The sequence below is a fragment of the Pseudophryne corroboree genome, chromosome 3 (genome assembly GCF_028390025.1).
Source record: "Pseudophryne corroboree isolate aPseCor3 chromosome 3, aPseCor3.hap2, whole genome shotgun sequence".
NCBI classification, from domain to species: Eukaryota; Metazoa; Chordata; class Amphibia; order Anura; family Myobatrachidae; genus Pseudophryne; species Pseudophryne corroboree.
In genome coordinates, this window is record NC_086446.1 from 255,436,059 (window position 1) to 255,580,237 (window position 144,179).

Genomic DNA, 144,179 nt, shown 5'->3' on the forward strand with positions numbered 1-144,179 from the left:
GGTACTTCGCATAATTTGGACAAGCGCACTGATTTACTCATTTACAATATATATATATATATATTTATATATATATATATATATAAATGGAAGAACTTTGGGAGCAGAATCACATAGAAGGGGTTCAAGAACAGAAGGTCTATGACCATGGGAGAGAACCCACTATCTTTAAGAAGAAATCAGATTTTTTTCCGATACACACCAAAAGCAGTTCGATAGAATCGTTCTACAAGATAACGTTAGAAGATTTTAGAGATCTGGTAGGACGACAGCAGGGTTGTAGAAAACCTCCAACTAACTTATCCAGGGAAGAAAAGAGAGCACTTAAGAATCTCACCCAAGATAGTACCCTTGTCAAAAAAGAAGCAGATAAGGGTGGGGGTCTTGTGATTATGAACAAAGTAGATTATATCAATGAGGCCAATCGACAGCTAGGGGACAAAAAGTTTTATCGTGTATTGGAAAAAAAAAACACTGATGCCTTTTTGAAGGAAATTAAAACGATGTTGGACTCAGCTCTCAAGTCGGGGGTCATATCCAGGGAGGAACATGGCTTCCTCTTACCCCAATTTCCGGTTTCACCCACTTTTTATTTTCTTCCTAAGATTCACAAGTCCCTCACCACACCTCCTGGGCGGCCAATTATTTCTGGTATTGGTTCTATTACATCTAACCTTTCTTTTTATGTTGATTTTTTTCTTCAGTCTCGTGTTTCAGCGCTGAGGTCACATATCAGGGACACGACAGATTTTCTTAACAAAATTCGGAATATACAATGGAAAGAGAATTATCATTTTCTTACGTTAGATGTACAAGCACTGTACACACATATCCCCCATTCCAGAGGGATTGACATCATTTCTAAGAAATTATCCTTGGATGGGGACCTCGGCGCTGAACACCAGACTTTTATTCTTCAGTCTATTTCCTTCATACTATCTCACAATTATTTTCTTTTTCTGTCCACGTATTATTTGCAGGTAATGGGGACGGCCATGGGGACTAGGTTCGCCCCCTGTTACGCCAACCTATACATGGGAGACCTTGAGGACTCACTTGTGTGGGGAAGCGACTGGGGGGGTAACCTGGTCTTCTATGGCCGTTACATTGATGACCTTTTTATTATTTGGGATGGGGATCTATCTAGTATTTCTTCTTTTGTTTCCTATCTTAATCACAACACTTATAATTTATCATTCACTTTTGAGCACAGTAGGGAGCGCATAGACTTCCTGGATGTGACCCTTGAAATTAGAGGCAACCAAATTATTACATCTAATTACACCAAATCAGTGAGCACATTTTCGTATTTACACTTTGAGAGCGCACACCATGCCCCTTGGAAACGTAACATCCCCAAGGGGCAGATGATGCGTCTCAGAAGAAATTGTTCAGATATTAATACATTTTCGCAGCAGGCGGAAGAACTAATGGACTCCCTGAGACGGAGAAAGTATCCGGAGAATTTACTCCAACAAGCTTTCAGTGAGGTGTATAATATGGATAGAACCGAATTGCTCATCCCAAAAATTAAAGACACGACCAGTAGTAGTAAAAATGGTAACACTGACAATGGCAAGAGACAGCTAGCCTTTATTTGTAAATATAATAATTCAGCTCAGGAAATACGATCTATTATTTCCAAAAATTATAGAGTTTTAAAACAAGACCGAACCCTGAATCAAGTACTCCCCTCTAAACCCCTGGTGATATTTAAGAAAAACAAGTCCCTCAAAACCATACTAGCTCCAACATATTTGGACCCCCGAGAGCGGAAAAAAGAGACACCTATAGGATGCATGTGGTTGCCAATCAAACCAACCGGGTGCTTCAATTGTGGGAAGACCCGCTGCACTACGTGTATACATAATGCCTAAAAAAACATGTTCTATTACCATACCAGGGACCAATGAACAATATAATATAAAAACATTCATGAATTGTGACACAAATTATGTGATTTATCTTTTGACCTGTGGCTGTGGCCTTAATTACGTGGGGAGGACCACCAGACCCATACATACCAGATTTATGGAACACCGCAGGAATATAATCAAAAAATTCGATAAACACAGTGTCTCGAGACATTTTTCACACACACACTCGGGGGACCCCAAGAGTTTGTCTCTCATTTGTATTGAACATGTCGCCCCCACACCTAGGGGGGGTGACAGGTTCAATAAGCTTTGCTGTAGAGAAGATTATTGGACACTCAAATTTGGTTCCTTGTACCCGGATGGGCTTAATGAAAGCATAGAACTAAACACAATACAATAATACTTTTTGAAATTATGAGGTATCCAGAACTCTTGGTACTATGTAGGTTCTTTCAAGTACAGTGGGAATGCGCATCTGGTGAACATTTGCATATGTGTACGCAATTGATGTATATGCATGCACAGATGCATGCTCATGTATACATGAGGTTTCATTCCCTGAGTTGCAAGATCCTTGTCAAGAAATACAGTTTGGCAGCTGAAGCTTTGAAAATAAAAATATATACTGTATGCACACTGTATATTGAATTGTATCCATCCGAGTAAAAGATTGACCCCACTATGGTAAATAACCCTCCATTTATTTGTATGCATGGATTTTTTTTTTCCCCATTTTTATCTAAGGATTCCCTTTCATTATGTTTTACTGGATCTGTACCCGTCCTAGAATCCTTGGAACGCAAGTTTATTTTCTTAAGGTTAGCTGTGCGCTCCACGGAGCGCAATGATATCCCTACGCATGCGCCGTATGACGGCCTGACGGCCCGTTGACATAATCGTCCTGGAGTCCCTGGAACGCAATCACTTCCTCGACCTCAGCTGTGCGCTCCATGGAGCGCAATGACTCTTCCGTGCATGCGCCGCATGATCCCGTCGGCGGGATCATGTGATCGGAGGAGATCACGTGCTCCTGGGCGGGAGCATACAAACGCTGAATATGTAGCGCTCATTGGTTGAGGAATGCCACGTGATCAGGAAATGATCACATGGTATATGTTTGGACTATATTTTTATATTTTTTTTGACACTTCTAGATCTCGTTTTTATAAATAAATGATATTTGTGGTATAGTGTTATAAAGGATTGCCTCCTACTGAATTTTTATATTATTTTATGAAAAGTTTATTAATCATGCTGTGACTGACAGATGTTTCTAATTGCCCTATGATTCTAAGGGTATATATAGTCTGCCAGATAGTTACTGAATATATGCTCCTGAGGAAGCTGGCACCCATAAGACCAGTGAAACGCGTTGAGTTTTTATCTGAAGGACCACAAGTACCAGCACCCTCATCCACCTCCTGGCGATATTTGGACTTATATGCATCCATCGGCTCTAATTTTGCACACAAGGGATTTACAGATCCGGACTCACACCCATCTGCCATCTGGTTTCCACTGCAATACGGATACCTAGGGAATTTCCATCTGGAAAAAGAGTCTGGTAAATCAACCCTATTCAATTGAACTTGTGAAACAGCTGTTGGCAAAAGTCCTAGCCAGGGACTGTGGACGATACACTTTTAATGGGTGAAACTGTGGTTCATATATATATAAGCTATTTACACTTGATTGTATTTTATTATTGAGGAATATTTTCCTTTTATTTCTATGAATGAGCAGAAATTAAATGTAAGATTTTTTATTTATTTATATTGGTATAGTTAATTTTCTTTGAACTTCAGCCGGCGCCAGTACCTATACTCCATGGATGGATAGTATATTTGACGACACAGAGGTAGGTACAGCAGTGACCTTCCGTACCGTACTGCTATATATACTGGTGGTCACTGTGTCAGCAAACTGCACAACTGAAATGCACCACAGGTATAGAATCTAGATGGATAGTATACTTGATGACACAGAGGTAGGTACAGCAGTGGCCTACTGTACCGTAATGCTATATATTATATACTGGTGGTCAGCAAACTGTGCAAAACTGAAATGCACCACAGGTATGGATGGATAGTATACTTGACGACACAGAGGTAGGTACAGCAGTGGCCTTCTGTGCCGTACTCCTATATATTATATACTGGTGGTCAGTAAAATTATGCACTGTACTACTATATACTACACAATGCAGCACAGATATGGAGTGTTTTTCAGGCAGACAACGTATACTGGTGGTCACTGGTCAGCAAAACTCTGCACTGTACTCCTCCTATATAATATTATACTGGTGGTCCCCAGTCCCCACAATAAAGCAGTGTGAGCACAGATATATGCAGCACACTGAGCACAGATTAGTGATGTGCACCGGACATTTTTCGGGTTTTGTGTTTTGGTTCTGGATTCGGTTCCGCGGCCGTGTTTTGGATTCGGACGCGTTTTGGCAAAACCTCACCGAAATTTTTTTGTCGGATTCGGGTGTGTTTTGGATTCGGGTGTTTTTTTACAAAAAACCCTAAAAAACAGCTTAAATCATAGAATTTGGGGGTCATTTTGATCCCATAGTTTTATTAACCTCAATAACCATAATTTCCACTCATTTCCAGTCTATTCTGAACACCTCACAATATTATTTTTAGTCCTAAAATTTGCATCGAGGTCGCTGGATGGCTAAGCTAAGCGACACAAGTGGCCGACACAAACACCTGGCCCATCTAGGACTGGCACTGCAGTGTCAGGCAGGATGGCACTTCAAAAAAATAGTCCCCAAACAGCACATGATGCAAAGAAAAAAAGAGGCGCACCAAGGTCGCTGTGTGACTAAGCTAAGCGACATAAGTGGCCGACACAAACACCTGGCCCATCTAGGAGTGGCACTGCAGTGTCAGACAGGATGGCACTTCAAAAAAATTGTCCCCAAACAGCACATGATGCAAAGAAAAAAAGAGGCGCACCAAGGTCGCTGTGTGACTAAGCTAAGCGACACAAGTGGCCGACACAAACACCTGGCCCATCTAGGAGTGGCACTGCAGTGTCAGGCAGGATGGCACTTCAAAAAAATAGTCCCCAAACAGCACATGATGCAAAGAAAAATGAAAGAAAAAAGAGGTGCAAGATGGAATTGTCCTTGGGCCCTCCCACCCACCCTTATGTTGTATAAACAGGACATGCACACTTTAACGAACCCATCATTTCAGCGACAGGGTCTGCCACACGACTGTGACTGAAATGACTGGTTGGTTTGGGCCCCCAACAAAAAAAGAAGCAATCAATCTCTCCTTGCACAAACTGGCTCTACAGAGGCAAGATGTCCACCTCATCATCCTCCTCCGATTCCTCACCCCTTTCACTGTGTACATCCCCCTCCTCACAGATTATTAATTCGTCCCCACTGGAATCCACCATCTCAGGTCCCTGTGTACTTTCTGGAGGCAATTGCTGCTGGTGAATGTCTCCACGGAGGAATTGATTATAATTCATTTTGATGAACATCATCTTCTCCACATTTTCTGGAAGTAACCTCGTACGCCGATTGCTGACAAGGTGAGCGGCTGCACTAAACACTCTTTCGGAGTACACACTGGAGGGAGGGCAACTTAGGTAGAATAAAGCCAGTTTGTGCAAGGGACTCCAAATTGCCTCTTTTTTCTGCCAGTATACGTACGGACTGTCTGACGTGCCTACTTGGATGCGGTCACTCATATAATCCTCCACCATTCTTTCAATGGTGAGAGAATCATATGAAGTGACAGTAGACGACATGTCAGTAATCGTTGGCAGGTCCTTCAGTCCGGACCAGATGTCAGCACTCGCTCCAGACTGCCCTGCATCACCGCCAGCGGGTGGGCTCGGAATTCTTAGCCTTTTCCTTGCACCCCCAGTTGCGGGAGAATGTGAAGGAGGAGATGTTGACGGGTCACGTTCCGCTTGACTTGACAATTTTCTCACCAGCAGGTCTTTGAACCTCTGCATACTTGTGTCTGCTGAAAAGAGAGATCCAACGTAGGTTTTAAATCTAGGATCGAGCACGGTGGCCAAAATGTAGTGCTCTGATTTCAACAGATTGACCACCCGTGAATCCTGGTTAAGCGAATTAAGGGCTCCATCCACAAGTCCCACATGCCTAGTGGAATCGCTCTGTTTTAGCTCCTCCTTCAATGTCTACAGCTTCTTCTGCAAAAGCCTGATGAGGGGAATGACCTGACTCAGGCTGGAAGTGTCTGAACTGACTTCACGTGTGGCAATTTCAAAGGGTTGCAGAACCTTGCACAACGTTGAAATCATTCTCCACTGCACTTGAGTCAGGTGCATTCCCCCTCCTTTGCCTATATCGTGGCCAGATGTATAGGCTTGAATGGCCTTTTGCTGCTCCTCCATCCTCAGAAGCATATAGAGGGTTGAATTCCACCTCGTTACCACCTCTTGCTGCAGATGATGGCAGGGCAGGTTCAGGATAGTTTGGTGGTGCTCCAGTCTTCTGTACGCGGTGGCTGAATGCCGAAAGTGGCCCGCAATTATTCGGGCCACCGACAGCATCTCTTGCACGCCCCTGTAATTTTTTAAATAATTCTGCACCACCAAATTCAATTTATGTGCAAAACATGGGACGTGCTGGAATTTGCCCAGATGTAATGCACGCACAATATTGCTGGCGTTCTCCGATGTCACAAATCCCCAGGAGAGTCCAATTGGGGTAAGCCATTCTGCGATGATCTTCCTCAGTTTCCGTAAGAGGTTGTCAGCTGTGTGCCTCTTCTGGAAAGCGGTGATACAAAGAGTAGCCTGCCTAGGAACGAGTTGGCGTTTGCGAGATGCTGCTACTGGTGCCGCCGCTGCTGTTCTTGCTGCGGGAGGCAATACATCTACCCAGTGTGCTGTCACAGTCATATAGTCCTGTGTCTGCCCTGCTCCACTTGTCCACATGTCCGTGGTTAAGTGGACATTGGATACAACTGCATTTTTTAGGACACTGGTGACTCTTTTTCTGAGGTCTGTGTACATTTTCGGTATCGCCTGACTAGAGAAATGGAACCTAGATGGTATTTGGTACCAGGGACACAGTACCTCAATCAAGTCTCTAGTTGCCTCTGAATTAACGGTGGATACCGGAACCACGTTTCTCACCACCCAGGCTGCCAAGGCCTGAGTTATCTGCTTTGCAGCAGGATGACTGCTGTGATATTTCATCTTCCTCGCAAACGACTGTTGGACAGTCAATTGCTTACTGGAAGTAGTACAAGTGGTCTTCCGACTTCCCCTCTGGTATGACGATCGACTCCCAGCAGCAACAACAGCAGCGCCAGCAGCAGTAGGCGTTACACTCAAGGATGCATCAGAGGAATCCAAGGCAGGAGAGGACTCGTCAGACTTGACAGTGACATGGCATGCAGGACTATTGGCTTTCCTGGGTAAGGAGGAAATTGACACTGAGGGAGTTGGTGGTGTGGTTTGCAGGAGCTTGGTTACAAGAGGAAGGGATTTAGTGGTCAGTGGACTGCTTCCGCTGTCATCCAAAGTTTTTGAACTTGTCACTGACTTATGATGAATGCGCTGCAGGTGACGTATAAGGGAGGATGTTCCTAGGTGGTTAACGTCCTTACCCCTACTTATTACAGCTTGACAAAGGCAACACACGGCTTGACACCTGTTGTCCGCATTTGTGTTGAAATAATTCCACACCGAAGAGCTGATTTTTTTGTATTTTGACCAGGCATGTCAATGGCCATATTCGTCCCATGGACAACAGGTGTCTCCCCGGGTGCCTGACTTAAACAAACCACCTCACCATCAGAATCCTCCTTGTCAATTTCCTCCCCAGCGCCAGCAACACCCATATCCTCATCCTGGTGTACTTCAACAGTGACATCTTCAATTTGACTATCAGGAACTGGACTGCGGGTGCTCCTTCCAGCACTTGCAGGGGGCGTGCAAATGGTGGAAGGCGCAAGCTCTTCCCGTCCAGTGTTGGGAAGGTTAGGCATCGCAACCGACACAATTGGACTCTCCTTGGGGATTTGTGATTTAGAAGAACGCACAGTTCTTTGCTGTGCTTTTGCCAGCTTAAGTCTTTTCATTTTTCTAGTGAGAGGATGAGTGCTTCCATCCTCATGTGAAGCTGAACCACTAGCCATGAACATAGGCCAGGGCCTCAGCCGTTCCTTGCCACTCCGTGTCGTAAATGGCATATTGGCAAGTTTACGCTTCTCCTCAGACGCTTTTAATTTTGATTTTTGGGTCATTTAAATGAACTTTTGTTTTTTGGATTTTACATGCTCTCTACTATGACATTGGGCATCGGCCTTGGCAGACGACGTTGATGGCATTTCATCGTCTCGGCCATGACTAATGGCAGCAGCTTCAGCACAAGGGGGAAGTGGATCTTGATCTTTCCCTATTTTAACCTCCACATTTTTGTTCTCCATTTTTTAATGTGTGGAATTATATGCCAGTATCAATAGCAATGGCCTACTACTATATATACTGCGCACAACTGAAATGCACCACAGGTATGGATGGATAGTATACTTGACGACACAGAGGTAGGTAGAGCAGTGGCCTTCCGTACCGTACTGCTATATATACTTGTGGTCACTGTCAGCAATCTGCAAAACTAAAATGCACCACAGGTATAGAATGTAGATGGATAGTATACTTAATGACGACACAGAGGTAGGTACAGCAGTGGCCTTCCGTACCGTACTGCTATATATAGTATACTGGTGGTCACTGTGTCAGCAAACTGCAAAACTAAAATGCACCACAGGTATAGAATGTAGATGGATAGTATACTTAATGACGACACAGAGGTAGGTACAGCAGTGGCCTTCCATACTGCTATATATAGTATACTGGTGGTCACTGTGTCAGCAAACTGCAAAACTAAAATGCACCACAGGTATAGAATGTAGATGGATAGTATACTTAATGACGACACAGAGGTAGGTACAGCAGTGGCCTTCCGTACCGTACTGCTATATATAGTATACTGGTGGTCACTGTGTCAGCAAACTGCAAAACTAAAATGCACCACAGGTATAGAATGTAGATGGATAGTATACTTAATGACGACACAGAGGTAGGTACAGCAGTGACCTTCTGTACCGTACTGCTATATATAGTATACTGGTGGTCACTGTGTCAGCAAACTGCAAAACTAAAATGCACCACAGGTATAGAATTTAGATGGATAGTATACTTAATGACGACACAGAGGTAGGTACAGCAGTCGCCTTCCGTACCGTACTGCTATATATATTATACTGGTGGTCACTGTGTCAGCAAACTGCAAAACTAAAATGCACCACAGGTATAGAATGTAGATGGATAGTATACTTAATGACGACACAGAGGTAGGTACAGCAGTGGCCTACCGTACCATACTGCTATATATACTGGTGGTCACTGTGTCAGCAAACTGCACAACTGAAATGCACCACAGGTATAGAATCTAGATGGATAGTATACTTAATGACGACACAGAGGTAGGTACAGCAGTGGCCTACTGTACCGTAATGCTATATATTATATACTGGTGGACACTGGTCAGCAAAACTCTGCACTGTACTCCTCCTATATAATATTATACTGGTGGTCCCCAGTCCCCACAATAAAGCAGCACACTGAGCACAGATATGGAGTGTTTTTCAGGCAGACAACGTATACTGGTGGTCACTGTCAGCAAAACTCTGCACTGTACTCCTGCTATATAATACAGCTGCTCCCCAGTCCCCACAATTAAGCAGTGTGAGCACAGATATATGCAGCACACTGAGCACAGATAAGGAGCATTTTTTTCAGGCAGAGAACGGATAAAACAGGTGGTCACTTATCAGCAAAACTCTGCACTGTACTCCTCCTATATTAATATAAAGCTGCTCCCCAGTCCCCACAATGATATAAGCAAGCACAAATATTTGCATCAACTCAACAATGAATAAACGGAGAGGACGCCAGCCACGTCCTCTCCCTAACATTTCCAATGCACGAGTGAAAATGGCGGCGACGCGCGGCTGCTTATATAGAATCCGAATCTCGCGAGAATCCGACAGCGGGATGATGACGTTCGGGCGCGCTCGGGTTAACCAAGGCATATGGGAGAATCCGAGTATGCCTCGGACCCGTGTAAAATGAGTGAAGTTCGGGGGGGTTCGGTTTCCGAGGAACCGAACCCGCTCATCACTAACTAAAAGACCAGGGGATCGATAGGCATTGTGTCAAGCCGTAATCCGGTACGCAATATTATTCTTGCGTGTGACAAAAACTGTTTTAAAGGATAATACACTATAGGCGCTCTGCTGTTTCTTCCTCTATTTTCAGATTCCCTTTTGGGCTACGCATACCTAGTGGCAATTTTTGAAGAACTGAGCAGCCACCCGTTAAAACGGGGAAAGTGTGGACTGTTTGGCAATTAAACCTAACACGAGTTTTGGAAGAACTCATTTATTGGACTGGTCATTTGACCAAATTTACTTGTGACTTTAGATTGCACTTTTACAGTAAGGTACTTCGCATAATTTGGACAAGCGCACTGATTTACTCATTTACAATATATATATATATATATATATATATATATATATATAAATGGACCTATGTGTGTATGTATATATGTTCCTGCATAACTCTGGATTGCCTGGAGCAATTTACACCAAAATTGGTACACATATATCTCACAATCTGGAAAAAAATACTTTGGCAGTAAGACCTCCCTAGCACCCCTAGTGGTGGGGTTGGGATGGGGGTGACATGTAAAAATCCATAGTTTTTGGGCATAACTCTGGATTGCCTGGAGCAATTTACATCACACTTGGTACACATATGACTTACAATCTGGACAAAACATACTGTGTGAGTAAGACACCCCTAGCACCCCTAGGGGTGGGGGTGGGAAGGGGGTGACACGTAAAAATCCATAGTTTTTGGCATAACTCTGGATTGCCTGGAGCAATTAACACAGAGGCACACATGGGTAGGGGCAGAGGCACCCACGTGTAAGGTCAGAGGCACCCACGTGTAAGGGCAGAGGCACACATGGGTAGGGACAGAGGCACCCACAGGTAATGATAGAGGCACCCACGGGTAGGACAGAGACACCCACGGGTAGGGGCAGAGGCAAACAAGGGTAGGGGTAGAGGCACCACAAGTAAGGATAGAGGCACACACGCATAGGGGCAGAGGCACACACGGGTAGGGGCATAGGCATACAGGTAGGAGCAGAGACACCTACTGGTAAGGGCAGATGCACACATGGGTAGGGGCACAGGCACACATGGGTACGGGCAGAGGCACCCACAGGTAAGGATAGAGACACACACGGGTGGGGCAGAGGCACCCATGGATAGTGGTAGAGGCACCCACAGGTAAGGATAGAGGCACACATGGGTAGTGGCAGAGGCACACACGGGTAGGGGCATAGGCATACAGGTAGGAGCATAGACACCTACAGGTAAGGGCAGATGCGCACATGGGTAGGGGCACAGGCACACATGGGTAGGGGCAGAGGCATGCTTTAGTTTCGAAGCTAAGCAAGGAGACCTAGGGCCCTTTGAAATACTGTAGAGTCAGCCTGCAACATAACATATTTAACATACAGTGGGTGGAGCTTGGCCTGTCATCCCAGCATTTACAGCACTGAGTAGGGTAGCATCACAGGCGGGACGGGGCAGAGAAAGATGCGAATTATTCTCCTCAGCACCAGCATTTTCACAATCCGAGAAAGCACAGTGGTGCGGCCTGACAAAGATTGACATTATTCTTTAAATTCCGTAGCAAAGCATGGGTATTCAGCTAGTTTTCTATAAAGCTACTAACAGCAAATACAAATGTTCTCCAGGGAAAAAGCAGTTATTCCGTATTCTGTGTCTTCTAGATTTATAACAATGACTTCAAATACTGTAGAGGGAATGCACAGGCGGCCTTTTGAAAGGCAAGTGCAGAGGGCAGAGTTTTATTCCCACTGCCTTGTACCTATGGTTAATATATATATATATATATATATATATATATATATATATACATATATATATATACATCAGTTTTATCCATTTTTACGAAGGTACACATATAAGCAAGAATCATTTTTGTTACAAAAAAAACACCTTCATTTGATTCAAAAGTAAGCATGTAACCTAATGTCCTAATGTATCTCAGTTATTGATCAGGTTATTGGAAATAATGATTTAATTGCATTATAGATTCAAGTTGCTGATCTTTTATATCTGTTTAGAATTATAATGATGGCAAAAGTTATTCAATTGTCAGTATTTGTTAATATTATAAATGAGTGTAGATATTTACAATGTTAATTAGCTATCTTTCTGAGTTTAGAAATTTCATGCCAGTAAATCTTGTAGTAACTAAAATTCAGTGTTAAAGTGATGTTTTCATATATACTGGCAGTGGTGGATTTCCCACTAGTCACGTGAGGCATGTGCCTAAAGGGCGGCACTTGCTGGGGGGTGGCACAACAGGCTGATGAGGCCAGGTGATGGGAGTAGGGAAATGGGCAGCAAATTGTGGTCTGGGATTATGGTGAGATTGGGGCTTCTTTGATGGCCTCGAAGCAAATGAAGAGGGCAGTTACATGATTGAGGGAGGGGGACAGCAGCCATTAAAGTGCCTATGGGTGGCCTGACCCCTAGATCTGCCCATTGATACTAGTGACAATGTGCTGTAGTTACACTGGGATTGGCCAAATATAACCTGTATCAAAAGATATCTGATTTAAAGATAACTTGTCTGAAAGAGTCAAAGGGAGAGTATTGGAATTGTTACCTTGTCTCCTTGTGATAGAAATCCATAGCACTAGATACAGTAGCTGCCTGTCATTTTGCTAATATCAAATGTATATAGATTCTTCTGTCCTCTGAATATTAGCTTTTCTACAAAAGTGATAATACTAGGTGATATTATTATGGGTTTATTTATTGTTATATACCAGTTAGATAAATTGTAAGATGTCTATTGGTATACTGTTAATTCTCCCTTTAACAACCCTTAATTTAATTGATCTAAAGGAAATAATGACACAGACACCACAGCTTGGCGGCTTGTATTAATGAATTTGTTATTGGAGAAAGCACTGCAGATCTCAACTCTAGCCTATCAAGATGTAACAAAATTGGTGAACGACTTATAGTATAAGCCCCCTACTGATGTACTTGTTTTGCAGAAGACTCACCTCCTCTCACTTGGGCACAATCTGGACACTTCTGCACCAGAAGCACACCGGTCCCCCTATACAAGCCAGGACAAACTCACCATGTATCAAAGGGCAACTGCCCCACAATGCCTCATTGCACCATAATTGGCCACTGAGAGACAGCACCTTCCCCCCACAGCCAGGTATCACAAGACCCTGGCCCACCATCTGACCAAAACAGGCTAATCCAAAAAAGACAATAAATCCTTATTGAAAAACCCCAAACCCAAAGCATTAAGGTTGTACCACATCAGGCATAAAATACTTAATCCAACATCTTTACCTAAAAATCCATGTAAGACCACTGTGCCCCCAAAAGATAAAACAAGCAGAGACACAGGGACAGCCTGATTTAAAGCCTTGTGATTAATGTACCTCTGTCACACAAGACAGCACCTCCAACTAGACTATACACCCCTGACAACCTAGTCCTAACCTAGGCCAAAAAAACACACAATCGGCTCAGACCCTTCAACTGCCCAATATTGTTACCCCCCAATATGAAAAACAACAAATCGGGTTCACCCCACTATTTTGCATATGACAGCAGTAAATTTCTAAGAACCTCACAATGCAAACCTCTTACCGCTATCCGGTGCTCATTGCGCCCATCTGGCAAAAGCACTGCACACGCCTAACCATGTTGATAGGCCGAACAGATTCACGGCAAATCAAACATGCCAAACAGAATACATTTTAGCTGTGAACTAAGCATAACCCTAAAGGAGAGTCACCACTTTAAAATCAAACATAAAGTACAAGATAACTGATAAACAGTAAACAGTCACAACCTACCCTAACCAGGGTAAGGGGTAAACAGATAAGCCAAGTAAAGAAGAAAACTTAAAATACCTCCCATAAACTCAAAGAAAGGCTGATTTTTCATCCCCATGAGGAAAAATGAAAAACTCCTTCACTTCCTCACTTATTGAATGCCAGCTATGAAAAAACTGGAAAGTATACATTTTTGAGTTGATGCAAACTACAACTTATCACACAGCACATAAGACTTAGAAGTGAAAGATCTCTACCTCCCAAGAAATTGGATGGAAAAGGGAGAGACCCTGACAGCTGACACACAAGTCTCAGCGACTATCATGAATGGATGAGTGCCAAAGCTCTTACTATCTAAACCCAAAGCTCTTACTATCTAAACCCAACAGCACCAATGCCTTAAAACTGCTAAAAAAATTTAATTTCAAAAGGCGGACCAAGTCAGCATGAACTTACCACTGCTGACCCCTAGAGGAACATGCACTAAGGTCTCTGCATTGACATTCTGCATCAGTCCTCAGCAGTGCTCTGATTCCATCTAGTACCCATCCTGCTACTCACACCTACATACTGGTTTATATGTTAGCAAACCATTGGTGTAGGTGTTTGGTATCACTTCATCTCATCCATAAGCATGAAAAAACAAATTTACTGTACCTATGTAGATCTTTTAGTCACAGCTGTATTGGCTTAATGAACCGCATCCTTGCCCTATTCCAACTAATTGGGCCTGGCAACCTCTGCCCTGTCCATCCCCGCACCAGATTTCCTAGCCAGCCACTCTACCAATCTAACAAGCTTGCGCAGATACTTTGGTGAACCAGAGGAATACGAACTGGTGCTACAGATGGAGCCACATTTATCTTGGCTTCTTTGCTGCACATAGGCACACCAAAGTTTATTAACATAAGCCCTTTATCTATTGTTCTCAGCTGCAATACAATACAGAGAGAACAATACATCAGTGGATTAAGTCATTACAGCAGGGGATTAAGTCTGACTGCCCTTGCTCAGTTTATCCTATTAAAGGACAAGATAAAATGGCTCTATCTGTAGATCCAGATATAGAGATTGCATCAACAACATTGAGGAGTTCACAGTCATTGCCTCTAGATGGAGAAGAAGGGCCACTGCGATGTGAAGGGCCATCGCAATGCACGCAATGCCGACATTGTGTACCAACAGTGTTAGTGAGCTCAAGAAAAGGGGGCGTAGACTGGAAAGACGATGGAGGAAGACTAACCTAGTGGATGACAAAATAAAACGAATAAAGCATAACGAAGAATATCAATCGACAATCACTCGTAAGAAGGCACAGTTCCTGTCAAATGAGATCACAGCAGCAAACAATAGGCCAGCTCAGCTTTTCCGCACAGTGGAGATGCTTTGCAAGCCAGCATGCCTGCAGACTGATGAGACCCTCTCCCAGGCAAGATGCAACGAGTTTGCAAACTTCTTTGCAGATAAAATATCCACCATCCGGGCTGGAATCTCCACAGTGCCATCAAAGGAGTGCCAAACTACAAAGCCTGCCAATATAAGCTACCTGCCGTCATGGACCAGCTTTGACCCAGTGGATGTAAAGGACACTGCTGAAATTGCTCGAATTTTGCGTCCCACCACCTGTGATCTGGACCCAGCCTCAACCAAGCTTCTAATAGGTTGTATGGATATAATTGGTCCTGTCTTTACAAAAATTGTTCAATGCTCTTTGCAGACAGGCATTTTTCCTGGACCCCTAAAGGAAGCAATTGTTAGACCGCTTCTTAAAAAACCTAATTTAGATCCCGACTGCTTGACCAACTACAGACCGGTATCAAACCTTCCTTTCCTAGGAAAGGTTATTGAGAAAGTTGTTGCAAATCAACTGGAAACCCGCCTGACAACCCATGATATTTATGATCCATTTCAATCAGGATTCAGGAGAAGACATAGCACTGAAACAGCCCTGGTGTGTGTGTTAAATGATCTTCTAATGGCAAAAGACAGAGGGGACTGTTCAATATTAATCCTTCTGGATCTCTCGGCAGCATTTGATACCGTGGACCATGGGCTTCTGATTGAGCGACTGATACATTTCTGTGGTCTGGATGGCACAGTCCTAAGCTGGTTCAAATCATTTCTCACAGGCAGGTCACAGAGAGTATCATCTGGATTATACTCATCACCACCAGTGCCATTGCCATGTGGTGTCCCACAAGGTTCTATACTATCCCCCATGCTTTTTGCAGTATACATGCTCCCATTGTGCGAAATAATCAGGCACCATGGCCTGGTCTACCACTGCTATGCAGATGATACACAACTGTACTTGTCCTTTGCTCCGGGCACTGATAACCCAATAGCAACCCTAAACGGCTGTCTAGCTGAACTACAGGAGTGGATGAGCGCCAGTTGGCTGCGACTGAACCCGGATAAAACAGAGGTCCTTTTGATACGACCGCAACATCAAAGGACAAGACTGCAGCATAGCCAACCAACTGGACTTACACTGGGGGATTCAGAATTACAGACCAGTGATCGTGTGCGGAATCTTGGCGTTGTCCTGGATGGTGGCTTGACACTTAAACATCAGATATCAGCCACAATCAAATCCTCATTCTTTCACCTGAGGAACATAGCCAGAATCAAGCACTTAATTCCCTCAGATGATATGCCAAAAGTCATACATGCATTTGTATCATCTCGCTTAGACTACTGTAATGCCCTCTACCTTGGTCTACCAGCAAAAGAATTGCAACGCTTACAGCTGGTGCAAAACACAGCTGCCAGGCTATTAACCAACCAGCCCCGTTCTAGCCACATAACACCCATCCTCTACTCCCTTCACTGGCTGCCTGTAAGATGGCGAATCATCTTCAAGATTGGCTTACTGAGTTTCAAAGCATTACATGACCAAGGCCCAAGGTACCTGAAACAGCTTCTGACCCCATACTGCCCCACTCGATTACTGCGATCTGTAGATGAAAGACTTTTAGCAGTAACTAGAATCTACCGTAATTCATCTGGGGGTCGAGCTTTTAGTCATGCGGCTCCGACTCTATGGAACTCACTTCCCCGCACAGTGCGAGAGGCCCCAACTATAGAATCCTTCAAAAGTAGACTTAAGACTTTTCTGTTTACTAAAGCATTTCCATAGTGTCCCTTTTAGTATCTTCATGCTTCTATATTTTATGAAAATTTACTTCATTATTTTCTGTACTATATTATGCTATGTATCTGTTAAGCGCCTTGAGTCCTATTGGAGAAAGAGCGCTATATAAATAAAATTATTATTATTATTATTATTATTATTAACAGCACTATCAGAAGGGAAGCTATCATCTAAAAAAGTGGCAGAAACATTAAGTACAAATACCATGGAAGAGGGGGCAAGAGCATTAAAAGTGCGTGGTTGAAAGGAGAAGAGAAGAGCTGTGGTGCTCCACAAAGAGTACGGCAGAGGACTCAGTGGCTTTGGCAGTGACAGGGATCCAGTACCGCTGAGAATGGGCCCTGGTGCTAAAGAGAAACATAGGCTGCTCAAAAGCAAAGGAGGGTAATAGGAAGTGGGCAGGGTGACGGAAACAAATGAATAAATAGGTGGGGTAAAACTGGAATTCCAGGAAGCATAAATACGAAAGAGCAATGGAAGGGAATAAGGAGAAACATGTGAAATAGACCACTGTGGCTCCAGGGGTAGAATGGAGAGCCACAAGGGAAGAAACAGACAGCTCTCCAGAGACCCCCACAACCCTTCCCCAAGGACAGCACCCACAGCAGAGGAAAACGGTAACAGAAAAGAAAGCCAGAGCAATATGGAAGACAGAGGTAAGGAGGATAATCTCATAGAAGCGAAAGGAGATAAAATGGCTACTGTATCCAAATTGGCCACTGTACATTCCACATTAGCAGTGAGCAGATGGCAAAGCAGTGGGATCTCCTGGTAGCCCAGCACAGGAGTAACAATGACAGTAGGTGCAACTGTTGCAAACAGATTAGTAATACACATGGTGGGACTCATTTACAGTTAAGATGCAAAAATACCTGGGCAAACTATGTTGCAGTGTGAGGACTGCAAATTGTTGTTTTTGCATGCACATAAATGTCTGGAGCTTTATTTTTAAACTGTGATATGGGGTATATGTACTTAGCAGAGAAAAAAGTGGAGAAGTGAGCTGCTCTGTATTAATAGTATGCAAATTATAAGTGTTACCTCAATGCTGATTGGTTGCCATGAGCATCTTCTCCACTAGCTCTCTTCACCACTCTTTAATCTGCTTAGTACATCTCCTCCTTAGAGATGAGCTAGGATGCATAACGCTGACAACCCTAAATCATACTTGCCTACCTGACCCTCTCCATGAGGGAGAAAATGCTCTGTTCCTGGACTTTCCTGGTAATGTATGATTGCCATCACCTGTGGTGAAACACCTTTCTTATCAATTAACTAGCTCACCACAGGTGATGGCAATCATACATTACCAGGAAAGTTCAGGAACAGAGCATTTTCTCCCTCATGGAGAGGGTCAAGGGCCCTACAGACATGCCGATCCGCCGCCGAGCTGCCCGACGGCGGATACGGCCGACGGACTACCCGGCAGCGGGAGGGCAGTGACGGGGGGAGTGAAGTTTCTTCACTCCCACCGTCACCCGGCTCCATAGAACTGCAGGCAAATATGGATGAGATCATCCATATTGGCCTGCATGTACAGCCGACGGGGGACCAGCGATGAACGAGCGCGGGGCCGCGCATCGTTCATCGCTGGAGCCTCCACACTGAAAGATATGAACGAGTTCTCGTTCATTTATGAACGAGATCGTTCATATCTTTCAAACAAATCGGCATGTGTGTAGGGCCTATCAGGTAGGCAAGTATGCCCTAAATCAGGCATGTCCAAACTGCGGCCCTACAGATGTTGTGAAACTACATATCCCAGCATGCCCTGGCACAGTTTTGCTGTCAGAGAATGCTAAAGCTGTGTCAGGGCATGCTGGGATGTGTAGTTTCTCAACAGCTGGAGGGCCGCAGTTTGGACATGCCTGCCCTAAATGATCTATCTGCACATTTTAAATACCTTCCTCCTGCTTGCAAAATTGTGCCTTCTAGCTGGTTTTTACTACTAAATTAATGCTTTGTTGCTGCAAAAAAATAAAAAAAATGTATACTATTACTTATAACTGGAATAAGACAAACCTCCCAATTCAATCAACCATTATAAAAAGAAATAATATTAATATTAAATTCAGAATGCAGCTCCAAACATCCCCTTGATGTAGGATACCTTTAAAAGAATGTTTTTCTTTAATTGGTATCACTCATTTTTGAGTAAAGAAAATATGAGCTTTACCTTCATGTTTTTTTGAATGTGTGGTGTTTCACCTATGATCATTCATTGCTATAATTAGTTTTCCAATTTCCTAGCCCAAACAAGCATTACTTTAAGACCAAAAATGTAATTCAAAGACCATAGCTCATAAAACCTTTCCTCAATATTTAAATATGTACTTAGGGCAAACCAAAGTGGTTAATTTGGTAGAGGAGATCCCTGTAAACCTTATGACAGCAATAAACAGCATTGCAGATATTGTGCTTCCAGCACTGATCTTAATATCTTTGTGTTAATGTTTTTGGGAATGGTGTGTTTACAATGACAAAACATATAATGAAATTCAATGCACAGTAAAACAGCCTGAAATGCTGTACTCCTATGGCGATAATGAATTGTAATCTACATGCAGCCAGATAACAAAATGTTCATAAAAAACAAAATTCACTGAATATGTCTATAATGGATACAATGAAAAGAGCGAGATGGAACAAAAATATGGAAGCATCATTCATCATGGTTTAAATATTATCAGGAATTAACATATTTTTATCTTTAGTGTTCTATTATGTTAAGATGTACACATGGAGGCTGATGCATAGTTTAACATAAGTCAGTTTTGCAGATGGATCTTGCGTGGTTTCGCACTGTGCACTCTCCAGAGCTGAGCACACACAAGTAAGGATGATGCAGCTGTATCTCCACTTGCAGCTGTATGGATGTAGTTGGATGGTTCATGCATAGGCTAAATTTAGCGAGGGTGGATTGATGGAAATTATTTTGCACAGTTGTTATTGTTATTGCAGATATTGTTATATTTGTCTGCTGTAACACTATGGTACAATTATGCTTATGATATAATAAAATGGAAAAAAAAATGAAATTATGAAATTCAAAGACTTTTCCAAGATTTTACCATTGTATTTGTAGAGCTTTTTGCACTGCCTCTATCATTTATTTAATTCTCAATGGAATTGCTAGCAATGCATAATTGTTCATATGCAGAGACACTTCTGTTTTTAGACAAAACTTTTATCTTACAATCTCGCTTGATTATTGTGATCTGTTGATGAAGAACTATTAAAGGTCCATAGTACACACGGAGCGATAAAGCTGAGCAATTTTGACTATATAGTCAAAATCGCTCAGAAAGTTAGTGCATATTGCTGTGTGTACACAGCCAGCGATATCGATGCGCGTACCCGGCAGGTCGCTATCGATGCTAAAAATAAACTTTGCAGGCAAGTCAATTTTGGCTAGGTTGCTGGAAAAGAAAAAGCATCCCCTTGCTTAAATGAGTTAGCCAAAATCGGCCATAGCCAAAATCACTGGAAAAGTTAGTCAAAATCTCCTACTGCCAGTTCAAGGGAAAACGCTCAGTCAAAATCTCTCATAGTTAAAATCTCTCCGTGTGTGTTTGCACCTTAACAGTACCTAGAATCTCCTAAATTAATCTGGGGTTTGAGCTTTCAGCTTTATGGCTCTGACTCTATGGAACTCTCTTCTCCATACAGTTCAAGACGTCTCTACTCTAGAAACCTTCAAAAATAGACTCAAGATTACCTGCTCACCCAAGCGTTTCACTAATGTGCCTTATTAAGATTGTTTTGTATTTTTTTGTGCTGTAAAGGCAAATATAAAGAACTTTAAGTCCTGTTAGGAGAAAAGTGCTATATTAATAAGATTATTATTATTATTATTATTATTATTATTATAATATCCCAGTTTATTACAAAATTAATGCTGACAGCACTAGGGAGGCCAATCCCAGGCTAATTTTTCAATCCTGGGTATCGGGATTGAAAAATGGTCAATTTCGGGATTCCCGGGATACCCGGGATTGGCATTTCCCTGTGTGACCGCCCCCCTTGCCCCGCTCCACCCGCCCTGCACACATAACTCACCATACACTGGGGCGGGCGGGTGGGACACACCAGCTTCTCTCTCCCAGCGGTTCCCAGTGGCGTGTGATGGCGCAGCGTGACCTCTCACTGCACATCACGCTGCACTGTGGAGCCGAGTGGAGGAAGCCGGGCAGTGTCCTGAGGACACTTAAAGCTGATCCCTCAATCCCCGGGATTGGAGCTTCCAATCCCGGGATTTAATCCCAGCCGTTTTTGGCCCTAAATCATGGGATCCCACCGATTCTGATCCCGGAATTAGCCTCCCTAGACAGCACCTACCAGCAGGAACATGCAGTGAGGTAAATGGCTCAGGAGGCACTGGCTATTACCAGAGCCAGATTTACACACAATATATGAGCCAAAGGGTGCATTTGGCCATTATACACAGGTGCAGCAGTATATACATGTGGGCAGGCACAGACTGGGGACTCATGTAAAAGGGGGCATGTGCCGTGTAAAGGGTGTGTGAACAATGCAAATGGGGGTATGTCATGAGTCAGGGGGCATGGACTCGCGGCACGCCCCCATATTGCTTAGCAACGGGGCACATCTGGCAGCAGCACCAGGGGTCAAACCAGAGAGTCGGGAGCTGCGCTGTGCACTGCCTTCCCGGCTCTTTGTGGACTGGACCGGCCCACCAGCCCATCGGCCCTTCTGGCATTTGCCAGAAGTGCTAGATGAGCAGTCCGGCCCTGCATGTGGGCATTATACACAAGTGCAGCAGTATTCAGTGCTGGAAATTTGGTGAGTTTTGATCAGAGATGTGCGGAAAAGATAGGCACTGCCTCACCTGTTATAGACTTTTTTTCCCCAGAGGTTTGACTATAATAATAATTAGAATAATACAAAGAAGATATTTTTAATATATTCTTTGTAGTTTTCATAGGCTTTATATAGTTCAAATTCTGGTGTACACTATAGTATGACAGGAAAGGCTCTGCCTCACCTGAGTTACCTCACTGCACGCCACTGTCTATCAGGTTCAGAGGTCAATTTGCAGAAGCTGCTAGCAAATACTGGCAAGCATCATCAGCATGTCTGCACCAGCTCTTAGCAGATGTGCTTGTCAATAGCTATATCTGCTTCTCCATGTGGATCTGCACCTTCATGCCCTTAGCGTACTTTATGCTAGATCACCATTCTGTGTATTCCAGTTGCAAGTGCATGCAAATCCACATACTGTATATACAGTGCATCCAGAAAGTATTCACAGCACTTCACTTTTTGTACCACTTTTTGTACATTAATTATGTTACAGCTTTATTCCAAAATGGAATAAATTAATTTTTTCTCTCAAAATTCTATACACAATACCCCATAATGACAATGTGAAATTTATATAATGACAACATGAAAATGTCACATTTATTACAAATAAAAAGCTACATCAGTATTCACAGCCTTTGCCATGAAGCTGAAAATTGAGCTTAGGTGCATCCTGTTTCCACTGATCATCCTTGAGATGTTCCTACAGCTTAATTGGAGTCCACCTGTGTTAAATTCAGGATGCCTCAAAGAAGTGGCTTCAGTACAACTCTGTGAATGTCCTTGAGTGGTCCAGCCAGATTATGGATCATTTGTGGATGATGGAGGACACTGTGCTCATTGGGACCTTCAGAACAGCAGATATTTTTCTGTACCCTTCCCCAGATTTGTGCCCCGAGACAATACTGTCTCGGAGGTCTACAGACAATTCCTTTAACTTCATGCTTGGTTTGTGCTCAGACACGCACGGTCAAGTGTGGGACCTTATATAGACAGGTGTGTGCCTTTCTAAATCATGTCCAATCAACTGAATTTACCACAGGTGGACTCCAATTAAGCTGTAGGAACATCTCAAGGATGATCAGTGGAAGCAGGGTGCACCTGAGCTCAATTTTCAGCTTTATAGCAAAGGCTGTGAATACTTATATACATGTGATTTCTTAGTTTTTTATTTGTAATAAATTTGCAAAAATCTAAAAAAAAATTTGAGGGAAAAAATGAATTTATTCCAGTCTGGAATAAGGCAGCAACATGACAAAATATGGAAAAAGTGAAGCACTGTGAATACTTTCCAGATGCACTGTGTGTATATATATATATATATATATATATATATAATGTGAGAAGGATACTGGATGGCACACAAGGGTCTTCACTTCAGCTGGTTAACATAGCACAACTTTTTTAGCAATCAGTCAGTGAGTGAGTTTAAAACTTAACACTACAGTATTGTTACTTTCAAAATGTAAAAAACTAATAGCCCTGCCTTCAGGCCACATGCATTATGCATTCATTCATTCATTATCGCTAAAAAAATATAAAGTAACCCCTGTAGCATAAGAAATATATTTGGACTTTAGTTTACAGAAAGTGTGTTACATAGGTTTTATTCAGTGGCAAATGCAGGATTTAGAGAGGAATTTCCAAATACTTGATTTTGGAATAAAGCAAAATTATTTTGTTTCATACTTGCCTACCTGACCCTCTCAATGAGGGAGAAAATGCTCTGTTCCTGGACTTTCCTGGTAATGTATGATTGCCATCAACTGTGGTGAAACACCTTTCTTATCAATTAACTAGCTCACCACAGGTGATGGCAATCATACATTACCAGGAAAGTCCAGGAACAGAGCATTTTCTCCCTCATGGAGAGGGTCAGGTAGGCAAGTATGATTTGTTTTCGTCATTCTATGTTCAGTACCACAGAAACACGTTGTAGCACCTTATATAGTACATCAATGACAGTAAAAACCCTCTGTGACTCAGCCCTATTTGTCATATACACAAAGCAATTTAATTACAAAAAGTTAGAAGCCTATGGGGGCTACTTTTGTGGTTGGAAATGGAAGGACCACTGCAGATATGGGAAATCTGCTGTTGTCCCTCCTTGTTAAATCCTGGGAATGCTTACATTACCAAAATGACTGCTTTCATGGGATTACACCCAGATTGACTTACACATACTGTATGCCTATAGAAATCCTGTTTGCTCCTGACTGTGACTGCATCAGGTTGCTGCAGTTTGTGACCATGCCAGGAAATAAAGAAAAACTTACTTGGCATTTGCTACAATGTACAGTATCTAAATGTAACTGTACTTAACATCTCCACTGCCCAGATATGTTCAACTTCTTAGTGCAGTGGTGCATCTGTTATAGTTGCAGGGTGTGCAGTGCACATTGGTAGATGAGTCAGGTTGTGCCCTGTTTCAGCCTACTTACTGTCAGTATCTACTTTGCACACATCAGGAGGACCCGTGATCATTCGTACTTGCAGCAGAGAAGATTGGAGTTATAAAATAATACAGTGTATAAAGTTAAATGGGGAAGAATCTATAAAAGTGCTGGCACAACATTCCTATCTTCTGCACATGCACTAACACCATATACTGTATACTACAGTTTGGCTCCCTTCAGAGTCAGTCAAGGAACTAAGGGGGACATTTACTTAGCAGTGATAAGAGCGGAGAAGTGAGCCAGTGGAGAAGCTGCCCATGGCAACCAATCAGCACTGAAGTAACATCTATAATTCGCATACTACAAAATTATACAGAGCTGCTGATTGGTTGATGGGGCAACTTCTCCACTGGCTCACTTCTTCGCTCTTATCACTGTTTAATAAATGTGCCCTTAAGGCCTATTAGTTGCAGTGACTGGTCTGCATCCTCTGACTATCTTTGAAGAGATATATGGTAATATGGAACATCCACCAGTGCAGAAGATAGCAAAGGTCAGAGGAATCAGGCAAGTGGCATGATGCAATTAGAGATTTACAATATTAATATGTAGCTGTTAAAGCTTCAGCCAGCATTTGATGATTTCATGTGACCATGTACCGGAAGAGGAGTGTAAGGCAATATTTAGCTTTTGGGGTTTAACCTGGCATCAGCCAGGTTAAACCCCAAAGTTGTAGGAGCAGTGGGTCCTTCCTTAACCACTTGCCTGGCATCGTCACATCAGATGTGACGGCGCCATTCATATCTGGAACTGCTTTGTTGCGTGTCACTTGTTATCAGTTACACAAAAGTGGCTGATGGGTGTGGCCTTCTCAAAATTGCTTAACCAGCCAGACCCAATGAAATGTTTTTGTTTTTTTATTTCATGGGTGCTTGAGAGATGTGCTAGATCTAATTAAACTGATGCAAATTTGTTACCACACCTATTGACAGCGGTTGAAGGTGTTTGAAGTTTCCTTGTTGAAAGTTGCTTTTGCTATGGCTTTTCATGGTGCTTTTGATGTCAACGAATTAGTTGTGTAAGTGAAAACAGTGGAATTGGCTCTCCAGTGTGGGAATGGCTTATGAGCTTTGTGTGACTTAGATGCTGAAAGACTGATCAAATTGGGTGGGGTCATTGACTATCACTACAGAGTTGTTGGGATATCTGGATCTTTATGGTGTCTTTGGGTGTATGCTTACTTGCAATTGTGTCTGCTCACTGAAGGTTCTTGGCTAAGGAATGAAGATGGGTTCCAGTTAACCCAATTCCAATATGGTTTGGTTTTGAAACATTGTGTTCGTGCTTTGACCCATTCATTTGGAAATGAGTTGGTACTTCCACTGTTGCTTCAGGTTTTTCACCATCAGCAATAAAATCTGAGTAGGTAGAAATCTTCAGCTGTCTGTTGCTATGTGCGCCTGGTTAAAGAGATTTTTGCCATTCATTTAGCATGCTAACCATTGGTAATAGACTACTCACTAATATTGCAAGGATCTGTGAAGGATTTTCATTTTATATGGAGATTTCATATAGATTATTTATAAATGGTGGCATTATGTTGAAAAGAACTTTGTAGTTTGTTGTTTAGTGGTGTGTACAGAAACAGTTTTGGGTATGGTGCACTATGATAAGGCAAAGAGAGATGTTCAAGATGAGCAGCAATCTGGCTGACCAAGCACGTCCACCACAAGCAGTGCACCAAACCAAACCCTGTTTCTGTGACATAACATTATCACCGTACATCTCTACAAGATGGAGATTAATTTCATGTGCTGATGTGCAAACATCTGATCACACTATGCGCCTCAATGTTTGACCATGTTTCCACCAGCCCCGCCAACTTACAACTCATGTTGGGACAGTATGACTGATATGATGCACAGTCTAATGATCGTGAGGGGAAGAAGTGGTCTACCTGCTCTGATCAGTCATGGTGTAACTTTGTATTAAAACAAACAAACACATGAGCTTGTGCTATATTGCTGGTGAATAAACAACATGTATTTGTCTATTAGACTAATAAAATTTCTTATTCAGTATTTTACTATGGTTTGTCTAACTCTGTAGTCTAGTTTATATCTTTGTATTCATAGGCAAATGTGGGGTTGGGGGGGTTCTGGTTGCCTGGAAACCTCCCTACTCTTCGCAAGTGGCTGAAATTCTAACATTAGAAAAGTTATAAAATATGATTACTAGAACTGCCACCACATCATGTAGTTTAAGAGACAGAGAAGAGCAGCTGCACATGCACAGTGGTAGCAGCTTCTTCTACCAAGTTTCCTGTATGTGTAGGATCTAAGTCTTCAATCAGTGCACTAGACCAGAGAGTGGCTACCAGAAACAAAAGAATGGAGCCTTACCATGAGGTGGGATAATGTGAGTTTAGAAAGTACAGAACTAGTTCTATTTATGTTTGTGTTTTTATTTATTATGGTATATTTAACCTTTTCCTGACCACTTATCTTATTTATATTATTTAAATATATTTGATGTATACTAAAGACAACATAAACTGTTAAATATAAATACTGTATTCATTATAGTATCCAGTGTATAAAAAGACCAATGTTTAAATTAATATACAGGGTCATTATTGGGTTCTTCTAACACTCCCCAAAACTCCCGCGCTTGCTCCAATGTTCCGCAGAGTGGGAGATTGTGGATTGATTTTGGAAACACCCCTGTAGAAATCCTGTATTTGCATCTGGTCTTGTAGTAACATCAAGCTACTCATCTAACCCTTTTTAAATGTGATCTTTCTCTATCATCCATAAGGATCTAGGGACAACTTAGTACGATGGGTATAGATTAGAGATGAGCGGGTTCGGTTCCTCGTAAACCGAACCCCCCCGAACTTCACCCATTTTACACAGGTCCGAGGCATACTCGGATTTTCCCGTATGGCTCGGTTAACCCGAGCGCGCCCGAACGTCATCATCCCGCTGTCGGATTCTCACGAGATTCGGATTCTATATAAGGAGCCGCGCGTCGCCGCCATTTTTCACTCGTGCATTGGAAATGATAGTGAGAGGACGTGGCTGGCGTCCTCTCACTTATTTTCAGGGGGCTGCATATCTTTATTCTGGGGACCAGCAGTATTATAGGAGGAGTACAGTGCAGAGTTTTGCTGACCAGTGACCAACAGTATACGTTGTCTGCCTGAAAAATGCTCCATATCTGTGCTCAGTGTGCTGCTTATATCTGTGCTCACACTGCTTTATTGTGGGGACTGGGGACCAGCAGTATTATATAGGAGGAGTACAGTGCAGAGTTTTGCTGACCAGTGACAACCAGTATTATACGTTGTCTGCCTGAAAAATGCTCCATATCTGTGCTCAGTGTGCTGCATATATCTGTGCTCACACTGCTTTATTGTGGGGACTGGGGACCAGCAGTATTATATAGGAGGAGTACAGTGCAGAGTTTTGCTGACCAGTAACCACCAGTATTCGTTGTCTGCCTGAAAAACGCTCCATATCTGTGCTCAGTGTGCTGCATATATCTGTGCTCACACTGCTTTACTGTGGGGACTGGGGACCAGCAGTATTATATAGGAGGAGTACAGTGCAGAGTTTTGCTGACCAGTGACCACCAGTATACGTTGTGTGCCTGAAAAACGCTCCATGTCTGTGCTCAGTGTGCTGCATATATCTGTGCTCACACTGCTTTATTGTGGGGACTGGGGACCAGCAGTATTATATAGGAGGAGTACAGTGCAGATTTTTGCTGACCAGTGACCACCAGTATACGTTGTCTGCCTGAAAAATGCTCCATATCTGTGCTCAATTTGCTGCATATATCTGTGCTCACACTGCTTTTTTGTGGGGACTGGGGACCAGCAGTATTATATAGGAGGAGTACAGTGCAGAGTTTTGCTGACCAGTGACCACCAGTATATGTTCTCTGCCTGAAAAACGCTCCATATCTGTGCTCAGTGTGCTGCATATATCTGTACTCACACTGCTTTATTGTGGAGACTGGGGACCAGCAGTTTTATATAGGAGGAGTACAGTGCAGAGTTTTGCTGACCAGTGGCCACCAGTATATGTTGTCTGCCTGAAAAACGCTCCATATCTGTGCTCAGTGTGCTGCATATATCTGTGCTCACAATGCTTTATTGTGGGGACTGGGGACCAGCAGTATTATATAGGAGGAGTACAGTGCAGAGTTTTGCTGACCAGTGACCACCAGTATATGTTGTCTGCCTGAAAAACGCTCCATATCTGTGCTCAGTGTGCTGCATATATCTGTGCTCACACTGCTTTATTGTGGGGACTGGGGACCAGCAGTTTTATATAGGAGGAGTACAGTGCAGAGTTTTGCTGACCAGTGACCACCAGTATATGTTGTCTGCCTGAAAAACGCTCCATATCTGTGCTCAGTGTGCTGCATATATCTGTGCTCACACTGCTTTATTGTGGGGACTGGGGACCAGCAGTATTATATAGGAGGAGTACAGTGCAGAGTTTTGCTGACCAGTGACCACCAGTATTATACGTTCTCTGCCTGAAAAACGCTCCATATCTGTGCTGCATTGTAGTATATAGTAGGAGTACAGTGCATAATTTTGCTGACCACCAGTGTATAATATATAGGAGTACGGTACAGAAGGCCACTGCTCTACCTACCTCTGTGTCGTCAATTTACTATCCATCCATACCTGTGGTGCATTTCAGTTTTGCACAGTTTGCTGACCACCAGTATGTAATATATAGCAGTACGGTACAGTAGGCCACTGCTCTACCTACCTCTGTGTCGTCAAGTATACTATCCATCCATACTTGTGGTGCATTTCAGTTGTGCGCAGTATATATAGTAGTAGGCCATTGCTATTGATACTGGCATATAATCCCACACATTAAAAAATGGAGAACAAAAATGTGGAGGGTAAAATAGGGAAAGATCAAGATCCACTTCCACCTTGTGCTAAAGCTGCTGCCACTAGTCATGGCCGAGACGATGAAATGCCATCAACGTCGTCTGCCAAGGCCAATGCCCAATGTCATAGTAGAGAGCGTGTAAAATCCAAAACACAAAAGTTCAGTAAAATGACCCAAAAATCAAAATTAAAAGCGCCTGAGGAGAAGCGTAAACTTGCCAATATGCCTTTACGACACGGAGTGGCTAGGAACAGCTGAGGCCCTGGCCTATGTTCATGGCTAGTGGTTCAGCTTCACATGAGGATGGAAGCACTCATCCTCTCGCTAGAAAAATTAAAAGACTTAAGTTGGCAAAAGCACAGCAAAGAACTGTGCGTTCTTCTAAATCACAAATCCCCAAGGAGAGTCCAATTGTGTCGGCTGCGATGTCTAAACTTCCCAACACTGGACGGGAAGAGGTGGCGCCTTCCACCATTTGCACGCCCCCTGCAAGTGCTGGAAGGAGCAACCGCAGTCCAGTTCCTGATAGTCAAGTTGAAGATGTCACTGTTGAAGTACACCAGGATGAGGATATGTGTGTTGCTGGCGCTGAGGAAATTGACAAGGAGGATTCTGATGGTGAGGTGGTTTGTTTAAGTCAGGCACCCGGGGAGACACCTGTTGTCCGTGGGACGAATATGGCCATTGACATGCCTGGTCAAATTACAAAAAAAAATCACATCTTCGGTGTGGAATTATTTTAACACAAATGCGGACAACAGGTGTCAAGCCGTGTGTTGCCTTTGTCAAGCTGTAATAAGTAGGGGTAAGGATGTTAACCACCTAGGAACATCCTCCCTCATACGTCACCTGGAGCGCATTCATCATAAGTCAGTGACAAGTTCAAAAACTTTGGATGACAGCGGAAGCAGTCCACTGAACACTAAATCCCTTCCTCTTGTAACCAAGCTCCTGCAAACCACACCACCAACTCCCTCAGTGTCAATTTCCTCCTTACACAGGAAAGCCAATAGTTCTGCAGGTCATGTCACTGTCAAGTCTGACGAGTCCTCTCCTGCCTGGGATTCCTCCGATGCATCCTTGAGTGTAACGCCTCCTGCTGCTGGCGCTGCTGTTGTTGCTGCTTGGAGTCGATCGTCATCCCAGAGGGGAAGTCGGAAGACCACTTGTACTACTTCCAGTAAGCAATTGACTGTCCAACAGTCCTTTGCGAGGAAGATGAAATATCACAGCAGTCATCCTGCTGCAAAGCGGATAACTCAGGCCTTGGCAGCCTGGGCGGTGAGAAACGTGTTTCCGGTATCCACCGTTAATTCACAGGCAACTACAGACTTGATTGAGAAACTGTGTCCCCGGTACCAAATACCATCTAGGTTCCATTTCTCTAGGCAGGCGATACCGAAAATGTACACAGACCTCAGAAAAAGAGTCACCAGTGTCCTAAAAATGCAGTTGTACCCAATGTCCACTTAACCACGGATATTTGGACAAGTGGAGCAGGGCAGACTCAGGACTATATGACTATGACAGCCCACTGGGTAGATGTATTGCCTCCCGCAGCAAGAACAGAAGCGGCGGCACCAGTAGCAGCATCTCGCAAACGCCAACTCATTCCTAGGCAGGCTACGCTTTGTATCACCGCTTTCCAGAAGAGGCACACAGCTGACAACCTCTTATGGAAACTGAGGAACATCATCGCAGAATGGCTTACCTCAAATGGACTCTCCTGGGGATTTGTGACATCGGACAACGCCAGCAATATTGTGCGTGCATTACATCTGGGCAAATTCCAGCACGTCCCATGTTTTGCACATACATTGAATTTGGTGGTGCAGAATTATTTAAAAAATGACAGGGGCGTGCAAGAGATACTGTCGGTGGCCCGAAGAATTGTGGGCCACTTTCGGCATTCAGCCACCGCGTGTCGAAGACTGGAGCACCAGCAAACAATCCTGAACCTGCCCTGCCATCATCTGAAGCAAGAGGTGGTAACAAGGTGGAATTCAACCCTCTATATGCTTCAGAGGATGGAGGAGCAGCAAAAGGCTATTCAAGCCTATACATCTGCCTACGATATAGGCAAAGGAGGGGGAATGCACCTGACTCAAGCGCAGTGGAGAATGATTTCAACGTTGTGCAAGGTTCTGCAACCCTTTGTACTTGCCACACGTGAAGTCAGGAAAGACACTGCCAGCCTGAGTCAGGTCATTCCCCTCATCAGGCTTTTGCAGAAGAAGCTGGAAACATTGAAGGAGGAGCTAAAACAGAGCGATTCCGCTAGTCATGTGGGACTTGTGGATGGAGCCCTTAATTCGCTTAACCAGGATTCACGGGTGGTCAATCTGTTGAAATCAGAGCACTACATTTTGGCCACCGTGCTCGATCCTAGATTTAAAACCTACGTTGTATCTCTCTTTCCGGCAGACACAAGTATGCAGAGGTTTAAAGACCTGCTGGTGAGAAAATTGTCAAGTCAAGAGGAACGTGACCCGTCAACAGCTCCTCCTTCACATTCTCCCGCAACTGGGGGTGCAAGGAAAAGGCTAAGAATTCCGAGCCCACCCGCTGGCGGTGATGCAGGGCAGTCTGGAGCGAGTGCTGACATCTGGTCCGGACTGAAGGACCTGCCAACGATTACTGACATGTCATCTACTGTCACTTCATATGATTCTCTCACCATTGAAAGAATGGTGGAGGATTATATGAGTGACCGCATCCAAGTAGGCACGTCAGACAGTCCGTACGTATACTGGCAGGAAAAAGAGGCAATTTGGAGGCCCTTGCAGAAACTGGCTTTATTTTACCTAAATTGCCCACCCTCCAGTGTATACTCCGAAAGAGTGTTTAGTGCAGCCGCTCACCTTGTCAGCAATCGGCGTACGATGTTACTTCCAGAAAATGTGGAGAAGATGATGTTCATCAAAATGAATTATAATCAATTCCTCCGTGGAGACATTCACCAGCAATTGCCTCCAGAAAGTACACAGGGACCTGAGATGGTGGATTCCAGTGGGGATGAATTAATAATCTGTGAGGAGGGGGATGTACACAGTGAAAGGGGTGAGGAATCGGAGGATGAGGAGGAGGTGGACATCTTGCCTCTGTAGAGTCAGTTTGTGCAAGGAGAGATTGATTGCTTCTTTTTTGGTGGGGGCCCAAACCAACCAGTCATTTCAGTCACATTTGTGTGGCAGACCCTGTCGCTGAAATTATGGGTTTGTTAAAGTGTGCATGTCCTGTTTATACAACATAAGGGTGGGTGGTAGGGCCCAAGGACAATTCCATCTTGCACCTCTTTTTTCTTTCATTTTTCTTTGCATCATGTGCTGTTTGGGGACTATTTTTTTGAAGTGCCATCCTGCCTTACACTACAGTGCCACTCCTAGATGGGCCAGGTGTTTGTGTCGGCCGCTTGTGTTGCTTAGCTTAGCCAGCCAGCGACCTTGGTGCACCTCTTTTTTTCTTTGCATCATGTGCTGTTTGGGGACTATTTTTTTGAAGTGCCATCCTGCCTGACACTGCAGTGCCACTCCTAGATGGGCCAGGTGTTTGTGTCGGCCACTTTGGTCGCTTAGCTTAGTCATCCAGCGACCTCGGTGCAAATTTTAGGATTAAAAATAATATTGTGAGGTGTGAGGTGTTCAGAATAGACTGAAAATGAGTGGAAATTATGGTTATTGAGGTTAATAATACTATGGGATCAGAATGACCCCAAAATTCTATGATTTAAGCTGTTTTTGAGGGTTTTTTGTAAAAAAACACCCGAATCCAAAACACACCCGAATGCGACAAAAAATTTTCAGGGAGGTTTTGCCAAAACGCGTCCGAATCCAAAACACGGCCGCGGAACTGAATCCAAAACCAGTGTCCAAAGGAGCCGGTGCACTTTAAATTTCTTCATCTTGGTGTGCAGGCTCCTCCCCTCTATGTCTCCTCCTACAGCTCAGTTTAGAAAAATGTGCCGTCAGGAGAGGATGCACACTGTGGAGCTCCAGAGAGAGATTTTCTTCAGTTTCATTTCTGTTTGTTGTTTTCAGGTAAGCTGTTGGGCAACAGCTTACCTGCACCGAGGGACACTAGCTGGAGACCAACACCGGCCTCCAGGAGGTGCTGAGTCAGATACCACTGACAGGACCACCGTACTGATGGTCAGTGTATCGCAGGCATTGCACTCTCGCGCACACACCCACAGCGCTCCGCACACCTCCAGTACAGAGCTTGAAGGTCGTCAGAGTGGTGAGTGACAAACGGGGACCCAGCTTGAGGGGGGCCCCAGTTCATTGTGTGGCACGACAGTGGGGCAGGCATGTGGACTCCCCTTGGGGTGATCCCATAGCCCATCCGCACAGACTGGCCAGCGATAGTGGAATGTGGTACATGTACTTTCATATCTAATGAGTTAACTACTACAAGACAAGAAAGGCAGCAGTTACAATAGTCTATGGCTGCTCTGAAAAAGGACAGGGCAAATAGAAGATGTGTTTCCCATCTCTCTAATCCTTTACCCCAAAAAAGGGGGTTACCCGATATCCTCTCAGAATCCGAGGAGGAGGTACCAGAGGTGGAAGAGGGGGAGGAGCTGGAATAAAATACTGAGTTAGATGATTCCTGTTCTGCACAGGGTGTAGACTCACTTATTATGGCAATAAGAGATGTTTTAAATATCCCTAGTACTGAATCTGAGGTGCAGCAATCCTTTTTCTCTGCACAGAAAAAGGCACAGGTCACATTTCCTGACTCAAGGAAACTGGATGACCTGTTCAGGGAGCCATGGGCCTCTCCTGATAAAAATTTCCAAGTGTCAAAAAAGTGGTTAGCTACCTTCCCATTGGCCCAGGAAGGGTGTAAGGTATGGGAAACTTCCCCAGCGGTGGACGCATCTGTGTCATGCCTGTCCAAAAAGCTTGTTCTACTGGTTCCAGGGACTACGGCCTTAAAGGAAACTGCAGATAAGAAAATAGAAGCAACTTTAAAATCTATTTATGTTGCAGCGGGGGCATCCCAAAGGTCTGTTATTGCAGATTGTTGGGGGACGCATGCCGTACACACTTGGGCGGGTAACATTCAGGAGTGCTTAGCAGGGGATAAGTCCCTATCTGACTTAGTACTGCTGGTTCAGCATTTTCAGGAGTCTGCCCACTTCTGTTGCGATAACATCAAGGGAATCAGTGTTTTTAATGCACATACTTCTACCATGGCGGTTTCTGCGTGCAGAGCATTGTGGTTACACCAGTGGATAGCAGACACTGAGTCTAAAAAATGTGTGGAAGCCTTACCGTCCACAGGGGATTGGCTGTTCAGTGGTGAATTGGATACATGGATTTCTAAGGCGACGGCTGGAAAGTCCACATTCCTCCCCTCTGCTGCTCTGCCACCTATACGCTCTTACACTGGACCTTCTCGGCAGTCCTTTTGGACAGCACGCTTTAGGGGTAAAGCCAAAAGTGCCTCAAATGCGGCACGAGGTTCCAGAGATAAGTCTCGCAAGCCAGCAACCACAGGATCTCAGGACCAGAGTGTCAGCTCTGGCTCCTCCAAACCCTCAGCATGACGGTGTCCCTCCACTCCAGGGGGTCCTCAGGGTGAGAGCTCATCTGAGATTCTTCAGCTCCATCTGGAACAACTCCTGCCAGGATGCCTGGGTAAAAGATCTGATCTACCTTAGCTACAAGCTGGAATTCAAAAGTCTTCCACCTCACAGGGTTTTCAAATCAGGTTTACCAGCTTTAGAAACCATGTGCTCTGTGTTGCAGGAGGCCATCCAAAAGTTAACCCTGGCCAAGGTCATTGTTCCTGTGCCACCTCAACGACAAGGTGAGGTATATTACTCCAGCATTTTTGTGGTACCTAAACCGGACGGTTCTGTGAGACCCATTTTGAACCTCAAGTCGTTAAACCCATATCTGCGAGTTTTCCGGTTCAAAAGGGAGTCTCTGAGAGCGGTGATCTCAGGTCAGGAAGAGGGGCAATTCTTGGTCTCCCTGGACATAAAGGACGCCTACCTCCATGTCCCAATATGGCCACCTCATCAGATATACCTCAGGTTTGCTCTGATGGAGGAACTTTACCAGTTCCAGGCGCTGCCCTTCGGCTTATCCACAGCCCCAAGGGTTTTCACCGAGGTTATGGTGGAAATGATGTTTCAACTCAGGATTCAGGGGTTAACATTGTCCCCTACCTGGACGATCTGCTAATAAAAGCAAGATCACGGGAAATCCTGCTGGACAGCATATGCCGCACGACATCCCTGTTGTCACACCATGGTTAGATTCTGAACTTTCAGAAATCCCACCTGGATTCAGAAATCACTCAACACCTCCAGCTCCTAGGAGTGATCCTGGATACGGTGTCTTTGAAAGGTTTCCTCCCTGCAGACAAGGTGGAAGCTCTTCAAAAGTTGGTTCGAGCGGTTCTACAACCACGCAAGGTCTCGGTACATCTCTGCACCCGTCTGCTGGGTAAGATGGTGGCCTCCTTCAAGGCCATTATGTTTGACAGGTTTCACGCACGCACCTTCCAACTGGACCTCCTGAAGAAGTGGTTGGGTTTGCATCTGCAGGTGCACCAAGTCATTTGTCTGTCCCCACAGGCCAGGATCTCTCTTCTGTGGTGGTTACAGCTCGCCAACCTCTTGGCGGGGAGGAGCCTCGGGATCCAGGTTTGGATTTTCGTGACCATGGATGCCAGCTTTTGGAGCTGGGGCGCTGTTACCCAAGGGGCACAGTTCCAGGGTAGGTGGTCTGAACTTGAGGTCTGCCTTCCGATAAACATACTGTAACTAAGAGCGATATACAATGCTCTGCTGCACGGAGCTCATCTGCTCCGAGGTCAAGCCATTCAAGTTCAGTTGGACAATGCCACAGCGGTGGCATACGTCAATCGACAGGGAGGAACAAAGAGCAGGGCCTGCATGTGGGAAGTATCAAAGATTCTCCTTTGAGTCAAAAGGAATGCAAGGGCAGTGTCAGCCATTTTCATTCAAGGAGTGGACAACTGGGAGGCGTACTTCCTAAGCCGCCATGACCTCCAACCAGGAGAGTGGGGTTTGCATCCACAGGTGTTCCGGACGATAACAGATTAGTGGGGACATCCCCAGATCGATATGATGGTCTCTCAGCTCAACAACAAGCTTCCGTGCTATTGTTCCAGAACGAGGGACCCTCTAGTAGCGGCGGTGGATGCGCTGATGGCACCGTGGGATTTCCAGCTGGTGTACCTATTTCCTCTGATTCCCTTATTTTCTTGGATCCTAAAAAGAATCTGAAGAGAAGGAATTCAGGCAATTCCCATTGCTCCTGACTGGCTTCGAAGGGTCTGGCCATGGCAGTAGAAGAAATCTGGGCCCTCCCACTGCAGGAGGATCTTCTTCAGCAAGGGCCGTTGATCTACCCAGACTTACGGTGGCTCCATTTGATGGCATGGTGGTTGAGCGGATCATTCTAGCTAAGAAGGGTATTCTGGATAAAGTCATTACCACCATGGTTCTGGCCAGGAGCATCACCATATCTGGAAACGTTACGTCTCCTGGTGTGAGTACCAAGGATATCCAGCTGCAGAATTGATTCTGGGGCACTTTTTGCATTTCCTGCAAGCTGGTGTGGATATGGGCCTATGGTAGGGCTCCATCAAGGTCCAGGTATCGGCCTTGTCCATCTTCTTCCAGAAGAAATTAGCTGCTCTGCCTGAGGTACAGACGTTCCTGCAGGGTGTCCTGCATATTCAACCTCCCTTTGTGCTGCCTACGGCTCCTTGGAATCTTAACATGATTCTGACATTCCTCCAAACCTCTTGGTTTGATCCTCTGATGTCAGTGGAAGACAAATTCCTCACGTGGAAGACAGTGATGCTCTTAGCTTCAGCCAGGCGGGGTTCAGAGCTCGGTGCTTTCCCTGTCCTGGTCTTTCATGCGGACAGGGCAGAACTCAGGACTCGTCAACAGTTCCTGCCAATGGTGGTCTCTGCGTTCCACCCGAATCAGCCTATTTTGGTTCTGGCGGCTTCGACAACGGCCTTTCTGCCTGAGTCCTTGGATGTGGTGCGAGCCCTGAGGATTTACATGAAGAGGACTAAGACAGTCCGAAAATCGGATTCCTAGTTTGTCCTCTATGATGCTCGTAAGAAAGGTCTTCTTGCTTCCAAACAATCCATTGCCCATTGGATTAGGTTTACTGTTCAACAGGCCTGTGCTTCTGCAGCCTCACCTGTTCCTAGGTCTGTCAAGGCCCACTCTACCAGGTCTGTGGGTTCTTCCTGGAAGGCTCTGCAATTGTGCCGAACTGCTACCTGTTCAGGGAAAAACACATTTGTAAAGTTCTACAGATTTGCTACCCTGGCCACAGAGGATGTCCAATTTGGACATATGGTGTTGCAGGTGCACATTCCCACCCATTCTGGGAGCTTTGGGACATCCCCATCATACTAAGTTGTCCCCAGTATCCCTTATGGATGATAGAGAAAAGAGGATTTTAATTACCTACTGGTAAATCTTTTTCTTATAGTCCATAAGGGATTCTGGGCGCCCGTCTCTGTGCTTCACTTCCTGCAAGTTATGGTTCTTCTGTGACATTGTTACGTTACAGCTGTTTTTTCTAGTTCACTAGCGGTTGCTAGTTTTTTTGTTGCTGTGTGCTGGTTCGTTGCTCTCACCACTCGTGTCTTATTATATTTCCTTCTCTCAAGTATGTCTTCTCCTTTGGGCACAGTTTTCCTAGACTGAGCTGTGAGGGAGGGCATAGAGGGAAGGAGCCAGCACACCCTGTTGAAGAAATTTGGACCCCATCTATACCCATCGTACTAAGGGCCTAATTCAGAGTTGATCGCAGCAGAAAATTTGTTAGCAGTTGGGCAAAACCAACGGGGTCATTCCGACCCGATAGCACACTGCAGTTTTTCGCTGTCGTGCAATTGGGTCCGGAATGCGCATGCGCTGCGGCTGCAATGCACAGGTGCATCGCTGTCCGGCGATGGGGAACGCCAGGCAGCAAATGTTCCAACGAAGATTTCGATCGCAACGGCGATCGCAAGGTGACTGACAGCAGGAAGGCATTCTGGGGTGTCAACTGACCATTTTCTGGGAGTGGAGTGGAAACGCAGGCATGTCCAGGCATTTGTAGGGCGGGTGTCTGACGTCAATTCCGGGACCTGACAGGCTGAAGTGATCGCAGTGGTTGAGTAAGATCAGTGCTACTCAGAAACTGCTCAAAATGTTTTTGTACAGCTCCCCTGCTCAAGCGTTCGCACACCTAAAATACACTCCCCCATAGGCGGTGACTATCTGATTGTACAGGCTGCAAAAAGTAGCAGCGTGCGATCAACTCGGAATGACCCCCCATGTGCACTGCAGAGGGGAGTGGCAGATATAACATGTGCAGAGAAATTTAGATTTGGGTGGGGTGTGTTCAAACTGAAATGTAAATTGCAGTGTACAAATAAAGCAACCAGTATTTACCCTGCACAGAAACAAATAACCCACCCAAATCTAATAGGCCCTACACACTGGGTGACATGAGTGAAAGATATGAACAATCTCGTTCATTAATGAATGAGATACCGTTCCTATCTTTCAGTGTGGAGGCACCAGCGATGAACGATGCGTGGCCTCGCTCTCGTTCATCGGTGGTACCCCGTCGCTTGTGCATGCAGGCCAATATGGACTATCTTGTCCATATTTGCCTGCACTGCTATGGAGTAGCCCGAAGGCGGATACAGCCGACGGGTGACCCGGCGGTGCATCGAGCAATGTGTAGGGAGCTTTACGTTCTCTGCAAATGTTATATCTGCCTCACCTGCAGTGCACATGGGGGGTAATTCTGAGTTGATCGCAGCAGCAAGAAAGTTAGCAATTGGGCAAAACCATGTGCACTGCAGGGGGGGGGCAGATATAACATGTGCAGAGAGAGTTAGATTTGGGTGGGTTATTTTATTTCTGTGCAGGGTAAATACTGGCTGCTTTATTTTTACACTGCAAATTAGATTGCAGATTGAACACACCACACCCAAATCTAACTCTCTCTGCACATGTTATATCTGCCCCCCCTGAAGTGCACATGGTTTTGCCCAATTGCTAAAAAATGTCCTGCTGCGATCAACTTGGAATTACCCCCATGGTTTTGCCCAACTGCTAACAAATTTGCTGCTGCGATCAACTCTGAATTACCCCCAAAGTTGTCCCCAGTATGCCTTATGGACTACGAGAAAAGGATTTACCAGTAGGTAATAAAAATCTTTTTTTTTTCCTCTAGTCCTTCTTAATTTTAGAAAGTAGTATACATTGACAAAGACTAATTTTAATGACTGGCAAAAAAATTTAGAGATAGAAAAAAATTTAGTGTGTTTTCTTTCCAATCGTAGTACATAACGGTGCAGAGAATATTGTCTGTGAGATAGCATATTCTGATCTTCCTTTTCTCTGAAGATTATTCAGCAAACAATAGTTCCCTTTTACTGATGTTTTATTTTAGTTTAGATTAAAAAATGCTATTTTTCTATGAAGGGGCTATTGCCTGTAACATATTATTCTTGCAGCAAGACGAAAGGAAATAGTACACTTTTCTATTACTGAAATAAATGTGTTGTCGATATTTGTAACCTACAGTATTGTCGGCACTGGAGTCTGTTCACTCATACAAAAAGAAATGATTTGTGACAGAATAAAGTTTCAAATGCACTTAGGAATCAAAGTCAAGGACTAATGGATTTGCAGAAACTGGGAATATTCAATAGAATTTCAAGGCCATTTACAAACTGAAAAGTGTTTGGATTGAGAGGAATTTCCAACCACTCTGGAATCCCAATTGTCTATACCTATTGACAGTAGTGAGCTTTGTGTCTGTTGGTCTTGGGATGGGCACCATGGTCTGAGTAACCTAACAGAGATGTGTGTTGTATGTGTATGTGTATGTGTATATATATATATATATATATATATATATATATGTGTGTAGCAAAGTGATACAGCGCCACTTGTGGGGTATGGTCTCAGTAATAAAAAGTTTACTAAAATGCTAAAAACACACAAAACCTTATTAGAGGTGTCTGCCACCCCGTAAGATTGCAAAACTGGTACAGTACTGCTGAAAAAAGTATATAGTGGGGGGATAAGGGTACCGGCGACTAGTGTTGTTTAAAAGTACAAATGCTAAAACTTATCATTTATGAGCCAAAACATATAAAATTGAACAAACAGTTTTTAATAATAACACATAAAAATGGGATAAAACATAAAAAGTTTTCCAAATAGTGATAAAAACATAAAGGTCAGATATAAAGGTAAGGAGTTATGACTTAACTTAAAATAGGCAAGGGGGTCACTGCAGGGAAACCAATGCGTTTTGTCACACCAGACTTCTTCAAGAAGTATGGACAGGATGAGATTGCATGCCTATTTACACCCCTGGCAATACTAGCTCAGGGTTTGTGATGTCATAATTGGTCATGTGATCAAATAAAAATGTTTAACCTAAAAACACTCAAGGACAATCAAAGCATAGCCCAAAGAACTAGGGGTCACAGTATGTATGTTCTTAATAAAAACGAGTGGTTTATATGGTGCAAACATTGCTTAAAGTGTTCAATACTGCTGAAATGTAATAAAGTGCGGCACTTCCACCACACTTCTGGTGACGGAGGTAGCGCGTCATGTGACTCCGGGTATTTCCGCCCCACTTCCGGTTGGCTAGTGCGCATGCGCCGGCGGCGCTCCTCGTTCACTGCGCATGTGCCTGCAGTCTCTCCTGGATAGCAGCAGACTTAGTTCAGGTCTCAATAAAATGTATGTCCATCCCATCAGGTGCTGTGGCAGCCATATTGTTGGGGAGAAACTCCATAGGAAATACAGAAAATGCGGTGGCCATCTTTCAGGAGTCTTAGGAGACCCAGATAACGTGGCTTTGTGGTATCCATGGCAACAGTCCCATGTAAATAGAACAGACAGAGATACACGGTGAAATCTATGTACTGGTTTTTCACAGGTACTGGAGACTGCTATATAGGGGGATGGGGATATCTTAATGGCCCACATAATAAACATTATTACAACATGCGCAAACGCTGCAACACTTGTGCCTAAAAATGTGACAATTCATTTTTAATTTATTTTTCACCACTGTATTCAAAAATGAATTGTCACGACATCCCGAGCTGCCTAGAGGGTTGGGGGTGTGGTCTAATTGCCATGACCACGCCCCTTTATGGGGTTTTTTTTTTTACGTCTTTGCAGTACAGAGCTGGGTGGGTGCAGTGCCTGATCCCTGATCCCCCAGCCCTCAGCCCCTCATCCAGAGTCAATTCAAGGGGGGAGTGTGATCACTGTGATCACAATACAGGAACACACAGTGGCTCAGCAATAACAGCCCCTCTGCCCCACTGCAGCAAAGCACACTGCAGCATGTGCTGTGCTGCTAAGATCCAGGCCCAAGTAATTAGTACCCACTCCCTCCTCCTCGTCACTGACAACATCCTACAGAGCCACTGGAGTAACAGAGCCTGCGAGAAACCGGAGGATAAGGGACAGGAGGAGCAGCACCCAAGCCGGGACCTCCAGCAGGTACCAGGGCCGCACTGTGGAGAGAATGAAGGCTGTACCTGGCATAGGGGGTCATTCAGAGATAAACGCAAATCGTTGCATATGCAGCCGGATCTGCGTTCATCTCTGCACATGCTCAGGGCCGCCCAGCACAAAGCAAGGCTGCCCAGCATGTGTAGTGCCGCCTCCCGATGCATCCGCAATTACATTGCCGACACATCTTATGTAAGGTTGACCCCTGGCTGCACTGTCAGAAGCCTTTTTTTTCTTGGACACTACTGTGCAGTGTAGTGTGACTAACGCACACTACTATGCGGTGTAATGTGACTAGCGAACACTACTGTGCGGCGTAATGTGACTAACGGACACTACTGTGCAGTGTAATCTGACTAATGGACACTGCTGTGCAGTGTAATGTGGCTAATGGACACTACTATGTGGTTTAATGTGACTAGTGAACATTACTGTGCAGTGTAATGTGAGAAACGGACACTACTATGCGGTGTAATGTGACTAGCGAACACTACTTTGCAGTGTAATGTGACTAACGGACACTACTATGTGGTGTAATGTGACTAGCAAACACTACTTTGCAGTGTAATGTGACTAACGGACACTACTATGCGGTGTAATGTGACTAGTGGACACTACTGTGCAGTGTAATGTGACTGACGCACACTACTATGCGGTGTAATGTGTCTAACGGACACTACTATGCGGTGTAATGTGACTAACGGACACTACTGTGCAGTGTAATGTGACTAACGGACACTACTATGCAGTGTAATGTGACTAGAGAACACTACTGTGCAGTATAATGTGACAAACGACACTACTATGCGGTGTAATGTGACTAGCGAACACTACTGTGCAGTGTAATGTGAATTGGTACTATTCTGTGGCCCCTATATTTTTGGCTTCTCCCTGCTGGGGGAAGTGGCATGTGTAAAAGGGTGCTCTACCTTGAGCAAAGTGTAAAAGGGAACTCTACCTGGCTCAGTGTGTAAAAGGGTGCTCTATCTGGAATAATGTGTGACTGGCTCTACCTTGCGTTGTAAAAGGGGCTCTACCTGGCACAATGTGTAAAAGGGACTCTACCTGGCATAGTAAAAGGAGACTATTCCTTGTGCAATGTGTAAAAGGGTGCTTTACCTGGAATAATGTGTGACTGGCTCTACCTGATGCAATATGTAAAAGGGGGCTGTATATAAGTGGTACTACTGTGTGGCGTAATTTTGAATAATGGAGACTACTGTGCATCATAATTATTTTACGCCCCTATATTTTATGTAATTTTTTTATGACGCTATATTTATGGATCTTGAAGGGGGGGGGGGGGGGCACCAAAATGTCTAGTAACAGCTCTGAGGATGAGATCGGTCATATTTGTATTTGTAGAAAGGCGCAAAATTTATAGTTTTCAGGAGGGCGCCGAACACCCTAGCACCGGCCCTGAGTGCAGTGATAGCCTCAATATGTTTCGTCACTTAAACCTGTGCTCACAGGCTGGACTTCATCAGGAGGTATAGGTAATGCAAACAGGAACACTATTTATAGGTAATTTCCTAATAGCCAAAATGAAACAAGAAAAAAGGATACCAGTGCTGGCTGAAAATACAACTAGAAAATCTACTGACAAATATATATATTACAGGTTGTTAATAATAACACTTTTATTATGAAATATTAAATGAATTTAAAAAAAGCGCATTTGAAATAAAAGATTTCACATTAGTTTATACACCAGTATGCATACTACTTTAGGAATTTCAACATAAATCTGTTCAATCCTCTCTGGTTTAGGACTCTCCCTTTGTACAGAGTTCAGTCACTATAATAAGCAGCAATTGTTACCGGATATTAGTATGTTGTATCCAAATCTCGATGAGTGTGGAAACCGGTAAGTACCTATTTATAGATTTGAAGTCCCTGAAACGTTCAGCTGGTGCTCAATCCTTTCAATGCTGAGGGGATTAAGGAGGTCACAAATTTGGAGTCCCCAGTAGAAATCAGCTGGTAAATCCTTACCATGCTGAGGGAATGTGACAACCATAGGCAAGCTGCAGTGGATCTCCAGGGAGGCGAGCAGTGTTCCAAATATTTCCAGAGACAGTGGTTATAAATCCCAGTGGTCAGAATGACTGGTGGTCTATAGCACAACGCGTTTCACTGGTACATCCAGCTTCCTCAGGAGCATATTTAAGGTGTCTAACAGACTCTCTTTAAATACCCAATATAATTGGTTAAGTTAATTGCACCTGTGTACTGTATATACAATTAATCAAGACATTATTAAAAACATCATGATAAACACATTTTTATAAACCTAATTGGTCCCAAATAGATAAACAAAATTCAAAAGTTAAAAACTAAATTCAGAAAGTATACAATTTATTAAAAGATATATAGAGTTCCGATCATGTGATCTTCCTTAGTCACATGATTTTTCTTTAGCCAATGAACCATAATTCTATCCTTTCATTGAAGAAACAGAGTGCAATCACATGTCTCTCTTCGGCCAATGGATGCATCTCTGTGACTTTTATTCGTGAAGTGTATTCTCTACAGGCAGCAGCTATCACGTGGATGTGGCTGCGGCCGACTACGACCGCATGACCCACGTGACTGTATATCACAATATTTACTGTAATAGTTTAGCCCGGCAGCAGAGTTCCTGTAGAAGGGACGGTCAAGTGTTACGGCCGGGACTGGCCGTCAACTCATGTGACAGCGTGCTCACCACCAGGAGCCTCTGCTGTATAATGGTATGTATACGGAAATTTCCAATCACGTGATCGCGTCTTTCACAATACATTAGTCCATTATAACCCATTATATTGTCTGCAGTATAAGGAAAGGCCGATACAAAATACAAATTAAATCATCTGTCTCCATTAATATAATACCTCACAATGCAGAAAAATATTTATTATGTTAATAACTCATTAACTGTTGGTAAATGAGTCATCCTAGAATGAGACTATAAGAATAAAATAAAATAAAAATAATAATAATAAATTATTATGCAAATACAGATAAGTATGTATACATAAATGAATATAAATGGAAAAGAATAACAGGGCATTTTATATATGATCTTTCTAAATCACAGAGTTGAGTTCTATGGGCTCATTGAGATCACCCGGATGTAAAGAGTTAAATTTAAGCATCCAGTATACTTCACGACCACTTAGTAAGTTGAATCTATCTCCACCCCTAGGGGTGGGGCAATGTGTTCTAGACATATAACAGACAAATGAGTGGGGTCAGCTGAATATGTTGTACAGAAATGTCTAGACACACTGTGTGTCTGACTTTTTTTATGATATTGCGGCGGTGTTCCATAAATTTAGTTCTCAAGGGTCTCGTAGTTTGACATACGTATCTAAGACCACAGCTGCATGTTAATAAATATAAAACTTATTTAGAGTCACAGTTCATAAATGATCTAAGAGTATAGATTTCATTAGATAAAAGAAAAGCAATATCAAGGGTCTTGTGTGCCACATGTAAACACATGGTACTCCGGCTTTTCCCACATTTGTGGAAACCTTTGGGTTTAGTTGTGAACCAATCAAATCCTTTGACTATTTCGGGTTTCTGTCTCATTCTTAGATGACTAGGTGCCAGAATTGTTTTTAGAGACTTATTTTTCTTATATACACTGCTCAAAAAAATAAAGGGAACCCTAATATAACACATCCTAGATCTGAATGAATGAAATATTCTTATTAAATACTTTGTTCTTTACATAGTTGAATGTGCTGACAACAAAATCACACAAAAATTATCAATGGAAATCAAATTTATTAACCCATGGAGGTCTGGATTTGGAGTCACACTCAAAATTAAAGTGGAAAAACACACTACAGGCTGATCCAACTTTGATGTAATGTCCTTAAAACAAGTCAAAATGAGGCTCAGTAGTGTGTGTGGCCTCCACGTGCCTGTATGACCTCCCTACAATGCCTGGGCATGCTCCTGATGAGGTGGCGGATGGTCTCCTGAGGGATCTCCTCCCAGACCTGGACTAAAGCATCCGCTAACTCCTGGACAGTCAGTGGTGCAACGTGGCGTTGGTGGATAGAGCGAGACATGAAGTCCCAGATGTGCTCAATTGGATTCAGGTCTGGGGAACGGGTGGGCCAGCCCATAGCATCAATGCCTTCGTCTTCCAGGAACTGCTGACACACTCCAGCCACATGCATTGTCTTGCATTAGGAGGAACCCAGGGCCAACCGCACCAGCATATGGTCTCACAAGGGGTCTGAGGATCTCATCTCGGTACCTAATGGCAGTCAGGCTACCTCTGGCGAGCACATGGAGGGCTGTGCGGCCCCCCAAAGAAATGCCACTTCACACCATTACTGACCCACTGCCAAACCGTTCATGCTGGAGGATGTTGCAGGCAGCAGAATGTTCTCCTTGGCGTCTCCAGACTCTGTCACGTCTGTCACATGTGCTCAGTGAGAACCTGCTTTCATCTGTGAAGAACACAGGGTGCCAGTGGCGAATTTGCCAATCTTGGTGTTCTCTGGCAAATGCCAAACGTCCTGAATGGTGTTGGGCTGTAAGCACAACCCCCACCTGTGGACAATGGGCCCTCATACCACCCTCATGGAGTCTGTTTCTGCTCGTTTGAGTAGACACATGCACATTTGTGGCTTGCTGGAGGTCATTTTGCAGGGTTCTGGCAGTGCTCCTCCTGTTCCTCCTTGCACAAAGGCAGAGGTAGGGGTCTTGCTGCTGGGTTGTTGCCCTCCTACGGTCTCCTCCACATCTCCTGATGTACTGGCCTGTCTCCTGGTAGCGCCTCCATGCTCTGGACACAACGCTGACAGACACAGCAAACCTTCTTGCCACAGCTCGCATTGATGTGCCATCCTGGGTGAGCTGCACTACCTGAGCCACTTGTGTGGGTTGTAGACTCCGTCTCATGCTACCTGCTTTCAAAAGTGACCAAAACATCAGCCAGAAAGCATAGGAGCTGAGAAGTGGTCTGTGGTCACCACCTGCAGAACAACTCCTTTATTGGGGGTGTCTTGCTAATTGCCTATAATTCCCACCTGTTGTCTATTCCATTTGCACAACACCATGTGAAACTGATTGTCAATCAGTGTTGCTTCCTAAGTGGACAATTTGATTTCACAGAAGTGTGATTGACTTGGAGTTACATTGTGTTGTTTAAGTGTTCCCTTTATTTTTTTTGAGCAGTGTATTATCTGTGGTTTAGCGGGTAAAAGTTTACCTAGTACGTTATCCTTTTTGAGAACGTCCTATTATAGTTTTTATTTCCTCTACACAGTTATTTCTCTATTTGTCTCTTTACTATTACTCCGACCTTTTCTCCCCAAAATTGAAAAATCCCTCACCTCACCACCGTGTCGCCTTATAATTTCAGGTATTAATTCCCTCACATCGAATCTCTCTTATTATTTAGACACTTTTCTTCAACCCTGGGTATCCACACTGAGATCTCATCTCAGAGAAAATACTAATTCTCATAATCGCCTCCTATGTTTTGAAAATGTTCATTTTTTGTCAAAATCGCAAATGTAATAGGATGCAAATTCAGGAGTGAAACATGCAGTGTCATGCGATTTGTCATGATATTATGACCCGGTAATGTGCACTTTTCTGACCAACCAGAATGCGATTTATAACATCACCATTACACACAAGCAAAGAACCCCACCTATTGGCCGAGCTAAGTCCCCTGGAATCTGCATCACACACCCTACAGTATATAAAGGGCTCCAGCGCCATTTTGCCCTTTGTTAGGCTGGGAGGAGTGTAAGATGGAGAGGGAAGTGACCAAGAGAGGCCGAGAGAGCAGCATGGAGAGAGGCAGCATGGTGGCAAGGAGGGCAGTGGCTGGGAAGATTCAGGAGGAGCAGGCTCAGCATGAGGAGCAGGAGGAGGCTGGTGCAGGAAGCAGGCAAACTGACACAGAGGAAGAGGATTTTGAGAAGGAGCAGAAGGAAGAGCTGGAGGAGCCTTTCCTTAGTGACGTCGACTGGCAGGAGGAGGATGGTGATGGGGGCCAGTTTGAGGAGGAGGAGGCCGCAGAGGAGGGTGAGGAGGATGAGGAAGGCCCTATGTCAAGGCGTACTCCCAGTGGTCGCCATGTGTGTTTCTCTTATGAGAAAAACTGTGCCCTAGTCTGGGCAATGGTGCCAGTTTTTATTCAGATTCTGGGGAAGGATAACCACCACACTAATATGGTGCATAAGTGCAAAATGTGGTAGGACATTACAGACGCAGTTAACGCGGTTAGCATTTTCAAGCGAAAAGTGAATGTTAAAAAAAGATTTAACAACATAAAAAGACTGCTCAAAACGAAGATGGCTGCAGAGATAAAGGAGGACAGATGCACAGGGGGAGGTACTAGTGCACCCATATAGTTTACAGCCTACGAGGAACAACTTAAGTGAATAATACCGCCAGAGATACTTCCTGGGTTACACATAGCTGCATCACCCCCTCAAGCTGGTAAGTGATACATATTTTTGCAGATAAAAATACATTTACATCAAGAATCTATGCTAGGGTTAACAATGTAATGGTGCTGTGGCACTGCACATCCCAGCCAGGTGAACCTATGCTGGAAAATATTTGTTTAATGCTTTAGCTGGTTCTTGTAGTTCCACGGCAACATGTTTTCTATTAGTCAAGAACTACACATTGCAGTGATGTATATAATTATAATGTAGTCATTTTTTTTCTTAGAAATGACCTAATAAGCTACATTAATCATGTTTTCCACAAAAAAAATTATATGTTTTTGGGCAAAATACATTACAGATAAGATTGACCATAAATGTTTTTTTTAAGATTGTAAACATGTTGAACATTTTTAATGCTGCTGGTGAGTTTCTCCTGTCAAAAAGACACAAAACACACCATAACTATAATACCACTAAGTGCTTCATCACGACCTACGGACACTATTCACACTGTCGCAGGGGGCTACACCCCCTTAACCTCTGCTCGCCTTTCTGGGGTTCAATATTTGTATTATATGGAGTATTACCTGCATTCCTAGCTTTGTTAGTGGTTAAATATTGCACGACGAAAAGGGAGTTCGATGGTGAAGGGGGCGTAGCACCTTGCGACGGTGTAAACAGCGCTGCTGGGCACGATGTACAGAATGTAGCAGCTGCGGGGGCTATGCAGATGGGGGAGGGTGTTTGTAGATGCTGTGGGTGGAGGGAGGGGGTCCCAAGGCATTGTGGGTGATGGAAGAGAGGGGATGCTGCGGATGGGGGAGGGGTTCCGAAGGCGCTGCGGGTGGGGAAGGAGCAGGTTGCGGGGGTGTCGTGGGTGGGGTAGGGGGTCTGGAGGTACTGTGGGGAAGGAGCGTGGGTGCCGCGGGTGGGAGAGGTACTGTGGATTGGGGAGGGGGTCCGGAGGTGCTGCAGGTGGTGGAGGGGCAGGTGTGGAGGTGCCGCAGGTGGGGTAGGGGAACCTGAGGTGCAGTGGGGGAGGAGCAGTGGTGGGGGAGGGGCAGGTGCAATGGATGGGGGAGGGGGTCCGGAGGTGCTGCGGGTGGTAGAGGGCTGGGTGCGGGGGTGCCGCAGGTGGGGTAGGGGCGGTTGCAGGGGGTTCCACCAATGGGGTCCGGGGGTGCTGCGGATGGAGGAGGGGCAGGGAGGGTGGATGCCATGGATGGGGGAGAGGGGGTGCCATGGGAAGGGGGTTTGGAGATGCTGTGGGTGGGGGAGGAGTGTGGGTGCTGCGGGTGGGGGAAGGGCAGGTGCAGTGGTGCGGCGGATGGGGTCCAGAGGTGCTGTGGGTGGTGGAGGGGCAGATGCATGGGTGCCGCGGGTGGGGTAGGGGGTCAGGAGGTGTCACGGGAGGGGCGGTTGCGGGGGTTGCCACAGATGATGTTGTCTGTAAATGCTATGGGTGGAGGGGGTAGATGTGGGGGTTGTGTGGATGAGGGAGGGGGACAGGAGGTGCTGCGGGTGGGGGAGGGGCGGGGGAGTGGGGGCTGTGGATGGGGGAGGGGGTCGGGAGGTGGTGTGGGTTTTGGAGGGGAGGGCTTGCCGCAGGATGGGGGAGGGGCAGGTGCAGGCTGTTGTGGATGGGGGAGGGGTTCCAAAGGCACTGCAGTTGGGGAGGGGCAGGTTCTGGGGTTGGGGGTCCGGAGGTGCCATGGGGAAGATGCGGTAGATAGGGGAGGGGGTCCAGAAGTGCTGCGGGTGTTAGAGGGGTGGGTGTGGGGGTGCAATGGGTGGGGTAAAGGCAGGTGCTGTGGGTGGTAAAGGGGTGGATTCGGGGGTGCCAGGGATGGGGGAAGGTGTCTGTAGATGCTACTGGTGGAGGGGGTGGATGCGGGGGGGGGAGTGCTCCAATGGGGGAGGGGGTCGGGAGGTGCTGCAGGTGGGGAAAAGATGGCAGAGTGGGGGCCACGGATGGGGGAGGTGGTCCGGAGGTGGTGGAGGGGTGGGGGTGCCACAGGTAGGGGAAGGGCAGGTGCAGGGGCCATTGTGGAGAGGGGAGGGGTTCCGAAGGTGCTGCGGGTGGAAAAGTGGCAGGTTGCATGGGTGCCACAGGTTGGGTAGGGGGTCCGGAGGTGCCATAGGGAAGGTGCGGTGGATGGGGGAGGGGGTCCAGAGGTGCTGTGGGTGGTAGAGCGGCAGGTGCGGGGGTGACAAAGGTGGGGCAGGGGCGGTTGTGGGGGGTGCAGTGGATGGAATCCGGGGTGCCACGGGTGGGGGAGGGGCGGTTATGGGGGTGCCACAGGTGGGGGAGGGGCGAGTGCCACAGGTGGCGGAAAGGTGGGGGAGGGGTGCCATGGGTGGGGGGAGGAGTGAGTGCCACAGGTGGAGGAGGGCAGGAGTGGTGGAGCCACAGTTGGGGGAGGGACTGGTGCCACGGGTGGGGGAGGGGCAGGTGTGGTGGTGCCGGGGGTGGGGGATGGGCAGGTGCAGGACTGTCCATACCACTGGTCCATGGCTTGAACCATGTAATGTCCTCAGCGGCTGCGCCCCAGACCCGCTCAGGCTGTTGAGGAGCGGAAGACATGATGGTGGTGCTGTCCCCGCACATGGAGGAGTACGGTGGGCGGGTGAGGTGTGTGGCGGGGTCAGTGGGCTGGCACTGGGTCCTGATCCCCAGGTCATGCAGCTGAGCATTCCCCCATGCAGCATGGTGCACAGAGAGAGGCTGTGACTGGAGAGCTGTGCCACGGGCAGACCGCAGGCCAAGGAGAGCACTGTGCCTCAGTTCCCCATGTTTGCAACCATGCTGGGACACCAGAGAAAGTGACTCCTGGGCTGGTTGTTCATTTTCCCTTCTCCTATATAATTGTCCAGATCTGTGACATCGTCAATCACACAGGCACAGAGTCACAGATCTGGGCTATTATGTAGAAGATTACGTTGACAGGAAGAGTCATACTGGAAACAACACTGAAAGACTTCGAAATGTCCAAAAACATAGTAATTTATATATTTAGACCCTAGCAAAGGGACTGGGATATTTTCCTTATTTACAGAGATTTTCACATTAATACTGACCAAATCTGGCACCATATATCATTACATATTTATGCACAGCGGCCCTATGCTTTCCAGATAACTTGTACTCCTTTTTCTTTCTTTTTTAATACAAATGTATTACATCTTCATAAATGACATCACATACTCCCAAAACATGTTAATGTTAATGTGCTAAATGAAAGCATGGTTGTGTAGATGGCCATGGGAAGATGTCACCATAATTGATAACTTACACCCAAATTTGTAAATTCACTATATATTTACCTATCTCAACATATTCACAGGAACAACACAGCAACACCAGCAGGCACAGGTCAGGTACACCGGAGTGAAGAGGACCTGGAAATCGTTTTGAAGCCAGTGGAGGCATTTCCTGCAGAAGAACAAACAACACAGGCATCCATTACAGAAAGTCAACCCACTGTGCTGGAAACCCAGCATATACAGAGCACACCACCACCCCCTACTGCCGACCAACTTGCAAGGTCATTAGACACTTTTAAAACAAAACCGCTTGATTTCATGGCCACCCAAATCCAACAAATGCTCCATATGCAGGGTTACCTTAAAAATATGTGCCAGCAACTACGTAAAGTAGCACACACTGAAAGAGTAGCTGAGGGTACCAGAATCCAGATGGCAGAATCTCTAGATACGAGTCTTTCTGAAATTAGTAATGCACTAAGGGCCCAAACAGATGCCATTAGGGCACAAAATGAAACAATTGGGTCCCAAACAGATGCTATAAGGTCACACACAAATGCATTAGTGTCCCTACACTCACACCTTACTGCTGAAGGCTAACCAATAATTCCGAATGCACCTTCAACTATAAGTAGTGTCATAAGTACACCTATAAGTACCTCTCCGACTGCTCCCCCACGCCGTAGTGTAAGAACAAGGGGTGGGGTCCCAAAAGTAGGCAAGTCTGCTTGCAGCAGGTCACAAAGCAAAAAATAAATAAACATTTAAGATTAAGGTTTCTGTCTTTTTTGTATTGTGTTTTTCTATATTTGTAATGTTTGAAATTTTGGACTCATTGTAATCTTTTTACCCATGTTTATGCAAAACAATTACTTTACAGTAAAAAGTTTTGGAAACCACACATATGCATTTTGAGTTTTTATATACACATACAGATTGTAGGTAGGTAACTTAGCATTCATACTAGTTTATATATCCTTTTGTATAGAAGGCACTCACCAGTCTTCTTAAGAAGAATAATCACTTTATTTCTTAAAATAGCATAGATTGTCAGCATTTCATTCTTACCACAAACCTTTGTCAATATATCTTATCAGCACACTATTTTCATTTGTAGGAGGCATGGCCACACCTCCACAATTAGGCCACACCCCTATATTCTCAAAATAGTATAAATATGTTGATTTCAAATATTAATCTCTGCACTCTCTTCTTTAATGTTTCCACACACATTTGTTATACTTAGATACAAAGTGTATACTTAAGGAAAAATGTTGCATATGATAGGACCTCTGTTGTCTTTTTGCATATACTGTAGCTCTTGAACTTGCTGCTGGTCCTAAAGACTAACCGTTTAATATCATTTAATATTATGGAGTGACGTAGTAAAATATATACAGGATTTTATCAAAGAAAGAAAGGGATTGCCTGGAAATATTTAATATATTATTTGATTATATAATTTAGGCCAGGTAGCCTAATTATAACAATTATGCAAAATGCAGTATTCACGGGATTGAAGCAACTCTCTGGTGATAGAGGCACATACCTCTGACAATCTTCGGTTGGAGCCATGGAGAAACACGCTAGTGCCCGCTGCTGTGTGTTACCAAGCAGGAAAATATGCAGCACTATAGGGGACCACACTTCATTGCAAAGGAAACACTTTGCTAATCTGGACTACCACCTGCTACAGACTGGTAACCCATTTGTCATTGCTGAAGTACTTATCGGATGCAATTTAGTGAGGATATTTTAACAAAACCACTTGTCATGGAGTGTTGGATTTATGCTTATTATTGGTGGATTATAATTGGATTTGGAAATTGGATCAACTGGTCTTTACAGTATGTTCCTGCTTTTATATCTTTATTTAAGCTCAATTGTGCTTTATTTATGAATTCCTATAGCTATTTTTATCAATAATACATTTTTCATATTGTATTCAGCCCACACAGTATAAAGTAAAGTGTGTCTTACAATCTAAGGCATTTAATTTCCAATACGTACAGTACATTATGTCCAGTAGCGTTGTTATTGCTTCCATGTCCCCTATACCTGAAAGGAGGTGTGGTCTGCTCTGTGGGAGGAGCCCAATTTTGGGGGTATTCCCATCTGAAATAAAAGGAGATCCCAGGCATAATGCTCCTGTTGGGGACCCGACTCGGCTTATGGGAAGCTGTGACTGTAACACTAGTTTGTTTATATTCATACCTGGTCTGATCTGACTGGACCACAGCAATATCCCTGTGATCACAGTAACACCTATGGCCTGATTTTGAGCAGCATACTATGCTAAAATACATGCAGATGGACAATGTCTTTAAGTACTGTGCATGCATCTGAGTTGCACTGCACTTGCATCCGTTTGTTTCGGAGATACAGGACAAATTTGGCCACAGAGAGTGTGGATTTTAGTGGGTGTTCATTGGAGGTACCAGGGGGGTGGCTAGGCAGATGTGGGAGTGTTGCTCACAGCTGCTGTATCTAAAGATACACAACATCATGTAATGCCTGCAATAGGGCTGGAGCCAGTTTTGATGGTGCCTTAAAGGCACACCAAGACGGAACTGCACCACCGTATGTGGCTGTCTAACTATTTACCAAATCGGCTGCGGCATTAACATGAAGACACATGGTCGGCTGCAGCAAAAAAAGTAGCGAGGTGTGCGTGAAACTCAGAATCAGACCACTAGAGAGACACAGTATTAGTACTACAGTATATGATTAATGGGTGCAGTATACCTGATTCATGCATAGGTCATTTTATTTTTTATTTTTTTATTTTATCAGCATCCTCAACTCAGTAAATGTTTGAAAATGCCATGAACGCCTACTGTACTATAAAAAAAAAAAATCTTTAATGCTCTATGAATAAAGGGCCTAATTCAGACCTGATCGTAGCCCTGAAAAATTTTGCAGGGCTATGATCAGGCACACTGACATGTGGGGGGACGCCCAGCACAGGGCAATGCTTTTGCTCTTCAGGAGTAGCTCCCAGCCAGCGCAGCTTTTGCGTGCTGGCCAGGAGCTACTCATCGCTGCCTGGGTCGCAGTGGCTGCGTGTGACATCACGCAGCCGCTGCGGCCCACCCCACCACTTGGTCCGGCCACACCTGCCAAACGCCGCCGTGCCACCACCCCTCCTGCCTAGCGGTTGCCTCTGCCTGTCAATCAGGCAGAGGCGATCGCTAGGCAATGACAGCCGTCAGCTGTTAGCCATGCGCCGGTGCACTGCGGTGCCGGCGCACGCACACTTCTGACCTGATCGCTGCACTGCGGTGAATGGCAGCGTGCGATCAGGTCAGAATGACCCCCAAAGTGCTTTGTCCCATCTTTGTATTTCTCCCATGCATAACACCACTAATTATATTCTCTACATATAGTAAAAGTATATTAACGTGCATTAATTTAATTTCAGATATATGGCCATTATGGCTTGCTGTTAATCTAGCATTACTGTACAAAGAAGGATTTCTGTATTAAAATAAAGTGTTATAGCTGTAAAGTTAAATTGGAAATAGTAGATGTAAAAGTGTTACTTTAAAAAAAAGTGGAAGAAAAAAGTTGATAAAAGTTTCCCCATTCTGTTTTCAGTGTAAGAACAGTTTGTCCACTCATTCTTCCTAATTATAATGGCAAGACATGTACAAGCTCACACCTGGCTGGGAATCGGAATGCTTCCAGACTTATGGACTGGTAATTAATAATGTTGTACAACAATGGAAAGCAGCTTGGCACCATCTAGATAAAACAGTTCTGTTCTCCACATCTGACCCATTTGTTCCTTAGAGTAAGAGGTAGAGTCAAAACTCTCGCCTACACAGCAGCTTAATGAGTTGAAAATAATTCCATATAACTTGATTGTCTCCAGTATGGCTGTACCAGTTATGAAAGAAGCTGTCTGCAAATATGCAGAAATGTTTTAGCAGTAGCAATTCTTTATGGATTATGGGGCTGATGCAAATTTGTCTACAATTGCAGACACAAATTACTTTTGCCAAAGAAGCCTCAAGTGCAATCATAGTCACAGTGGCATCTATGTTAACATGCAATGCCAGGTACACAGTACAAACACTTACATCCTTACCTATGCTTACATTAAAAAATATGTACCTGTATATTTTCTGTGCAACACATTCTCTAATGCACAGCTGTTAAACTTAAATGACCTTTGTAATACAGCAGAATTAACTCCCTGTCTTATATTTAAAACAGAAAGTTTGCTTAACCCATACCTCCCAACTTTCAGGAGGTGGGTAGAGGAATGCTACTGTATGTGCATGCTGAAGACACGTGTCTGAAAAGAGGGCGTGGCATCAGTTTTTAATGCATCATGCCCCTGTTCTTTACCATGCTGGGGGCATTAATGATGGCGCTACAAGTATATAATGGAGAAAATCTATTAAAAAAAATGATAGATGAATGTAACATACGGTAGGAGATGGGTGGAGGGAGCTAGAACAACGGGAGAAAGGATGGGTAAAGAGAGATGAGGAGAGGGGGTGGGCAATATGGGGAAAGATGGGGAGAGAAAGTGATGAGGGCAGAGGGATGGTGAAGAGAAAAACAGGGAAACGGGTAGAGACAGACAGATGGGTGGAAGAAGGGAGGAGAGATAAGAGATGGAGAGAAAGAAAGTTGGAGAAAGGTAGAAGGAAATGGGAAGCTGGTGGAAATGAGACAAAATGACATGCTAATGATGGGTCGAAATATTAAAATGTATTAGTATTCTGCCAAAGGGTACATCATTGTACATAGGGGGTCATTCCGAGTTGATCGCTCGCTGCCGATTTTCTCAGCGCAGCGATCAGGTGAAAAAACGGCATTTCTGCACATGCATATGCCCCGCAATGCACACGCGCGACGTACGGGTACAAACCTCTTTGTGGTTGTGCTCAGGTTCTAGCAAAGTTTCCTTCACACTGGTTGCCGCAAGAAGATTGACAGGAAGGGGGCGTTACTGGGTGTCAACTGACCGTTTTCAGGGAGTGTTTGCAAAAATGCAGGTGTGTCTGAAAAAACGCAGCTGGGCATTCGCTGGGCAGGTGTATGACGTCAAATCTGGACAGGAATAGGCTGAAGTGATCGCAAGCACTGAGTAGGTTCAGAGCTACTCGGAAACTGCACAAACTGTTTTTGCAGAGCTCGGCTGCACATGCGTTCGCCCTTCTGCTAAGCTAAAATACACTCCCCAGTGGGCGGTGGCATAGCATTTGCACGGCTGCTAAAACTAGCTATCGAGAGATCAACTCGGAATGACCCCCATAATAAGGAGGGGATGCGGTCAATTTACCTACAATCAAAATCTTGATGGTCAAAATACCAACAACCATTGACCGACGGTCAAAATCCTGACAAGGTCAAAATCAAGACATGGTCTAAATATCGACATATAAAATACTGACAAGGTCATAATACCGACATTTAAAATGTCGACAGGTCAAAAATTCGACATGAGTTTTTCAGAATTTTTTCATTGAAACCGACTTGTTCATACTTTACCATCCCAGTAAACCTGGAGGGGGAATATAAGCATGCAAAACGCAGCAAGGCACCGTGCCCAAAGCATGGCGAGTGCAGCAAGCCATGAAAGGGGATGTGGTGCACTTATACGGTGTCAAAGTCGACCTACAGATGTAGCCACCTTTATCTTCACTGGCTGAGGCGTTTGTCCCGATCGAGCATACACAGCGTACCGGTGCGTAGGGAGGCGCGCCTAGTCACAGAGAGGCGTACCTAATCGCACGGAGGCAGACAGAGCGTTTGGCGTTACCTTTACATGTAATACCTGCGGTCATCCACCAGACGTCGCCTTTTACAATCACCACTGCGCATGCGTGTGGTCTCCCGTAAAATACAATACTGAAATATATAATAAGGACTACTTTACTAAGCGTCTCATTACGCTGCATACAGTAAATACTCATAACGCTGCATTATTTAATACAGTAAATACTCATTACGCTGCATTATTTAATACAGTATATACGGTACAGACGCAAATAGTACAGCATGCAGTATATGATCCATCAACAGTACTTTATGAATATGTGAGCGTCCAAGTCCTGCAGACAAAACAATATAAAACCAGTAGTGTACACTGTCGCAAATGGACGTGTTAGAAGTTCACTATTGCCTCTTGAGATTAGGAATTTTGTACAGTATGTTAGCGTCCTAATCCCGTAGCCATTACAGCATAATCATATCCAATGGATTTATTCATCTGTCTGCGGCGAAGTGGTGAAGTGTTCTGCTTCCTATACTCAGAGTCCCGGGTTCGATTCCTAAAGTACAAATGCATGTTAGTTTTTTCCAGACACTTTATTATTTTTTTTATTCACATAAACCAGGGCAAAGCTGCAGGAGCGGTTCTACTGTTAAGGTTCTATGCACCGTACAGTACACATACAATTCTGTAGCAGGGCAGACTCAATAGAAATGGCTACCACCTTTGACTCCTTGCCCCACAGAGGCCCTAGGCTACAGAGCAAGTAACAGTCCAGATTTTGCAGGCTATGGGGCAATGCTGAAGGAGCATCACAATCCCCTAGCTAAAATACACAAGGGCGATAGGAATAAGTGAGGTCTATGCACATTACGGTACACCGGACTCGATCGCATAGCACACTGGCAAAATGGCCTCCGCCCCTGAACCCCCACCATGTGGCAGGCAGCACTCGGATATGGAGTGAGAGATGGTATAAGTTTTGCAGGCTACGGGGCAATGCTGAAGGAGCGTCACAATCCCCTAGCCAAAATACACAGGGGCGATAGAGATAAGCGAGGTCTATGCACATTACGTTACACCGGGCTCGATCGCATAGCAAACTGACAAAACACAAGTTTTACATAAAGCAGGGCAAAGCTGCAGGAGAGTTTCTACTGTCAAGGTTCTATGCACCGTACGGTACACATGCAATTCTATAGCAGGGCAGACTCAATTGAAATGGCTACCGCCTGTGACTCCTAGCTCAATGGAGGCACTCGGCTATGGAGCAAGTAACAGCACAGATTTTGAAGGCTACGGGGCAATGCTTAAGGAGCGTCAGAATCCCCTAGCTAAAACACAGGGTCGATAGGGATAAGCGAGGTCTATGCACTTAACGATACCCCAGACCCCATCGCATAACAAAGTGACAAAATGTCCAAAGCACATGAACATCCGCCTTGTGTCAGCACTCAGCTATGGAGCGAGTGACGGCATAGGTTTTGCAGGCTACGGGGCAGTGCTGAAGGAGCGTCGGAATCCCCTAGCTAAAATACACAAGGGCGATAGGGTTAAGCGAGATCTATGCACATAATGCTACAAGGCGGGGGTTCATGTGCCTCGGACATTTTGTCACTTTGTGATGCGATGGGGTCTGGTGTATCGTTATGTGCATAGACCTCGCTTATCCCTATCGACCCTGTGTATTTTAGCTAGGGGATTCTGACGCTCCTTCAGCATTGGCCCATTCTTTGAACGCGGAATTTTCCACTGCCTCTCCCTACCCCCATCCCACTTTCCCCTTCCCCACTGGGAGCCTGCACAGTTCATGAAGTAGACAGGTAGGGAGTTCCGATCAGGTTACAAGACAAGATTTATGTGAAACCTGTGTGCACCCTTCCATTGAAGGTATAACAAAGAAAAAAAAATTATAATAAAGTGAATGTCACGGGAACTCGGACGCTCATACTGTACATGTATTTCAAAAGCACGGTGTTTATGCATTGTACATACTTTCTTTTACACAATTAGTTGCGTCTCCATACACAATCTTGCGTCTGCATACACAAGTGTATTAACATGTTCGTTTGTGTCTGTATAAACTATTTATTTATATTGAGAACTCTCACCGTCTGACCATTGGTCACTATCTATTAATATTACAGTCATCACTGACCATTTGCCAGAGCTGTAGATCAATCCGCCGCTATACGATCGAAAGTACTGGATTAGTGGAGCATTAGCCACCCAGTGGTGGAGATGTGTAATGCATGCTGAGTATCTAGAATCGCCTCAACGCGCCTGCCTGTGATTAAACTCAGCAAGCTAAGCTATCGCCTTAGCGTGACTAAACGCCCGTCTAGGCGGAGAATCGGTCAAGATAAAGGTGTCAACACACACACCAATAAACAATTAAAAACTCTTGTCAACTTTCTGACCTGAAAACATTTTAAATGTCGGTATTTTGACCTTGACGGTATTTTAAATGTTGGTATTTTGACCTTATTGGGATTTCGACCGTCGGTCAATTGATGTAGGAATTTTGACCATCGGGACTTTGAGCCCAGAGCATACTGTAAATTACTTAGCACATTTATTAAAAAGCAGTGTTATTTAGAGGGCTTTAACTCAATAAAGTTTCCTTTGTCACACAGCCCCTCTTGAATACTTTTCTTTGAAAACTAAGATCTGGGATAGAAAATGAAGGTCAAATCTTTTTTAACAAGCAAATTCAAATTTAATTATTCATTATTTCTCATTGATGATGGTGATGTGTGCATGACCCGGGTTTCAGGGTCACTGTGACGTCACTTTCAGAAACAGAGGCATTGTACCGGAAGCAGAAGTGCGGGTGTCGGGGCGTGCAGGAATGAGTGCGGGTGCCGGAGCTGTATGTGTTTTTGTGTATGTCTTTTTATATAGTTTTTTTGTGCGGTTACCAATCTGGTGAAATGCACTTTAATGTATGTACATGTATATCTTATGACACACGCTTTATATATATTTTTTGTATCAACTACATATGACTTTATTGACTATGTCGACAGTGGTCATGCTGTTTACTCAAGATAAGATATATATACTTCTTAGAGATGAGCGGGTTCGGTTCACCGAGAACTGAACCCCCCCAAACTCCACGTGTCAGACACGGTTCTGAGCCCGGCTCGGTTATTCCCGCCTGACTCAGAAAATCCGAACGAGGCAAAACGTCATCATCCCGCTGTCGGATTCTTGCGAGATTCGGATTCCATATAAAGAGCCGAGCGTCGCCACCATTTTCACCCGGGCATTGTAGACAGTACAGAGAGGATGTGGCTTCGTTCTCTCAGAGTCAGTTCTCAGTATCAGTGCTCAGTATCAGTGCTTGTTGTCTTGTGCTGCATCGTGCTGCTCAATAATACTGGTACAGTGTCTTGTGCCGCATCTTGCTGCTGTAGGGTGCTGTGGCAGTAGTGTCCTGTGAATGTGCAACGATCATCATCATTCCAGTCGCAGTGGTATCTGGGTGGTGACAATTCCAGAGTAATAAAATGAGATAATAACCGCGGTTATGTTTGTGTTTAGCAGCTCCCTATAATAAAAATAACAATAAACACTAAAAAGGGGAGCGCTTGATTAGTTTTGCATAATAAATTGAACGCACATACCTGTAAAAAAAAATTTTGGTTAATAATGAAATGTTTAAACTCTTTTTTGAAGAAGTGTTGGAACAGAGATAATTGATATTGTTTGTGAATCAATTATAATTTGCCGGACAGTTCTTTCCCACGGGTAGCACTATCCCTGCTGTCCCTAATACCTTTTGCGGCTTGTTGTTTGTAGCCTCGGCGTGCGTCAGCGTGCACCACGGGTATCGCTTGTCCCGTCTCTCCCGTTGTGACGGCTACTCCGGCTCCGTAATGCTCTTGCGGCGTGCCTGTTTAGAAGCGTCTCAGCATGTCAGTGTTAGCGTTCACTGATCCAATATTCTCCGTTTCTGCACCATCAAAGTTTCCATCGCGTTTCGGGTTATAGAACCCTTTAACTAGGATATTATCTTTGTATTTTAACTTCCTATATATACTTAAAAAACTTTATTGAATTTACTTAAAAACAGGAAATGTTCCAAAAGGAAGTTATATATAAAAAGCGGTAACCATGTGCCCCTATGTTATCAATAGGGTAAAAATGGTTTCTACCTTAATTTTTTTGGTATGGCGTTCAATTAATAAATTTTGTTAATGATATGATGAATTAATTGTCTAATAGGAAAGCATTTATGTCTATTTCCACATGTAATCCTTCTGGTTGTAAAGTCCTCATGTAATATATCCACTTGGTTTCTCTCTTTCTTAATTCGAGGCTTATGTCTCCTCCTCTCCAGTTTTTGAATATTTTTTGTATTCCTATAAATTTTAGACTTGAAGGATCGCTATTATGACAGTCTTTATAGTGTTTAGAGACACTATGTGTTTCCAGTCCTTTATTTATATTATATATGTGTTCAGAAATTCGTATACGAAGTTTTCTCTTGGTTTGTCCAATGTATTGAAATCCACATGGACAGTGAAGGAGGTAAATGACTCCTTCTGAATCACATGTTATTCTTTCTTTGATATTATATGTCCTTTTGGTTATATTGGACATAAATTCAGAAATGGGTTTTGTAGATTTGTTGCCAGTAATTTTACACGGGCGGCAACATAAGCAGTGGAAGTTCCCTTTACTCTCTTCTTGATGTATTGTTTGTATCTGTGTATAACTTTTTACTAGATTCTGCTTTAGACTTCTTGCCTTCTTATACACAATTTGTGGTTTATCCCTTATATATGGCTTCAGTTGTTTATCCAGCTGCAAAATGTGCCAGTGTTTCTGTAATATTGCTTCAAATTGTAGATGTTGACTGTTGAATTGTGTTATAAAAACTGTTTTGTTTTCAATATTGTTTGTTTTTTGTTTATATTGATATAATAATTTTCTGTCCGTCTTAGCAACCTGTTCTATCTCAGTGTTGAGATGTTCTTCTTTGTATCCTTTGTTCATGAATTTCTTCTTCATAATTTGACATTGTTGTGTATAAGTTTCTGAGTGTGTGCAATTTCTCCTGAGTCTTCTAAATTGTCCATTTGGTATGTTCTTCAACCAATTATTATGGTGATTACTGGTTCGACTAAGTGTATTATTCCCACTACATTCTTTTATGTGGTTTCGTGTGCAAAGTCGGTCTTCTTGGATAAAAATCTCCAAGTCCAGATATACCACCATGTCTTGGCTCACCGTGGATGTGAATTCCAGCCCATACCGGTTATTCTCCATGTATTGAAGGAATTCTGATAGAGTATCCCTTGGTCCACTCCAGATGAATACCAGATCGTCAATGTATCTCTTCCAAATGACAATAAATTCCTTAAAGGGGTTATTCTCCCAAATGGTTTCCTCCTCCCACTTTGCCACAAATAAATTTGCGTAACTAGGTGCGAAGGAGGAACCCATCGCTGTCCCTTTCTTCTGATTATAGAACACTCCTTGGTTCCAAAAGTAGTTCTTACTCAGTATAAATTGTATGCAGCTGATAATGAAATTTATTTGTGAGTTTGTTAATTCTGTACATTTGGATAAGAAAAATCTGCTGGCATCACTTCCTATGTCGTGAGCTATGCATGTATACAATGAACGAACATCGCTGGTGCATAGGATATAGTGATTTTGCCACTCCACAGTGTCCAATATTTGTAGAATGTGCAAAGTGTCCTTCACATAGCTTTTTTGTTCTTGTACCAGTGTCTGTAAAAAGGAATCTACATACTTAGATAGCCTTGAGGAAAGAGAGCCTATCCCCGAGACTATTGGGCGTCCTGGAGGATTGACGGGATCCTTGTGTAGTTTAGGAAGTTGGTAGAATGTTGGAATTTTAGGATGGGGGATATAGATGAAGTCTCGCTCTTTCTTTGTTAAGATGCCAATTTCCAATCCTTCTTGGAGCAATGTCTCTAGTTCTTCTTGATATGCCTTAGTTGGATCTGTTTGTAGTACTTCATAGGTATCTCTTTCTCCCAGAAGCTTTTGGACTTCCTCCTCATACCTATCCCTATCCATAATTACCAAACCTCCGCCCTTGTCAGCCGGCTTCACTATGATGGATTCATCTTCTTTTAGCTCTTTCAAGGCTTGCATTTCTTCCTTCGTTAGGTTGTATTTTTTCTTTTGTGTGTTCTTTGTCATATCTTGGATGTCTTTCTCAACAAGTCTCTGGAAGGTCTCAATATGGGGCCCTTTGATGTAGGAAGGGTTAAACGTGGATGTCGGCTTAAAGTTACTGTGTGTGAAGGGATCTTGTATTTCTTGAATCTTTGTGTTTTCATCTTTTCCACCAAAGAACTTCTTTATACATAACTTTCTGACAAATTTTTGGGTGTCAATAAAAAGATCAAAATTGTTTATGTTTGAATGTGGAGAGAATTTAAGACCTTTACTTAGTAATGACAATTGTTGTGTTGTCAATGACTTTTTGCTAAGATTGAAGATTCCATCATCTTGAGTGATTGACATTATCTTCTTGCTTTGCCCACCCCTGACACCCCTTCTCCTGGTGAAAGGGCCTGACATTTCGTTCTTTGCTTCCATGGAGTTTGTTCCCATTCGTGTTCTTGTTCTTCTTCCAGGAGCTCTCCTAAAAAATGCTCCTCCGTCTCGTCATCATCTTCCACATTATAGGATCTCTTTCCATTTCTCATTCCCTTTTTTTATAATTGTTTGTTCTCCTCGATGTTTTTCATAAGAGTTTGATAGGTGGTTCTTTCTTCTCTTTTTGCATCTGCTTTTCCTTGGTTATAAGACTCCTGTTCAAGTGATCTAAATTGAAAATTTCTAGAATTGTATGGTGGATATTTCTTCTTCTGTAGTGGTAGTTGTGGTTGCTTCTGAATTAAAGGACTTTACAACCAGAAGGATTAAATGTTGAAATAGACATAAATGCTTTCCTATTAGACAATTAATTCATCATATCATTAACAAAATTTATTAATTGAACGCCATACCAAAAAAATTAAGGTAGAAACCATTTTTACCCTATTGATAACATAGGGGCACATGGTTACCGCTTTTTATATTTAACTTCCTTTTGGAACATTTCCTGTTTTTAAGTAAATTCAATAAAGTTTTTTAAGTATATATAGGAAGTTAAAATACAAAGATACTATCCTAGTTAAAGGGTTCTATAACCCGAAACGCGTTGGAAACTTTGATGGTGCAGAAACGGAGAATATTGGATCAGTGAACGCTAACACTGACATGCTGAGACACTTCTAAACAGGCACGCCACAAGAGCATTATGGAGCCGGAGTAGCCGTCACAACGGGAGAGACGGGACAAGCGATATCCGTGGTGCACGCTGACGCACGCCGAGGCTACAAACAACAAGCCGCAAAAGGTATTAGGGACAGCAGGGATAGTGCTACCCGTGTGAAAGAACTGTCCGGCAAATCATAATTGATTCACAAACAATATCAATTATCTCTGTTCCACCACTTCTTCAAAAAAGAGTTTAAACATTTCATTATTAACCAAAAATTTCTTTTACAGGTATGTGCGTTCAATTTATTATGCAAAACTAATCAAGCGCTCCCCTTTTTAGTGTTTATTGTTATTTTTATTATAGGGAGCTGCTAAACACAAACATAAGCGCGGTTATTATCTAATTTTATTATTCAGAAACCTCTTATTATCACCGCTGCTAAAAATATGAATATAACACATCATAGTAGAGTTAACATTAGTAATATTTTTACTTTAGACAAGCCCCCTCCAGAACCGGAACCTCAAAATTAGGGTTTTTGTGCACAGTTTTTAATACTAGAAAAAAATGACACTCAAGAAATAAAAAACTGGTGGGAGGTGGCTACTCTCACAAAATATTTAGAAATGGGCATGATTCCTAGAGGTTTGAGGGTACAAAAAAATCCTACCTTTGATCCCATAGATCCAAAATTCTTTTTCAAATGGAATCAGATTTTAGATAAATGTTCCAGTGAACTGATTTCATTAATTGTGGAAGATAGAAAAATATCTTTGGAATTATTAAAAGAAAAAATCCACACCACAGAAAAGAAGTTTGACCCCCTCAAAACAATGCCAGATTACATCAATTTGATGAAACTAACAAATGAGAAAATGGAAAAGTTGGAAAACGAAATAATAGCACAAAAACAGAGAAAATTCTTCAGAGACCATAACGAGAAATCCCACTATTCAATGACAGATAGAAGAAAAAATGGACTACCATACAACAAACAGCAAAAGTCTGAAAATCAGTCCGCAAAAACCCAAAAATATACATATAGAAACCCGAATTTTCAGAAAAAGAACTATTACGTCAATCAAGCACAGAAAACACCTTTAATTCAGAAGCAACCACAACTGTCACTACAGAAGAAGAAATATCCACCATACAATTCTAGAAATTTTCAATTTAGATCAGTTGAACAGGAGTCTTATAACCAAGGAAAAGCAGATGCAAAAAGAGAAGAAAGAACCACCTATCAAACTCTTATGAAAAACATCGAGGAGAACAAACAATTATAAAAAAAGGGAATGAGAAATGGAAAGAGATCCTATAATGTGGAAGATGATGACGAGACGGAGGAGCATTTTTTAGGAGAGCTCCTGGAAGAAGAACAAGAACACGAATGGGAACAAACTCCATGGAAGCAAAGAACGAAACGTCAGGCCCTTTCACCAGGAGAAGGGGTGTCAGGGGTGGGCAAAGCAAGAAGATAATGTCAATCACTCAAGATGATGGAATCTTCAATCTTAGCAAAAAGTCATTGACAACACAACAATTGTCATTACTAAGTAAAGGTCTTAAATTCTCTCCACATTCAAACATAAACAATTTTGATCTTTTTATTGACACACAAAAATTTGTCAGAAGGTTATGTATAAAGTAGTTCTTTGATGGAAAAGATGAAAACACAAAGATTCAAGAAATACAAGATCCCTTCACACACAGTAACTTTAAGCCGACATCCACGTTTAACCCTTCCTACATCAAAGGGCCCCATATTGAGACCTTCCAGAGACTTGTTGAGAAAGACATCCAAGATATGACAAAGAACACACAAAAGAAAAAATACAACCTAACGAAGGAAGAAATGCAAGCCTTGAAAGAGCTAAAAGAAGATGAATCCATCATAGTGAAGCCGGCTGACAAGGGCGGAGGTTTGGTAATTATGGATAGGGATAGGTATGAGGAGGAAGTCCAAAAGCTTCTGGGAGAAAGAGATACCTATGAAGTACTACAAACAGATCCAACTAAGGCATATCAAGAAGAACTAGAGACATTGCTCCAAGAAGGATTGGAAATTGGCATCTTAACAAAGAAAGAGCGAGACTTCATCTATATCCCCCATCCTAAAATTCCAACATTCTACCAACTTCCTAAACTACACAAGGATCCCGTCAATCCTCCAGGACGCCCAATAGTATCGGGGATAGGCTCTCTTTCCTCAAGGCTATCTAAGTATGTAGATTCCTTTTTACAGACACTGGTACAAGAACAAAAAAGCTATGTGAAGGACACTTTGCACATTCTACAAATATTGGACACTGTGGAGTGGCAAAATCACTATATCCTATGCACCAGCGATGTTCGTTCATTGTATACATGCATAGCTCACGACATAGGAAGTGATGCCAGCAGATTTTTCTTATCCAAATGTACAGAATTAACAAACTCACAAATAAATTTCATTATCAGCTGCATACAATTTATACTGAGTAAGAACTACTTTTGGAACCAAGGAGTGTTCTATAATCAGAAGAAAGGGACAGCGATGGGTTCCTCCTTCGCACCTAGTTACGCAAATTTATTTGTGGCAAAGTGGGAGGAGGAAACCATTTGGGAGAATAACCCCTTTAAGGAATTTATTGTCATTTGGAAGAGATACATTGACGATCTGGTATTCATCTGGAGTGGACCAAGGGATACTCTATCAGAATTCCTTCAATACATGGAGAATAACCGGTATGGGCTGGAATTCACATCCACGGTGAGCCAAGACATGGTGGTATATCTGGACTTGGAGATTTTTATCCAAGAAGACCGACTTTGCACATGAAACCACATAAAAGAATGTAGTGGGAATAATACACTTAGTCGAACCAGTAATCACCATAATAATTGGTTGAAGAACATACCAAATGGACAATTTAGAAGACTCAGGAGAAATTGCACACACTCAGAAACTTATACACAACAATGTCAAATTATGAAGAAGAAATTCATGAACAAAGGATACAAAGAAGAACATCTCAATACTGAGATAGAACAGGTTGCTAAGACGGACAGAAAATTATTATATCAATATAAACAAAAAACAAACAATATTGAAAACAAAACAGTTTTTATAACACAATTCAACAGTCAACATCTACAGTTTGAAGCAATATTACAGAAACACTGGCACATTTTGCAGCTGGATAAACAACTGAAGCCATATATAAGGGATAAACCACAAATTGTGTATAAAAAGGCAAGAAGTCTAAAGCAGAATCTAGTAAAAAGTTATACACAGATACAAACAATACATCAAGAAGAGAGTAAAGGGAACTTCCACTGCTTATGTTGCCGCCCATGTAAAATTACTGGCAACAAATCTACAAAACCCATTTCTGAATTTATGTCCAATATAACCAAAAGGACATATAATATCAAAGAAAGAATAACATGTGATTCAGAAGGAGTCATTTACCTCCTTCACTGTCCATGTGGATTTCAATACATTGGACAAACCAAGAGAAAACTTCGTATACGAATTTCTGAACACATATACAATATAAATAAAGGACTGGAAACTCATAGTGTCTCTAAACACTATAAAGACTGTCATAATAGCGATCCTTCAAGTCTAAAATGTATAGGAATACAAAAAATATTCAAAAACTGGAGAGGAGGAGACATAAGCCTCGAATTAAGAAAGAGAGAAACCAAGTGGATATATTACATGAGGACTTTACAACCAGAAGGATTAAATGTGGAAATAGACATAAATGCTTTCCTATTAGACAATTAATTCATCATATCATTAACAAAATTTATTAATTGAACGCCATACCAAAAAAATTAAGGTAGAAACCATTTTTACCCTATTGATAACATAGGGGCACATGGTTACCGCTTTTTATATATAACTTCCTTTTGGAACATTTCCTGTTTTTAAGTAAATTCAATAAAGTTTTTTAAGTATATATAGGAAGTTAAAATACAAAGATAATATCCTAGTTAAAGGGTTCTATAACCCGAAACGCGTTGGAAACTTTGATGGTGCAGAAACGGAGAATATTGGATCAGTGAACGCTAACACTGACATGCTGAGACGCTTCTAAACAGGCACGCCGCAAGAGCATTATGGAGTCGGAGTAGCCGTCATAACGGGAGAGATGGGACAAGCGATACCCGTGGTGCACGCTGACGCACGCCGAGGCTACAAACAACAAGCCGCAAAAGGTATTAGGGACAGCAGGGATAGTGCTACCCGTGGGAAAGAACTGTCCAGCAAATTATAATTGATTCACAAACAATATCAATTATCTCTGTTCCACCACTTCTTCAAAAAAGAGTTTAAACATTTCATTATTAACCAAAAATTTCTTTTACAGGTATGTGCGTTCAATTTATTATGCAAAACTAATCAAGCGCTCCCCTTTTTACAATTCCAGAGTGCTTTTGTGCTGCTCACTAATACTAGTACAGTGTCTTGTGCTGCATCATGCTGCTCAGTGTCAGTTCTCAGTAGTATCATCAGTGCTCAGTATCAGTGCTCATTGTCTTGTGCTGCATCGTGCTGCTCAGTAATACATTACTAATACTAGTACAGTGTCTTGTGCTGCATTGTGCTGTTGCTGCTCAGTGTCAGTTCTCAGTAGTATTATCAGTGCTCAGTATCAGTGCTCATTGTCTTGTGCTGCATCATGCTGCTCAGTAATAAATTACTAATACTAGTACAGTGTCTTGTGCTGCATCGTGCTGCTCAGTGTCAGTTCTCAGTAGTATCACCAGTGCTCAGTATCAGTGCTCATTGTCTTGTGCTGCATCGTGCTGCTCAGTAATACATTACTAATACTAGTACAGTGTCTTGTGCTGCATTGTGCTGCTCAGTGTCAGTTCTCATTAGTATCATCAGTGCTCAGTATCACTGCTCAGTAGTATCTTCAGTGCTCAGTATCACTGGTCAGTGCTCAGTATCTTGTGCTGCATCATGCTGCTCAGTGTCAGTTCTCAGTATCACTGCTCAGTAGTATCATCAGTGCTCAGTATCACTGGTCAGTGCTCAGTGTCTTGTGCTGCTTAGTGTCAGTTCTCAGTATCACTGCTCAGTAGTATCAACAGTGCTCAGTATCACTGCTCAGTAGTATCATCAGTGCTCAGAATCACTGGTAAGTGCTCAGTGTCTTGTGCTGCTCAGTGTCAGTTCTCAGTATCACTGCTCAGTAGTATCATCAGTGCTCAGTATCACTGCTCAGTAGTATCATCAGTGCTCAGTATCACTGGTCAGTGCTCAGTGTCTTGTGCTGCATCGTGCTGCTCAGTGTCAGTTCTCAGTATCACTGCTCAGTAGTATCATCAGTGTTCAGTATCACTGGTCAGTGCTCAGTGTTTTGTGCTGCTCAGTGTCAGTGCTCAGTATCACTGCTCAGTAGTATCATCAGTGCTCAGTATCACTGGTCAGTGTCATGTCAGAACAAAATGTTTTGGAGGTTGTGGAGGTGTCTTCCTCAGAGGATTCTTTACCAGGTACTCAGGATTGCCTTGAGTGGTTTCATCCCATTAGGATGGAGACAGAATGGCTGGATAGCCTAGGAAATAAGATTCCTCAAAGTTCATTAGGACATACTCTATTAAGTTGCTGGAAAAAAGCTACGAAGAATTCTCTAGATATGGATCAGTCCCTTTCATCTAGGACCCCCTCAGCTCCTGATACACAGGTCTTGCATGCCAACGCGGACATCGATGCCGACACAGGGATCGACACAGAAGTTAGAGGGGGGCACTATGATAGATTGGAATATAAAATTCAGCAATTTATCAATGCCATTAGCGATGTGTTAGAAATACCTATACAAATAGAGGAAAATTCTTGTATGCTAACTGCAAAATCATTAGTGACATTCCCGGTTTCGGAAGAGTTGAATACCCTATTTGAAAGATCCTGGTTAAACCCAGAAGAGGTTTTTCACATCCCCAATAAAGTACTTAAGACATATCCCTTTCCTGAGGAGGATAGAAGGAGATGGGAGATTCCTCCCATAATGGACATTTCAGTGTCCAGGCCATCAGGGGTAATTACATTACCTGTACCAGGCACGGCCTCGTTAAAGGAGCCGACTGACCGTAAGATAGAGACAACTCTAAAATCCATTTACACGGCTAGTGGAGCCGCCCTTAGGCATGCACTTGGGTAGCTAGGGCTATGTTAAAATGGTCAGACAATTTAATAGAAGACCTTGATACAATCCATAGGGATGATGTTGTCTTGATTCTAGGTCACATAAAAGATTCGGCTAAATTCATGGTGAAAGCCATGAGGAGCATTGGGCTGATGAAATTTAGAGCATCCTCCATGGCAGTAGCGGCTCGCAGAGGTCTCTGGATCCGCCAATGGAACGCAGACGCCGAATTCAAGAGGTACCTCCCCTTCGCAGGTAAGACACCGCTTGGGGACACTCTGAATACAAAGGCTACTTCGGGTAAGTCAGCTTTGCTTCCTTCCACAGCACCACCTGTGAGAAGACGTAACTCTGCTTCTCTGATGCAGTCCCCTTGGGCTGCCAGATTGAGAAAATTCGGGAGGGCCTACTTCTGCACGAGGCTAGGCCATAGAAAGAGCAGAAAGTCTGCACCCACTACAGGTGCATGGGTTCAGAGGTTGGATTCTACACCCTTAGCGTCCTCAGCGTGACGCGGAAGGACTCCCATGTGGGGGTCCACTGGGGGGGGGGATCTCATTTACATCACTACAGGGGAGCCTTAGTGATTATTATTATATCCCGGGTAATAAAAATTATTACCCAGGGTTACAAACTGTATTCAGGAGTTTCCCCCTGGACAGTGGGTTTGTCCCTGTCATATAAAAAATACGTTTTTTAAAAGTGCCATCCTATCAGACACTACAGTGCCACTCCTAGATGGGCCAGGTGATTGTGCCGCACACTTGTGTCGCTTAGCTTAGTCATAGAGCTACCTCATTGCCCTCTTACTTCTTGGTACATATGGGAAAGCTACTTCTTGGCATCATGTGCTGTTTGGGGACTATTTTTTTTAAAAGTGCCATCCTGTCTGATACTTCCGTATATATGTCCAGTGGTACTGCGATTTGATATAATTCCTGTGATACTGGCTTGTAATTCTAGTGATTTTGTCATTTTCTTCCAGTGATTTGGACCAATAAATAATACCATTGATTAGAACGAATAATTCCTGTGATATTGAGGTGTTTGTGTCGCTTAGATTAGCCATCCAGCGACCGCCATCCAGCGACCTTGGTGCACCTCTTTTTTTCTTTGCATCATGTGCTGTTTGGGGACTATTTTTTTCAGTGCCATCCTGTCTGACACTGCAGTGCCACTCCTAGATGGGCCAGGTGTTTGTGCCGCCCACTTAGGTCGCTTAGCTTAGTCATCCAGCGACCTCGGTTCAAATTTTAGGACTAAAAATAATATTGGCCCTCATTCCGAGTCGTTCGCTCGGTATTTTTCATCGCATCGCAGTGAAATTCCGCATAGTGCGCATGCGCAATATTCGCACTGCGACTGCGCCAAGTATCTTTGCTATGAAGATAGTATTTTTACTCACGGCTTTTTCCTCGCTCCGGCGATCGTAATGTGATTGACAGGAAATGGGTGTTACTGGGCGGAAACACGGCGTTTTATGGGCGTGTGGCTGAAAACGCTACCGTTTCCGGAAAAAACGCAGTAGTGGCCGGAGAAACGGGGGAGTGGTTGGGCGAACGCTGGGTGTGTTTGTGACGTCAAACCAGGAACGACAAGCACTGAACTGATCGAACAGGCAGAGTAAGTGTGGAGCTACTCTAAAACTGCTAAGTAGTTTGTGATCGCAATATTGCGAATACATCGTTCGCAATTTTAAGATGCTAAGATACACTCCCAGTAGGCGGCGGCTTAGCGTGTGTAACTCTGCTAAATTCGCCTTGCGACCGATCAACTCGGAATGAGGGCCATTGTGAGGTGTGAGATGTTCAGAATAGACTGGAAATGAGTGGAAATTATTGTTATTGAGGTTAATAATACTATAGGATCAAAATTACCGCCAAATTCTATGATTTTAGCTGTTTTTGAGGTTTTTTTAAAAATCACCAAAATCCAAAACACATCCGAATCCAAAACCCGAAAGGATGGTTTTGCCAAAACGCAACCCAAATCCAAAACACGACCGCAGACCCGAATCCAGAACCAAAACGCAAAACATGAAAAATGGCCACTGCACATCTCTAATACTTTTTATTATCAATCATGTTATAAGCACTGAAAGTATGTGTATGTATATATGTATTATTTTTTAACAAAATTCTGCTCTGTCGTACTGAGTCTCTGGCACTATTACAGCTTTGTCTGTTTTCAAATTTACTTTTGTTTTCATTTCGTGTGGTGAACTCATGCCCCTGTTGGTTTTTTATGTAGAGCCTGCAGGTAGCATCGGATGGATGTATTACCCTTACTGGAGTTGTGTTTAACCCATTGTTACATTGATTCAGTATGTATTTCACCTAATCGTGTTATTGTCTATGTTTAGCATCGGCGCTGGGTTGTCTGGTTACCCCTGTGTACAGGGGCGTGTTTACATCATATGACACTTTTTGTGTCAGCATTTATTGTTCAGGCGTGCTGTTAGTGGCGCCTGGAACGCAAGCCGCATCTTACTTTTCGTTGTAGGAACGCATGCCGCCCCCGGTCACGAAAGCGAGCGGCGTTCATTTGTACTAGTTCTACGTTTTTTTCCCCTTCTCTACTGATTGTTGAAACTCCAATGGTGTGAATACAGATGGGTCCATGGTTATTTTGGCTAGTTTTCTGCGCCTAGGCACAACATGGTTTATTAACATAAACCATTCATCTATTGTTCTCAGCTGCAATACAATACAGAGAACAATACAGCAGGGGATTAAGTCATTACAGCAGGGGATTAAGTCCGACTACCCAGTCTCAGTTAATCCTATTAAAGGTCAAGATAAACATGGACCCATCTGTAGTTCATATCAGGCTAGTCCTATTAAGCACTATAAATGGGTAGGCCTTATTGTGAATGATGGTCATTTTTTCATGTAGCACCCTGCACTTCCTGTCTCAGGGTATATAAGGCTGAGATGGACTGCTGTCTGTAGCATGGCTCCATTATGATCTAGAGGTTGATATGCTCCAGTGCTGTAAATATATTTTTGTTGAGACTTGTGCTTTTTTGGATATTATTATCAGTATGTTTGACCTTATTCAAGTTATTTTATATTGTGATTGCAGCTTGATTTTTCAACTCATTGATCTGCCGTGGTGCACTAGCTGATACACCTTTGCTGTGAGTAACTTATGTTTTTGGGTAGTCTTCTTGTTGTGATTGTGAGGTCCATATAGCACCTTACACCCTACCTCCTTATTACAGTGATTGATTTATTGAAGTTGGTTCAGGGAGGAATCCTCCTGGTTATCTTGAGAGCCTGCTACTGATTTTTGTGAGTAGTGATCTTGTTGCATGGTGCTGTGCACTGGTGTCTATTGAGGTGTGGTTTGCTCTGTTACCTTTCCTCATGTGTCTAAGGGCGACTTGATGATCTGGCTACCTTCACTTTTGGTATAGTAATAAATATTGGCATTTTTGGACCTTCCTTGTTACTTATAAATTAAATTATTTCTCTTTTAATTTTTATGCTTAGGGGCCTGGGAGACTGATTGTGTTCTTTTCATGTTTATCCCTCTATAGTTATTCTATGGATGTACCTTAAAATTGTTTCCATATAGGCCTGGTCTTGATAAAGATTCAGAGAATTGGATCGAAACGTCTACTACTACAAGCCTGAATTTTGACTGAATTCAACTTTTATCCTATTGACATGTTGAAGACATTGTTTTTGGAGAGTGCACCCCCATTGGATTGGATACTTCGCATTTTTATGTGGCACCACCACGGATAGGTGGTTGGCCACTGGGTTGCTATTTTTTGTTGATGTGAGTGCAGGATTCTCGCAGATATATATATATATATATATATATATATATATATCTATATATAGAATGTAAGCTCTCACGAGTAGGGCCCTCTTCCCTCATGTGCTTATACTTTTCTTACTTTAATAATCCTCAACTGCCCAGATCCCACAGTTTTTTGACCACCTGGAACTTATCTCTATGTTTACTGGTGTAGATATGCTTAGTTGCCCTGTACTTGTCCTATATTGTATTCAACTGTAAGTCACTGTTTTCCTATTTTTTATGTGCATTTGTACTCTGTAATCGGGCGCTGCGGAACCCTTGTGGCGCCATATAAATAAAGGATAATAATAATAATAATATTAGAGATGAGCGGGTTCGGTTCTCCGAGATCCGAACCCCCCCGAACTTCCCCTATTTTACACGGTTCTGAGGCAGCCTCGGATCTTCCCACCTTGCTCGGATAACCCGAACGCGCCCGAACGTCATCATCCCGCTGTCAGATTCTCGCGAGATTCATATTTTATATAAAGAGCTGCGCATCGCCGCCATTTTCACTTGTGCATTGGAGATTGAATGGAGAGGACATGGCTGCGTTCTCTCTCTGAAAAGCTCCGTAATCTGTGCTCAGTGTGCTGCAAATATCTGTGCTCAGTGTGCTGCATTGTGGGGACTGGGGACCACCAGTATATAATTATAGTAGTACAGTACAGTAGGCCATTGCTGTATCTTGCAGCTCTGTGTCAAGTATACTATCCATATATGTGCTGCATTAATGTGAGCAGTATATAGGAGGACAGTGCAGCATTTTGGTGACCAGCAGTATACATATAGTACAGTACAGTAGGCCATTGCTGTATCTTGCAGCTCTGTGTCAAGTATACTATCTCTGTGCTGCATTATTGTGAGCAGTATATAGGAGGACAGTGCAGCATTTTGGTGACCAGCAGTATACATATAGTACAGTACAGTAGGCCATTGCTGTATCTTGCAGCTCTGTGTCAAGTATACTATCTCTGTGCTGCATTATTGTGAGCAGTATATAGCAGGACAGTGCAGCACTTTGGTGACCGGCAGTATACATATAGTACAGTATAGTAGGCCATTGCTGTATCTTGCAGCTCTGTTTCAGACTCAGTTCTAGTATCCTGATAAGTGCTCGATATCTGCTGCATTGTTGTGACCAGTATATAGTAGTACAATAAAAGAAAAAACAATAAACTGCTTTCACAGCGCCTCAGAAACAAATAACTAGTAATCAAATGACCCTGATAAATGTGCAGCTGAAAAACACTAAGTGGGTGTTTGTAAGAAAACAATTAAAACAAAAGAATCAGCTGCGCAAAATATCGGGGAAAAGGACAATGAAAAAGTATGAGAGCCGATGTATATAGAATAGATTTATTAACCATAAATATAAAATAATTGATTAGTAATCAAATTGTAACAATGCAACATTAAAAATGGTTTTAAAAGAGAGAGCACACCTTAAATCAATATATCCAATTCAGTGGAATAACAGCTGTTTTAGTTCTCTGAATGAAAGTCCCCACGTAATATGGAGCTCAGCTGATGTTCAGAGCAATGAGTGGCAAATAAACATGGGATGATGACCGCAAAGCTGAATGCTGGAGACACAATGAAAGATCAGTTGGATGTATGTCCCATGACATCAAAAGCGGGTTAGCCCGATAATAAGCACAGATTTGATACCTCTCCTTGTGTGGGCTGGTCCAGAGCCGTGCGTCCGCGGCGGTGTATCCTGCAGTGCCCACTGATGCGAATGCCGCAAGGGAGAGGGAGCCGTAAATTCACTGTGAGGTGAGAGCCGTTTGTTGGTATAGACGGATAGCGGGGAGAACAAGCCCGCGGCTGCTCTTACGATCTCTGTGGATGGTATGGACGGCTGTCTTACCTTTTGAAGGAGGCCACGCCTCCTTCAGCACACCTTGCCAAGGTATCCGGCTTTGGAAGCAGTTGCGGGTTTGTTCTCCCCGGCAGCCGTCCATACCATCCACAGAGATCGTAAGAGCAGCCGCGGGCTTGTTCTCCCCACTAGCCGTCTATACCAACAAACGGCTCTCACCTCACAGTGAATTTACGGCTCCCTCTCCCTTGCGGCATTCGCATCAGTAGACACTGCAGGATACACCGCCGAGGACGCTCGGCTCTGGACCAGCCCACACAAGGAGAGGTATCAAATCTGTGATTATTATCGGGCTAACCCGCTTTTGATGTCATGGGACATACATCCAACTGATCTTTCATTGTGTCTCCAGCATTCAGCTTTGCGGTCATCATCCCGTGTTTATTTGCCACTCATTGCTCTGAACATCAGCTGAGCTCCATATTACGTGGGGACTTTCATTCAGAGAACTAAAACAGCTGTTATTCCACTGAATTGGATATATTGATTTAAGGTGTGCTCTCTCTTTTAAAACCATTTTTAATGTTGCATTGTTACAATTTGATTACTAATCAATTATTTTATATTTATGGTTAATAAATCTATTCTATATACATCGGCTCTCATACTTTTTCATTGTCCTTTTCTCCGATATTTTGCGCAGCTGATTCTTTTGTTTTTATAGTAGTACAATGCAGCATTGTGGTGACCACCAATATATAGTAGTACAGTACAGTAGGCCATTGCTGTATCTTGCAGCTCTGTGTCACTTCTAGTATCCTGATCAGTGCTTAATATCTGTGCTCAGTGTCAGTGCTGCATTGTGGTGACTAGTATACTACAGTACAATAGTCCAGTGCTGTTCTCGCTGCTCAGTGTCAGTTCTCCGTAGTATCATCAGTGATCAGTATAATCAGTTCTCAGTATAATCAGTGCACTGTTAGACGTGTGCCCATTTTCCGCCATTAGTGCAGTGGGATTTAGACAATTGATGAAGTTATTGTGTCCCCGGTACAAAATCCCATCTAGATTCCACTTCACTAGGCAGGCAATAGCGAGATTTTACCAATTAATATCAGTGATTTATAATTATTAATTACAGTGATCTTGCCAAATAATTCCAGTGAGTTTGTCATTTTCTTCCAGTGGTTTGGACCAATAATACCATTGATTAGAAAGAATAATTCCAGTGATTTTGTCATTTTCTTCCAGTGATTTGGACCAATAATACCACTGATTAGAACAAATAATTCCTGTGATATTGATGTGTTTGTGTCGCTTAGCTTAGCTGTCCAGCGACCACAGAGCACCCCTTTTTCTCTTTTCTTTGCATCATGTGCTGTTTGGGGCCAATTTTTTTAAGTGCCATCCTGTCTGACACTGCAGTGCCACTCCTAGATGGGCCAGGTGTTTGTGCCGCCCTCTTGGGTCGCTTTGCTTAGTCATCCAGCGACCTCGGTGCAAATTTTAGGACTAAAAATAGTATTGTGAGGTGTGAGGTGTTCAGAATATACTGGAAATGAGTGGAAATTGTGGTTATTGAGGTTAATAATACTGAAGGATCAAAAATACCCCCAAATTCTATGATTTAAGCTGTTTTTGAGTGGTTTTTGAAAAAAAATACCCAAATCCAAAACACACCCGATTCCGACAAAAAAATTTCAGGGAGGTTTTGCCAAAACGCGTCCGAATCCAAAACACGGCTGCGGAACTGAATCCAAAACCAAAACCCGAAAAATGTCCGGTGCACATCTCTAATAAATATATATATATATATACAGAAAACCCTGCACTCTCCTAAGCAGCTTCATTCACCTTACTGCTTTATTATACATCTGAATAAACAATGGGGTTTTGATTTATGAATTGTACAATGCATGTAAGCTTGTAGCCCACTCCACAGGACCCCATTTCACCGCAAGTCCTACTCTATCACATAAACTTTCACATAGATTTTATAGAAACTTGGCAACTGCTGTCTCATAGGGGAAAATGTGCTTATCTGGTTTAAAGCTTACCTGTCACACTTATGGCTTTTAAAAGGTAAGACAGTCACCAACACAACTAACACAACTACACAAGTGTGCTTACCTGGTTTAAAGCTCACCTGCCAACAGATTACTGGCTTTCAAAGTGAGGCAGTCACCAACACACCTAAATAGCAGCTGATCCAGGTTAAAGGTAAATGAGCTTAGGGGTGCATGAGATAGATATATATATATATATATATACAAAAAGGTAGTGCCCACACTCATGTTTGCAATGCAAATTGAACGGGGGACATCCAATGAGGGAGAAAAAATCCCTACTCCACAATTAATTCAAAAAAGCAGGAGCACTCACCAATCTTCAAATAGTGAAAATATTTTGAATCAGACCATCAGCAGGAGACAATTAGATCAAAACGTTTCAGTCTAGATGCAGACCTTTGTCAAGATATATACGTGTGTGTGTGTGTGTGTGTGTGTGTGTGTGTGTATATATATATATATATATATAGTCCTTTTTTTCACTTTAATTTTTAGTTTTTCTGAAGGTAACAGGGAGCTAGTACAAAAATGGGGGTGGCCGCGATTGAGAATCTCGCACAGTGCGTGTTGTGCATGATATATGCGCACCTGGAACAACAGTCCGAGTGTGCGTACATCTGTGCGAGATTGGAGCGAACGGCTGCCCTGGAAGCCCAGGTAACTGATCTAGAGTGGACCATTACGCGACTGGGGAGTATTCACAATCTCAAGCAAAGTTTAGATAGAATGGTGGAGGAGTTGCAGGGGGTGGGGGGACACTGGTAGACGATGATGACCAGGTGGACAGGTGGGTCACGGTTGGAAGGAAGAAGAGGGGGAGAGGGAGACAGGACATCTCCGATCTGCCAAACCCCAACAAATTCACCCGACTGGACGAGGATTCTGAGGATGGCAGTGAGGAAATGATGGAGCCAGAGGAGGTGCAGTCCCTCCGGTACAGTTTCGAAAAAAGATAGTGAATTACCTAGTCAGATTGTGGTGGTAGGGGATTCTATTATCAGGAAGACAGAGAAGGAAATCAGCTACCGGGATCGTGATCGCCGTACTGTCTGTTGTCTTCTGGGTGCTCGGGTACGGCACATCGCAGACCGGGTAGATATATTGTTGGGAGTGGCTGGTAAAGACCCGGCAGCCTTGGTGCATGTCGGCACCAACGACAAAGTTAGTGATAGGTGGGATGTCCTTAAGAAAGACTATAGGGAATTAGGCAAGAAACTTAAGGCAAGGACATCTAGGGTAATATTCTCCGAAATATTACCAGTGCCACGCGCTAGCCCAGGGAGACTGAGGGAAATTAGGAAGGTAAATGTGTGGCTTAGATACTAATGTAGGAAGGAGGGGTTTGTGTTCTTGGAACACTGGGCGGACTTCTCAGTCAGGTGTCATATTTTTTGTCGAGATTACTAGCAAAGGTATTGCCCATGGTATTCCCATATTATTAACTTATGATGATTATGGTTCAACAGTATGGTATTTATAAAATGATGTCCATAGCATAATGGAAAATACCTACATCGGAGGGAGGGGAATTAGAAATACCTAATAGGTCAAATAGCGATAGTAGTAAAAAATCCTGTATTAAGTATGATGGGGGAGCTAAGGGAGGGAGGAGAATAACAGTCGTTAAGAGTAATTCTAGAAAGGCACTTGTAAATAATAAGATACCATTAAAACAAATGGGAAAGGGAAATAGTATGCTAAAATGTATGCTTGCGAACGCAAGAAGCCTATCAGGTAAAATGGTGGAATTGGAATGGCTTGTATCAAAAAATCAATATGATATTATAGGTATTGCGGAAACATGGTGGGACGACTCCCACGACTGGGTTGCAAATTTGGAGGGATATACACTTTTCAGGAGGGATAGGGCTACCAAAAGGGGTGCAGGGGTATGTCTGTATGTTAAACCATCTCTAAAACCAAACTTAATAGATGTTATTTACGAGGGGACTGGAGATAATGTGGAATCGCTATGGGTTGTGATCACAAGTGGGGGCACTGAAGAAAAAAAACTAGTCATTGGCACGTGCTACAAACAACCGGATATTAACATACATGATGAGGAACAACTCTTACCGCAAATTGAAAAAGCTGCGGAAATGGGGGAAATCCTAGTGTTAGATGATTTTAACTATCCTGATAAAAATTGGAATACCAATTCATGTGTAAAAGCTAGGAGCAGCAAGTTTCTAAACACATTAAAGGATCAATATTTATCTCAATTAGTCGAGGACCCAACCAGAGGTAATAATATTCTGGACCTAGTTATTACCAATAATGTGGACATTATATCAAACATTACAGTAAACACAGGATTACTAAACACAAACCAATCTGGCTTAATAAGGAGGTCAAAAAAGAAATGGTTAAAAAGAGGCGTGCTTTCAAAGCATTTAAATCAATTGGAGGGGAGGAGTCATTCCAGTATTATAAAGAATGCAATAAAAGATGCAAAAAAAGTAATGAGCAGCTAAAATTGTAAAAAAAAAAAAAAAAAGCAAATCGCTATAGAGAGTAAAGCCAATCCTAAAAAGTTTTATAAATAATTAAATAGTAAAAGATTAAAAAAGGAGAATGTAGGCCCATTAAAAGATGAACTGGGAGCCTTGACAAATGATGACAAAATAAAAGCGGATATACTGTACTGAACAATTTTTTAATGCCTGGGTTGGACATTTTAATTGACCATGAAATAAAATAAGGAGAGTGTACCGAATAATAAATGTAAGAACTCATACCGTGAAGCTATTCTACTTCCACAGCAAGGCATTGACAATAGCTACAGCACCGACATCATACTGTATGCTAAATTAAATCTAAAACAATTTAACTCACGAGATGCCCCAAAATAAATCTGCAATGAACTATAAAAATCCCAGTTACCAAGGGAACTCTGAAACAAATGCTGATACCTGAATCTAATCAGAAGGTGATCAACCACAACACCACTTTGGAAACATAAAAAATGAGCAACAGCAGAAATGATCTACAGCTGCACCTCAACCTTAACTGCACCCAGCTTCAAAGATCATCCCTTATGGTGTGGTATGACAGTGGATCAGTCACATTTACAAAATGGCCTAGACTTTTGCAACAGGTCCAAGTCATGCACATTAACTGACCAGTGATCCAAAAATGTATGCTGACCTACTGTAAGTCATCTCCACCCATGTGGATGATCACAAATTTTGGAGCACCAAGACGTCTCACCACCTTAATAGCCTTTTCATATCTCCCCACAACTTTCCACGTTACCCAAGCCAATGTACATACACAGCTCACAAAACCCAATTGAATCAAACGTCAGCTCTTACAGAGATGCACAGTAAACAAAAGAATGCCCAATAATCCATATGGGCTTAACATAAAAATACCCTGTTTAGAGAGAAATAAGAAAGAAATAGTCACAACCATCAAAGTAACAAAACTCCAAACAAGCATACTGTAGCTCAAACATATAAAACAATTACATGAAAAAAATACAATGAAAATTGTAAGACCAGGCATGGTGACAAGATAATACAATAAACCTACAGGATCCTTTCTACATCTAATATTTAAACTAAACTACTTGATGCCTTTGGTGTAGTTAAAACAAATCCCTTACAGACCCCTGCAAAACACAAGTAGCCTAGTACCTTTGGTTAACGTGCTGTAACAGGATGAACTATCTACTGTATTTGATCAGCCATATATAGCGCCGTAAAACCCACCAACTTCCAGTGACCCAAAGTATTGACCTCGGAAGTGGACAGCTCCACCGCAGCAGTGGAAGTGGCTGCACCAATCCAGAACTAACGAGGGACAAATTAATTTGGAGAGAGTACCAAAAAAATATGGTAAATAATGGTACACTTAAAAACATGTTAAAACTTGTACTTTGTTTAAGGACCCAATTTGCATGGAAAAAAACAGGCCTCAGTAGCCTGGGAATACAGGAATAAATACTGTAAGTATGTGCTAAGATAATAAACTAATCACTGTATATTGAAAATTCAGTAACAAAATCCACTGGCTGCCTCTAGTTTGGTCAGGCTTTGATTTCTTAAGGCTCTACTATTTCACCTTTACTGTTTTTATGAATGTACATATGTTCTCACTGCTGCTTTTAAAGGTTTGGGTATGTGGGGGCACAATACCGATGCTGGGATCCCGGCTGCTAGATGACCGGTGAGGGCAGCGAGGGCGGCGAGCGAATAGAAGCCTCTTCCATGCTCAGTGGCTCGCTGCATTTACCACAGGTTCTATTGCCACTCTATGGGTGTCGTGGACACCCATGAGTGGGAATAGTCAGTGTTGTTTGGCATGCCAGCTGGCGGAGAATGCAGGGTTTGGGATTCCAGCGATGGTATTGTGACCGGTGGTCTTCTGACCACCGGTCACATAACCGCATCCCCTTTAAAACATACAAGTTAACTCTGATAGGGTTCATCTGTACTCTTATTAACTCAAGATAGTTCATCTCTGTGATTCATCAGGGGTTAACAGCAGATGCGGAATAACTTTATACATATACCTGGAAACATATATGGGTGCTTTCAATGACTCCATCCAAAGTCACTTTGGACACAACAGACAACAGTGGAAACCCAGTATCCAGTATATGTGTGCCTTCCATCCTACTTTTAACAAAAAACACTAGCTTGTTTTGTATTATTGATATCATCTCATTTGTGTACTCACATATTGTGCGTGTGACAAAACATTTGGGACTGCAAACTGTCCACCAAGAGTAAATTCATTCAGGCAGCAGACAGCAATCATCTTTATACAAAACTGGTGAGTACAAAATGTCACATTCTATCTATGAGCAGTTCAGATTTATTTGGTTATGTCGGATCCCAAAAATGGCATCTCAGTGGCTATCCGGATCTCACGTGTTTTGGATAGCCAATAATATAAATCTAAACTTGCATTAGTTTGATAAAAAGAAGTGAGTAAAGCAGAACCAACCTCTAGTCTAGAATAATATCTATATTTTCATTTTGGTACATTATTGGAGAAAAATGATATATTTTGATAATTTTTTTATTTAGCAGGTGAAAAAAATTGTAGCACTGAAAGTAGTTTCAATGTAATCTGCAAATCATCCAATACTGATTTAAGGGTTTTAGTTTGTGTTTGTGAGTCCAGTTTAATAAAAGTTAAGTTTTATTTATGACAAGTAGTGCTCCAGCAAATAGAGTTTTCTGTTCTTTCATAATATGCAGGAGTTCCGTAAACACTCCGCTCAAAACTCAACAGCCATGATGATCAGAAAAAGTATGAGCAGGAGGAAGTACCTGGTGAACCCCTCTCTAATTCACTCTTGAAACGGCCCAGCACACCAAGACCCATAAGATAGCCACTAAGACTAGAGAAATCAGCAACAACACGGAATATATAGGTGGAAATGTGGATTAACATGCATGTGAGCAGGCCAATCAAGAGTACCGTTAACCTCCTTGTTTTGGTTTTGGGTCTGATTTAATTTTGTGTTTTGGTTATCATTTTTCATAACCATCCTCACCTGTTTTGGTTTTGGATCTGTATGTTTAAAAAATGCTAAAAACAGCTGACATCATGTAATTTGGGCCTGATTTTGTTCCTGCAGCAAAATCAACCTCAATAATTCATTTCCAGTAAATTTTGACCACTTCACAGCGTGTTTGCAGAAGCCTGCACAAATCAGTGTGATCTGTGTAGTGCTTCTGTCTGTGTACCAGTAAGTAATGTGTTAAAAAGAGAAAAAAAGTGTGCCCTCCCCACCAGCATAGCCAACATCGGACCCTGGTTTAAAAAAATACAGTAGACAAAATTTGTAGAGATACCCCATATCTAATGAACCAGCACTGGGCTCTTAGAGCCAATTCTGGTTCTAAAAATACGGGAATAGGGGTCCTCCATATTTTTAGAACCAACACCAGGCTCCTCTTGTGGGGGTAATGCAACAGCCAAGGGACACACTTCAAGGGGTCACTCTAGCCAAAGCATTTATCTCCACTAATTAGTGAGTCCAGGCTGGGGATTTTTGGGGAAGTGGAGACACCCCAAATAAAGTAGTCCCCTCTCTTCAGTGTACCCCAGGCCTGTTCTGAAGCCTGGGGCTATCCCAGGCCCCCCTTGCCAGCGGGTGTCAGGTTGATATTGGGTAATTGTTAAAATAGAGTAATATTGTCTTTTAATGGATGACTTACAGGTCCCAGGAAGCCTCCCCCACATGCAGATACTTGGAGAACCACAAGTACCAGCATGTGGGGCATTAATGGCACTCTGGTATATATAGTCCACCTGTAAAAGATATATTAAAATAAAGACAGTACACACACACCAAATTAAAAAGTCCTTCAATACACACTCACCCACGCACTCTACATACTAACCTTGTCCCCACTGCCAGTCAGTCCACTTCCTCTTTCCCTGTTGCCTTGGGGAGCAGAAAGAATACCTGTGAGCTGTCTTAGCGGCATCTATCATGCTGTAGCTGGTCTGAACCATCACCTCAGTTTCCCTCAATGGCTCCTATAAAGTCTATACTCTGGACCAAAATAAGTGAGTTCCGATGCCAGGAAGAGGGTGTTTTGCTTTCTTTTTTTTTTTGGATCCAGATCTGGCTGATCCAGGACCTGGATCTACTCAGAACTGGTAAGTTTGTGTGGGTTCGGTTTTCAGAAAACTGAACCTGCTCATCTCTATTAAAAATGGAAATACAAATGGACCGAATACGCATTACATAGGTCATTTTATCTCAGCAGATAGACAAGGAAAATTATGGGGTCTATAATTGAAAACCAACACTCTACCACCAAAATATTGTGACCATAGGTACAGTATTTCCCTGCAAGCAAAATTATACCTACCCAACAAAGACTGCATCTGCAGAAGAGTCATCTTTCCAGCCTCCAGGTGCAACCCAATTGCTGAAACAATTTCTGTACTTTATTGTTTGGTAAATAAATACAACTGGCTATGGTATCACCAAACCAGTCCTTCAGTCTTCCCCATGCATCAATGCACGTATTAATCCACTCAAAGAAGGAACATGAACAACCCATTTGCAGACATTTGTTAATTAAATATTCACTGTGCAAATGAAACCTCATAAATAGAAGGAATTCAGATATAGGTAGGGGTAGATGGCAGAAACTTGATTTAACATCTTTCTTAGCCACAAGAGCTGCAGGGACATAGTAGTGCATCAAATCCAAAGCTGTAACAAAGGATTGATAAGTAGCAAGGCACAATTCCATTGGAAGATAAATGTTGATTCAGCCGATGTTTGCCGGGTTCCAATGTAGGGACCATCCCAAAAGAGGAACGCACCAAAGGAGGTGACATAAAAAATTACCCCTCCTTCATGACCTTCTCAAGAATTACATGGGGCCATTGATAACCAGAGCAAAGGCGGCCGGCACAAATCCCAAAGAAGGAAACCGAAAACCTTCCATAAAACTCAGTTTCAAGTAATTTGCTAGGTGCTTAGCAAGCCATTATAGCAATAGTCAAAGAGAGGAACTCCAAAGGCACCTGCAGGTTACAACAAAGAGACAACACTTTCAGCAGAGGGTGGGAGAAAAACAGAAACTGGAGCCACGGTAACAACCAGGATCATACTGGGGTATGAAGGGCCCACCAAGGGAATGCAGTTGTGGGGGATCATGCTAACCACCAGAGAGTCTTGACTAACCATTAAAAAGTGCATGGTCTGGGCCCCTTGATAAATATATTTACTGCTAGTGCATGCATGATAATATACCAGATTAACAACAGCAATGCATATGTATAATGTATAATTCAAGTGAACAGTCTGGAACCTGATCCCTAGAGGAGGTGGGCCATCAGGCATTGGGGCCCACCAGGGATTACACCTGTGGGCCAGTTTGACTCTGGTAACAACCAAGGTATTTGTGGGTGCAGCACGTGCAACAACACGTAACTGAATTTGTGCTAATGCAATCAAACACATATTATCAGAAGAGGATGATGCTTCAGCAGCAAATTATGGGGCTAATGGTCCTGCTAATGCTACCAAGCTGTTGGCGGCAACTAAAGGATTTGGTGCATATGGAACAGGCTGCAATCCCAACATAAAAGCGGAGTCTGTCCCATGTGGTATACAGAGAGGCACTTCCTGCTGAACTCTCCTCAGCAAAAAGTGTCCCTGCAACAAACCTTTTGTGCCCGCTTTGATAATGGCATAGATGGAGTGGCTGCAACTGCAACATCCAAGGTCCGCAACATGTACTGTATCTGACCACAACTGGGCTATAAATTGGGTGCACTAAACCCACATCCCCAGAAAATTGGCTAGATACTGCACATCCCTGCAACTTCTCAGTTAAGAAAAGCAGATGCCTGTGCAGCACTCCCAGTAACAGATTCTGACCTTTCTAAAACATATATTCCTACTGCATTATATACTGTATACAGTAGGCTCTGTATTATTCTGGCCCCTGCTCTAGTATTAACCACAGGTTTCCATAATGTAGATGCAGTGGTGGAGGCCCTTTCCACCCTATCCTCTGACTTTTCCACTGTCATCTTGGGGAATTTACATAGAAACATAGAATATGACAAGAGAGAAGAACCACTTGGCCCACCTAGTCTGCCCCCTTTTTTTACCATATTTTTACCTCAAACCTTATTTGATCCTTTTATTCTTTGTAAGGATATCCTTATCTCTATCCCTTGCAAGCTTAAATTGTTCTACTCTCTTAGCCTCTACCATGGGAGGCTATTCCACTTGTCCACTACCATTTCTGTGACGTAATTTTTGCTAAAATTTCCCCTGAACATACCTCCCTCCAGTTTCAGTGCATGTCCTCGTGTTTTAATATTTCTATTCATTTGAAGAAGGTTTCCCTCCTCGACTTTGTTAAAACCCTTCATATATTTGAACATTTCGATCATGTCCCTCCTTTACCTTCTCTGCTCCAAACTGTACATATTGAGATTTTTTTGTCTTTCTTGATATGTTTTGTGATGTAGGCCATGCACTATTTTAGTTGCCCTTCTTTGTACAGTCTCTAATGTATTAATATTCTTCTGAAGATATGGCCTCCAGAACTGAACACAGTATTCTAGATGAGGCCGTACCAATGACCTATACAGTGGCATTTTGAATTATTTCTTTCTGCTGCTGATTTCTATCCCTAATCAACCAAACATCTGACTAGCCTTCCTTATTGCTTTGTTACATTGCTTACCTGCCTATAATTCACCTGAAATGATGACTCCTAGATCCCTTTCCACCTCAGTAGTTTCCAGTATAGTGCCATTAATACTATATTTAGCCTTTGGATTTTTGAGTGCATAATTTTGCATTTTTTGACATTAAACTGTAATTGCCACGCTCTTGACCATTGCTCTAGTTTACCTAGATCCTCAATCATCTGTTTTACCCATCCAGGTATGTCTACCCTGTTGCATACCTTTGTGTCATCTGCAAAAAGGGATAATTTACCTTTAATGCCATTTCCAATAAAGATATTAAAAATCACTGGTCCAAGTACAGATCCATGGAGTACTCCACTGGTAACATTTCCCTCCTGTGAATGCACTCCATCTACTATAACTCTCTGTTTTCTGTCCTGCAACCAAGATCTTATCTATTCAACCATTTTAGTATTCAATCCAAAACTTTTGAGTTTATTTAGCAGTCGGCTATGTGGGACAGTGTCAAAAGCCTTACTAAAGTCTAGATAAGCTATATCTATGGCTCCACCTTTGTCTATTACTTTAGTCACACAGTCAAAAAAGTTAATAAGGTTTGTTTGACATGATCTCCCCCAGTGAATCCATACTGTTTGTCATCCTGTAAATTGCTGGATTTGAGATAATCTACAACTCTCTCTCTTAAGAGTGTTTCCCTACTAATGATGTAATGCTCATTGGTCGGTAGTTGCTTGCCTCTTCCTTGCTTCTACTTTTGTGCAGTGGGATGTTCTCTCTTACCCAGTCCTCTGAAATTACTCCTGTAGCTAGAGACTGGTTGAATAATAATTTTAATGGTGCTACCAGTACCCCTTTAAGCTCTTTTAGTATCCTTGGATGTATCCCATCTGGCCCCATTGATTTATCCACTTTCAGCTCTCAGAGTTCTGTTAGGACCTTCACCTCTGTAAATGTACTTGTTTCATTTTTAGTAATATCCTTGCAACTTAACTGTGGCCACTTTCCCTCTCTTTCAGTAGTGAATACTGAGCAAAAATAATTATTACGATGATCTGCTATTACATTGTCTCCCTCAACAAGACTCCCAGTCTCTGTCTTTAGTCTTAAAATTTCCGCCTTTTGTTTCTCTCCTTATATACCTAAAAAAAAGTGTTGCCTCCTTTACCCACTGGCTGGGCCATTTTCTCATCAGCTTATGCCTTTGCACATCTGATTACCTTCTTAGGGGTGTATTCAATAGATGTGGGATCCTTTCTGATGGAAAGGATCCAACATCTGAATATTCAATGAGCATTTAAAGTCGGATTGACATTGTCAGAACCGGGGCCAAAACCTGTCTGATTTGGCCGCAGAATCTGACAAAACACATGGATCCACGGCTAATCTGCCGATCCACTTGTTTTCCAACAATTCACAATTCCTGACTTGTCGGAAAAAATGAGGTAGGATTGAATAGGTCAGAACAGGTTCCGACAAGAATTAAATATATACCCCAAAGTCTCTTTCTGTCTAACAAGATATATCTCTTTGTCTTCATTATTTTGTGTTTTATTTCCTAAAAGTCATCTTTTTTGCTTTCACAATCCTTGCTACTTCTTTTTGCAAACCACACTGGCTTCCTTTCCCTTGTGTTTTTCCTTACTCTTTTGATACAAAGGTCTGTTGCCTTTAATATTGCACTTTTTAATGTTTCCCAGCACTCCTGCACTCCTTCCAAATTCCTACACTCTGCCTTACACATTTTCCCTTTCATACAAAATTAGAGATGAGTGGGTTCGGTTCTCAGAGAACCGAAACCCCCCCCCCCCCCATCCCCAACTTCACTACCCAGGCCCGGATCCGAGTCAGACTCGGGTTTTCCCGCCTAACTCGGAAACTAGAACGAGGTAATACGTCATTATCCCGCTGTTAGATTCTACGTCATCATCCCGCTGTCGATTCTCACGGGTTTGGATTCCATATAAGGAGCCGTGCATCCTCGCCATTTTCACTCTGGCATTGGAGTGTCTCCGTCCTCAGTGTCCTGCATCAGTTCAGTGTTAGTGTCTTGTGCTGCATCAGTCCAGTCACAGTGGTGGTGTCCTCTGCTGCCATATGTCCAGTGCTGCTGTATAAGTCCAGTCCAGTGGTGCTGTGTTGTGCTGCATCAGTTCAGTGGTGTATTGTGCTGCATCAGTCCAGTCACAGTGGTGGTGTCCTCTGCTGCCATATGGACAGTGCTGCTGTATAAGTCCAGTCCATTGCAGTGGTGCTGTGTTGTCCTGCATCAGTCCAGTGGTGTTATCCCTGTGCTGATGTATATGTCCAGTGGTACTGCCATATATGTCCAGTGATACTGCCGTATATGTCCAGTGATACTGCCATATATGTCTATTGATACTGCTGTATATGTCCATTGATACTGCAGTATATGTCCATTGATACTGCCGTATATGTCCTGTGGTACTGCTGTATAATTCCAGTGATCCTGCCGTATAATTCCAGTGGTACTGGCATATAATTCCAATGATCCTGCCGTATAATTCCAGTGGTACTGTCGTATAAATCCAGTCCAGTGATACTGCCATATATGTCCAGTGATACTGCCGTATATGTCCATTGATACTGCCGTATATGTCCAGCAGTACTGCCATATAATTCCAGTGTTCCTGCCGTATAATTCCAGTGATCCTGCTGTATAATTCCAAAAATCCTGCTGTATAATTCCAGTGGTACTGGTGTATAAGTCCAGTTCAGTGATACTGCCGTTTATGTCCAGTGATACTGCCGTATAAATCCAGTGATACTGCCGTATATGTCCAGTGATACTGCCGTATAATTCCAATGATCCTACTGTATAATTCCAGTGGTACTGGCGTATATGTCCAGTGGTACTGCCATATAATTCCAGTGATTCTGCCGTATATATATATATATATATATATATATATATATATACCCTGTTGCAAAGCGGATTACTGAGGCCATAACAACTCTGCTGGTGCTAGACGTGCGTCCGGTATCTGCCATTAGTGCAGTGGGACTGCAGTGCCAGCCCTAGATAGGCCAGCTGTTTGTGCCGCACACTTGTGTCGCTTAGCTTAGTCATACAGCTACCTCATTGCCCTTTTTTACTTCTTGGCATGATGTGCTGTTTGGGTACGATTTGTTTTAAGTGCCATCCTGTCTGACACTGCAGTGCCGCTCTTAGTTGAGCAAATTGTTTGTGTCACTTAGCTTTGTCATACAGCTACCTCATTGCACCTTTTTTACATCTTTGCATTATGTGCTGTTTTTAGTACTTTTTTTATATCTGCCCTCCTGTCTGACACACTGCAGTGCCACTCCTAGATGGGCCAATTTTTTGTGTCGTTTAGCTTAGTCATACAGCTACCTCATTGCGAACTACCTCAACCGCGCTCAGCTGAAACAAGTCCACTAAAATGTTTTTAAATGTTCCAGAATATATCAGTCTGTAACAAGAAAAGAAAAGGAGGTCGTCTTCCAATCTTTTTCCTATAGTTCATTGGGTGGAGGAATTCCCTCTGTGTTGGTCCGAAGTCCCTCAAAAAAATAGAGGCATAATATCGTGTAGTACGTCCTGAATTTTGGAGTGAATAGTGGTTCTAGGTTTTGTAGTGAATCATGATGGTTCGTACCGTACTCACGTCTAAAAAGGAAGAGTTTCCACTCATAAAGGTTTCTTTATGGGTCCAAACTTCTCCTATCCGGATGGAAGCCGGCTCCTCTTCTATCAATTCCTCCCAAGGTGGTACCCCAGTGTGAGAGATAGAGAGAAGAACGGCCCAATTAATAAATCACAATGGAGTCGATTTTAACAACCCCACTGATAGCCGGAAGAATAAACCAGCATACCGTACTCACACTCAAAGTGTATTCAATAAACCCATAAAGGTATCTTTAACCGTAGATCATGTCCAAATGGATAAATAATGGAAAAATTGGGCAAGCGTACCCCACTTACAGTCTTCAAAAGTGATGTCAAGGCCGTAGCGGTTTCTTTCTCCACTTCCTTCCTAGGAAGTGAAACTCCACTGTCGAGGACTTCCAATCTCGGTATAATGAGACATATATCACGAGTGGAAGTGAGTAAAGGAAATTTATTACAATTAAATAGCAATAGGGCACAATCCTAATGGACAGTCCAGAAGATGTTTACACAGTCACAAAGATGGGATAGATCCGGATCATCTCACCTCAATAAATGGTAGTCTGGAAAGTCCGTAGGTAGTGTATAGCCCTCACACCAACGCGTTTCGACCAGAGGTCTTTGTCAAGGTGTGTGATGAGGGCAACTATACCTTTATTTATACCCCTACACAGGAAGTGTTAATAATGTGGGAGGGGTCAGTGCATAATACATACATGAATAAAAAGGTAAATATAAGAATAAACACGGGCATAAAAATGTCATTGCATATGTAGAACGTCCTTTATACTTTCAAAGGACACATTCAAATGATTAAAAACTTAAAAAACTAATAAGATTGCACTTTGCGTTCCACCTCACGAGGTTGGAACGCACAGCTTCCACCGGAAATGTGTATCCGGAAGTGACGCACGACGTGTGCTCCGCTCTGCATCTGTGGAACGCACTGTAGTAGAGAAAGACGTCCACAGGAAATGTGGTGTGATTGATGGAAAGAACCCTTGTAGTGAGTGGCGCATAACGTGCGTTCCACTCGATAACAGTGGAACGCATTCCCGCCGGAAGTGCCGTCACCAGGAAGTGACGCGTGGCTAGTCACAACAAAAGAGAAACTGATGGTAATTGTGCGTTCCACTGCCCTAATGGAACACACATGTACCAAAGGGGAGGATATAGTCATTTGAGATACATAAAATTCATATTGGCAATTCCATACAAAATTTAAAAATGTACCAATATATGGACATAATATTATGAATATCTATGTAAAAAGTCACTGGTGGATAAAATCTTGTTTGAGAATAAATAGTTAAATTATACCATATACTGGGACCATAACATAAAATATAGAAAGAAATGTGTACAAATAATCTTCCACACAAAGAAACAGTGTTGTGGTGAATATGTGGGAATTAACTACAACCTACATAGAAGGAAGGGAATTTCCATAATTAATAGAGGGAAGGGAATTGTACACAATTGAGTGGAGGAAGGGAGGAGATTTATCAAGTATAGCTTTTTTCTTTTTTTACAGGAACCATTTGATCTCAAAATCGAGGTTCATGCCTCCTGGTTGTAAGGTTCCCAAATTAAAGATGCTCCTCATCTCTGTTCTTGCTAGTCTTTCCTCCACATCTGTGCTTCTCCAATTATTTGGAGCTAATTGTATCCCACAGAATAAAGCAATCTCTGATGGTTTACACATGTGATCCTTTTTGAAGTGTGATGAAATTCCGTGGGTTTCCACTACCTTTTTAATATTTCTAAGATGTTCGTTCATCCTTTCTTTCAATCTCTGCGTGGGTCTCCCAACGTATTGTTTATTACAGGTACATTGGATCAGATAAACGACGTTTTTGCTGTCGCAGGTGATGAAGTCCTTGATCTCAAAACTTTTTTTATTCGATGTGGATGTGTACTGAGTGATAGTTGAATTTTTACTTTTACAGTTTCTACACATTTGACACATGCCACATCTGTAGAATCCCTTTGACAGTATAGTTCTGAGACTTCTAGGTGCTTCTACTACACTTCTGACCACTTTTTTTCTAATGTTGTCCGCTTTCCGGTAGACAAAGCGTGTTTTTTCCGTTAGGTGTTCCTTTATGATGGGGTCTTGAAGTAGTAGGCCCCAGTTCTTCTTAATAATTTGTTCCACCTCCTTGTATTGGCTGCTGAATTTAGTTATGAACATGATCTTATTTTCTTCATCTTTCTTGGTTCCTGGCTGTTCTTTGGGTTTAAACATCATGGTCCTGTTGGTGACTTCATATTCCTGATAGGGTTCCTCTAGTCTTGTCCTGACAGCCTTTTCCTTCAAATTGTTTTATAAGATTCTTTCCTTGTTCCCTGTAGTCATTCAATTTCGAACAATTTTTCCGTAACCTGTGGAACTGACTTTTCGGGACTGAGGTGAGCCAATTGGGATGGTGGTTACTGGAAGATGGAATGTAGGAATTACAGTCTGTAGGTTTGATGTATGTGCGTGTATTCAGTGAATTATCTTCGATGAATATTAATAAATCCAAAAAATGGACAGCTTCTTGGCTGATCTCGAAGGTTAGTTGAATATTCTTGCAATTATTGTTGAGATATTCACAGAAGGTATTCAGGCTCTCAGAACCCCCTTTCCAAATGAAAAAAATATCGTCAATGTATCTTTTCCATAGCACCAGGTTCGCCCCAAATTCATGGCCATTAAATACTGAATTTTCCTCCCAGTGTGCCATGAATAAATTCGCATAACTTGGGGTTAACCTGGTGCCCATTGCTGTGCCATGGTGTTGTAAATAATAAGTCTCGTTGAACCAGAAAAAATGATTGGAGAGAATGAACCGTATGCTTTCTATGATGAATGTTTGGTAATCCCCTCCATCTCCTCCTTCTCCAAAAAAGATGTGATGGCATCTATGCCATGTTGATGATCAATAACCGTGTATAGGGAGGTTACGTCAGCTGTTACTAGATGGTATTCCTGTTGCCATTCAATGGATTCTAATGCAATGATGACCTCCGTCGAGTCCCTCAGGTAAGAGGGAGTTTTTTTAACCAATGGTTGTAATGCGTGGTCGACATATAGAGACAGATTTGAAGTTATGGAGTCGGTTCCAGCAACAATAGGTCTCCCTGGTGGGTGTTCTTGGTCTTTATGGATCTTGGGTAGAGTGTAGATAACTGGGATCGACGGGTGGGGAATAATAAGAAACTTTTTTTCCGTTTCCGTGATAACACCTTTCCGTATGTATTTATCAATATGGTCCAACATACGTTTGCTAATACTTTCCGATGGATTACTCCGTAATTTCTTATAGGTATCAGTATTTTCCAATTGTCTTTCGATTTCCTTTTTATAATCATCAATATTTTGAATGACCACCGCTCCCCCCTTGTCGGCGGGTTTAATGACTATGAGTTTATTTTCCTCTAAGCCTTTTAAGGCCTCTTTCTCTTTTTTAGTCATATTGTGTCGGACTTTCTTCTTAAATTCTGTGTTTTCCAAGTCTTTCTTCACCATTTTTTCGAAACTCTCGATATAGCAACCTTTTTTGTACGTGGGATAAAAGATGGACTTTGGTTTAAAAGCCACTCCAGAGGTCCTTGGTTCATTTTCCTTATGTTCCTGATCGTTAAATAATTTTTTAAGGGTAAGTTTCCTAATAAAACGCTGGAGATCAATATATACTTAAAATATACATTAAACCCGCCGACAAGGGGGGAGCGGTGGTCATTCAAAATATTGATGATTATAAAAAGGAAATCGAAAGACAATTGGAAAATACTGATACCTATAAGAAATTACGGAGTAATCCATCGGAAAGTATTAGCAAACGTATGTTGGACCATATTGATAAATACATACGGAAAGGTGTTATCACGGAAACGGAAAAAAAGTTTCTTATTATTCCCCACCCGTCGATCCCAGTTATCCACACTCTACCCAAGATCCATAAAGACCAAGAACACCCACCAGGGAGACTTATTGTTGCTGGAACCGACTCCATAACTTCAAATCTGTCTCTATATGTCGACCACGCATTACAACCATTGGTTAAAAAAACTCCCTCTTACCTGAGGGACTCGACGGAGGTCATCATTGCATTAGAATCCATTGAATGGCAACCGGAATACCATCTAGTAACAGCTGATGTAACCTCCCTATACACGGTTATTGATCATCAACATGGCATAGATGCCATCACATCTTTTTTGGAGAAGGAGGAGATGGAAGGGGATTACCAAACATTTATCATAGAAAGCATACGGTTCATTCTCTCCAATCATTTTTTCTGGTTCAACGAGACTTATTATTTACAACAACATGGCACAGCAATGGGCACCAGGTTCGCCCCAAGTTATGCAAATTTATTCATGGCACACTGGGAGGAAAATTCGGTATTTAATGGCCATAGATTTGGGGCGAACCTGGTGCTATGGAAAAGATACATTGACGATATTTTTTTCATTTGGAAAGGGGGTTCTGAGAGCCTGAATACCTTCTGTGAATATCTCAACAATAATGGCAAGAATATTCAACTAACCTTCGAGATCAGCCAAGAAGCTGTCCATTTTTTGGATTTATTAATATTCATCAAAGATAATTCACTGAATACACGCACATACATCAAACCTACAGACTGTAATTCCTACATTCCCTCTTCCAGTAACCACCATCCCAATTGGCTCACCTCAGTCCCGAAAAGTCAGTTCCACAGGTTACGGAAAAATTGTTTGAAATTGAATGACTACAGGGAACAAGGAAAGAATCTTATAAAACAATTTGATGGAAAAGGCTATGTCAGGACAAGACTAGAGGAACCCTATCAGGAATATGAAGTCACCGACAGGACCATGATGTTAAAACCCAAAGAACAGCCAGGAACCAAGAAAGATGAAGAAAATAAGATCATGTTCATAACTAAATTCAGCAGCAAATACAAGGAGGTGGAACAAATTATTAAGAAGAACTGGGGCCCCATCAAGACCCCATCATAAAGGAACACCTAACGGAAAAACCACGCTTTGTCTACCGGAAAGCGGACAACATTAGAAAAAAAGTGGTCAGAAGTGTAGTAGAAGCACCTAGAAGTCTCAGAACTATACGGTCAAAGGGATTCTACAGATGTGGCATGTGTCAAATGTGTAGAAACTGTAAAAGTAAAAATTCAACTATCACTCAGTACACATCCACATTGAATAAAAAAAGTTTTGAGATCAAGGACTTCATCACCTGCGACAGCAAAAACGTCGTTTATCTGATCCAATGTACCTGTAATAAGCAATACGTTGGGAGGACCACGCGGAGATTGAAAGAAAGGATGAACGAACATCTTAGAAATATTAAAAAGGGAGTGGAAACCCACGGAATTTCATCACACTTCAAAAAGGATCACATGTGTAAACCATCATAGATTGCTTTATTCTGTGGGATACAATTAGCTCCAAATAATTGGAGAAGCACAGATGTGGAGGAAAGACTAGCAAGAACAGAGATGAGGAGCATCTTTAATTTGGGAACCTTACAACCAGGAGGCATGAACCTCGATTTTGAGATCAAATGGTTCCTGTAAAAAAAGAAAAAAGCTATACTTGATAAATCTCCTCCCTTCCTCCACTCAATTGTGTACAATTCCCTTCCCTCTATTAATTATGGAAATTCCCTTCCTTCTATGTAGGTTGTAGTTAATTCCCACATATTCACCACAACACTGTTTCTTTGTGTGGAAGATTATTTGTACACATTTCTTTCTATATTTTATGTTATGGTCCCAGTATTTGGTATAATTTAACTATTTATTCTCAAACAAGATTTTATCCACCAGTGACTTTTTACATAGATATTCATAATATTATGTCCATATATTGGTACATTTTTAAATTTTGTATGGAATTGCCAATATGAATTTTATGTATCTCAAATGACTATATCCTCCCCTTTGGTACATGTGTGTTCCATTAGGGCAGTGGAACGCACAATTACCATCAGTTTCTCTTTTGTTGTGACTAGCCATGCGTCACTTCCTGGTGACGGCACTTCCGGCGGGAATGCGTTCCACTGTTATCGAGTGGAACGCACGTTATGCGCCACTCACTACAAGGGTTCTTTCCATCAATCACACCACATTTCCTGTGGACGTCTTTCTCTACTACAGTGCGTTCCACAGATGCAGAGCGGAGCACACGTCGTGCGTCACTTCCGGATACACATTTCCGGCGGAAGCTGTGCGTTCCAACCTCGTGAGGTGGAACGAAAAACGCAATCTTATTAGTTTTTTAAGTTTTTAATCATTTGAATGTGTCCTTTGAAAGTATAAAGGACGTTCTACATATGCAATGACATTTTTATGCCCGTGTTTATTCTTATATTTACCTTTTTATTCATGTATGTATTATGCACTGACCCCTCCCACATTATTAATACTTCCTGTGTAGGGGTATAAATAAAGGTATAGTTGCCCTCATCACACACCTTGACAAAGACCTCTGGTCGAAACGCGTTGGTGTGAGGGCTATACACTACCTACGGACTTTCCAGACTACCATTTATTGAGGTGAGATGATCCGGATCTATCCCATCTTTGTGACTGTGTAAACATCTTCTGGACTGTCCATTAGGATTGTGCCCTATTGCTATTTAATTGTAATAAATTTCCTTTACTCACTTCCACTCGTGATATATGTCTCATTATACCGAGATTGGAAGTCCTCGACAGTGGAGTTTCACTTCCTAGGAAGGAAGTGGAGAAAGAAACCGCTACGGGCTTGACATCACTTTTGAAGACTGTAAGTGGGGTACGCTTGCCCAATTTTTCCATTATTTATCCATTTGGACATGATCTACGGTTAAAGATACCTTTATGGGTTTATTGAATATACTTTGAGTGTGAGTACGGTATGCTGGTTTATTCTTCCGGCTATCAGTGGGGTTGTTAAAATTGACTCCATTGTGATTTATTAATTGGGCCGTTCTTCTCTCTATCTCTCACACTGGGGTACCACCTTGGGAGGAATTGATAGAAGAGGAGCCGGCTTCCATCCGGATAGGAGAAGTTTGGACCCATAAAGAAACCTTTATGAGTGGAAACTCTTCCTTTTTAGACGTGAGTACGGTACGAACCATCATGATTCACTACAAAATCTAGAACCACTATTTACTCCAAAATTCAGGACGTACTACACGATATTATGCCTCTATTTTTTTGAGGGACTTCGGACCAACCCAGAGGGAATTCCTCCACCCAATGAACTATAGGAAAAAGATTGGAAGACGACCTCCTTTTCTTTTCTTGTTACAGACTGATATATTCTGGAACATTTAAAAACATTTTAGTGGACTTGTTTCAGCTGAGCGCGGTTGAGGTAGTTCTCATTTTTCTGTTTATGTCCATGTTATTTGATGTTGAGTGACACCAGGGTCCTACGCAACTGCAGCCACTGAGAGCGCAGTGATTGATTATTTTTGTATTCTTTGTATAGCTACCTCATTGCACCTCTTTTACATCTTTGCATGATGTGCAGTTTGGGGCCTTTTTTTATATCTGCCCTCCTGTCTGCCACTGCAGTGCCACTCCAAGACGGGCCAGGTGTTTGTGTTGCACACTTGTGTTGCTAAGCTTATTCATACAGCAACCTTGGTGCATCTCTTTTTCATCTTTGCATCATGTGCTGTTTGGGGCATGGTTTAGTAAAGTGCCATCCTGTCTGACACTGCCATATAAGTCCACCAAATGCAGAATTTCTTAACAATGACAGAGGCATGCAGGAGATTCTGTCAGTGTACTGAAATATTGTGGGCCACTTTCTACATTCAGCCACTGCATGCCACTACTAGATGGGCCAGGTTGTTGTGTTGCTTAGCTTAGTCATACAGCAACCTCGGTGCACTTCTTTTTCTTCTTTACATCATGTGCTGTTTGGGGCCTATTTTTTAAATCTGCCATCCTGTCTGACACTGCAGTGCCACTCCTAGATGGGCCAGGTGTTTGTGCCGCGCACTTGTGTCGCTTAACTTAGTCATACAGCCACCATGGTGCAACCTTTTGGCCTAAAAGCAATATTGTGGGTGTGAGCTGTTCAGAATAGACTGGAAATGAGTGGAAATGAATGTTATTGAGGTTAATAATACCGTAGGATCAAAGTTACCCCCAAATTCTGTGATTTTAGCAGTTTTTTAAAAAAATCATCCAGATCCAAAACCAAAACACGAAAGGGTAGTTTTGGCAAAACCAATCCAAAACCAAAACACGTGCGGGGAATTAGAACCAAAACCAAAACACAAAACACGAAAAGTGCCCGCCGCACATCTCATAACAAAATCATCCTTCCTAAAATCTAACACCTTTGTTTTTGTATGGGATGAGTCAGTCTCTGTTTTTTTGGCTGAATCAAATTATGGGCAGTGGGCAATGCCATGGCTGAGCACTGGCAGAGTTTATTAGCTACATGTGTCCCCGGCAGTACATCAGTAGAGGTGGTGACGGAAGATGGCATAACCACCAGCTCCATCCCCACCACCATCTTGGAGGTGGCAGCCATCTCACTTTGTGACTTCATGTTTTCCAGGCCATGACATTTCTTGATACACACTGGGGGTGAGTCCAACACTCAGACAGCCTCCTTAAGGAGATGCGTGCAGCCTCCATTCAATAGTAAAGTAGTGTGTGACCGAATGTACACCTCAACTCCCCACTGCAGCACCCTGCAGGGGTGTAACTGTGGTACTGTGCCTGAAAAGTGGAACTGTCCCACTGAAATTGGGGCATTAGAGAGTTAAGCTTCTGAATTTTTTCTATCATTTGATTTTGTAGTTTTTAACACATGAAATGTTCAAGCAAATATTGAATTGCAATATACAAATATAAGCTATCAGGCAAGAGTTTAAGGAAAAAAGATTATTTAAGGCAAAGCAAGCCACATTAATCTTTTGCCAAAACCAACAGCAATTTGCAAGACTAGCAGAGGTAGCAAAAGATTTCAGGGTTATCCAGTGGGAGTTATTTAACAAAGATTTCTTTCTTCTCTAGCAATAATACACAACGCCATACATCTTAATTATTCTGGGTGCTTTGCCATGTGTAGCAGAAACTTGATGGGAGAAGATGTATGCCACATTTTCATCAACACCGTTTGCTGCGGTGCTGCTGACTAAATAGATTTTGTGTTGCTAACTACCGTATGGTATGAAGCATAACACGTCTGAACTTCAGAGAAGTTTAACCCTCTTGAGGGCCATGCCAGCTAGACCAACAGTGAGAGGAGAGATCATTAATTTTCAGGAATATTATGTTATTGCATTCTTTATCTCACGTTGTAGGAACAGTTTGCGATGTCTGTGCTGACATAAGCTGAGAGTTGCATTCACTTTTCAAGGACAGAAAAGGTCAGGAATTAAATTTGAAGTTTCAGAATCAATAACACAGTAAGTGGAGCTAATGTACCATATATGCACACATTTGTCAACATGTACAGAATTTTGGCATGCTGAAGACATTTAAAATGGTCAAAGAGGGATGCTCAATGGGGAATTCAAATTATGTTTCATGTATGGCAAATGATTCATTCAGTAGCAGAGGGATAAATTGTTTAAAAAAAAAAACGTTTTTTAACAGAAATCATTAGCATTTGATTTTCAGCCAATGTAAAAATACATATCAGTCATCGACTTCAATTGTGGCATGTCATCAGTAGCCTGTTATATAAATTTGTTTAGATTGACTGCATTTCAATGCTCTAACTACATCACTGACACACATACTGTAGCTATGTTTCAATTAACGTAAGGAAACAATTATCCACACACTTCCATATTATATTGCAGAATCTGAGTTAAACACAGTGGCGCTGTTTTCGCATGATGCCGCAGAAACCAGATTTACTACCTCATGCCAATGTGAGGATCAAAGTTGCTTCAAGCGGGAAGCCTCTCCATCTTCTTCTTTTCAATTCACAACTGTCATCATTAGTAAGAGCACTTGCACCATTCTCATAGAATTTATCGGCAGATAAGAACCACTTGGCCCATCTAGTCTGCCCCCTTTTTTTTTTTTTATATTATTTTTTATCTCTAACCTTATTTGATCCTTATTTCTTTGTAAGGATATCCTTATGTCTATCCCATGCATGTTTAAATTGCTCTACTGTCTTAGCCTCTACCACCTCTCATGCAAGGAGTAAGAGATCCATCAGAAAGAGACTTCCCTATCTCTGTACTGTTAGTTCATTTAAAATGTTTCTGTATTGTCCCATTAATTGTGCATTTCTGTTTTCACCAAATAAACTGTTTTTCAGTTAATTCATTGCACTGAACTTTAAAAAAGGAACCTAATGAAAGAACTTGTTTACTCTATGTACTATGGAGCCTGAGCCTTGGATAGAGACGAAGTGGATGCAGATAAAGTACCAGCCAATCAGCTCCTAACTGCCTTGCTGCACCCTGTGTTTGAAATTGACAGTTAGGAGCTGATTGGCTGGTACTTTATCTCTGTCCACTTTATCTCTCCAAAGATTAGTATATAGACCTTTATAAACCTCTACATGCACAACTTTTGTGTAATGAAAAGTGCCTAACTCAAGCATGGAACTCAAGCTGCACACCCAGAATACTCCCATGAAATACCGATGACTGTCACAGTTCCATGTAATCACATTGTTGCTGCCCAGTTCCCAGTCTCAAAGCACACATTTTACATGCCCCAGGTGCTGATTTTGTGGGGGTGCCGACATGTTTGGAAATCCGTGATGAGTCAGAAGCATGCTGGACTAATCAGCAGGGCGCAGGCATAGAGGGACCGGGACCACCCAGTACAATAAAGTTTTTCTCCCCCTATCTGTACTGTAGGCATGATGTCATGACATCATGCACGCTGAAGAACAGTGTGTGAGAAGTCTTCTACTGCCACAAGGAGAAACAAGGAGAAGACCTAGGTGCAGATATATGGTGTGGGGGGGAAACAGGGTGCTGCAGTGATACTGGAATGGGTCGACAAAAACTGCAAAGGGTCGACAAATGGGTCGACAAACACAAGGCTGATACAGAAACACATGGGGGTCGCCTACCAAACTACTGTCGTGCCCGGGGTGTCAAAAATACTAGTTCCAGCCATGACTTACACTTACCTTCTTATATGTCCTCTCCAGTCTGCAGTGTTATAGTAATGTGTTGTACTTTGCTGTGAACTTATGGTATGTCATGTCATGGAAAGCTCAGGATGATCATGCAAACTTTTTGTGGACTGTAACACAAAGAATGGATTCTCTTGGTGCAAATGTACCATCTATACAAAGTTCTCTTTTTATATTCCTTTTAAGGCAAACTAAAGTCCTTCACAATGTGCTTATCCACATTGTAAAATGGATATTAGATCATATTTCTCACCCTACTCTTCATTTGCAGCAGTAAATGTTACGTGTTTCGTGAAACAACTGTTCACTTCATTAGAAAAACCATGCGGAAGTTACATATTATTCTTTTAGGAGATGGATTTGAATGCTATACAGTAGATAATTATTGGGCAGTAATGTCTATAAAAATATGGAGCTCTTTGTGTAATAGTGTCCCTGAAGACCTCCCATTCAGTGCCATTAGCAGTACAAAGTACAGTATGCCATTTGTGAAGCCTTATCAATAAAAGTTTATGGTGATGATAATAATAATAATAATAATAATAATAATAATAATGTTCATTAGTGACAACATGACTGGTTCATCTGCCTAAATATCAATTGGACAGGTAAAACTCTTATACTAGTTTTAATAAAATCTAATTATGTATATACTGTAAATCAAACTGTTAAACAAGTACAGTATAGACCACAAACATTCACTAGCACAGCATTATGATGACCAAGTAACATGATACTTAAAAATATAGTACTTTTCTAATTTGCCTTATCCATATTAACAAGTGCACTAGTGAATCCAGGGGCGTCAGAACGTTTTTAGGTCGGGGGGGGGCAAGATATAATCTAATTTCGGTGCCCCTAAATTGCTGAATAGTTAGATTTCATCACCTCATAGTTAATGCCTCATAGTTAATTAAATGTGTTTTCATGTATTTTTATTAGTAACAAAATAACATAATGTAGTGTGAACACTTCAATACACAAGTGGAATGATGCACTACAAATATAATTATGTAGCTGTGTAAAACAAATCATTGAGGTTTGCCAAAGACTGACACTCTAAATGTATTTTTAGATATAAATTCATTAAGAATAGAGTTCATATTTAGTTCATAAACTTGCAATGGGTAGGTGTGTAAAACACAGAGATGGTTCAGCAGCTCTTGAAGCATGGTAGACCGCAGATATGTTTTCACCCTCTGCAGCATAGAAAATGATCGCTCTGCAGTATCAGATGTTGCCGGCACCACAAATAAGATATTCAGTAGCTTCTTTCTTTCAGGGGATAGTATGTGGGTTTCCCTCTTCAAATTTTTCAAGTATGTTTTTCTGAAAATGGGGATGAAGTGCATCCCGAAGCTTGAAGTATTTCCACCTCGCTCTCCAAGCTTTAATGGTCTATGGAATATGTTTCACCCAAAGTTTTCATATTTTCACACCATGCAGTTGGATATTTAAGAAGTAAACTTTCTAATACCCATATAGTTTCATATCCTCTATGTTGGAATCTGATTTAAATTTCCCCTGTTACACTGTCCAGTGCTTGAAAATATATACGGCGGTGGAAATTATATTCATCTTCTGTTGACAGCTCTATAGAACCTTTTTGTCCTCTTTTGCGATAAGATGTGTCTGGTGGCAGTAGGTCCAGCTCTACTGATTTTTACTTAGCCTCATTCGAAATGTTATCAAACTCCTGATCAGATCTACGTTTCTTAAGTACCTCCAAAATTAAAGCTATGGATTCCGCTGCACCTGATATTGTCTGAGTTTCCTTCTGGAGCACTACACTCAGTTTTTCAGTGAGTGTGAAAATCTACTTGCACAAAAGCAAAGAAAAAAAAGAAAGTTTCTTTTTCAATTTGTAAGAAAAATCCATGGGCTTTACTGGAAGAAGCATCTTTAGAATCCTTTAGATCTTCCATGACCTGTAAAATAACTGAATATAATGCAAGCACAGCATATATCGCTGATGTTCTTACGGTCCATCGTGTAGGGAAAAGTAGTCTTGGGACAGAGGCATCTTTATGTCCTCTTCCTAAATCCTCTGCTATTCTTTCAAACATAACTGTTCACTTTGGGGAATCTTTTAGAAAAATGGCAAGATCATTAATAACATTTAGACAATTCCGCAGGAGGGGGATATACAAAACTGTGTTTTGTAGTCCTAGATTAAGGGAATGAGCACTGCAGTGAATATACAGCGCTAAAAGTTGAATCTCCAGTATTCTAGCATGTGCACCTTTAATGCAACCTTTCATATTGCTACCTCCATCGTAACACTGACCTCGCAGCTGTACAACTGGTATATTGAATCTTGTCAGACTGTCCACTATTAGGTTAGATATGGCCTCCCAAGTGGTAACAGAAGCTTCATACAAGCCTAAAAAAATTCTGTAGGCTCAAGATCATCCACAATTTGGAGACAAATAGAAACTTGCTCTTTGTTATTGATGTCGGATGTTTCATCAATGATTAAACTATAAATTATACAACATTTAATCTCAGAGGCAATGTCTCATAATATTTAATGTACCATGATTTCCAGCATCTCATATTGGACTTCAGAGCTTGTAAAATGTTTTTTCCTTTCAAGAAACTCAGTTCAGGAATATCACTACTCCTCAAAATGTTCAGTTGGCTTAAATTGCCACGGTCAGTAGAGTTGCCTCCTAGAGAAAGACCTTGTCTCGCCAAAATGTTTTACTGATTCCAGGAGGGCTTTTTAAGCTCTTCTATTCTTTTGCTGCTGAACATTTACTCCCTCTGAAAAGAAAGAGGTTATTGGTTTAGCGCTAATCATAAAACACTTAATTTTTTTCAGTCTGAAAAGACTTGTCTTCTCTTACCACCATAGAACTTTTTTCACCATTACTGTGAGACATTAAAAGTTCATTAGACTGACTAATGATACTGTATTTTGTCTTCTTCAGCTAAACAGTCCACTTCACAGGAAGCACTTAAATCATTTTCACTAGTAGCATTCACAATTTCAATAACTTCATGAAGGCTATCGGCTGCAAGTGTGTTATTGCACATCTCGCTAACACTTTCTGGTTTCTCATATTCACAATGAATATTTACAATAATATATGGCACTGCAGAGGTCTTTAGTAACAGAGGCACTGCTGTGGTCTTCAGTAACAGAGGCACTGCCAGGGTCATCAGTAACAGTGGCACTGCCGTGGTCATCAGTAACAGTGGAACTGCTGTGGTCATCAGTAACCGTGGCACTGCTGTGGTCATCAGTCACAGAGGCACTGCTGTGGTCATCAGTAATAGTGGAACTGCTGTGGTCATCAGTAACAGTGGCACTGCTGTGGTCATCAGTAACAGTGGAATTACTGTGGTCATCAGTAACAGTGGCACTGCTGTGGTCTTTAGTAACAGTGGCACTGCTGTAGTCTTTAGTAACAGTGGAACTGCTGTGGTCATCAGTAACAGTGGCATTGCTGTGGTCTTTAGTAACAGTGGCACTGCTGTGGTCTTTAGTAACAGTGGAACTGCTGTGGTCATCAGTAACAGTGGCACTGCTGTGGTCTTTAGTAACAGAGGCACTGCTTTGGTCTTTAGTAACAGAGGCACTGCTGTGGTCTTTAGTAACAGTGGCACTGCTGTGGTCTTTAGTGACAGAGGCACTGCTGTGGTCTTTAGTAACAGTGGCACTACTGTGGTCTTTAGTGACAGAGGCACTGCTGTGGTCTTTAGTAACAGTGGCACTGCTGTGGTCTTTAGTGACAGAGGCACTGCTGTGGTCTTTAGTAACAGTGGCACTGCTGTGGTCTTTAGTAACAGTGGCACTGCTGTGGTCAACAGTAACAGTAGCACTACTGTGGTCAACAGTAACGGAGGCACTGCTGTGGTCTTTAGTAACAGTGGCACTGCTGTGGTCTTTAGTAACAGTGGCACTGCTGTGGTCTTTAGTAACAGTGGCACTGCTTTGGTCTTTATTAACAGTAGCACTACTGTGGTCTTTAGTAACAGAGGCACTGCTTTGGTCTTTAGTAACAGTGGCACTGCTGTGGTCTTTAGTAACAGTGGCACTGCTTTGGTCTTTAGTAGATTTAGACTTTAAAAACTTTATCAAAGCATTTGACTGTTTTCTATTTTCTTCCTCTCTCAGCTTCTTGGCTTTCATATTCTGTGCCCCAGACAGTTTTTTCCTTTTACAATCACTCATTATAAAGCAACTTAGTCCCTTTTTTCTCGTGCACAAAACTGAAAAAGTGGGTGGTGAGGAGATAAATGAATTTATATTTGTATGAAATAAATTATATCTATTCTATATTAATAGGAAACATAGCTCAGTAGTTTTAGTTTAATCAAATACAATACATCATCAGGTTAAAAATACACAATTCAGGGAGGATTCTGAGGTAGATGCAGAATTCGCTCACAGCAGTGGCTGTTGGCGGTCGCCCATCTGCAACTGTATGCTAATGTTGCTATAAAGTCCCTGTGTACATCCATATGCCCACTGTACATGCTGTAATACACCATCAGTCGCCACATAATAACTTTCTACAGTCCTATAGAGGTACAATTTCTCCACCTGAGTATGGCCTACTACAGTATGAGTGTTCAAGTGGATCTGCTCGATTATGGCGCTGGTTATTGTTTTACAGTGTACAGATAGCTTCATATAGTTATAAATCTCATCATTTTTTGTGGGCTCAAGTGGCTCTGTGGGTGGGGTGTTTGGCTGGAATGCATCAGGTTGTGGGTTTGAGTCCTGGATATGGCAGTATATTGAAATGTTTTATTTAAGGAGGGGTATTGTGGCTGAATGGCAGCAAGCTCTCAGGTGAATGAATGGTATAAAGAGGATTTGTGTCCAAATCCATTTTCTTGGAATGTTCTATAAATTAGAGATGAGCGCCTGAAATTTTTCGGGTTTTGTGTTTTGGTTTTGGGTTCGGTTCCGCGGCCGTGTTTTGGGTTCGAACGCGTTTTGGCAAAACCTCACCGAATTTTTTTTGTCGGATTCGGGTGTGTTTTGGATTCGGGTGTTTTTTTCAAAAAACACTAAAAAACAGCTTAAATCATAGAATTTGGGGGTCATTTTGATCCCAAAGTATTATTAACCTCAAAAACCATAATTTACACTCATTTTCAGTCTATTCTGAATACCTCACACCTCACAATATTATTTTTAGTCCTAAAATTTGCACCGAGGTCGCTGTGTGAGTAAGATAAGCGACCCTAGTGGCCGACACAAACACCGGGCCCATCTAGGAGTGGCACTGCAGTGTCACGCAGGATGTCCCTTCCAAAAAACCCTCCCCAAACAGCACATGACGCAAAGAAAAAAAGAGGCGCAATGAGGTAGCTGTGTGAGTAAGATTAGCGACCCTAGTGGCCGACACAAACACCGGGCCCATCTAGGAGTGGCACTGCAGTGTCACGCAGGATGGCCCTTCCAAAAAACCCTCCCCAAACAGCACATGACGCAAAGAAAAAAAGAGGCGCAATGAGGTAGCTGTGTGAGTAAGATTAGCGACCCTAGTGGCCGACACAAACACCGGGCCCATCTAGGAGTGGCACTGCAGTGTCACGCAGGATGTCCCTTCCAAAAAACCTGAACCACTAGCCATGAACATAGGCCAGGGCCTCAGCCGTTCCTTGCCACTCCGTGTCGTAAATGGCATATTGGCAAGTTTACGCTTCTCCTCCGACAATTTTATTTTAGGTTTTGGAGTCCTTTTTTTTCTGATATTTGGTGTTTTGGATTTGACATGCTCTGTACTATGACATTGGGCATCGGCCTTGGCAGACGACGTTGCTGGCATTTCATCGTCTCGGCCATGACTAGTGGCAGCAGCTTCAGCACGAGGTGGAAGTGGATCTTGATCTTTCCCTAATTTTGGAACCTCAACATTTTTGTTCTCCATATTTTAATAGGCACAACTAAAAGGCACCTCAGGTAAACAATGGAGATGGATACTAGTATACAATTATGGACTGCCTGCCGAGTGCAGACACAGAGGTAGCCACAGCCGTGAACTACCGTACTGTACTGTGTCTGCTGCTAATATAGACTGGTTGATAAAGAGATGTCTATGTAACTATGTATGTATAAAGAAGAAAGAAAAAAAAACCACGGTTAGGTGGTATACAATTATGGACGGACTGCCTGCCGAGTGCAGACACAGAGGTAGCCACAGCCGTGAACTACCGTACTGTACTGTGTCTGCTGCTAATAATATAGACTGGTTGATAAAGAGATGTCGTAGTAGTATGTATGTATAAAGAAGAAAGAAAAAAAAACCACGGTTAGGTGGTATACAATTATGGACGGACTGCCTGCCGAGTGCAGACACAGAGGTAGCCACAGCCGTGAACTACCGTACTGTACTGTGTCTGCTGCTAATATAGACTGGTTGATAAAGAGATGTCTATGTAACTATGTATGTATAAAGAAGAAAGAAAAAAAAACCACGGTTAGGTGGTATACAATTATGGACGGACTGCCTGCCGAGTGCAGACACAGAGGTAGCCACAGCCGTGAACTACCGTACTGTACTGTGTCTGCTGCTAATATAGACTGGTTGATAAAGAGATGTCTATGTAACTATGTATGTATAAAGAAGAAAGAAAAAAAAACCACGGTTAGGTGGTATACAATTATGGACGGACTGCCTGCCGAGTGCAGACACAGAGGTAGCCACAGCCGTGAACTACCGTACTGTACTGTGTCTGCTGCTAATATAGACTGGTTGATAAAGAGATGTCGTAGTAGTATGTATGTATAAAGAAGAAAAAAAAACCACGGTTAGGTGGTATACAATTATGGACGGACTGCCTGCCGAGTGCAGACACAGAGGTAGCCACAGCCGTGAACTACCGTACTGTGTCTGCTGCGACTGGATGATAAATGATATAAAAAATATATATATATCACTACTGCAGCCGGACAGGTATATATTATATATTATATAATGACGGACCTGCTGGACACTGTCTGTCAGCAGAATGAGTTTTATTTTTATAGAATAAAAAAAAACAACAACACACAAGTGAAGTCACACGACGAGTGTTTAACTTTTTCTGGCAATCACAATATAAGTATACTACTAACTATACTGGTGGTCAGTGTGGTCAGGTCACTGGTCAGTCACACTGGCAGTGGCACTCCTGCAGCAAAAGTGTGCACTGTTTAATTTTAATATAATATTATGTACTCCTGGCTCCTGCTATAACCTATAACTGGCACTGCAGTGCTCCCCAGTCTCCCCCACAATTATAAGCTGTGTGAGCTGAGCAGTCAGACAGATATATAATATATATAGATGATGCAGCACACTGGGCTGAGCCTGAGCAGTGCACACAGATATGGTATGTGACTGAGTCACTGTGTGTATCGCTTTTTTCAGGCAGAGAACGGATATATTAAATAAACTGCACTGTCTGGTGGTCACTCACTATATAATATTATGTACTCCTGGCTCCTGCTATAACCTATAACTGGCACTGCAGTGCTCCCCAGTCTCCCCCACAATTATAAGCTGTGTGAGCTGAGCAGTCAGACAGATATATAATATATATAGATGATGCAGCACACTGGGCTGAGCCTGAGCAGTGCACACAGATATGGTATGTGACTGAGTCACTGTGTGTATCGCTTTTTTCAGGCAGAGAACGGATATATTAAATAAACTGCACTGTCTGGTGGTCACTCACTAGTAAACTCTCTGCACTCTCTACACTTCTACAGTACTCCTCCTAGTCCTAAGCTCCAGTAAATCTCTCTCTCTTATAATCTAAATGGAGAGGACGCCAGCCACGTCCTCTCCCTATCAATCTCAATGCACGTGTGAAAATGGCGGTGACGCGCGGCTCCTTATATAGAATCCGAGTCTCGCGATAGAATCCGAGCCTCGCGAGAATCCGACAGCGTCATGATGACGTTCGGGCGCGCTCGGGTTAACCGAGCAAGGCGGGAAGATCCGAGTCGCTCGGATCCGTGTAAAAAAAGCTGAAGTTCGGGCGGGTTCGGATTCAGAGAAACCGAACCCGCTCATCTCTACTATAAATGTGTGTGTATTATACTGTATATGTATATACTGTATGTATATATATCCATTGTAGAAGAGCCGCACTCACATGTCGTTAATAATCACAGTTGCTGGGGTGAAAAATCCAGGAACAGGTCCTATCAGAACAAAGTTCCACAATTCATGTGCACAAATAAGGATGCACTCACCAGACTTCTCCAGGGTGAAATTGATAGATTTTAATCCAGACAGCACATACTCACAAACAGAAGGTCAACGTTCCGGCTCACAGCAGAGCCTTTGTCAAGACCAGATTACCAGGTTGCCATCTCCCTGTATATATATATAATCCAGAGTGATGGTGTTTTAATCCTTTGGAGCAGTCGTCGCTGAGTGACGCTACTGCGAACTATATATATATATATATATATATATATATATATATAAAGCAATTTTAAGACTGCCATACAATACAAAGTGCATTTGCGAGACCGCAATAACATACATATTAAATTTTTTAAACCACTGAATAATATGAGTGCAGTTGTGAGACCACAATAAAAAAAATAGAACACATGTTTGAGACCACCATACAAAACAAAGTGCACTTCTAAGACCACCATACAATACAGATTTAGAATTTTTAGACTGCCAAACAATACAGAGTGGAGTTGTGTGATCACCACAAAAACAAACAGTGCCTATGGGAGAATGCCATACAAAATTAAGTATAGGTAATACCCCTTTTAGACTGCCAGAGGCGGGACGCACCTGGTAGACTGATATTGGTGCTTCCTGGGTGTGACCTGTCTCAGGCCCCTTGCCGCCGCTGTTCCTAACCCAGCATATTGGCGGGTTGATGACATCAGCGGTGATGTGGCAGGGGCAGTGCTTAGAGATCACATGATCTGCAAGCGCCGCCTGTCCACACAGAGTGAACGGGAAATGGGTCGATGCAACACGCCTTCCCATTCACACAGCACAGCGAGCCGGATTTAACACATGTTCAACCCTACTCTCTACCCGAGTTGGAATACCAACCCAGATTATTCCACGTAGGCCCTTTCAGACCATACAGCAACACGGGTTATGTGCCCCAATGTGCAATAAGCCGTGGTAGAAGCTGGTGGTCTAAAAGGGGTATCAATGTTTGATACTGACATACAATACAGCAGGGTTATTCAACGTGTGGCCCTCCAGCTGCTACAGCTCCCAGCATTCCCTGCTATCATTTTGCTATTAGGACAAGTTAAAACTGTGGTAGAGCATGCTGGGATGTGTAGTTCCACAGCAACTGAAGAGCTGCATGTTGAATACTAGAGCCAGTGCAAAGTTTTATGCGCCCTAGGTAAAGTTACACAATACTGCCTCCCCCAATACCCTCCACCCAGCCACTCATGTACACACTTAACTTTTCAAAATTTTATAAAATAAAAAGTGTCAGTGTATTGTACATTTATTTTCACTGCACCCCAGATTTTCTTTTTTCTTTTAATTTTTTGTTTGCCAAACTACAGTTATTAGTGTGGGCTGGTGCCATGTCAAAATGAAATGCATTGAAAACGTCAGAATCACGTGAAATACATTGAAAATAGCCAGATCCACGCAAAATACATTGAAAATAGCCAGGTCCACACAAAATACATTGAAAATAGCCAGGTCCACACAAAATGCGTTGAATACAGGATCCTGGCGGTCGAAATCCGGTCGATATTTTACACTACACTTTTTAAAAAGAATCTTGGCACTCATTACCATACAGATGTAGCTACGCTCATCGTTGCCGTGATGCGCGGTGCGACTACTGTGCCTACGTCTATGGCGCATGTTTGCGTACACATGCACATGGTTTTGCCCAACTGCTAACAAATTTGCTGCTGCGATCAACTCTGAATTACCCCCCAGGTCCAGTTGCTATTAGCGTGGTCTGCGTCCACTGCATAGTGTGGCAGATCTGCAGCCACATGTCACACAAACATAGATTCCCTCCTAAACCAAACATGGGTGCTGCCATGTTTGTTCCAGTCATCTGATTCCAGTGATATGCAATAGAAAAAGTACAACCTCACTTTCTGCGCTCCAAATGTCCCCTTGATTGAATGGTTTCTCACCAAAATAATGGTATCACATGAAAAATAAAATAAAACACAACATAGTGTAATATAGTCTATGTGAAATAGTTCTTTCCACTGTGTAGGGGGGAAGAATAGGTGATGTAGAATTTTCCCGAAAGGATTCAAACGTCCACCTTCTTATGGGATCACCACAAGTGATGTCATGCCAACGGAACAAGGAATTCATACATGTATGCTTACTTGTATAAGCGAGGTAGAAAGCACATAAAGGTTTCTTTATTGTGAGTGCTGTCTTGTTTTTCTTCAACCAATTTAGAAAGGATGAATATCACTCACAAGGTACATGAGAAGAATTGAAAAAAGGGAGCCAATTAGGGCAAACAAAAACCCTTTATTCAAAATTCAAATACAAATAGACGACCAGCCATACCATATAAGGAAACTGAGATGGAAATCAGCTGACACAATGTGACCCAGGTGTCAATATGTCATAAGTTCCCCTCAATGGATATGACAGGTTAGGACATCAATATGGCACTGTATCAACGCGTTTCGACGCTCGGCGGCGTCTTTATCAAGATTTAACAGTGTACATAACTATAAAAAATATATAAAAATATGTAAATGAATATATATAATAATATCAATCCAATATAGATGATAACCTCAATCCAATTCTGAATGAAAAACATCTAAACACACATGACACATCATATGACATACCACTGATATGTAGACTCCCCTGTATGGTCAGCTGGATAATGTGGTCTTCTAATCTAACCTTCCTTAAATAGCATGGGCCCTGATCAATTGGGAATTAATTAACCAATGAATGGAAAACCCCTATGATGGACACCCAAAAAGACCAATCCTATCCAACCTCTCTGCTCAGTCATTACCATATTTAGCGCCAAGATTCATACTATATTTAAAAAACGTCCTATCTCCATGGCTACGCGTCCGGACAACTTCCGGTCACGTGACCATAATGTATGACGCTTCCGAGCGTGTTACCGGGGCATCTAATCTCCAGGGTTACGCGTCCGGCTCCAGGAGCGACTTCCCGTCACGTGACACTATGGTCGCGTGTGCCGCTTGTGAATGTATTGCTGCCCTCCGCATCTAATCTCCAAGGTTACGCATCCGTCCCGGGAACATGGCCACAACGCTGTATGCGTCATATCCGGTGTGACCCGGCCGCGCCGTGAAATAGTAAAACTCCATACCACCCGGCCGCCGGGACCTACCGGACCATTACAACATGATAAATAAAAGTCGGTTAGCAGTGAAATTACCCACCGTACCGTACACAATATATATAGGGAACCTGACTGGACTTAGACTATTCAGGTGCCCACTTCCAAAATGGCTGCCACTAATAGAAAACCATAGTAATGGTATACTCAATACCCTGAAGCACGATATAAAACGTAGTGGAAATTAATTAAAATGCACCTAAAAAGGATCCCATAAATAAATATCTATATTGGCCCAATTTACGCTATGAACTATGCATCACTACACCACATATCTGATCTCAATGAAAAATGAATGTAACTGCCACAAATATGCAATCAATCACCATAACATAAATATGACCATGACATAAATATACAAAGTCGTTTGAGTATAGAGAAGGACCCACGGAAAAATATTACAAAAACCACCTAATTTCAAAATCATGGTTTAGGCCATGGGGTTTCAAACTATTAAACTCATATATATTCCTCATTTCAGCCTTGACCAACCTATTGTCCCTATCTCTTGTTCTCCAATTGTTTTTGATCCATTTGATTGCCCAAAAACTTTTTAAACCTTTTAAAGACATATCGTGTTTTTCTTTGAAATTCAAAGAGAAGGGATGATTTATATTCCCATTGGTGATGTTACGAACATGCTCAGCCCATCAAATTTTTACCTGTCGTTTGGTCTTACCGATATATAGTAAATTGCATTTACATACAATCCCATATATAACATAGTCTGTATGACAAGTAATAAACTCATCTATTTTGATTGTCTTCTTTTCCCAGGTAAAATTCGTTATTTTAGATTCACTACTGGGACAGGCTTTACATAATCTGCAATCTCCACACCGATAGAAACCTTTATTCCTAGGTAGGAATCTCTTGCCATCCATATGTAATGCACTAGACACAAGGCTATTCTTATTATTGGGTGCCCTTCTATATGTGAACTTTGGTCTCTCTGGTAGTACTTTCTTTTAGATTTCATCTTTCAAAAGGATACTCCAATTTTTTCTGACAATCCCCTCTATTCTCTCATGTTGCTTATTAAATTGAGTATGAAAGGATACTTGAAAATTCTTGGTGTTATTGGTTTTCTTATTGGTGTTTTGCAATAATGTTAATCTATCAACTCTCTCTACTTCTTCTGATATTTTAGACAGTTTTGTAATTTCATACACCTTTTCTGCAAAATTCATTAATATGGTTGAAGCTTGATCTTTATATGTTTTATTGTTGGAGCAATTCCTCCGTAACCTAAGTAGTTGACCCTTGGGTACATTTTCCAACCAAATGGGTAAATGGTTACTGTCAAGGGGTATGTAAGTATTGCAATCTGTGGGTTTTACATAATTGCTGGTAGTCAGACAGCCATCCACTATCTCTATATTCAAATCCATAAAGTGAAGGGCAGATCGACTGCTATCAAAAGTAAGATGGATATTTAAAGTGTTATTATTGAGATACTGACAGAATTCCTGAAGATCAGACTCATCCCCCTTCCAAATGAAAATAATATCATCGATGTACCGCCACCACCGCACCAGGTTCGCGCCCCCAGCAGTGACCTGTCCACACATGGGACTCCTCCCACCTGGACATAAATAAATTAGCATAGCTGGGCGCGAACCTGGTGCCCATGGCGGTACCGACTAACTGTTTGTAAAAGGACCCATCAAAATTGAAATAATTATTCTTAAGAATAAATGCTATACCATCCAGGATGAAGTGAGAAAGAATATTGTCAGTATTTTCCCAATCTAATGTGGCTCTGATGGCCTCCACACCATCCTCATGAGAGATGATCGTATATAGGGACGATGCATCCGCAGTATTTAAAATATAGTCATCTTCCACTTGAAATCCAAAAGATGGTTTAAGATATCTCTGGTATCCTTCAGATGGGACTTTTCGCGAGTGACAAGGGGCTGCATTGGTGATCTATATACGCCGATAAGTTGGAAGTTATTGAATTAGTCCCTGCCACTATGGGCCTTCCTGGGGGGTTATCTATGTTTTTATGGACTTTGGGAAGGAGGTATAACACAGGTATTGAGAAATTCTCGTTTATGAGATATTGTACAACATCCTCATCAATAACTCCCAAAGTTGTATATTGGTTAACTAGATGGCTATAGGATTTAAAAATGTTTGTGGATGGATCACCCTTAAGTTTAACATATGTTGTACCATCCTCAAGCTGTTGCAAACCTTCTTTGATGTAATTGTCCTTGTCCATGATGACGACCCCCCCCCCTTGTCTGCAGGTTTTAAAATGATATCTTGATTCTCTTGTAAAATTTTTAAACATTCATGTTCCTTTTTGGTTAGGTTATTGATTCTGTTAGGGGCAACCTCTTTTAACTGATTAAACTCTTCCAAGACACTTTTATAAAAAGTGTCAACACAGCACACTCTACTATGGGTGGGATAAAAAATCGATTTCCTCTTAAAACAGGGAGCTGTATTTTCTAGATCTTGTTTAACATCATCATTGAAAAACCTTTTCAGTGATAATTTTCTAATAAATTTTTGTAAATCTATATAGAAATTAAAATGATTAATATCATTGGTAGGACAGAATTTCAATCCCTTTTTTAAGACATGTGTTTCTATATCACTCAATACATATTTACTTATGTTGAATATTTTAATTCCCTCCTTTTTATTTTCAATCGCCTTAGTGGGCTCTGATGTGACATCATTATCAATCACCATTTCTAGATCACCTAAAGTTTTTTTCCCATTTTTCCTTTTGATTTTATTGGATTTTCCTCCCCTTTTACCCCTTTTTCTACATTTGGCATGTGTATTAATAGTGGGTCTAACCTTCTCTAGTGATACCTCTTCTGGAAATAAGTCCTCCCCAAAAAATGTTGTTTTGGGTCCCTATTCTCTTGTTGTCTTCTCAGTCTTTCCCTTGGAGTATTCTTTCCCCCATGAATCGGAACCTTCATTTTCAGAATGATATGTTCTATGTGAAAGATCCCTATTCACCTGATAACGGGACCGTTGTTCAGATGGATATTCTTTGAAGGATCTATATTCTCTCCTATTCTCCCTCTCCCTGTGGGTTAAATTATTTGAAATTCGATCAAACTTCTGAGGAGGTATGGGATCAAAATTCCGATACCTTCTCTGAGGTGGAGGTCTAATTCTTTGGGGAAGAGGATCATAATTCCTCCTTTTGACTGATGGTAACGGTGTTTGAATATTTTCCTTCTGTTTATCGATGATCTTATCATCTATTTTGAAATTTTTATCCCTAAGGAATTTCTTTTTTTTCTTATTAATGAGTTCCCTTTCATTTCTTTGTATTTTTTGTATAATACGATCCTCAAGTATTTTGTATTCTTCCATATCTTTAAAGGGAATGACGAGAATTTCATGTTGTTTAATTTGATCTTCCAGCTGTTTCATCTCATTCCTCCTCTCTTGTATTATTAATTCAATTAATAAGAAAGAACAGCTGGAGATGAGTTGATCCCACTTATTCCTAAAACTTTCAGAAACACTGCCAAAGGATACTTTTTTATCAATTTGTAAACCCTTGGGTATAAGATGGTTAGAAGTGTAATGCTCTAATGTTACAATCTCCCACCAAATTTTGTTTTCTTTGATGAGAATATTTTCTAATTTGTTCATAAGACCTTCCAGAGTGATATCGTCTGCACTATTTGAACTGGGTCGGTGGTCTTCTGAGAATACATTCTCTAATATAGCATTACGTTTACTTCTATGTAGGAACATGCTGCTGCCCAAGAAGAACAAGGTGAAATATACAACAAGAAAATAGAAAAACAATTCCTCTTGTGGCGCTGCAAATTGGAGCAGCAATAGGTAGTACAGAAATAGGTCACCAACCTATACAACAATATGCAATAGAAACAGTACAACCTCACTTTCTGCGCTCCAAATGTCCCCTTGATTGAATGGTTTCTCACCAAAATAATGGTATCACATGAAAAAGAAAATAAAACACAACATAGTGTAATATAGTCTATGTGAAATAGTTCTTTCCACTGTGTAGGGGGGAAGAATAGGTGATGTAGAATTTTCCCGAAAGGATTCAAACGTCCACCTTCTTATGGGATCACCACAAGTGATGTCATGCTAACGGAACAAGGAATTCGTACATGTATGCTTACTTGTATAAGCGAGGTAGAAAGCACATAAAGGTTTCTTCTTTATTGATTCCAGTGAGCCTATCCTGAGAATCCTGCTGTCCAGCTGATCATCCCAGCCAATCCTTGCACACTGGCTCCTATTATCGCCAGTGCTATGATTGTCATACCCTGTATTGTTGTTTGCTCTCAGCTGCTTCCAGGTTACCTTGCTCCAGGAGATTCCACTCTGTCCTGAGACCTGAGTTCCATCCGGCTTGCAGCTCTGCCTGTCTCATCGGTGTTCCGCCATCAATACTCACTGTGACCGGATGCCTTTCATACGAAAGCACTCGCCGCTTTCGCGTCCCGTCTCCTGCGCACAGAATGGAGGGTCAGGTCACACGAGGCCTGACCACATAGGGGATTCCCGCTTACCGTCAGTAACCGTCTGTTACTGACTCCACCCACTGCGCTGTGGGCGGGTTTATGCTGCCACCACCAAACTCCTAACCTGCCATGGCATTTGGAACCACGGTTCTGCTGTGTATGTGCCGACGCACTGCCTTACCACACCTGTGTGGTGTTGACAAATCCCCACAAGCCACTTGCTAGGCCTCTACCGGTAGCTGGCGGAAGGCGGAACTTGGAGATGTTAGGTGCTTCCCTGGACAGCCGGAGGACGGGGCTATGTTTGGCATAACCCTGTAGGTCACAAGATGAAGCAATCTTCTTGAGGCAGATGTTTATTTGCTCAATAATAGCCTTAAAAAAGACTCATCCCTATTGCTAGGGGCAACAGCATACAACAAGATGTTCCAGCAGAATAAAGATGGTACAACTACAATCTGGAGGCACACAGGCCTCCTTTTTATGTCAATTTTCCACACAGTACCACAGGGGGGTAAGCCCTCCCTGTCTTCTCCAACCAATCAGGTTATCGCACAAAATATAAATAAATTACATTTCAAAAGGAGATAAGTGCAATAAAACAATATCCTCCTTCCTGTCACCCGGACAACGTTTGGTATCAGATTAACATTTACTATTGATAAATTTATCACATAGATTCAAAATACAAATGTTTCTGTCTCATTCACATCTCCAGGCAAACCCAGTGTTTGAGATTACAACAGGAAAGGCTACAATACAAACAAACAGTCTTCCTTCCTGCATCTGCCATTCAGGGTTCGTATATCAATTAAATCAGGTACATGAAACAGGTTCCAAGCCCATAGACCCCGTGATTAGCATCTTTCTCTAAGGAACTTACACATCAAAAGGTTTTGTCATTCACATCTCTCTGCTAGGACAGGGCCATTAGCATGCCACTTCCTACTGACAGGAGATGATTATTCAGACAGCTATAGTAACTGCATTTTTCCTTTAAATATACAGGTGACCACATCTTAAATATTAATACATTTAAACATGCATTCCTGCAATTGTGCACAGAGCACTACATATGACATGTTAAGACACATCATTAAACATATTTTTAAACAGTCTGCACCCAGCGCCATAAGTACATTAAACAGTGACTCCAAGCGCCTATTGTCCGCAACATGGCGCCGGGCACTAGGGGTTAACCCCTTCAGTGCTGCAGCGGCCATTGTCCACGTGGGCTGGGGGTCTCTCCGGCCACACTCACCTCTATTGGTGTTCCTCCATCGATCTCCAACTCTATTGGTGTACTGCCATCGATACTCAGCTCGATCAGTGTTCTGCCATCGATACTCAGCTCCATCGGTGTTCGGCCATTGATACTCACCTCCATCGGTGTTCCGCCAATGAACTCTAGCTCCATCGGTGTTTCGCCATCGATCTCTAGCTCCATCTGTATTTCACCATCGATCTCTAGCTACAATGGTGCTCCGCACCAGTATCCATTACCATCTGTATCCTTTCTACCTCCAGTGGTCAGTAACCTTGTGCTTATTCATATTGGGACTTCATCAGTGGTTTGCACTGCATCCAAGCCTGCTGTTGTGTGCTCACCCATAGTGAGACTTCATTAGTGGTTCACACTACATCTGATATTACATCCTTGCCATCGATGTTACATTTGCTACAGCATTGCCTTAGTTCCTATGCCTATGTTACTGCACTATCTGTGATACCGATTATCTGAGTCTATTACCATCTGCCACTATCTGTACCATCTTGCATGCTGAATAAAAAGACTTATTTTATTTTACATTCTCCTCTGTTCTGGTCACGCCTTCGGGCCTATGCTCAAGTACACCATATCCAGGTTAATGTACAAGAACTCAATCAAAGCTCCCAGGTTCACATTCCAGTCAGCCCCTATGCATGAGATCTCCACTGGTCAGAGTCAAACCTCAGGCGTGACATGTGAGGTGGTCAAAAGTGAGTGAAAATGACTGGAAATGAATGTTGTTGAGGTTAATAATACTGCAGGAAAAAAAAACAATATTATGTGATTTTAGCAGCTTTTATCATTTTTTTAAATTAAAATATAGAAACCAGAAATACTAAAACCAAAACTTGTGACAGTGGTTTTGGAAAACCCAAACCTGAAGTTAATACATATCCAAAACCAAAACATGGGGGTTGGTGCACATCTCTACAAAAAACACTGATCAACTGCATACATATCAACACTACGTCCACACAGCAGCTATCTCCATGTGCCTTGCTCCCAGCGTTGCTGCTGCAGCCTGTGTGGGTGTTGGCATACATTCTCTCCCAGGCTGAGGAAACCTTGGAAAAGTTTCACAGTGTCCCAGCCAGTCAGTGGGCTGGGACTTCTATACTAGGCTGTGCATGGCCCCGTCCACCATGGCTCTCCTCCAATCACACATCAGGACAGGAGCTTTGAGTGTACACAGAGACATAGACACCAGAGGCAGCAGCAGCTGAGTTTCAGCACTGAACACATACCCTGCTCCTCTGAGGATCATCCGAGCAGCAGCCCCCTGCCCTCACACACCGGCCCCAGTCAGCCACCTCTATGCATGGGAGATCACAGCCACTACAGTGAGGGAGAGCATGTATAGTGAGCCCATCCATAGGGATTGCATTTATAGGAAATATATATATATATATATATATATCTATCGTGAGTAATTCTAGAAGAAGTACATCTTTGCAGAGTACCTTTAAAGAGTGCATCTATTGGGAGCATATATATAGGGAAAGTATCTATAAGGGGTACAACTATAGGGAGCGTATCTATATGGAATATGTCCCAGAGTAAATAGATCTGTGTTTGCTGGGGGGTGCCACATTACTGCCTTGCCCCGGGTGACAAGAATCCTAGTTTCAGCCCTGGTCCACCTCTGAAAAAGGCTGTGATATGTCTGGCAGACAACCTCTGATGAGATCATTCCCATAAGACTGCTGATATCAGGGGTCAGAGAAACACGTGCTGAGCTCCAATACTGCACAGCACCAAATCGCATTAAGAAGAAATTGAACTTGAGAAAAAAAAAATTATTTCCAAACAAATCGATACTCAAGCCATATATAGGGGCTATTTCAGTAAGGATAGAAATTCTGATAATCGGCAGAATTTGCTATCCTTTTCCTAGCATGCTGGGGGCCGCCCATCGCTGGGCGCCCCTTCAACAAGCAGATATACTGGAAGCCTCCTGCCAGCGCAGCTTAGCTGCGCCCGCAGGAGACCCGCTGCCTTCTCCCTGATCACGGCAGTTGCGTGTGATGTCACACACCCAAAGTGATCACGCCCCATGACACACCCATGACACCCCCGAGTTCGGACGAATCCACCCCCCATTCTCACCGCACCGCCCCCGCAACGCCCCCGCAATGCTCCATCTCCTCCCTGGAAACAGAGTGTTGTCCGCCTCTGCCTGGCGATCGCTTTTTCTGCACCCCCCCCACCCGCAGAAAGTGCGGGTGCATGCACAGGACTGGTGCTGCGCATGCGCCCGCGGGGTGATCGTAAAAATTCCGGTTGTATCGCGATTTGCGATCCAACCTGAATTAGCCCTATAGCCTGCAGTTCCTTGGAAAATAATGTTCCCTGAACTTTGTCTGTGTGAGAACGCCTTGTTACAACTAGAAAAGAAAAAGAACTAAAAAAAATACATTAAATATTATTTAACTTGTATATCAAACAGATGAATTACTACATTTAAGCCACCAGGAAGCTGTGCAGTTTAATGATTTTACTTAATTTTAATTGAAAGTTTTAGTAAAACAGTTAAACTACTGTACAATCTTAACAGCTTCAGAGCCAGTCAAGCCTCCCGCAAAGCATTGAGATTAATATAGCAATTTAGATTAATATAAACCATATGACAGTTATAATTATTGCCTTTGATATGTTTTGAAGGAATAATTTTACTGCATTAATGTTAGCACAAAATAAACTGTATGTGTCATTCTATTATTGGATTACAAATGTGAATTGTGGATGTGAATGCAGTAAACCTGTTCTATTTCACATTTTATACAAAAATAAAATAAAAAAAACATCAACTACAGGAATAATTCTACTCTATGACACCATAATGGATTGATTATAATTGCACAAAACCCTCTTGCATCTTCTTTAATGAATTGAGTTACATGCTCACTTATGGTTTAACTGTTCAGAATATTTTGGAATTATATTAAATGCTAATTGGCCATTAAGAAGTAACTTCAAAAATTAAAATCTACCCCATGCACCTGCATAGTAGGAATACAGTAGTTGTGGTGTTTGATTTTGAACATTCAGATACAACCCTTGGAGAGAGATAAAGTGTAATTTTACAAATGCAGCCTATAGTAACATGGCAGTTAGGAGCTAATTAGCTGGTACTTTATCTCTGTCCATTTTATCTCTTTAAGGCTTAGTACATAGACTGCATTATCACATAGGTACTGTAGAAAGATGCAGCATTGGGCGCAGATCAGTCGATTATCAAACTTCTGAATAGACCAATGGTTGCACAGCTTGGCCACAGGAAGGGAGATGCATACGGGATTATTGGCTGAGACACACCCCAAAAAATGGTCATGACACACCTGTGTTTTTCTGCTACTCCCCATTACCTTCGCCAAATGGTCACTGACAGTCAGTCCTGTCTGAAGCTCAGATGCATGCGCAGTCAGATGATAATCGTTCAACTGATAAAATATTGGGTTTTCTATACAATCTAAATCAGCACAAAGGTCCAGCACAGAAGATGAAGTGAAGTTCTAAGGACTTACCCCTGATACAGAAAGACCAGGTGGAGGAACACTGATCTAGAAATAGAAGTACAGTAGAATGAGGAAAATGAGGAGGACTTTGCAAGAACAGTATAGAAATACAAATGGATACCAAATTACTTTTTTGTATATATTTATCATATATTTTAAATCATATATTTATATTCTATTTTATATTAATTATTGATGTCCAAGGAGAAAGATACCAACAGTGTCTAAAATGTGTGTCTAGACCCATCCAGCTCCTCAGCTTTGTGGAGTTGACAGATATGTGCAGTTGGATCATAACGCTCACCAGTAATTGCTTACTGGATGTTGAGTCAGATAAACAAATGTGTATAGCCATTATAGAAGGTAAATGGGTAGAGTCTCTGTTGAATTCTGGTAGCCTACTTACATTTATGAAGGTTAGTTAAAGCCAGTAAGGGGTTCCTGGGGGTATGGATGGAGAGAGAGGGCGGGTTTCATCCATTAGGCCTGATGAAATAGGCAGCAGGCTTGTTATCAAACACTGTCATTTACTGACCATGAGTACTGTGCATATGCCTATGTTTGTGTTAGGGCCACTAGGTCCTACCACTCTGAGAGAGTGAATCTTTATCTTCTAGTTAGTGCCCAGATGGCTAGGATTTATTTTCATGTTTTATATTTTCTGTACTGCACAGGAATACTAGCTTCGGCTAGCTTTATTTATTATTTATTTATTAACAATCTCTTATATAGCGCAGCAAATTCCGTTGCGCTTTACAAAAACCCTGGACTAGTGTACTGTTTCCTGGCTACTGTGTGTTTGGAAGTGATATTGAATAATATCACTATAATAGCACTATGATTGAATAATATCACAGTACAGGTTGAGTATCCCTTATCAAAAATGCTTGGGACCAGAGGTATTTTGGATATCAGATTTTTCCGTATTTTGGAATAATTGCATACCATAATGAGATATCATGGTGATAGGACCTAAATCTAAGCACAGAATGCTTAGAATGTTTCATATACACCTTATACACACAGCCTGAAGGTCATTTTAGCCAATATTTTTAATAACTTTGTACATTAAACAAAGTGTGTCTACATTCACACAATTCATTTATGTTTCATATACACCTTATACACACAGCCTGAAGGTCATTTAATACAATATTTTTAATAACTTTGTGCATTAAACAAAGTTTGTGTACATTGAGTCATCAAAAAACAAAGGTTTCACTATCTCACTCTCACTCAAAAAAGTCAGTATTTCGGAATATTCCGTATTTCGGAATATTTGGATATTGGATACTCAACCTGTAATATGAAAAGCATTAATATGAATATACTGTATCAAATGAATTGATGACTGTTGCAAATTGAAGGGCAGCTTCCTGAATCAATAGGATATACTAACACAGTCACTACTATGTGATCTAAACAACCACATTGTGGCAAAAATCATTAAATATTTACCTGAGGAGGTAGTTATTACAGGATTGGTGTCTAAATAAGTTATATTATTTAATATATTTTTAACATCCTTAAACTGCAATAAATGAGGATCCTGAAAGAATAAACAGGGGATGACCTCATTAAAGCAGACAGTAGTCTCTCAGTGAATATATGTTAACCGTGACAGCTACCCAACAAGCCATCCAATAAACCCATAATACGTGGTGGGTGGAATATTTAGTGCCATATAGACAAAAACTATAGCAACCCAAATAATAACAGGTATTATAACTGTTACTGAATGGATAAAGTGTTACATTAAATAATATCTGATTGTGAATCTTTTGGCACAAGTACTAACTGACAGTTGAACTTAAACATAACACAAGATAATTCCTGACTTTAGGAAATAATTCTTCATATAGACACAGGTCCACTCTGATCTAGCAAAAATCCTACTGACTTTATAATTTGATTTGTACATATATGACTCTAAGTTTAATTCCAGGGTCTAATATGGATAGTTAGTGATGATAACCATCATTGTATCCCATATGCCGGTCGCATAAAATTGGGGTTACTATACTCCTAAATTTACCAGCCTATACTCACAGCCTACTAATAAGGAGCATTCCTAAAAGGACACAAATAGTGAGTATGAGGTTGACAAGTTGTATAAGAGTGAATTGCGATGCGGTTTAACTAAGATTGGAAATATACTGTATGTACATGAGATACCCAGTAAGAGAACTTAAGGGCACCAATGGTTGCAGAACCCCTTTAACTGGATTTCCTGCAGTTCAGTCGCACTTACCTATGCACGTATCTCTTTACTATTAGTAAACGAGAAGTAGGTGTGACAGTACTGTTACACCAACACAATTGGGACATATTCTAGTAATATTTGCATCCAGGTTTCTTACAGTAGGATCCAGATACTGACAAATAGATCATTTAAATAATGATTGAGTGGAGGTACTTTACAATATAGTATGCCATTCCATTAATTAATGACACGTGGACATGCTTTTTTATATCTTTATTCACAATTTCCATTCTCTTTATATTCACATTCATGTTAGTTTGTGTAATTTTAACCTCTATGTTTCACTGTAGTCCGGGAAATTAATATATGATCCCATTTTAATAATGGCATAATAAAGGTTATATTTTATGTGATTTAATTATCTGTCTACGTGTGTGTCAACAATACAGATTCTTCTCTTTTTTTCTGCAAACCTGTAAAGTGCCCATCTACCCCAGGAGAGTGTACTCCTACCTGGATCTCTTCACAGTATATATATATATATATATATATATATATATATTTTTTTTTTTTTTTTTACATACATACATATTTTATATATTTTTATATATATATATATATATATATATATATATATAAGAAACCTTACATTAATTAGGTCTATAAACAACACTGGTTCAGCTGCTAGCCACTTATCTGGCAGATTATAGATACTACAAAAAAAAGAAATGATTGTGCTTCTACTGGTTTTGGACATAAATAATTTCATCTTTTGATACATCACAGGCTTCTTGTTACCATAAAAAATATATATATATTATACAATGCTACGCACATAAAAATAAATAGAATATACAATAGAAATTAAATATACGTATGCTACTATGTATCTGCTAATCGTTGCGACAGTCTTGATTTATATAGGGCATAAAATATCAAGACCATGGATAGTGTGGTAAATATATGTTACCACCAATTTCTCTGTTCGAATGTTGTGGAGTACTCCTGATAGGAGCCCCTTTTAGGTGCAATGTACTCTCTACTGTGGAAAAACTGCTATTGGAACCATAGCTGTCACATAGGTTCTTTAGATTTTGATTTTAATTCCTGCAGGGATAACCCACTCTGTGGTCTCTATTTAGTTACTGTATGTCATTATGGACTTGTTTTCCCGTTATTTCTCAGATACCAAGAGGCTTTTATCAGGGATCACCTCCAGCAGCTCTGTACGCTGTGCTGATTGGTTCAGTGTACTCCAGCTGATGCCGGAGCTTCAGCTGTCTGACAATCATCCAAATAATCTGTACCTCCTCCAGTGCACACTGAGGCATTTACTGTGCTGTCACGCTGAAGTTGCCGGTGATGTACTGTATCAAAAAAGCAGATAAAATAATTTATGCCCAAAACCAGTTTAAGCGCAGTCAATCAATATACTGTAGAGTTGGATGAAGTTTTGATGGATGCAAAAAAAAAAAAAAAAAAATGTTTTTAACCTTTAAACTATCTGTAGACTTATAACAGCATGGATGACCTTACATGATCTTAATGTCTTCTGAAATTGTATAACACAATGATTATTTCCCCAGCTGTGTCTTCAATGCTGAGAGCACTATTATAGCAAACAATTAGAAGGTAAGTGAAATCTATGCCTTGAGGAGAATAAAGTCAAAATATCAAATGTTCATTGCATATGTTGGAAAATATGTTTGGCTAGTTCAATGCTAGTAATATTGAAATCTTTTTTTTCCCACAGTGATTGAATAAGTGTCACCTCCAGTTTTCTCATAAGCCTTTTGTTAACTGGAGGCAGAGATTATTCCTGTGTGCAGCTCAAAGAATGGAATAATGCCCATTGGCTCACTGCGGGGAAATATTGGCATATAGACACTCAGTACATTTGTGGTTGTGTTTAGAATTAGACTTTGTTACTTAATCATTACCTAGCACAGAGGTAAACAGAAATATGCAAGGAAAATAGATTTCTCTCTTTTAAAACGTAGAAGTTAATACAATGGGCCTGATGCAAGTTGACTGTCCTTATCTGTACCCTTGGTTTGATACCCATTATCATCATCATCATCATCATCATCATCATCATCATCATCATCAGTGTGCATCAGCCCCTGTATGTGCTCTACCACAAAAAAATATTGTATATGTATGGATACCACATGCAATGGGCAAAATTCCAGGGTTTTGTTTGAGAGCAATACAGATATTGTACTACTGTGTTTGCTATTTGGACATGGATGTAAAGTAAGGGAATAAAAAAAATATCTCAAACCATATGTACTTTTTCAAAGAAACTGCTAGCTTCTTCCAATGCATTTCATACTACTGTATATGTACTCTTTCAACCCCCAAACTGATGATACCAGTACACCACCAATTTCCATTACAATACAGAGGCAGGGAGGAAGAACCGCTGATGCACGAAGACTGGTAAGAAGTTACAGGGTCAGAATAGGAGTAGTCTCAGGAGTCAGAAGCACCTCTAAATGTATCCACCTGCCAATCATATTAACAGGCACAAACTATATCTACTTAATCAAGAAAAGAGCTATAACATTGTTACACTAGTAACTCTGTCTTATTATTTTATTTCTACCGATGTCTAATAAAGTTACAATGGTTTTGCTGAAGTACATATAACACACATCAGTGCTCATCTTTTTTAAAATACAAGGTGAGAAGTTCAGATTATTTCTAATAAATATTTAAAATGCCAGTGTTAATATATGCTGCGGACGCATGTCACATCTTATTACCATATACGATAAAAGTGCGCTGTACATCGCAAACACTACATCCCTTGAGAGAAAACAAGTACTCGCACACATTGTCGTCTGAGGTCAAACGCTCAGAGATGTATATATTTGATATTAAAAGGGTATGCATACAATATAACACATGTACAGTATATATATGGTTACAGAGTTACAATTACACAAGAAGCAGTTGTAGTTACATTAAGGATTAATTGCAGCCACAGCCAGCATACTTCACCTTATTTGCTCAATGCACAGTCCGCTCCATCTTTGAATCTGCCTCAACAGCAACAAACAGCAACAGCAAACAGAAACTCTTGGGTGAGGGGAAATACCTATATATTGTGTATTGCGGGAAGTACATGTCTGGGACTGAGTCTTCTGTTATTGGTCAAGGGGAGGGAGATCTCTCATTTATGATGTGTTATTGGTCAGTTCATATGCAAGCAACGTCCAGCCTTGAAGATGCAGGAAGTCTTTTGTTCTCATTTGAATTGTGGCTTCATATTCCTAAATTTAATCATAACTAATCGTTGCAATGTGCTACAATCTAACCATTGCCATCAAACCAACACACTCTTTCCCCTGATCATTTTGACACCAAGCATGACATGTTTATCTTGTTCCATTCCAATAATACATAAATATCTGGTTTTACACTCTATTATATAAATACCATATAATGCAAGTCTGTTGCTGGACATGTTTTATCTATGTATAATTTATGTGTTGTATGAAATAAGTGTCTGTGTGTGTCTTTATGGCATTTCTCAGTGATTGCGCCTTTTACCGTATATACACCTACCACGCTGCAACACGCACGCTGTGCGACTCCATGCATGATGTACGGTAAAGAAGCATGGTGCATCCATACACGTCAATTGAGTCCTTACGCTACCACCTAGAAGCGCCAGTGTGTGTGTTGTTTGTATTGTCTTCTTTTTCCGACTTCGACAGAAGCCTTATTCAGTATGTTATGGTATTGGTATGTATAGTAAGTGGCTGTTATTTCTGTGGAATATTTGCATAATTATTGAACAGATGGTGCATGGATTTTTGCTCACTCTGCGTAAGAATGTGTAAGTTGTCTAGTAGCAGGAACAATCTTCAGATCAAAAGATGAGCTGACAGCTAAATCCGGCTGTAATGTTACAAAATTATAGATAAAAGAAGATAATTGGTCTAATATTCATGCCATTACTGAACAATTTGTTATATTGCAGAGATTATAAAAAACACATGAAACATATTTGGAATTATACAAGCATTTTCTGCATGGGTGTTTTAAGAGTTATAAGGACCAGTGTGCACAGGGTCCACTCCACTTAGGAGCAGTGTGCACAGGGTCCACTCCACTATCCAACTGGCCTCTTTAAACTTTTCCCAGAGTCTCCCTTTTTTCAGTGATGTATTTGGAAAGATGGCACATGTGCAGAAGAGAGCATAGACTCTGACATAGTCAGTGCACAGTCTTTGCTAGCTTCTGAGCAATTCCACTTTCCAAATATATCTGGCGACAGGGCAGGGTGTGCAGACCCCCTGAAGCCATGGGCTGTGTATACCCGGGATGTGCAGTCAGGGGAGGCAGCACCTCCCCTGTCATCAATGATTAAATTAATTCAATAGAAGATACTTGTGACACATATTCTGTGTCATAAGTATCTCCTTTATTTTAATAATTTTTGCAATTAATTTGGGTTAGGGAGGCACTGATAGTGGTGCCTCCTGTTGTCAAATGGAAAGGGGCCGAAGCGGGGGTCGGGGCCATGCCGCCGGCTGTAAAAGCCCATGAAAAATCCATAGTAAAATGGCACTTCTAGAAGTGCCTCGTTGACACAGAGACGTGCTTTCAACCCATGAAAGCACGTCCCTGTCAGGAAGATGTGATTTGCCAGCGGATCCGTCACTGCATCCGCTGTCATCACTGGGTGGGTAGCGGGTGTTAGTGGCGGGCAAACGGTGGTGGTGCAGGCATCAGCGGTGTAGGTGCGGGTGTTAGAGGTAGTGTTATGTGGAGGAGGTGCTGGAGTTAGCAGCAGGCAGGGATCCGTGATCCCTGCATGCCATTCTGCAGAGTTTGGAAGTGGTACCAATTTCAAAAATGGTGCCTCAGTGTCCCTTTTGAAATTCAATATGGCCGCTGTGAGCCAATCACGGCTTGCTGCGTCATCTCCCCGCCCCCTCTGGCTGACTTATATAAGTCAGTGCGAGGGAGCGTTTGTCAGTCCGTCAGCGGAGGAGGAGCAATGAAGAGTTCCTGAAGAGAGAAGATCCAAAGGAAGTCCTGGATGGGCGGAGGCCATGAAAAAGAGCTTGAAGGCCACCACCCACCAGGTGAAAACACTGGAGGAAGACACCAGAAGCCATGGGAAGGTGGCAGCCATGAAAAAGAACTTAAAGGCTGCTTCCCCCCAGCTGAAGACTATGTATAATAAAACTTTTCTTAAAAATGTGTTTTGTATTTATTTTAATAGTTTTTTTTACAGGAGGCCTACAGGTGCCAGCAGGCCTTTAATGTCTGGGCATGCTGGCCCTTGTGGTTTTCCAAGTGCCGGCATGCTGGGACAGGCTTGCTGGGACCTGTAGGCTGCCTGTAAAGAATAATATCGCCATGAACCACGCACCCACCGCCACCAGGGGTGCGGGGCATAGCACTGGCTGGTTGTAGGGAGGGGGGGAGCCCTTTTTTATTTTTTGGGATCCCCACTTTCTGAGGTATTCCAGCCCTGGGCTGACTGGTTTGGGGGGTGTTAAATGTGATGGCAGGGGGACCCCGCACTGAGTGTTTCCCCTGCTATGGCATTATCCCTTCTGGATGCTTCAGCCTGGTGCTGGTTTTAGTGATATAAGGGGGACTCTACACTTTTTTTTTTTTTTTTTTTTACAAGGTGTGTGTGTGTGTGGGGGGGGGGTTTAGCAGCCAGTGCCTCCCCAGCCACTGATCTCACTGCACGTCACTGGTGTACACAGCACACCTTGCACATAAACATACTGTTTATCTCATGATTGTATGGTGAAATAAGAATGTACAATATTGTACTTATTAAATAGTTCACACTAGGTGAAAGAGTTTACACTAGAGCTGTTTTAGCCAGTCTCTGTGCATGATCTGTCTTTCCTTATATATTTTTCTACTTACCAAATAATCGGACAGGGCACACTGATGTTAATTGTAGCTGGGCAAGATTTGAAGATTTAGTTTCCACCCAATTCCTAAGTGTAATGCGATTTTGGGCATGCCTAACGTGTGATTACTGACAACCTGTATGAGTTCAGGTTAGTGATGTGCACCGGAAATTTTTCGGATTTTGTGTTTTGGTTTTGGATTCGGTTCCGCGGCCGGGTTTTGGATTCGGACGCGTTTTGGCAAAACCTCCCTGAAATTTTTTTGTCGGATTCGGGTGTGTTTTGGATTTGGGTGTTTTTTTTTACAAAAAACCCTCAAAAACAGCTTAAATCACAGAATTTGGGGGTCATTTTGATCCCATAGTATTATTAACCTCAATAACTATAATTTACACTCATTTTCAGTCTATTCTGAACACCTCACACATCACAATATTATTTTTAGTCCTAAAATTTGCACCAAGGTCGCTCGATGGCTAAGCTAAGCGACACAAGTGGCCGACACAAACACCTGGCCCATCTAGGAGTGGCACTGCAGTCTTAGGCAGGATGGCACTTCAAAAAAATTGTCCCCAAACAGCACATGATGCAAAGAAAAAAAGAGGCGCACCAAGGTCGCTGTGTGACTAAGCTAAGCAACACAAGTGGCCGACACAAACACCTGGCCCATCTAGGAGTGGCACTGCAGTGTCAGACAGGATGGCACTTCAAAAAAATAGTCCCCAAACAGCACATGATGCAAAGAAAAAAAGAGGCGCAATGAGGTAGCTGTGTGTCTAAGCTAAGCGACCCAAGTGGCCGACACAAACACCTGGCCCATCTAGGAGTGGCACTGCAGTGTCAGGCAGGATGGCACTTCAAAAAAATAGTCCCCAAACAGCACATGATGCAAAGAAAAAAAGAGGCGCAATGAGGTAGCTGTGTGACTAAGCTAAGCGACCCAAGTGGCCGACACAAACACCTGGCCCATCTAGGAGTGGCACTGCAGTGTCAGGCAGGATGGCACTTCAAAAAAATTGTCCCCAAACAGCACATGATGCAAAGAAAAATGAAAGAAAAAAGAGGTGCAAGATGGAATTGTCCTTGGGCCCTCCCACCCACCCTTATGTTGTATAAACAGGACATGCACACTTTAACGAACCCATCATTTCAGCGACAGGGTCTGCCACATGACTGTGACTGAAATGACTGGTTGGTTTGGGCCCCCACCAAAAAAGAAGCAATCAATCTCTCCTTGCACAAACTGGCTCTACAGAGGCAAGATGTCCACCTCATCATCATCCTCCGATTCCTCACCCCTTTCACTGTGTACATCCCCCTCCTCACAGATTATTTATTCGTCCCCACTGGAATCCACCATCTCAGGTCCCTGTGTACTTTCTGGAGGCAATTGCTGGTGAATGTCTCCACGGAGGAATTGATTATAAATCATTTTGATGAACATCATCTTCTCCACATTTTCTGGATGTAACCTCGTACGCCGATTGCTGACAAGGTGAGCGGCTGCACTAAACACTCTTTCGGAGTACACACTGGAGGTAGGGCAACTTAGGTAGAATAAAGCCAGTTTGTGCAAGGGCCTCCAAATTGCCTCTTTTTCCTGCCAGTATACATACGGACTGTCTGACGTGCCTACTTGGATGCGGTCACTCATATAATCCTCCACCATTCTTTCAATGGTGACAGAATCATATGCAGTGACAGTAGACGACATGTCAGTAATCGTTGCCAGGTCCTTCAGTCCGGACCAGATGTCAGCACTCGCTCCAGACTGCCCTGCATCACCACCAGTGGGTGGGCTCGGAATTCTTAGCCTTTTCCTCGCACCCCCAGTTGCGGGAGAATGTGAAGGAGGAGCTGTTGACGGTTCACGTTCCGCTTGACTTGACAATTTTCTCACCAGCAGGTCTTTGAACCTCTGCAGACTTGTGTCTGCCGGAAAGAGAGATACAACGTAGGTTTTAAATCTAGGATCGAGCACGGTGGCCAAAATGTAGTGCTCTGATTTCAACAGATTGACCACCCGTGAATCCTGGTTAAGCGAATTAAGGGCTCCATCCACAAGTCCCACATGCCTAGCGGAATCGCTCTGTTTTAGCTCCTCCTTCAATGTCTCCAGCTTCTTCTGCAAAAGCCTGATGAGGGGAATGACCTGACTCAGGCTGGCAGTGTCTGAACTTACTTCACGTGTGGCAAGTTCAAAGGGTTGCAGAACCTTGCACAACGTTGAAATCATTCTCCACTGCGCTTGAGTCAGGTGCATTCCCCCTCCTTTGCCTATATCGTCGGCAGATGTATAGGCTTGAATGGCCTTTTGCTGCTCCTCCATCCTCTGAAGCATATAGAGGGTTGAATTCCACCTCGTTACCACCTCTTGCTTCAGATGATGGCAGGGCAGGTTCAGGACTGTTTGCTGGTGCTCCAGTCTTTGGCACGCGGTGGCTGAATGCCGAAAGTGGCCCGCAATTCTTCGGGCCACCGACAGCATCTCTTGCATGCCCCTGTCGTTTTTTAAATAATTCTGCACCACCAAATTCAATGTATGTGCAAAACATGGGACGTGCTGGAATTTGCCCACATGTAATGCACACACAATTTTGGTGGCATTGTCCGATGTCACAAATCCCCAGGAGAGTCCAATTGGGGTAAGCCATTCTGCGATGATGTTCCTCAGTTTCCGTAAGAGGTTGTCAGCTGTGTGCCTCTTATGGAAAGCGGTGATGCAAAGCGTAGCCTGCCTAGGAATGAGTTGGCGTTTATGAGATGCTGCTACTGGTGCCGCCGCTGCTGTTCTTGCTGCGGGAGGCAATACATCTACCCAGTGGGATGTCATAGTCATATAGTCCTGAGTCTGCCCTGCTCCACTTGTCCACATGTCCGTGGTTAAGTGGACATTGGGTACAACTGCATTTTTTAGGACACTGGTGACTCTTGTTCTGATGTCTGTGTACATTTTCGGTATCGCCTGCCTAGAGAAATGGAACCTAGATGGTATTTGGTACCGGGGACACAGTACCTCAAACAAGTCTCTAGTTGCCTGTGAATTAACGGTGGATACCGGAACCACGTTTCTCACCACCCAGGCTGACAAGACCTGAGTTATCCGCTTTGCAGCAGGATGACTGCTGTGATATTTAATCTTCCTCGCAAAGGACTGTTGGACAGTCAATTGCTTACTGGAAGTAGTACAAGTGGTCTTCCGACTTCCCCTCTGGGATGACGATCGACTCCCAGCAGCAACAACAGCAGCGCCAGCAGCAGTAGGCATTACACTCAAGGATGCATCGGAGGAATCCCAGGCAGGAGAGGACTCGTCAGACTTGCCAGTGACATGGCCTGCAGGACTATTGGCTTTCCTGTGTAAGGTGGAAATTGACACTGAGGGAGTTGGTGGTGTGGTTTGCAGGAGCTTGGTTACAAGAGGAAGGGATTTAGTGGTCAGTGGACTGCTTCCGCTGTCATCCAAAGTTTTTGAACTTGTCACTGACTTCTGATGAATGCGGACCAGGTGAAGTATAAGGGAGGATGTTCCTAGGTGGTTAACGTCCTTACCCCTACTTATCACAGCTTGACAAAGGCAACACACGGCTTAACACCTGTTGTCCGCATTTGTGTTGAAATAATTCCACACCGAAGAGGTGATTTTTTTTGTATTTTGACCAGGCATGTCAATGGCCATATTCGTCCCACGAACAACAGGTGTCTCCCCGGGTGCCTGACTTAAACAAACCACCTCACCATCAGAATCCTCCTTGTCAATTTCCTCCCCAGCGCCAGCAACACCCATATCCTCATCCTGGTGTACTTTAAACAGTGACATTTTCAATTTGACTATCAGGAACTGGACTGCGAGTGCTCCTTCCAGCACTTGCAGGGGGCGTGCAAATGGTGGAAGGCGCAAGCTCTTCCCGTCCAGTGTTGGGAAGGTCAGGCATCGCAACCGACACAATTGGACTCTCCTTGGGGATTTGTGATTTAGAAGAACGCACAGTTCTTTGCTGTGCTTTTGCCAGCTTAAGTCTTTTCATTTTTCTAGCGAGAGGATGAGTGCTTCCATCCTCATGTGAATCTGAACCACTAGCCATGAACATAGGCCAGGGCCTCAGCCGTTCCTTGCCACTCCGTGTTGTAAATGGCATATTGGCAAGTTTACGCTTCTCATCAGACGCTTTCAATTTTGATTTTTGGGTCATTTTACTGAACTTTTGTTTTTTGGATTTTACATGCTCTCTACTATGACATTGGGCATCAGCCTTGGCAGACGACGTTGATGGCATTTCATCGTCTCGGCCATGACTAGTGGCAGCAGCTTCAGCATGAGGTGGAAGTGGATCTTGATCTTTCCCTATTTTACCCTCCACATTTTTGTTCTCCATTTTTTAATGTGTGGAATTATATGCCAGTATCAATAGCAATGGCCTACTACTATATATACTGCGCACAACTGAAATGCACCACAGGTATGGATGGATAGTATACTTGACGACACAGAGGTAGGTAGAGCAGTGGCCTTCCGTACCATACTGCTATATATACTGGTGGTCACTGTCAGCAAACTGCAAAACTAAAATGCACCACAGGTATAGAATCTAGATGGATAGTATACTTGACGACACAGAGGTAGGTAGAGCAGTGGCCTTCCGTACCATACTGCTATATATACTGGTGGTCACTGTCAGCAAATTGCAAAACTAAAATGCACCACAGGTATAGAATCTAGATGGATAGTATACTTAATGACGACACAGAGGTAGGTAGAGCAGTGGCCTTCGGTACCGTACTGCTATATATACTGGTGGTCACTGTCAGCAAACTGCAAAACTAAAATGCACCACAGGTATAGAATCTAGATGGATAGTATACTTGACGACACAGAGGTAGGTAGAGCAGTGGCCTTCCGTACCGTACTGCTATATATACTGGTGGTCACTGTCAGCAAAACTCTGCACTGTACTCCTCCTATATAATACTGCTGGTCCCCAGTCCCCACAATACAGCAGTGTGAGCACAGATATATGCAGCACACTGAGCACAGATATGGAGTGTTTTTCAGGCAGACAACGTATACTGGTGGTCACTGGTCAGCAAAACTCTGCACTGTACTCCTCCTATATAATATACTGGTGGTCCCCAGTCCCCACAATAAAGCAGTGTGAGCACAGATATAGGCAGCACACTGAGCACAGATATGGAGTGTTTTTCAGGCAGACAATGTATAATACTGGTGGTCACTGGTCAGCAAAACTCTGCACTGTACTCCTCCAATATAATACTGCTGGTCCCCAGTCCCCACAATAAAGCAGTGTGAGCACACATATATGCAGCACACTGAGCACAGATGTGGAGTGTTTTTCAGGCAGACAACGTATACTGGTGGTCACTGTCAGCAAAATTCTGCACTGTACTCCTCCTATATAATATACTGGTGGTCCCCTGTCCCCACAATAAAGCAGTGTGAGCACAGATATATGCAGCACACTGAGCACAGATATGGAGTGTTTTTCAGGCAGACAACGTATACTGGTGGTCACTGTCAGCAAAACTCTTCACTGTACTCCTCCTATATAATATACTGGTGGTCCCCTGTCCCCACAATAAAGCAGTGTGAGCACAGATATATGCAGCACACTGAGCACAGATATGGAGTGTTTTTCAGGCAGACAATGTATACTGGTGGTCACTGTCAGCAAAACTCTGCACTGTACTCCTCCTATATAATACAGCTGCTCCTCAGTCCCCACAATTAAGCAATAAGCACAAATATTTGCATCAACATTAATAAACGGAGAGGACGCCAGCCACGTCCTCTCCCTAACATTTCCAATGCACGAGTGAAAATGGCGGCGACGCGCGGCTGCTTATATAGAATCCGAATCTCGCGAGAATCCGACAGCGGGATGATGACGTTCGGGCGCGCTCGGGTTAACCGAGCCATACGGGAGAATCCGAGTATGCCTCGGACCCGTGTAAAATGGGTGAAGTTCGGGGGGGTTCGGTTTCCGAGGAACCAAACCCGCTCATCACTAGTTCAGGTTCATAGTTTTTATAACTCTCCTTTAAACAAAGGGAAAGAATATCAAGACTGCTGTAACAAATGGATCATTTTGCTAAACTCCAAGATTTTTTTGTAAATCCTTTGGAATGCAATGCATGCCTTAATAGACTGAATGAAGAGTTGTTAAATGCAGTGTCAGATATATTTCCATTTTACAGTACATATCTGTAACACACATACAGTACCTGTCTCTTTTCTCCCAATATTACAAATAAGAAATTAGAGACAACAGTTGATCATGCCATCATGCTCACATTACTCCCTATTATTATTATTATTACATTTTATTTAAAAGGCGCCACGTGTTTCGCAGCGCCGTACAAAGGACAGTACAGGGAGACAAAACAAAGCATTACAGTAAATAAATAACAGAAATAGAGTACAGGTAACAGAGCACCACACATTCTCAAGGCATAATACAGCTAAGATGTAAGTAGTGAGGGAGTGATCATCGTACTACTAGGGGCTGGTGGCCATAGATGGAGATGGGCCTTTACTAGCAGGGTAAAGATGGTCGTTGAGTAGGGGAGAGCTGCAGTGAAATGTATCAAGACGAGGGCTTAGATAACAAGTGGAAAGAGAGCCCTGCTCTGAAGAGCTAACAATCTAGTGGGGAGGGGCGACAGACAGATGACAAGAGGTGCAGGCAAGCGGGAGGTAGCCTGATGGCAGTATGCAAGCAAAGCTGAGAAGCTCACGGCATGAGGCAGGGGGGTGGAAGCGTGGCTTCAGGACTGGGTTATGCATTGGGAGGGTATGCTTTGATGAATAGGTGGGTTTTTAGTGCCCGTTTGAAGCTTGCAAGGTCGGGGAGAATCTAATGGAGCGGGGGAGTGCGTTCCACTGAATGGGTGCTGCACGGGCATAGTCTTGAACATGAGCATGGGAAGCAGTGACCAGGCCAGTGGAGAAGCGACGGTCATTGGTCGACCGTAGGGGGCGGGAGGGAGTATGAAGGGATAGGAGGTTGGAGATGTAGGGAGCAGTGGAATTAGAGATGGCCTTGTATGTGAGGGTGAGGAGTTTGAAGAGGATTCTGTAGTAGTATTCCCTAATAGCTACAGTATGTGACAGTTGGTACTGTTTGAGGACATAGAACAGGGATAAATTCAATCTTAATTCAGTGTTGTGCTAAAAAAAAATGTGTGCCATAAAAAAGTTTATGTTCAACACTGCAGTTTGCACTTGTGATCTATTACATCAGTCAACCCCTTATACTTCAGTCCAACAGAGGGTGCCTTAGTGAAACTTTACCCCCACCCCCCTCCCAAAAAAAAAAAAAACACACATGTACATCAAATACAATATTACAAAACCGTTGGAGCCTTTGATTGTTTGGGAACATGGATTTTTAACTATAAAGACTTCTGTACATTGGTACCATAAGTGTGCTTGTCCTTTTGTTAAGAACATGGTAAAGTATGATTCACTTGATCATCACCTTTATCAGTTGATTTGTAGCCCATTGTCTGCACTCTATGTGCCACTAAATTTGTAGACGTACAGTATGTATACAGTATTCATGAAGCTGCCACCATCTCTGTATTTTCCCTGACTGCCTGCTGCTTTGTAACTGACACAGTCACATGGACGAAAGTTCTGTAACATACTGCTGGGTGGGGATCATTTTGATTGATAGCCACCTACCCTTAAATTTGACTTGTTTTACTGGTCTCTCCTTTCTCATAGGCGTATCAATATTGCATGCAGGATGAGCTGTGCACATAGGCCCCTGGGTATAGGAGGGTGCCCATACCGCACACCCTGCACCCATTAAAAATACTTACCTCTCAATTTGATTTTCAGGTGTCACTGGAAACATAGCACAATTGTGTCGCAGATATCAGCTGAAACATGACAGAGGCACCATGTCTCTGGAGGTCTCCACATTCACACTTTATAAATCATCTGGAAGATGGTGCCCACACAATTTTTCCAGGGATCGACATATGCACAGTAGACTCCCGGCACTTGCCAGTAGTCTACTGCGGGAGAGCCAGTGCGAGAGGGGGATGGCCCGAACAGAGGCTGTACATGGGCTCTCCTCTCTCTTGATCGCCTAACATTTCTCATCGCCTACTGTGAGCTTTGCTTGATTTCTTGCTGCCTGCCCTCACATTTGGCATGTTTTCCTGCACTATCCTTGCCTGCCAATCTGTACAGTAAATATCCATCTGCATTAGAGATGGGCGGGTTTGGTTCTAGAGAACCGTACCGGACTTCACCATTCGAGCCCGGATACGAGTCAGGCTCGGGTTTTCCTGCCTGACTCGGAAACCAGAACGAGGCAAAACGTCATCATCCCGCTGTCAGATTCTCACAGGGTTTGGATTTCATATAAGTAGCCGCGCATCCCCGCCATTTTCACTCCGGCATTGGAGAGTGTTCAGTGAGGACGTGTCTCCGTTCTCTCAGTGTCCGTGTCTTGTGCTATATTTGTCCAGTCACAGTGGTTGTGCCCTCTTGCTGCCATATGTCCATTGCTGCTGTGTTGTGCTGAATCAGTTCAGTGGTGTGTATTGTGCTGCATCAGTCCAGTAGTAGTGTCCTGTGCATTAGCCATCAGTCATTCCAGTGACCAGGCAGTCACAGTGGTTGTGTCCTCTTGCTGCCATATGTCCATTGCTGCTGTGTTGTGCTGAATCAGTTCAGTGGTGGTGTATTGTGCTCCATCAGTCCAGTGATAGTGTCCTGTGCATCAGCCATCAGTTATTCCAGTGACCAGGCAGTCACAGTGGATGTGTCCTCTTGCTGCCATATGTCCATTGCTGCTGTGTTGTGCTGCATTAGTTCAGTGGTGGTGTATTGTGCTGCACAAGTCCAGTGGTAGTGTCCTGTGCATCAGCCATCAGTCATTCCAGTGAACAGACAGTCACAGTGGTATACTCTGCAGCCATATGTCCACTGCTGCCGTATAATAATAATAAGTCCCTTACAGTGTTGCTGTGTTGTCCTGCATCAGACCAGTGGTAGTGTTCTGTGCATCAGCCATCAGTAATTCCAGTGACCAGGCAGTCGCAGTGGTATACTCTGCAGCCATATGTTCACTGCTGCCGTATTATTATAATAATAATAATAATAATAATAATAACAACAACAACAAGTCCCTTACAGTGCTGCTGTGTTGTCCTGCATCAGACCAGTGGTAGTATCCTGGCCATCAGTCATTCCTGTGCCACATATTGGGTTATATAACTCCATAAAAATAATGGAGAACAAAAATTTGGAGGATAAAATAGGGAAAAATTAAGAACCACTTCCTCCTAGTGCTGAAGCTGCTGCCACTAGCCATGACATAGACGATGAAATGCCATCGTCGTCTGACAATGCCCAATGTGATAGTAGAGGGCATGTAAAATCCAAAAAGCCAAAGTTCAGTAAAAAGACCAAAAAAAATAAATTTAAATCGTCTGAGGAGAAACGTAAACTTGCCAATATGCCATTTATGACACGGAGTGGCAAGGAACGGCTAAGGCCCTGGCCTATGTTCATGACTAGTGGTTCAGCTTCACATGATGATTGAAGCCCTCAACCTCCATTTTGCCATTTAATTCCAGTGATTTGGACGTATAATTCCAGTGATTTGAACGTATAATTCCAGTGATTTTGCCATTTAATTCCAGTGATTTGGACGTATAATTCCAGTGATTTGGATGTTTAATTCCAGTTGGAATTGTTTGTGTCACTTGGTTTAGTCATACAGCTACCTCATTGCACCTCTTTGACATCTTTGCATGATGTGCTGTTTGGGGCCTAGTTTTTGAAAAGTGTCATCCTGTTTGACACAACCGTATGAGTCCAGGGGTACTGCTGTATTAGTCCTGGGGTACTGCTGTATAAGTCCACCAATTGAAGATTTTTTTTAAAAGTGACTGGAGCATGCTGGAGATGCCGTCAGTGGGCCAAACAATTGTGGCCCACTCTCGACATTCAGTCACTGCGTGACACTACTAGATAAGACAGGTGGTTGTATCGCTTAGCTTAGTCATACAGCAACCTCGGTGCATCTTTTTTTCTTCTTTGCATCATGTGCTGTTAGGGGCCTTTTTTTATATCTGCCCTCCTATCTGCCACTGCAGTGCCACTCCTAGATGGGCCAATTGTTTGTGTCGCTTGGCTTAGTCATACAGCTACCTCATTGCACCTCTTCTACATCTTTGCATGAGGTGCTGTTTGGGGCCTAGTTTCTGAAATGTGCCCTCCTGTCTGACACTGCAGTCCCACTCCTAGATGGGCCAGGTGTTTGTGCCGCACACTTTTGTTGCTTGGCTTAGTCATACAGCAGCCTCAGTGCACCTCTTTTTCTTCTTTGCATCATGTGCTGTTTGGGGGCCCTTTTTTATATCTGCCTACCTGTATGACACTGCAGTACCACTCCTAGATGGGCCAGGTGTTTGTGACGCACACTTGTGTCATTTAGCTTAGTCATACAGCCACCTAGGTACAACCTTTTGGCGTAAAACAATATTGTGAAGTGTGAGGTGTTCAGAATAGACTGGAAATGAGTGGAAATTAATGTTATTGAGGTTAATAATACCGTTGGATCAAGATTACCCACAAATTCTGTGATTTTAGCCATTTTTATGTTTTTTAAAAAAATCATCCAGATCCAAAACCAAAATTAAAACCAAAACACGAAAGGGTAGTAAGCCAAAACCAAAACACGAAAGTGGAATTAGATACAAAACCAAAACACAAAAACACGAAAAGTTCCAGCCGCACATCTTGCATCTGCTTCAGTGTCATGACTAAGGTTTTGTGAACCCGGTGTTAGTGAAGTCTGTGCGGGCGACTGGAGGATTATATGAATACTACCACTGACCTGGTTTGGGACTGTTGTGGACTCTGGGTTTCTTCCGGTGACTGGGAAGAGGAACCGCAGCAGAGATGGCCGAATCTAGGTTCTCCTCATGCAGGATTAGGTCGGCAGACAGGAGGCATGCTGAAGGTCTCCTGAAAGACAGAACTGGAAAGGCACTGATGAATCAGTGAAGAATACCAGGTATAATTGTGCTAAAGGGCGCGGGGTGCTTGGAGACACTGAGGTGCTTGCGGACACTGAGGTGCTTGCGGACACTGAGGTGCTTGGGGACACTGAGGTGCTTGGGGACACTGAGGTGCTTGGAGACACTGAGGTGCTTGGAGACACTGAGGTGCTTGGAGGCACTGAGGTACGTGGAGGCACTGAGGTACGTGGAGGCACTGAGGTGCGTGGAGGCACTGAGGTACGTGGAGGCACTGAGGTGCGTAGGGGTGCTGAGGCACGGAGGTGCTGGAAGCACGGAGATGCTGAGGCACGGAGGTACTGAGGCACGGAGGTGCTGTGGCACGGAGGTGCTGTGGCACGGAGGTACTGTGGCACGGAGGTGCTGGAAGCACGGAGGTACTAAGGCACGGAGGTACTGAGGCACGGAGGTACCGAGGCACGGAGGCACCGAGGCACGGAGGTACTGATGCACGGAGGTGCTGGAAGCACGGAGGTGCTGAGGCACTGAGGCACGGAGATGCTGAGTCACGGAGATACTGAGGTGCTGGAAGCACGGAGGTGCTGAGGCATGGAGGTACTGAGGCACGAAGATGCTGGAAGCACGGAGGTGCTGAGGCACGGAGGTACTGAGGCACGGAGGTACCGAGGCACAGAGATGCTGGAAGCACGGAGGTGCTGAGGCACAGAGGTACTGAGGCACGGAGATGCTGAGGCACGAGGTTCTGAGCCCTGGAGATCCCAACTACAACAGCAGTAAAAACTGAAACACGACAGCTGTGGTTTTCAGGGGAGAACACGGAATTCAGTACTGTGCCTTTAAGACGAAACATTGCAGCTGTACCTTTACATTGAGACTCAGGGAAATGGTGAAATCAAATGGCAACACACAAGTAAACCAAACGGTAACAAGGGAGCAGAGTTTCCACAGGAACTTAGGTACAAAGGTTACCTTTAGGGAGCTCAGCTTAAGACCCACACAAGGCTGTATGTGACACAAGGAACTGGCCCAGATTCCAACTCAGCCTCCTGATTTATACTTCCTGGTCCTTGATGATTGGTGGGCAGGATTAGGTGATGTCACTGTCATGTGACTACTCTAGCCAAGGCTGTGATGTAGAATGAGGCCTAGCAGGCCAAGAGAACACTGAAGCCTGGACTTCTGCAAAACACAGGATGCTTGCTTTTAGATTACTGAATTCAGCCTCACACAGGAGATCACCACAGGTGGAGCTGATTACCTCTCAGGCAGAGAACTCAGGAAAACACATAGTGCTGACAAGCTGTTTAACTCCGTGAGTGAAAAGACACAGGATCCAGGACAGATGGCAGGGGTAAGTCACCAAATATAAATCTACAGTCAGGATTGTGACAGTATCCCCCTCTTCAAGGGTGGACTCCGGACACCCATCTTGAATCTTAGAGGAACTTGATGAATAACTTGTACACAAAGCTTCTAAAAAGTGGAAACCAGAGGGTACAGAACAAAACTTAAGCTGGATTCTTTAGAAGTCTTCCTGATCTTCATCTTCAGAACAGGTAGACCATCCATCATAGACAAGACTGGAATTTCCTTCATCCGAAAGGACTGAGGAATAAACTGTAGAAGGTTCCTCTCCTCGTTTTGTAGTGCGAGAAGATTGTGCTTTCGAAGCTAGCACTCCACTGAGGCTTAAATTAAATCTTGTTCTATAACGAGGACTTTTCATACAGAGACCTGTAGAGCTTTTTGGTGATTCTGGAACCTCTTCATGCATGGAAGCATAACAGGAAGGAACAGCACCTCCCAGGAAAGGAGTAACATCATAAACTGGATCAAATTCAGAGTCTGAGTCCAAGTCTAACGGAAAATACGAATCTCCTTTAGATACACAGTTTGAAAATGACCTAGAAGTGCACTGTAACTTTAAATTCTTTGACGGAGAACTTAGTATTGAGCTAGGAGAGACTCCTACATGACCAACCTGAATGGTCGGATTCCTACGGAAGGAGATACTTGGACTATCTTTGGCAGGCTTAGAGGATGAAACTGAAGAAAGCTTTGGCTGGACGAGTAGGACTGGATTGGATCCGAGGATACTTGAATTGGCTGGAGCCAAAGGAGACGGACCAGGCTGGCCCTGGAGTATTGCTGGACCGGCTGGAACCGGGACGGACTGACCAGGCGGAGCCTGGAGTATTGATGGACCGGCTGGAACCGGGACGGACTGACCAGGCTGGGCCTGGAGTATTGCTGGACCGGCTGGAACCGGGACGGGCTGAGCCCTTTCTTCACAGGGCTGGGCTGAGGCAAGAGCCCCC